This window comes from Balaenoptera ricei, chromosome 18 (assembly GCF_028023285.1).
Source record: "Balaenoptera ricei isolate mBalRic1 chromosome 18, mBalRic1.hap2, whole genome shotgun sequence".
In the NCBI taxonomy this organism is placed as follows: Eukaryota; Metazoa; Chordata; class Mammalia; order Artiodactyla; family Balaenopteridae; genus Balaenoptera; species Balaenoptera ricei.
Window position 1 is genome coordinate 83,608,879 of NC_082656.1, and position 121,896 is coordinate 83,730,774.

Below are 121,896 nucleotides of genomic sequence, written 5' to 3' on the forward strand. Positions count from 1 at the left end.
AAACGCTCCCCGAGTCCTGAAATGTTTGGGGTGGGGACCTCAGCAGGCGTGATCGTGCTCAGGTGAGTAGATGGAGGCTGCAATCTTCCGTGAGCTTCGGCGGTGCGATGGACTAGCCGCCGCAGCCACACGCGGGGCAGTGGGCCCCAGTGACTGTCCTGCTTGAGGTCTGCCTCAGGGCCTCTGCACATCCACTCTGAAATGCTTTAGCTCAGACAACTGTCTTCCTGACTTGAACTAAATATGAAGCTGTATTTTCTTTTGTGCGATTTACAAGACATAATAAACTGACTACCGGTCACTGTGCTCACCAACCCCGTCTCCGGACGGGGTCGGGCCAGGAGTCAGCAGGTGCCGTCCACCCCGGGGCCTGCGCTGCCGTCACCGACCCGTGGTCCGGGGGCAGAGACGTGTGCGCCCGCGTCAGTGCCTCTGGCCATCGCCTGAAGTCCGACTACTTCTCGTACCTTCTTCATCATAGCTGGACATGTCATCTGCAATCATATTTCCAAAATCTAGCAGAAGGTTCCAAGTGTTCCTTGGGATTGATCTCTTGCGATGCTCCTAATACACAAGAGAAAAAAACCACCAGACTTACGATACAGACTTAGCTCTCAGGTGTTCTACTGGCCTGGTAATCTCAGAACAGAATTTGGTAAGGAATAAGTACCGGAACAATATTGTCAAAAGTTAAAATAATAATAGCGCTTTGGGTAAACGTTAAGAGTTACATAATGCCAATGTGCAGATGTAGAAAGCAGACTTATTTAAACACAAATTAAAATAAAACTTTAAAAATACAAAAATTATAAACTTTTATTTCAAATCGAGAGGCAGCACTTTTTAATCTCTTCACCTAACCCCCAAACCAATTCAGAAACAGTGCAGGCAAGTAGTATTTTGATACCTTTATTTTCCTAAATACCAGGGAGTTCTTTGCAGTGGGATGGGACACTTTTCTGGAAATGTCTCTGTTCCTCGGTACTTCAGGTGCAGCAAGCACGTGCAGGATACCCGCCCACAGCTGAAGGGGCAGCCCCGGCCCCGGCCCGGCCTCCCCTTTATCTCCCAGAGGCTCCCAGCTCCTAAGGCAGCAGGTGCCGCTGTGGGCCCGTCTGCACACGTCACACGCACACGATTCACAGACGGCCCGCAAGCTCGTCTCACACCTCAGAACACGCGCGTAACCGGCACAGCACGCGTGCTCTTCTGCACCTGCCGTCCCGCGTGAGCCCCGTGTCCCTCCGCTGCGTGGCGTTCGGGGGTCCTTCCCCAGGCTGCTCCAGGAGGGCCTTCCCACACAGCCCCCACCCCGCCACCCAGTGGAAGGGCTGCTCCTCGCGTGCAGGGGGGGCCTGAGCAGGACAGCACGGCCACCTCCGGAGGTCAGGGCGGCCCGCACCCTGCACCCTCCCCGCAGCCGCAGCCGAGACCCCGCCCCGAAGGACTCGCTCCCCCCGGGGCCAGCTGAGCCGTACACACCTCCCGAGCGATGCACAAGACATCCAGGAGTAGTCCCAGCCCGTGAACACAGCTGGGGGGGGGCCCAGTGGTGCACAGGCCAGAGGAGGCGGCCTCGGAGCAGCCGGGTCAGAGCCCCCGGACGTCGCTTTCAGCTGGTGGCAGAGCGTGGCCGCGGGTCGGCTCCTCGGTGACCTCTGCGCGAGACCCTGGCGCCACAGTGCCCGCGGACAAGCCATCAGCTAGTACGGACGGCCACGCACCCACTGACCCCTCACGCGGGGCCCCGCAAGCAGGGAGACACTTACCAGCAAGAAGATGTTCCAAAGATCTAAAAACTTAAGGCTTCCGGATAATACCAAATTCCACTATGCGACGGCCACTTGTAAGTCTGGCAAGAAAAGAGAAAGAGCAGTTAGTGAGCCCCGGTTTCTTCTTCCGCTGCACAGTGATTGCTTCTCAGCACGCTGGTACTCACTCACTCAGGAACGATCAGCCGTCTTACCTCGGAGTGCCATGAGGGCTAATGCTCACAGGCGTGTTCCTGAAGTCGTGTGTGATCTAATTTTGTAACTCTGGGGAAATGTCTTTTAAAAAGGATTTGTTGGGAATTCCCTGGCGGTCCAGTGGTTAGGACTTGACACTTTCACTGCGGTGGCCCAGGTTCAATCCCTAGTCAGGGAACTAAGATCCCGCAAGCCACGCAGCACAGCCAAAAAAAAAAAAAAAAAGGATTTGTGTACTAGGTTATTTGGACATGTAAATAAGTATCCCCTAATTAAACCATTTCAAAGACTCTCATTTTCTTATGTATTGGGCTTTCTTGAAAGCTGAACCGACCTGGATACCATTAACACAGATCATTTATTTTTAAAAAATAGCCCAATGCACTTTCTAAGTGATGAACTACAAGTTAAAAACTCATTTAGAAAGGAAGGGACACAGTGCTTTCCAAATAGACCTGCCTTGCCACTTAAGAACTAAAACAGAATCTGATTCAAAATCGATCATATAAGTACTATAAAGATCTGGAACTTCTTGGGACTTCCCTGGTGGTGCAGTGGTTAAGAATCCACCTGCCAATGCAGGGGACACGGGTTCGAGTCCTGGTCCGGGAAGATCCCACATGCCTCAGAGCAACTAAGCCTGCGAGCCACACTACTGAGCCTGTGCTCTAGAGTCCACGAGCCACAACTACTGAGCCTGCGTGCCACAACTACTGAAGCCCACGTGCCTGGAGCCTGTGCTCCACAACAAGAGAAGCCACCCGATGAGAAGCCCACGTATCACAACGAAGAGTAGCCCCTGCTCACCGCAACTAGAGAAAGCCCGTGCGCAGCAATGAAGACCCAGCGCAGCCAAAAACAAATAAATACATTTATTAAAAAAAAAAAGCTTTAAAAAAAAGACTTGGAATTTCTTAAAGTCAAGACAAATAAGCATGTTTATTTGGTCACTAGTCAAAGTCAACGTCCTCATTTTTCATTTTTCCTTGGCTGGAAGGTAGCGATGATTTCACAACTTCTATACAAACCGACGCTGTGGGGATCGATCATAAGATGGTGTCTTAACGCAACACGAGCGCCGTTTCGGGGCTGCAGTAGAGGATACTCCCCGACCCACCGTGTTTGGAATACAGACTCATTCTCTGCTCTCTGCAAGGTTAGCACTGATTTCTTTCTACATGACTGATACACAGGTACATCAAGGGGCTGAGAAGGTTACGTCCTAAAGCTGACGACCTTGAACCATGTCGGCTAGCGCTCATCACTTTCAGATGATCAAACAGTCATACTGCAATAATGCTTACGTGTGCACACCAGTTAGATTAATGCGAAAAGCTGATGAATAAACATTTAAGGTAACAAATTCCTTTAAATGCAAAATACTCAACTAATCACTTTCCAGATTTTTACCTAAATCTGGTTTGGTCCCACCTGGACAAAAACTATTAAAGCTGGAGCTCTGACCTGAGATTTCCAGGGTCCATCGCCAACGCTGGATGAGCAAAAGAAACATATGAGTAGCAGCCAACTTTAAATAAAGTGCCTCTGTTCCCTATGTGTTTAAAGTGCGTGAGATGTTCTCAGCCTGAAATAACCTGGAGTCTTAATCAGAAAGAAAGCAACGGTCAGAAAATTGCAGGAGCTGGTAGAAGGGAAGGCTGGCTGGACCTTACCTATGGGGCCCTCGGCATTTACGCCTAGACGATTAGTCCCGTCCTGCTAAGTCTACATCCTTATCACTTAGGAAATCTATACTCAACGCATCTTAATGATGAAAAGTGTCACGTTGAGAAATGAAGGTAAACCTGGGGAAGAAAGAAAAATAAGTTTTTTGGCAGACATTAAATCTAGTTACTTTTAGGTTCGTTTGGTCCTCGAAACCCTTCTTATAAAGTTCCCGATTTGTATGTTTGCAAACCACACAACTAAAGTAGAAGTGTGCATTTTCAGAGACCTAGCATCACTTACATAAACACGCTGAGTGCTGTCCTGATGGACTTGGCCATTTGCAAAATAACAACAAAACTCAAAATTATAGAACTTGAGAGCTGAAATCAAGAATAAAAGCTACTCCAGTGACCATAAAAGGAATCTTCATAGCACCTATTTTCTTTCCAATAACCTCTGAAAAATCCTACCTCCTGAGTAAGAAAATGTTTAGAAGTTACTCCTACTTAAAATTTTTATCTGTGATAGTCCCTTTAGAATTAGATCATAAAGATGTTCCTTCTGTCTGCCTGCTAATGCAGGGGACACGGGTTTGAGCCCTGGTCTGAGAAGATCCCACATGCCGCTGAGCAACTGGGCCCGTGAGCCACAACTACTGAGCCTGCGCGTCTGGAGCCTGTGCTCTGCAACAAGAGAGGCCGCGATAGTGAGAGGCCCGCGCACCGCGATGAAGAGTGGCCCCCGCTTGCCGCAACTAGAGAAAGCCCTCACAGAAACGAAGACCCAACACAGCCAAAAATAAATAAATAAATAAATTTTAAAAAAGATGTTCCTTCTGTCAAAAAAGGGTCTTTGGGCTGATGTAAAAATTAGCTAATAATCATGAAACTTTACTTCCTCAAAAATTATGATTTTTCAAAGCCAACTGATTCCAGACTCTAGCCAGTATAAAACCATGCTAAGCTTCTTACATCAAAACACGGAGTCAAGGAGCTTTAATTATCTCCTCCTTTAGCCTATCAGTTAAGCACAGGCTAAGGAATCATCACACACAAAACAATACAGCACATGTACATCTTCACACACACACATAAGCAGACACACAAACCTGAAGGAAAGGAAGGGTTCATCTGTGGGTTTTTTGTTTTTGATTACCCCTTTCCACTGCTGTCCATGCTTTTTCTAGGAATTATAGGAACACTTGTATCAATCTCTTTAATTTATATTTAACCCTTCAGAGGACAGACCATGTAATATACTTCGGAAATTGTAAAATCAATTGTTCCATCTGGGGTTCGCAGCCATAAAATTACTCATCTTACTTTATTTTTTAAAAAAGCCCTCAAAAACCTTATAAATATTCAGGTATCTAATCATTTTCCTGTAGAGGCTATTATTTTCTTTAATACAACTTTATATTCCTCCAATTAGTCTCACGAAGCAAAGAAAAAAATCAGTAACTGTTCTAATTCTCTAGTGAATGATTTTTTTAAATAAATTTAATTAAAAAACTTATTTATTTATTTTTGGCTGCATTGGGTCTTCGTTGCTGCATGCGGGCTTTTCTCTAGTTGCGGTGAGTGGGGACTAATCTTTGCTGCGGAGCACGGGCTTTAGGTGTGTGGGCTTCAGTAGTTGTGGTGCGTGGGCTCAGTAGTTGTGGCTCGCGGGCTCTAGAGCGCAGGCTCAGTAGTTGTGGCGCACGGGCTTAGTTGCTCCATGGCATGTGGGATCTTCCTGGACCAGGGCTCGAACCCATGTCCTCTGCATTGGCAGGCAGATTCTTAACCAGTGCGCCACCAGCGAAGTCCCTAGTGAATGATTTTTGATAAACACGTTATTTAAGTGTCTATAGGCATAAAAATAAATAAGACAATGATTTTTTTCTCAGTAAAGGAATTACAGGATAACTATAAATTTCACCTTTTGTGCTGCCTGATGCTACAGCAGATCTATTTAAAATAGAGGCTAACATACTAGGCTCCGTATTGCAAAAGTGTTTCAAAATACTCCGTACCCTCACACTGAATTTCTTTGAAATTATTCATGCAGAAAGTAAATTTTTAAACTTTAAATTAGGTAATTAATTTAGACTAACTGTCATGCAGCACTCCACTGTATTCATATTTTATAACTTCTATGTACTACTGATGGTAAATGTTTTGGCTGTTTCTTGTTTTCTGGTCACAAAGAACGTTGCTAAAAGGTTTCTGTACACGGATCCTGGCACACAAGTGAATGTGTTGACGCAGACACCCACCCACGATTTCATGAGTCTTGTTAAACAGTTCTCCAAGCTGACTGCCCACCAGCGCTGTTCTGGAGCTGTCCTGGAAGAGTGAGTTGTGTATTCTAATTTGCACACTGCCATGAATGAGGCTGAGCGCCTGCTTGTATTTTCACTGGCCACATGGAACATATCTTTCGTGAAGGGCTTGGTCAAGTCTCTTGCCCATTCTCAATTAGGTTATCTTTTTCTTGTTGTTCTGTGGGAATTCTCTACATATCAGGGACACAGGCCTTTGTCAGTTGAGTATCTCATGGCCCCCACCCCTCTCGTGGATGCCTCTTCACTTCTCGATGCTGTTTCTTGGTCAGAAGTTCTTATTTTAGCGTAGTACACTCTACAGTCTTCTCTACAGTGATTTTTCATGCGTTTTACAACCTGCCCTACTGCATGGCCATAAGGATATTCTCCTCCATTATTTTCTAAAGGTTTCTGCCTTCAGACTTTCACACTGAGATCTACAACCCACTTGAACTGACTTTCATGTATGGTGTGAGGCAGAGATCAAGATGCATTTTTTTCCATACGACTAGATAATTCTCCCAGGACCATTTACTGAAAAGCTGTCCCTTCTCCACTTCTCCAAAGGGCCACCTTTCCCATAAATCAAGTGTTCCTGTAAACATGGATTTGTTTCTGGGCTCTCCATTCTGCTCCACTGGCCTATTCATCTAATCTGGCCCCCAATGCCATGTACTCTTAACTACTGTAGCTTGAAAAGTCCCATGTTATGCACTGAGATAATATCCACCCCCTCACTTTTCTGTTACGGTGATAAATTCCATTGATCAACTTTGTAATGTTAAAAAAATCTTGCATTCCTGGACTACAGCAAACTTTGTCATGACAAATTATCCTGGTTTTTTGGTTGATTTGTTTTGGGGGCTTAATTTATTTTGCTGAAAATTTGTTTAGGATTTTTGGATCTTATGTTCATCATATGCATCTTTTGATTCTTATGACTGAGAGTGGCCTATAATTTTCCATTCTCAAAATGTCCTCTCTAGGTCTTATTATCTAGGTTGTGCTGGCCTCAAAACATATTGCGGAGTGTTTCTTCCTGTACTATTCTCTGGAAGAGGTGGTGTGAAATTGGTGCTATTCTCTTTATTAAAAGCTTGGTAGGATGTGCCAGTGAACCAATTCTGGCCAAGAGTTTTCTCTTTGAAAAGATTTTAAATTATGGGTTCAGATTCTGTAAGAGTTATGGAACTATTTCTTCATGTGCCCATTTCAGTAAGTTGTCATTTTTAAAAGAACTTCTCTGTTCCATTCAGGTTTTCAAATTTACTAACATAAAGTTGTTCATAATACTCTCGTCCTTTAATCTGTAGGGTCTATAGTGATGTCCCCCTTTCATTCTATATTGGTTATTTGTTATTCATTACTTTATAAGTGTTCACATAACAAGCTTTCGGCTTTACAAATCCTTTCTACTTACAACTTTTTTTTTTTAAATTTATTTGATTGATTTATTTTTGGCTGTGTTGGGTCTTCGTTTCTGTGCGAGGGCTTTCTCTAGTTGCTGCAAGTGTGGGCCACTCTTCATCGCAGTGTGCGGGCCTCTCACTATCGCGGCCTCTCTTGCTGCGGAGCACAGGCTCCAGACACGCAGGCTCAGTAGTTGTGGCTCACGGGCCTAGTTGCTCCGCAGCATGTGGGATCTTCCCAGACCAGGGCTCGCACCCCGTGTCCCCTGCATTAGCAGGCAGATTCTCAACCACTGTGCCACCAGGGAAGCCCTAAAAGCATCTTTTGATAAGCAGAAGTTTTTAACTTTGATGGAGTCCAATTTATCAATTTTTTCCTTATGGCTAGTGCATTTTATGTTTTCCCTGAAAAAGTGTTGCTTAACCCAAGGTTACAAAGATGATGATAGTCTCTTCATGTTTTGTCTAAAACTTTATGGTTGTTAGTATCTTGTACAGGTGTACAATCTAGCCCCAATTAATTTTTATATATGATATGAAAGAGGGACTGAGGTTAAATTTTTTCACCTTTACCCAGTTGTTTCAGCATCATTTGTTGAAAAGGCTCTTTTTTCCCCCACTGAAATAATAAAAGCTGACTAACACCCTTGCAGTAGATGAACAAATTAGGAAGACTTTACTAATTCATTTCAAGACTTACTCTAAGGCTACAGCAATTAAGAATATGTGATGTTGGGTTAAAGACAGATAAAAAGACCCATGGAATTCAACAGAGAAGATCCACACAGACAGTTTTTTGTTTTTAAAAAGATGTCAAGGTATTTCATAAAGTTTATTCAGTTTACCTAAGAATCCTCCAGCCCCCAAAGAAAGGATGAAGAATTAACTGTTAAAGGCAGGTATTCCAACTGCAGTCAGGAGTTAACAGCCAGGAAAACGTGAAGAAGTCATAACAGAGCAGACGCCAAAGCCAAAGTATTTTTAGAGGTTAGTGCTATTTAGACTAGAAGCAAAGTCCTTCACATCTCTGAAAACATAGGTTATCTCCACAATATAGTTCACTAATACATTCACAATACTTTTAATATTTTGAAAAATAGCTTCACCTTTAACTGCTCCCTGAGGTGTAGAGAGAGAGCAGTCCACCAACCACCATTAACCTGTAAGCTAAAGTTATGTTCTGTATACTCCAGTTAAGAGGGCGTGAGATTATCTCAAACATTTTGGGAAGATTCACTCTCAAAATCTTTAAAATATATTTTTTAAGTTATGATACTTCATAGGATAATAGGAATTTAAAAATTTTACTTGTATAGCATATTTCTAGACAATGTCTAAGAAATGCCATTAATTGTCTCTATAAGAAGCACTTGTTTCCAAAATGGCCCATTTTGGGGGAGATTTTAACAGGTGGGACAACTTGTAGTCCAATGCCAATGGAACGCTTCTTTACAAGGTCTTTCCTACTCTAAAACTACTGGTAACTCATCTAGGCTTTCCTAGGTGAAAAGAATGCCAAACACATATGCTGTTACAAATTGTTACAATGATACCTTTTGTTTGGTTGGTTTTATTCGACTACCAGGAATGTGGTAATATATTAGAAATAAAGTCTCATAGAGTTTAACATCACAACAGACACACAGGTTTAGTGAAAACAAGCACAATGTCCGCCCAGCCTTAGAACATGTTTACCTAAGGCTTTTGAGCTCCTTCAGGAGCTAAAAATAAGTGAGTTTAAGTTGTCAACACTGAGATATCAGAGTAGCAGCAAGTCAGCAAGTCAGCTTCTACACACCTCCTGAAACAGTTCAATAAGCTTAGTGATTAGAAGGTGTTTATGTGCTTTCCTTTACCTCTCCGACTCATCCAGCAAGTAAGAAACATGTTAAGGTATGAATGAAGCTTTTATCCCAACCCTGTAGGTAGAACAGAGAGGTGTTACAAGCAAAAAGACAGAATGACATTTTATTAACGCTTAATACAGCAACACAACAAATTATACATGGAGCACACAGTATTATGAAATAAATTAAATGGCTGAAAACAAACAAACAAAAACACCTGGATATTTACTGTCAATTCAAAACTGGAAGGAAAAAAATTAAAAAGGAGAAAGTGTTACAAAAGAAATTAATCTGAATAAAAACACTGAACAAAACTTTAACTGGAATTTAAAAGAAAACCAAAGGTTTAATAGTACAAATGCATAAGAAATTTGTAAAATATTCAAAGGACATAAATTGATATGAAGTTTACAGGTTGCTGAAACATAATTAACGTTGAAAGTATTTTCCTTTCTGAAAAAGTTTAAACTGAGACCAATTTACTTACCCAAGCTCTGCCATGCCATCTACAAATTCCTTTTTGCTAAATTCACATAGAGTCGTGGCCCTGAATTTCCAGCTATACCCAAAACGGTGACACTGGCAGGATCTACGCTTAAATCATCACAAAACTTTTGAATTCCATCAATTCCAATTTTATTTTCATCTTGTGGGTCTATAGTTAAAATTAAGGGAAAAAGAAGTTAAAAATTTGGGTATTTTGAAAAGCATTACTAAAATGGGTGGTAAGAATCATACCTCGACTACATAGTTCTGGCAAGTGTGTTTCAAATTCATCAATCAATGCACTGCAATTTTCTACCATATGTGAAAGAAATAGCAACAAATAATGATTTATCCAGAAAATACTCTTTATTTTTAAAATCTAGGTTCCTGGGTATTTAGGGGGGAAAAAAATCATTGAAACTTCTTTGAAGACTTCATCATTAAGAAAAAATTAATTAATCTCCCTAAAGTAAAATAAAATTTCAAGTTTACAGAATTTTACCTTGCCCAAAGGCAAACTGCTACGAAAAACACTGTATTCAAAATATTTTAAGTTTTTATCACCACCTTGTCAAAGCAAAAGAAAGATGTTTTTCTTTTAAAAGTGATTTCATTTGCTATAGTGCTAATACTACTGCACAATACTTATTTTTCAGTCATTTAGCTTATGCACCCACATTTAACAGCTTAGAAATTCAGGCTTCCCTCCCCCGTCCCCCGGCAATTTCTAGTTTAGAAATAAAATTAAGGAACTTAGCATTTCTCCATGGGAAAATCAAACCGTGAAATCCATTAAAAGAATCAGCAAGGCCTCACCAAGCGAGGCCCTGTGACCTCAGCCCGTGTCTCCTGACCGGCATCACAATGACAGCCCACCTGATGCCGTAGAAGGTGCGAGAAGCAGGCCTGCGGCACCTTCCCGCAAAGGAAGTTTAAGGGCAGCAAACTCTTCTTCCATCACACAAGATTGAACTCTTAAGTGCTCAACGCCACATTTATATATACATATGTTGTTACCAAAGAAGAACTGCTGACCTACCTTAAATGAGCAAAATCACACAGACCCTTCCAACTCTACGCTCCTGTGTCCGTGAGAACCTGCCGCTGTGGGCTCATAGGTCAGAGATTCCCACACACCTCCTGACTCAGGCCTGTGCTCCGAACACGACAGACCTTCAGGATAACAGAAAAATGGGTCTACGATGCCCTCACCTAATAACCGTCCTGATAAACTTCATATACAATGATTTTGAATGCTTTAAAGTAGTTTGGAAGCACTCATTCATTTGTATACATTGTGTAACAACGGTTGTTCTATTTGTCAATAGTCTTTGAACTATACATCTACTTTTAGGGCCCAAAATGATTGTACCATATGTCTACTTTAAATGACTAGAATTGCATGAATAAAATTAAATGATAAGGGATGAAGCTTAAAGATAATTTTCACATAAAAATATTTTTCCAAAGGCAGCTGCACATATCTGAATAACTTTTAAAATCTGCATAGCATATGACTTACAAAATTAGCTCAGTAATTAACTTAGCCAAAAAAATTTAAAGCACACTGAAAACAATGTTCATTTTTGGAGAACTACAACAAGTACAAATCTGTTTTTCAAACCACAGAACATGTTTCTGAACCAAGATTTTTTTTTAAAAAAAAAAGGAATGTAATTTTCAATTGATTTTTTGGATCTAAATAGACAGATTATACACAGTATTTTCAAAAGTAAAAAATGAAAATAATAAATAAACAAGAACTTAAAGCCAAGGGAGTTACTCTGTTTGTGTTAATACTTGTTTAAATGAGGGATTTTATTTTTTAAGTTTTGGAAAGATAAGATTAACCTTAGAAACTGCTAGAAAAACAAAAAAAATCAGCTCTTGAATCATTGCCGCCTCTCCCATTACAGCATAGACCTGACATTTGATGTGGAATTTAAAGCCTGCTGAGCAGTCTGGATCTAAACAGACTTATCATGCAGACTTATTTTTGCAGCATGACTGTATTTTGATAGGGAAAGCTCCATTCTAAGTGCCAATTTCAATAAAAATAACAACTGTCCCCAACTGACAACACAAAGGTTTTTTTGCCAAGAGTTTTTTCAGAAGCTTCTGCAGCTGGAGCTGTTCCAGGGCTCCAACACCAGCACACGGCGTCCTGTACCCTCACGTCAGAATTATTCTTACGATTTGGTATCGTTCTGAAACGGCCTTCTCACCACGTATTCCTGCCTACGTGGAAGTGCTGGGGAAGAGCACTGTCTTAACGAGTGTAGCCACCTGGCCTGGACACCAGGCCTCCGGGCAGTGACCGCCCGCAGCTGACCGGGGGCACACGAGCCTCCGCCCGGGCCACGCGCAGGAGGGCTCGCTGCTCGTCAGTCCTCAGACCCCACGCGTCTCGTCCCAGCCCAGCCTCGCGCCATCAGCAGCCACGGTCCCACTTAGACTGACTGAATCGTGCAGCTGAACATCTGCACGGGAAGGAATGCACGTCGGGGGCCCTGGGACGCAGCACGGAGACTCCAGAACAGCCACCCTGCTCCCTGGAGACGGACGCAGTCGCCACTGCGCCCCCTACCTTTGTACCTGTTATACAGCGGCTCCAGCTTCTTCCTGACGGCGGAGGTTCTCGTGGAGTCCTTGTGGAACGAGGCCGGGTTCTGGAAGAAGCTGTCCGTGGTGTGTCCAGTTTCCACTCACTTTGGGCTAAGCAGTGGATGGCAGTTCTCTCACCAGCCTGAGTGAATGCCATGAGCTGGTGGACCTTGTCCTTCTGAGATGATTTAAGCTTATGCTGTGGGAAGCAAAAGAAGCAGGAAAGCCAATGAGGCCAGTCCAGAGAGCTGTTTCAGCTCTATCACTAACGCCTATATTGTAACTGGACTTAATTTTTCCTTGGGTGACTGGACTTCACTTCAGAATTACAGGAAGACAAAGCCTTGTTCTTCATCAGTTAAAAAGACTGCACAGCCTTCTGAAAATTCAAATGACAGCATCTACACAGTAATAAATATACAAAGTCTAATCTCCCCCAAATTAGAAGAATCAATGTTTTATACAGAATACATTTTGATCTCTATCTGGTTCACTTTGCATGAAGTAGGATGTTAATTTTTTTCTAAGTCTCAGTGAAATCCCTCTTTATAACACGTACGTACCCTCTGATGAAATGCGGCTAACCCGAGGCCTGACCACATCACCACAGCCCACCTGTGGGTCCTCCTTGGCTTCAATTAATTTCAGGCCCTAATGACCAGGAGGAGGACCTCATGGTTGGAAACATGATTATTTTAAGTTTTTCTCCGTTTAAAATTAGCAGAACAACACTGATGAAAACACATATAACAAAGAATTGTGTGAAAAATAACTTATAGAAGTTCCAAAAGCAGGCACAAAAAGCCTGTTATGATTAAATGAAGATGATACTAATAATGAGAATGCCTGTGTACATGAGACAGAAATAAGATGGAAAAATAGGGCAGAGGCTGTCGGTAGGTAGTAAATAACAAAACTGCCATGTAACAGTACTATATATAGTATATAATGAAACCAAATAGCATTTTAATGTTTCCAGGTATTGAACGGTTAAGGTTTTATTTATCTAAGGTAGCCTGATGAAAACAACAGCAGAAATGACAGTCATTCACTAATTTCTGTAAATCAAAACAGACACTGTAATCTACTGGGTGCTAATACTTTAAAAGACACTTTACACAATAATATGATAAGGGGAAAAGTTTTACTTAAAATGATTTATACTCACTCTTGTTCAAAAAAAGATGAGTTTATAGAAGCACACAGAATAAATGATAACTTACAGAAATGTGTAACTGGAAAACAAGATGTAGATGAGGAAATCAAGAAGAGGAAATAAGGAAAATAAGAAAGCCAGAGATAAGACACAGACACGCATACCATATATGAGTTGAAAGTGAGCTGAAAATTAGGCTCTGAGCTTCTCAGTTGCCAACGTAAAGAAGAGAAGAGGATTAGTTAGGAAAATCTGTTTTCATAAGATTTAAAGACCCACCAGTGGCCCAAAAGTGGCCCAGCTCCTCCTGGCGCTGAAACTGGAAGGCAGTGGAGACATGAAATGTCCCCTTTGTACCAGACCAGCTCCGCACCAAATGCCACCAGGAAACAGCAGAGCAAGCTTGCAAAGCGTTTTGCTAAGGCCTCCCTCAGTGCCTGCTGGTGCCAGGAGAGCAGAGGACGACTGAGCAGGGGTTATGCTACTGCAGTCTACACACACTGCCCTCCCAGTGTGGCTGGGGACCCCGGGGGCCCAAGACGTCTCAGGGGTTCCGCGGTCACAAAAGTATCTCCAAATGCCTCCAAGCCGTTACCCACCTTTCTCACTCTCATTGGTGTATAGCAGAGGCTTCCAGAGGCTGCCTGACTGGTGACATCACAACAGACTGAACACAGAAGATTGGAGAACCTAACTTTGATTAAAGATGTTTGCAAAAATGTAATGTGAATATATAACGGGTTTACTATTGTTATTTTTGAACACAGATATTTTTAAACTTTCCATTTTAATTTCTAATATGGTAAATACCAATGGCTACAATCCCAATAATTTTTTAAAGTGTATAGGGGGCCTGGGACTTAGAAGTTTGAGAAACACTGATCTAAGTAACCCAGGGAATTAATATTTTGGCTACTTAGAACAATGACTGTTGATCATTTGGGGTCCTGGGTCCCTTTTGGAATCTGATGATAGCACGGATCCTTTCTCCCGGAAAACGTATGTGGTACACAGGTGGGCATATGGTTTGGCACAGAAATTCCGGGTTTTCACGGACCTTTTAGGACCATCCTGGCTTCTCAGAGGCTGGGGGAAGGTGGAACTCGGGCTAAGAACCCCGGAGCTAGGGCAGGAGGCACTGGTCTCTGCCGCAGTGAGAGTACCACGCAGAGAGGTGGGCGAACCGTGCCCCACGCGGCTGCATTTACAAACCCGCAGCTACCCTGCAACTGCAGCCTACAGCCCGGGTTCCGGGGGCACACGTAGAGTGCATGTTCTCTACATTATTTCCTGAAAGTGAGCCTTTGAGAAAAACCAACGAGTTCAAGGTTCTATTCTCTGGGAAGATTAAATTTAACTCAGTGCGGTCAGGTCCCAAATGCTTTGACAGTAAACTGACGAAAGACAATGCTGGCATCTTTGATGACACCGATGGCTTCCCCAGGGGAGGTGGGCAAAGCCAAGGCTTACCTCAGACACCTTAAGACAGTGACAGGTGTTCGACCCCAAGATGGTGCACCGTTCAGAAGAACCATGACATGTTTACTATGGAAACTGCCATCAGTGCTAGATTTTAACATTCTGTCAGGCTTGTAAACGCAGAATTCGGTACTTACATACAATGAAATTCAGCCATAAAAAATCATGAAGTACTGATATATGTTACGACATGGGTGGGCCTCGAAAACATTATGCTAAGCAAAGGAAGTCAGACACAAACGGTCACACACTGTGAGATTCCATTCGCGTGAAACGTGCAGCGCAGGCAAGTCCTGAGACGGAGGGCGGGCGGTGCGGCCAGGGGCTGGGGGAGGGAGGCGTGGGAGGGACTGCTGACAGGTGTGGGCCTTCCTTCGGGGGATGAAAATGTTCTGGAACTAGACACAGGCAGCGGTAGCACAACGCGGTGAAGGTCCTACGCACCACTGGACCGTACACTTCGAAACGGTTAACTTTATGTGATGTGATTTCACCTCAGAAAAATCCACCCTAGCGCCCTGAGCCCCTCCCAGATGAGCCAACAGAGCAACGTTTGCTCAGGTGACAACCATGCAGCCGGCAGATCCCCGCCAAGGAGGTGCTGCCCATCTCGAGGTCCTTCTCCTGATGGTAGCCTCCCGCAGCCCCTCCTAAACCGTGACCCGGCGGCTCTGTGACAGCGTAAAGGAGGGCGCTTTCCGGGAAGCCCAGGCGGAGAGGGGCAGGGGCAGCACGTGGCCCAGGCCGCCCAGGGCGGTCTGAACTGTCACCGCGTGAGTTACAAAGCGGGGAGAAGTGCACATAGAGAATCAGTCTATTCCCGGTGGTAGGATCTGTCTATTCCAAGACAGATCCTGCCACCTGGAACCGCACAGTGGCACGAAGGTGCCGGTTCTGAATCAGCAACAGCGGCCGCGGGTCCAAGCCGAGCCCAGGGCAGGTCTCTGGCCAGGGTGAAAGGGGAGGGGACGGTCAACAAAGTTCCAGTGATTCAGTGTTACCCCTACAGTGATTAAAACAATAACCAACAGCTAAATCTAAAGACTATATGTGCTTCCTGCCCAAAAGGGACGAAGAGATTCAAGTTGCAATTTGTAAAAAAAGGGACCTGGCATAAAGCTTTCTAAAAAAAAAAAAAGCCTCATAAACTAAATATTTACCAGAGAAAGAAAGCTCTGGGTCTACTTAGGACTAAATCCATCTAAAATTAATAAAGGTCCATAACCTGGAAGGGCCACAGCCTGCCCTTCAAGCTCTGATGGCCTTCACTAAGGCTCACCACGCCAAGGAAGTTAAAGTATTAACGGCAGCTTTTAAGGGAAGTGGGAGGGCTTTTTCTACTTTGTTTTACCCTGTTAAAATGTACAAAATTCTTGAAATAAAAATCTGGACAATCCAGGAAAAACATCAGATAAATTCTCTACCTCTGGAAAAAGTCTCAAACGTTTAAATTGTGACCTTGTAAAAAATCACTCATGTGATCTGGGCACCAAAACTGACCACATACAAAATGAAAATGTTATCCTTAAAATGCCCTTCCAGAGACACTGAATACAACAAAATCTCCTCTTAGGGTCAACTTACAAGGGGCCGCCAGGGCAACCACACTGACCCAGTTCGTGGCATCAATTCAGTCGCCTTGACGGTTTCAGGTACAGCAGGCGGGGGTGGTGCATGGAGTCACACCCAAGTGCCCCCTTTCACTCTCCTTCCTCTCCAACCTCTTCAGCAAGTCAGGCTCCTGCCCACCCAGCCCCTTCCCCTTAAGAGCTGGAGCTGTGGTCTCGCCGGCCAAGGCGGGCGCACTCGGCCGGGCAGTGCAGCTGCTGCCCCGGGGCCGGCACGAGCCTCCGGGCTGCACTGCTGACCGCCCGCTCCTGGTTTCTGGGACGGCTTTCTCGGGCCCTCATGTTTCTCTGACCGGCGCTTCTCCATCTCCTTCTTGGCTGCTCTCCCCACCCAGAAGGTTTGTTCTCACGCCTCCCCTCTTCCTGGCACGTTCCTCCTGGACCATCTCTCTCCGGCCTTTAAGCCCCTCCCCAGCCTCCCACTACCACGAGGACAAAGGCTGCCATTCCTCCCTGTGACCAGCTGAGTGCCCCATCACAGCCTCCCGCCGCGGCTGCTCCCTGGCTCTCTGGGCTCCGCGAGGCCCTCTTCCCATTCCTGTCCCTCCCACCCGCAGCGCCGCGCACATCTGGCTGCCCCACGCCCCACTCATTCTCGAGAGTTCAGCTCAGCTCACACCGTGCTGCCGCGGCCAAGCCTTCACTGGCTGGGTATCTGACACCACACACCCCACCCTGCGGGTTCCTGGAACCGGTGCCTCTCCCTGGCACCTATTCCAGCTGCAATAACGTAGCTGCGTGTTCAGTGCCCGTCTCTCCTGCTGGGACATCGGCTCCATCAGTACCAAACCCACGTCTGCCCTGCTCAGAGTCGAAGCCCTGGCACCTTGCACACCACCTCGCTTGCACGCAGAAGCCACTGCATTTACAGAATGAACACTGAAACCCTTCAACTACCATGGTTTCCACGACGTTTCAAAGCAACTGTACGTTTCCAGAAAGCCCGCCCTCTCCTGGGCTCCAGATCTACGTCTCTAACCAACCAGACGATCCCGCTATCTCCCCCTCCTTACTGCATCATCTTTCCGCAGAAACCTGCGCTTCCTTCTACAATCCCTATTTTGGTCAATACCATGACCGTCTGCTCAGACGCCCCAACTAGGGCCTGCAGAGCCCTTCCTCTCCTTTTCCTCCTTTTCTGAACGGCTCTGCAAAATTCCCCACCCTTCCCTCCTCTCATGCCCCTTGTTCCTACCGACAGTCTCCGTTCAAATCTTCGCCTCTTCTTGCCGAGCTATTACCACCGCTTCCTAGCTGGCCTCCCCTACCCGCAGTCCTGACTCCCTCCCATCCAAGTCCTGTCCTCGGGACAAAAGGCGATCGCTTCGCACACACCCCTCCTTCTCAAACACCTTCCAGGCTCCCGCTCTCTCCTGGGAGACTCTGCTCTCCTCGGCGGGGAACGCGAGGCCCTGCTCAGGAGCCCTGCCATTCTCGACCCTGAAGTCCACGTTCCGGCCGCTCTGAACCACCGGCAAGGCTCAGGCGCGATCCGGTCCACCGCATCTCCCGGCAGGACGCCCGCCTGCCCGCAACGTCCTCCCTCCGGGGTCACCCGGCTGCTCGCGCTCCCGAGGAGGCAGTGCTCGGAGTCCCCGGCCCGCTCTGTGCCTCCGTCTCGTCAGGCAGCACCGCCGCACTTGGGTCACCGGTCCGGTCCCACCTGCGTGCTCCCCGCCGCGCCTGAGGACTCCGCGCCCGGCCCCGGGCCCCGACCGCCAGCCCCCGACCCACGACCTCCGACCCCAACCCTCGGCCCCAGCAGCGCCTCGCCGCCCCCCAGCCCCGGATGCCCAAGAGCGGCCGAGAGGAAGGCGAGCCGCGGGCCACCTACCATTCTCCCCGCGCTCCCCAGCTTGTCGCCGGCCCCGGCCGTCTGCGCAGGCGCCCCGGCCCAGCCGCGCCATCCCCGTCCCTGTCCTCAGCCCCCGGGACACCCGCCCAGGGAGGCAGCGACAGGTCAGGCCAGGCCGGCGGGACTCCAATTCCCGGCGTGCACTGCGCCGCCCGGGGCCGCCGGGATGCAGGCCCTGCTGCGCCTCCGACTCCCGGCGTGCACCGCGCCGCCCTGGGGTGGACAGAACGCACACCCCGCCTCTTTAAAGGGGCCGTGACTCCCTCTCGGCCGCGTCGGCTCAGAGGGCGTTCGAGAGAGCTCTGTGGGCCTCCTGGGCCCTCCCCGTGCCCGACCCCGTCCTCGTCCTCGTCCCCGCCCCGGGGGCGGCCCCGCCGCCTGGGAAGGGATGCGGATAAGCGGCGTCCCGGTCCTCCCCTCTGGAAAGCCGGACCCAGGACGCGGCGCGGCCGGAACGTCCGGGTGAGCGTTCGGCGCGGGGCCCCGGGTCCGGCCTGAAGTGCGGCCCTCAGAGCTTCCCTCTCCTCCCCTCCCGTCCCCGGGGGTCTCCCCTTCCCGTGGGTGTCAGTTCTTCCCCTCCCCGGGGTCTGGTCTCCCTTCCCCCTCCCGGGTCTCCCCTCCCCGGGGGTCTCCCCTTCCCGAGGATGTCTTCTCTCCCTCCCTGGGGGGAGGGGTGTCTGGTCTCTCCTTCCCCTCCCTAGAGGTCTCCCCTCCTCCTTCCCAGGGGTCTCTCCCCCTTCTCCCGAGGTTCCGTTCCCTCGGCCTCACTCAGGCCCCGCCCGCTCCCTCCTCCTCCGGGCTTTGCGCCGAGAGCGGTGCTGCACCTGAGCGCCCTTTTCCAGACCCCGCACCTGGCGGCGGCCCCGGGGTTGCGGGAAAGGCGCGATGGGGGCGCGGGCGGGAGCTGGCTAGGCTTCGGACTCTGCGGGCCACTCGGTTGGACCGTTTACACTCTCCCGGCGCCTGATCCTCGGGTCAGATCTGCGGAGGAGCCGCCGCTCCACGAGCCCCTGGGGGTCCCGGCTCTGCGCGCCGCTCCCCGGTTCCCGTCGGACCTCACCCGTGGTCCCCGTTCACGCTCTCGTCCAGGTGTCAGGCGGCCCCGCCGGGTCCCCTGAAAAGGACGCACGACGTGAGCCTCGAGTTTCCGCGTGATTCGGGGACAGCCCCTCATCCAGCTCCGGGGAGCCGCTCCGAGGAGGGGGGCCTCGTGGAGGGTCGCTGCCTGTCACGGGGACAGGTATCCCCGTGAATGACTCTAGCGCTTTCGTAAGGGTGGGAAGGTGCAAGGATCCGGTCTGTAAATGTTGTTCCTAAAGTGTAACCGTCGAAGGGCCTGTTTTCCCAAAGCGCCAGGCCTCATCCCGTCTTGGGTCTGCGCTGCCCTCGGGGTGCGCTGTGGGCGCCCAGCGCCCCATGGCCGGGGGAACTGGATGGTGAATAACGTTACTGAGTTCACAGCCTTTTTATACGTTTTTCTGATCATTTTTCCGGCCAGAGCGTCGTACTGCCTTACTGGTCCCAAATTTCTTTTATAATATAAATTTTTGAAAAGATAGTGTCTCAGTGATTGGATTATTAACGGAATACTGGGTTTTTGTACAGTTTAATTAACATTAAATACTTTAAAACTTTTTACTGTCCTTAAGAATTTTCTTCTTTCCTTCCTCTCCCCCTTTTTTAACTCGTTCTCCAATTTTACTGATTAGAAGTGAGCCATAAATTGTATTATAAGTGCTTTATCTTTTAAGACATAGACTTTACATCATCTAACTTGTTAAAGTGTAAAAGAGGCTTTTCAAGTAGAGTCCTCCACAGATCACACTGAGGTAGACTGCTTCCACTGGGGGCTTCTTTGCTTCCTTGGATCTTCCCACAAGCTGCCCGCTTTGTTGCCCGTCTTGTGCCTGGCCTGGAAGTTCTGGTGGCATCAGGAAGAGATACTACAGACAACCCTCCTGCTTTCCTTTTTCCAGAGGCCCTGCACCCGCTAACCCTGATCCCGCCCCACCCAAGCGGCTCGCTCTGGAGTTCCTGCCTGGAGCTCCCATACCAGGTCAGCCCCCTCCCCCCTTTAGGGTCTGGGTTCAGCTGGGTAGACGGCCGGCCCCTAGGGTGGGCTGTCCCGGGAGCTGGGTCCCACCTGGTCCTGATGGCCTCCGCCCACAGACAGAGGCTGCTGTCAATAAACCAGACTGCCTTTCAGCAGTTGGATCTGGTAAATCTGAGGTGGTGGGTCTGGAAGGTCCTGAGGAAGAGAGATGGAGGGGCCTCTGGCTACACGTGTGCAGGAGGCTGGGGGGCAGGGCTGCCAGGTTCTCGCGTTTTATTTTAGCCCAGTGTGCAAAGTGGAAACACAGGGGCGCTGCCTCCCGGCCCCCCGGTCTCCGGAGGGCCTCCAGCAATGGTCTAGGGCTCGGTGGTCCAGCAGCGGGTGTCCCAGGAGAGCGCTGTGCGCCCTGCAGTCTCGACAGAACTCGGAGTGGAGGCGGGACAGAAATCTTCACCTGGTGACTTTGCTCTGAACACACCTGGTCGCGGACTTTTTTTTTTTAATTTATTTATTTTTGGCTGTGTTGAGTCTTCGCTGCTGTGCTGCTGCGCGCGGGCTTTCTCTAGTTGCGGCGAGCAGCGGCTACTCTTCGTTGCAGTGCGCGGGCTTCTCATTGCGGTGGCTTCTCTTGTTGCAGAGCAGGGGCTCTAGGCGCCCGGGCTTCAGTAGTTGTGGCTCATGGGCTTAGTTGCTCCACAGCATGTGGGATCTTCCCGGGCCAGGGCTCAAACCTGTGTCCCCTGCATTGGCAGGTGGGTTCTTAACCACTGTGCCACCAGGGAAGCCCCAGATCTTGGACTTTTTATGTAAAATTATTGGAAGTTTCTTTGTTTTTGAGTAGGCTTAATAATGAACCCATATGCCTTTTTATTCTGAATCATTTATTACAAATTTTTTTTCTTAATCAAATAATCTCATCGATTTTAAAGTTTGTTTTGGGATTCCTGTTCTGCCTTTAAACAAGCCAAACCTGCTAGAAATTTGGCAAAGTTGGGGAGATATATTTTAATTAATATTGGAATATGTATAAATAGGAAGTTTTAGGAGGGAGGGTTTGTGCTCAAAGTATTGATTTTTGCTATCACACTAAATGAAAAGTAACCTTGGGTTTCACTTTAGTTGAGTCATCCTGCAAACCTTTGGTTTTAGGGCGTTTCCTACTTTAAAATAATAAAATGTCACAGGCATGTTTGCCATGCTCTGCAGTGTAAATGGTGCACATTACACACAATAGGGGTGTAGTGGGAAACAGGAAGAACTTATATACAGTTTTTAAAACTTTATTTTGAGATGATTATAGAGTCACATGAAGTTTTAAAAAATAATACAGAGAAATCCTATAGAATATACATAGAAAATCCTCAAGATGCCACCAGAAGACTACTAGAACTTATCAATGAATTTGGTAAGGTTGCAGGATACAAAATTAATGCACAGAAATCTCTGGCATTCCTATACACTAACAATGAAAAATCAGAAAGAGAAATTAAGGAAACAATTCCATTTACCATTGCAACAAAAAGAATAAAATACCTAGGAATAAGACTGCCTACGGAGACGAAAGACTTGTACTCAGAAAATTATAAAACACTGATGAAAGAAATCAAAGATGACTTAAACAGATGGAGAAATATACAGTCGTTATTGTGAAAATGATTATGCTACCCAAAGCAATCTACAGTTTCAATGCAATCCCTATCAAATTACCAATGGCATTCTTTATAGAATTACAACAAAAAATTTTACAATTTGTATGGAAACACAAAAGACCCCAAATAGCCAAATCAATCTTGAGAAAAAAATGGAGCTGGAGGAATCAGGCTCGCTGACTTCAGACTATACTACAAAGTTACAGTAATCACGACAGTGTGGTATTGGCACAAAAACAGAAATATAGATCAATGGTACAGGATAGAAAGCCTGGAGATAAACCCACGCACGTATGGTCACCTAATCAATGACAAAGGAGGCAAGAACATACAATGGAGAAAGACAGCCTCTCCAATAAGTGGTGCTGGGAAAACTGGACAGCTACCTGTGAAAGAATGAAATTAGAACACTGCCTAACACCATACAGAAAAATAAACTCAAAATGGATTAAACTTAAAATGGATTAAAGACCTAAATGTTAAGACCGGACACTATAAAACTCTTAGAGGAAAACATAGGAAAAACACTCTTTGACATAAACCACAGCAAGATCTTTTTTGACCCACCTTCTAGAGTAATGAAAATAAAAACAAGAATAAACAAATGGGACCTAATGAAACTTAAAAGCTTTTGCACAGCAAACCATAAACAAGATGGAAAGACAACCCTCAGAATGGGAGAAAATATTTGCAAATGAAGCAACGAACAAAGGATTAATCTCCAAAATATACAGAGAGCTCATGGAGCTCAATATCAAAAAAACAAACAACCCAATTAAAACATGGGCAGAAGACCTAAATAGACATTTCACCAAAGAAGACACACAAATGGCCAGGAGGCACATGAAAAGATGCTCAACATCACTAATCATTAGAGAAATGCAAATCAAAACTACAATGAGGTATCACCTCACACTGGTCAGAATGGCCATCATCAAAAAATCTACAAACAATAAATGCTGGAGAGGGTGTGGAGAAAAAGGAACCCTCTTGCACTGTTGGTGGGAATGTAAATTGTTACAGCCACTATGGAGAACAGTATGGAGGTTCCTTAAAAAACTAAAAATAGAACTACCATATGACCCAGCAATCCCACTATGGGCATATACCCTGAGAAAACCATAATTCAAAAAGAGTCATGTACCACAATATTCATTGGAGCACTATTTGCAATAGCCAGGACATGGGAACAACCTAAATGTCAAATGATAGATGAATGGATAAAGAAGATGTGGCACATATGTACAATGGAATATTACTCAGCCATAAAAAGGAACGAAATTGGGTCATTTTTAGAGATGTGGGTGGACCTAGAGTCTGTCATACAGAGTGAAGTAAGCCAGAAAGAGAAAAACAAATATCGTATATTAATGCATATATGTGGAATCTAGTAAAATGGTACAGATGAACCTATTTGCAGGGCAGGAATAGAGATGTAGACGTAGAGAACGGACATGTGGACACAGCGGGGGAAGGGGAGGGTGGGATGAATTGGGAGATTAGGTTTGACATAAATACACTACCATGTATGAAATAGATAGCTAGTGGGAACCTGCTATAACGCACAGGAAGCTCAGCTCGGTGCTCTGTGATGACCTAGAAGGGTGGGATGGCGGGGGTGGGAGGGAGGACCAAGGTAGGGGGGATATAGGTATACATATAGCTGATTCACTTCATTGTGCAGCAGAAAGTAACACAATACTGTAAAACAATTATACTCCAATAATTTAAAAAAAAATTAGATAACTTCAGATAATACAGAGAAATCCTATAGACCCTTCCCCCAGTGTCCCCAGTGGGAGCTCTTGCAAAACTGTATCATAAGCAGGAGCTGGGAGAGAGACAGCCCACTGCCCAATCTGGGTGCACCAGGGCACATGCATGCACGCATGTGTGTGTGTAGATCTGTGTGATTCTGTCACATGTGCACACGCGTGTGGCCACCACCACTGTCAGGACACAGAACGCATCCACCCCACGGGGTCCCTCCTGCTGCCTTGTTAGGTCCACAGCCGTCCTCCCCCTTCCCTGGGCCCTGACCCCCACTGTCCCTTCCCCGTCTCTGCAGTTTGTCATTTTAAGAAAGTTGTGTAGGGAGTTCCTGGTGGCCTAGTGGTTAGGATTCTAGACTTTCACTGCCAGGGCCCAGGTTCAGTCCCTGGTCGGGGAACTGAGATCCCACAAGACTTGCGACCAAAAAAAAAGAAGAAGAAAGAAAAGAAGTTGTGTAAATGGCATCACGCGTGAGCGTGGCAGGCTCTCCTCGGCCTTGAGTTCGCCTGGGTTACTGCGTCAGTCGTTCAAGATGTGGAAATTTTAAGAATTCATTATAAAACCACAACAAATCCAGAGTGTCTTTTTTTATAATTAAAAATAACAATAACAAAATGACACTGTTTACTGAAAAAAAAACATGTTACAGTTTAGTAGTCTGTAGGATTTGGTAGCCGAGTTTGAAGGTAAAATGAGATGTTTATGAAAAAGGACTGGTTCATATCTTAAGGTCTGTAAATAACTTCATGTTCATGGTAAAAGCTCTTTTCAGTGGAAATATTAGTATGACTACAACTAAAATTCTGAGAGGTTTTTCATAAAAGTGAATAGCTGTCTTCGGTGTTTTGGGGAGAGGGATAGCTAACTTCAGGAACTTGTCTGAGGGAGGGGCCCAAAGTGGACGGAGGGGTGTTACATACCAGCTGTGCAGCAGTTTATTTTCCTGAAGTTTGAAATCTGTAAAAGAATCACTTTCTGAGATCTTTTGGAGAAAATGTGCGTGTCTAGGTCTGTGCAGTTAACAAAGCACCTGAAATTTGTGTCTCGGTTCTGAAGAATACTAACTGTGTGCACGTCTGAAGTAGCGCTTGAATTCTTTCTTTCCCTTGAAACAGTAGGAGCTTAGCAATTGAGTCAATAAAATAACAGATCAGCGATATTGCCGGCTGTCTGTGTGATTGATCAGTGGTTTGTTTGCTCAAGGTGGTAACGTTTACTTAAGATTGTATTAAAACTGTGCCAGTGAACCCAGTAACTCAGACAGCCCTACTGGTTTATCCCACCTCATTAGGAAGCGCGCTGTCCTGCACCCGTGGATCCTCTGGGAGATGCTGGGACCCAGAGTATCTAAACAAGTATTGAAATCGGACAGTTTCCTGACTTTTTACCCAGAATAGTGAGCCAGTGTGCAGTCTTTAATGGGCGACTTCTGATTGTCATTCTGAACACGGGTGGCTGTCCTGCCCTCAGCGGTCGCCTCTTCAGGGTCTGCTGGGGGGCATGGAGCAGGCGGCCCCCCAGACCGCCGGCTGCTGCTCTCTGCTGCGTTCCCGTGTGTGTCTTTGTAAGCTCGGTCGGTGTCCACTTTCTGTGGCTGTCATTCCTTGGTTTGGTCAGGATTCTATCTCTAGAAATGCACACTCTTAGTTTTGCTAATCTACTTTTCCTGGGAAACCAGATTAAACTCATTAGAATTGGGATTACCAGTGAAATGAAAATATATATATTCTAGAATAACATGATTCCTTGGAAAGGGTGGGTTTAGTTTTGTTTTCTTTTCTTTTTGGCATAAGGACTTGGGCCTAGTTGCCAGGCTCACTGGGTGTATTTCAGGGCGCATCTTACTGGGCTCTCCTGCATTTGTCACCTCTTCCGTCTTTGTTCTCTATCTTCCTGCCTCCGAGGTCATTCTTTCTTGGTGACCCTGCTGACCTGGCCTCCACCTGCGCCTCGGTCAGCCCTCCTCTGGGCAACACAGCTGCAGCTCCCCCGCTCGTGGCGCTGAAACCTCCGGCTCGCCCGGGCCGGGCCGGGGTCCTGTCTGCGCCCCGCCGCCAGGATGAGCTCACAGGCACTGCTTGAAGTCTTCCTTAAGGGAGAAGAGGAGGAGCCTGAATCTGCATGATAGAAAGTGTTTGAGTGTGGTTGTAGTTTGTGATTTTTTTTTTCTCTCCTTGACATCTTGTTAGCACATAACGGTAGACTGACATTGGAAATTTGACGGAATTCCAGGTGACTCAGGAAAGCAGACGGTACGGCCCAGCCAGCTCATAGCAGTTCGGCTGCATTTCCCAGCCCCTTGGACCTGGTTCCGGGGCCCCTCGTCTGCGATGGGGGAAGCAGGTGGTGTTTCGCAGCCTTTGATACGTGGACCCTCTTAAATGGAATTGCTTTTTGTCTTTTGCACACGGTAGATTTAGTAGATATATGAGGCTGAGTTTTCACTTTAAAAAATTGCTTTTAAATTCAGATGTAATCTTTAATCTCAACTCTTCATCAGGCACCATACTTTAAATTCAGTATTTGATTGTAATCTAAGGGCAGCAGGTAGTTCAGATGTTGATCTACGAAAAATAACATTTTCCTCGGAAAAGTGATAGTTTTTAGTAATTATTTAACACTTTAATCTCAATAGCAATGAATCATCGTTCAACTATATGTGTCAATAAATCTCTTTTTCAGCTGAAAATGCGTATCTCAAATGCGAGCCCGACTTAGCAGGAATCTTTGGACTGCCTTGCCCTGTCCCTAAAATTGGATCATGAAGGTACTGGGGAAGAGCCACCTCTGGATGTGGCTCCCGTTCCTTCACCTGCTGGCCAGCGGTGCGGAGCACGAAGAGGCAGTGAGACACGCCATCGAGTGGCACCGGGGCCAAGGGGCAGCCGTCACCCAGAGGAGACAGTGGGTCCTGGACGGTTGCAGAAAGCTCTCTGGGCTTCTTCGCCAAAAGGCTGTGGTTCTTAACAAACTCAAAAGTGCAGTCAGAGCAGTGGAAAAAGACGCCAGCCTTTCGGACGAGGAGAAGCTGTTTCAGGTGCACATGTTTGAAATTTTCCAGAAAGAGCTGAATGAAAGTGAAAACTCCGTCTTCCAGGCCATCCACGGACTCCAGAGGGCCCTGCAGGGCGACTACAGGGACGTGGTCAACGTGAAGGAGAGCAGCAGGCAGCGCCTGGAGGCCCTGCGGAAGGCAGCCATCAAGGTGGGTCCAGGGCGGGGGCGGCGTGCGCCGGCGGAAGGGGGCTCGGCAGGTGGGAGCCACCCAGGGCCTCCGATCTGGCCCGGCAGGTGCAGGAGAGCCGGTCCCTTTGCACAGTCACTTAGCAGAGCCACATTTGAGCCCTTCTAGGAGTCTCTCATGCTTTCTCCGTGGTGAAAATCCCTGGGTATTGAAAAGAGTTACTCATGTTCTCCCAGTGAACTGACGTGGAAATAAGCCCATTGTAATTGCTGTCAGGGTTTTGAGCTTCTGATAAGAATTACTTTTAGTGTGAAGGCTGACTTTCTTCAAGGCCCACATGCTGAAAACAAAAATATTAAAGGTAGTTTTAAACAAATGTATACATTTGAATTAAGGATTTTGATGAAGGATACTTTTATTTTATTTTATTTATTTTATTTTATTTTTTTTAAAAAAATATTTATTTATTTATTTATTTATGGCTGTGTTGGGTCTTCGTTTCTGTGCGAGGGCTTTCTCTAGTTGCGGCAGGTGGGGGCCACTCTTCATCGTGGTGCGCGGGCCTCTCACTATCACGGCCTCTCTTGTTGCGGAGCACAGGCTCCAGACGCGCAGGCTCAGTAGTTGTGGCTCATGGGCCTAGTTGCTCCGCGGCATGTGGGATCTTCCCAGACCAGGGCTCGAACCCGTGTCCCCTGCATTGGCAGGCAGGTTCTCAACCACTGCGCCACCAGGGAAGCCCTATTTTATTTTTTAATTTTTATTATTTTTTTAATAAATTTATTTATTTGTTTTTGTTTTTTGGCTGCGTTGGGTCTTTGTTGCTGCGCGCGGGCTTTCTCTAGTTCCGGCGAGTGGGGGCTACTCTTTGTTGCGGTGCGCGGGCTTCTCGTTGCAGTGGCTTCTCTTGTTGTGGAGCACGGGCTCTAGGTGCACAGGCTTTAGTAGACGCGGTGCGTGGGCTCAGTAGTTGTGGCTCGCCGGCTCTAGAGCACAGCCTCAGTAGCTGTGGCGCACGGGCTTAGCTGCTCCGCGGCATGTGGGATCTTCCCGGACCAGGGCTCAAACCCGTGTCCCCTGCATTGGCAGGTGGATTCTTGACCACTGTGCCACCAGGGAAGCCCCTGAAGGATACTTTTAAAATGATGAGAAGAAACTATTATTACGTCAGATGTGATAGTTATATAACATTTTAAAGCTATCATTTAAGCCATCTATTATGTGCCAGGCACTTTAAATATACGAAGTATCATTTCTTCTTCATGGAAAGGCTATGATAATATTATACAGCTTAAAAAGTAAAGAAGATACAAATTATTAAACTTTTTTTTACCCAAGTGTGGTATTTTGGGTAGAAATATGGTGATGGGGTAAGTAGCCCCCTGGATTCAGTCATACTGTCTGTTGTTAGAAACAGACCGCCCCCTCCGAGCGGGATCACCGCCTCACCAGACCCTTCGCACAGGTGGGACATTAAACTCCATGGCATTAAAGAGGGAGTCGCAGGGGTGTCGGTTTGCGGTAGTTTTACGGTAGAACAGAGAACAAACATGAGTTTGAGTGGCACTGACCCCACACGCCTGCTTTCTGCTGGTTCTGGCCTCACGGGTCTAAGGCGGTCTAGGCACTGGGGGCGCTGAGTAGAGGCTGCGAAACAGCCGAGCCTGTGCCTGGGACCGTCCTCCGCTCAGCGCCCACTCCGCCTCAAACGTGAGTAAGTAGTAAGGGTACTGATTTGAGATCCCTGGAGCTTGAATACAGTTGTGTGCCATACACGTGTTAAACTCTGTTCCCAGCACCACCCATCAACTGTGCAAGTAAGTAATGCTGTCAGATTCTCCTGGAACATCTCCCCTTGGTAACTTGGAATTCGACTGTGTATTCCGCTTAGAAATGTCTAGCTAAATAATCAAGTGCCACAGCTGGGCTTCCACACACAGTAGGCACAGTGGCTGGAACAGCATCAGGGTTCGGCGGGTGGTTTTTGTGTGAAGAGATGGCCTTCAGCATCTCTTTACGGTTGTGTGTTACGTTGGTGTGTGTGTAAGTAGCCTTCCCGCAGGGTTTGCTCTGAGAAGTTTGAGTGCCCTGGGGCACCTGGCCTCCCCTGCCGTGTTTGTGGTGCGGGCGGGTCACCCAGGTTTCCTTCGTAATAAACACCACTCTTCATTTCTTACACATGAATAGGAAGAGACAGAATATGTGGAACTTCTGGCAGCAGAAAAACATCAAGTTGAAGCTCTTAAAAACATGCAGCATCGGAACAAAAGTTTATCGCTCCTGGATGAAATTCTTGAGGACGTGAGGAAGGCGGCAGACCGTCTGGAGAAGGAGACAGAGGAGCGCGCTTTCGATGACAATAAGTCAGTGAGTAGCACCCAGAGCAAGGTCCTCTTGGCCTGCTGAGCCGCTGAAAGGAGGTGTACTTGGAATTGTTTGCAGGTGTGCCGTAGCGCAGGCTGAAAATGAAGATGAGGCTAAAGCACTGGTGTGCCGTAGCAAGTAACTTGTGTGGCCCTGAAGACGTGCCCCGGTTTCCTCTGCTTCCCCCCGCCGCCCCGTGTTTGGTCAGCCCCCCCCCCCCACCCCCGCCACGACTGCCCCGCCCCCAGCAGCTCGTCTGTTTCCCCGGCCTTGGCTCTGGTCTCAGGAAGCTGGCCCTGGGCGGCCACGTTTCGGTGCGGATCTGCCCGGGGAGAGGCTCGCTCCTTACAGGAAACCACCTTTGGGTCCCAAGCAGCATGTCAGACTGAGTCCTGGGACGGACTCAAGAAAGGGTCAGGTAATGACAGCAAACCAGAGAAAGGCTGGAGAGGGAAGAGGAGTGAGGCCCTTAGTGACCCCAAGGCGGGAGAGGCTCTGGGTGTGTGAGGGCCGTGCGCCGGGGAAGAGTGTCCTTGCCTTTACCCCGCTCACCAGGCACTCTGCCCTCCACGGCTCCGGGCTCTCCCACACTGGCCCTCCCCCGGTCCTGTGGGACACCAGCTGCATCCTGTGGTTCAGTTCAGCCTGACACCATCCCCATGGGGCTGGCGCAGACCCCATGGGTACAGGCCCGGCCCAGGATGGCCCCCACTTCAGATGCCAGCCGCCCCTCCTCGGGCTCCCTCCGGCGTTTGCTGTGCTGCCCACAGAACTCAGTCTGTTTGCTAGGTTGGCAGATGGGCACGAAGGACACAGCTCAGATGGAAGAGGTGCCGGGGCAGGGCGTGGGGGACGGTGGCCTCCCCCAAACACCGGCACACGTTCAGCAACCTGGAAGCTCTCGGAAGCTCGTGCCTGAAGGGTCTTCACGGAGGCTTCGTTATTTAGGCTTCTGACAGACTCGGCCTTCAGCCCCTCTGCCCTCCCAGAGGCCGGGGTGGAGCTGCAAGTTCAGCCCTCATCACGTGGCCGGCTCCTCTGGTGACCAGCCCCTCCCGTGGGTACCCGGGGGCTCTCCACCACCCCTCACTCACCTGAGGGCAGGTGAGGTCGCAAGGGGCTTATTATGAAGGACAGAACACTCCTTTCACCTCTGCTGCTCTGGAGCGATTTCAGGAACCGAGGCCAAAAGACCAAATATAGGACAGGATGTTTCCATCGCTCCTTATCACTCAGGAAGTCCCGCGGGTTTGGGGGCTGTGAGCGGGAAAGGGGTCTAAGACCAAATATGTGTTTCTTGTTACAGATCACAGTGCCACGCCCTGAATCAGGTAGAGTAGGTGTTTGGAAGTAATGGAAATCCTGAACACTTCCATCCTTAAATCTCTTTTCAATTGAAAAACTTTTTCTAATTCTCTAATTTATTGGTCTTCGGTCACACTTGACAGAATGCTGAAAATGTTCCCGTTGTTCTTCTGTATGGGACTTACTCTCTAACATTTGATCTTGAACTTAAACACGTCTGATTGGCTTTAGTGACATAACAGTGGTCATTGTTGCAGGTCAGAGGGGTGAACTTTGAGGCAGTTCTGCGGGTGGAAGAGGAAGAGGCCAGCTCCAAGCAGAACCTCACGAAGCAGGAGGTGGAGGAGGATCTGGGCCTGAGCATGCTCATCGACTCCCAGAATAACCAGTACATCCTGACCAAGCCCAGGGACGCCACCATCCCGCGGGCAGACCCCCACCTCATAAAGGTAGCCCGCGCCGCCGCCCGGTGCCCACGTCCGCTGCCTAAAAGCTGACGTCACTACAATAGCTCGTTCTCAAGGGGCAGAGAGGGTTTGGCTATGGTTTCCTGTGTGGCCTGTGTAGACGTGGGGCGCGGCCGCCTTCTCCAGTGCCGGCTGGCTGGAGCCCCGGGCGGCCTGAGGTGCACACCTGCGCCCTTGGAGGGCGCCGGTCTAGTGGGAGGACGTGGAATTCTTTAGGCTCGAGGTCGACGGTGTTGTGGTTCGGGATCGCTGTTTGGACTTGGCCCGTGTGAGTGACACGGTGCAGCCTGCGCAGGGTCCAGATCAGTCGCTAGGTCTCCAGCTAAACTCCCCGACGCTGGAATCTGCTCAGGAGAAGAGAGCGAGGCAAAGAACTCAGTCTTCAAGGCGCTGCCAGCACAGACAGCCGAGGGGCAGATAGATAAACGCTCCCCACGGGCTTGTCCCGTGTGAGGGGCTGATCCCTGTACTTCTGGATCGAATCGAGAGGTAAAAGACAGCAAGCGTGTCGCCTTCCTTGGTTTTGACCAGGCTGGGGACTGGGAGGGACTGAGTCTGAGAACGGCGACTTCGGTGCCCTTCGCGAAGGGGCAGGGTCTCCACTGCGCAGTTGCCCCCCTTCGCCTTTGTACGTAGCGTAGCTTCTGGGGCGGCAGCGTGAGGCCACGTGAATACCCCGTTCCTCGCCACCCTCGGGCCAGCAGCCTGAGCACCGTCCGCGAGTCTCTCCTGGATCGGTTAACACCGTGCAGGTGAGATGGTCTTCGTGCCTTGGGAACACAGTGGGGAAGCGTTCCCGGGCTCGAGCACCGAGAGGAGGCCTCGTACTCAGTTCTCAGAGGACTGTTACGGGGTCCGCGCGAAACAGACACACCGCTGTAATCGCTGGACGCTGAGGAGCGGGCCTCACCTGCTCCCAGAGCCCTCCCGCTGCCCCTCACTTGCCTTTCTTCCCACGCAGTGAGGTCAGGTACCGTCCCACCCTACCTTCTCCTTCCTCTTGCTGCCTGTGATCTTACGTGTGTGTTTCTTGTCTGTTTATCCTTCTGTTAGGACATCGTCACCATAGGGATGTTGTCCTTACCGTGCGGCTGGCTCTGCACAATGATAGGACTGCCGACCATGTTTGGTTACATCATCTGCGGTGTGCTCCTGGGGCCCTCCGGACTCAACAGTATTAAGGTAAGAACAAAATTGAACTGTTTAGTGTCTGTTGAATTGAATTAATGAAGATAGCAGTTTCTTATAAATCACATCAAAGAAGATGTCTTTTAAAGTTTCCTGAGGAATCTCTAAAGTGTAAGAAAGTCATTTTGTTCGTTAATGAGTGAGCAGCTTGACCAGACAAAATGATCCTCTTCGTGTCTTTAAAATATATTAGTTTTAAAGATTCTGTTTGCAGTGATATTATGGACTGGATTATTCGGACACTGAAAGGAACTAAAAATCCTGGATTAAATGTATTTGTAAAACATGCTTGGGACTCCCTTGGTGGTGCAGTGGTTAAGAATCCACCTGCCAAGGCAGGGGACACGGGTTCGAGCCCTGGTCCGGGAAGATCCCACATGCCGTGGAGCAGCTAAGCCTGTGCGCCACAACTACTGAGCCTGCGCTCTAGAGCCCGCATGCCACAACTACTGAGCCTGCGCTCCAGAGCCCGCAAGCTACAACTACTGAGCCCACGTGCCGCATCTACTGAAGCCCACGCTCCTAGAGCCCGTGCTCCGCAACAAGAGAAGCCACCACAATGAGAAGCCTGCGCACCGCAACGAAGAGTAGCCCCCGCTTGCCACAACTAGAGAAAGCCCGTGCACAGCGACGAAGACCCAATGCAGCGAAAAAATAAATAAAAATTTAAAAAAACAAAAAACAGAAAACCATGCTTAACACCCTGAGAAGCTGGTAAAGTAGTAAGCAGCGACCCAGCCTGGCTGTGGGCGTCTGGAGGCCCAGGAGGACGTGGGTGCTGAGGCTGCTCTTGCTGAAGGCTGTTTGCTGAGCAGGTTGAGGGGAGCATCGTCCTGTGTTGGTGGCGCTTTTGACACTGAGCAAAGGGTCCCAAGCCCTGTGGGCTTCAAGCTGGGTCCTCGAAAAGAAAACGCATTGTGGACAGAGGGGAAGAGGATGCCACGTAGAGGTGTCCTGGTCCCAGCCCAGAGGAACCTGTAGTGCAGGGCGTGGGAAGGGGCCGCGGCGTGCCCCGCCCTCCCTGACGCTCCCCTTTGGGTAGAACGCGAGTCGGTGAAGTGGGGGCGGGGGGCAGGGGCTCCACCTGCAGCCTCATCCCCTCCTCGGCTTAGCCCACCCGCACCGGGTCTGGAGGGTCCTGAGGGTTCCCCCCACTGGACGACACGCAGGGGGGTCGAGGCCTTCTTCGCGCTGACTGATCCTCACAGCAGACAGTGTTGCCGGGCGAGAAGTACCTGGATGCTGCAGGCTGGAGCCTGGACCTTGGGGAGGAGGACCACCAGGGTCCACCAAGGTCCACCAAAGTTTTAATTCAACTTTTTTTTTTTTAACATCTTTATTGGAGTATAATTGCTTTACAATGGTGTGTTAGTTTCTGCTGTATAACAAAGTGAATCAGCTATATGTATACATATATCCCCATATCCCCTCCCTCTTGCATCTCCCTCCCACCCTCCCTATCCCACCTCTCTAGGTGGTCACAAAGCACCGAGCTGATCTCCCTGTGCTATGCAGCTGCTTCCCACTAGCTATCTATTTTACATTTGGTAGTGTATATATGTCCATGCCACTCTCTCACTTCGTCCCAGCTTACGCTTCCCGCTCCCCATGTCCTCAAGTCCATTCTCTATGTCTGCGTCTTTATTCCTGTCCTGCCCCTAAGTTCTCCAGAACCGTTTTTTTTTAGATTCCATATATATGTGTTAGCATAGGGTATTTGTTTTTCTCTTTTTGACTTAATTTCACTCTGTATGACAGACTCTAGGTCCATCCACCTCACTACAAATAACTCAATTTCATTTCTTTTTATAGCTGAGTAATATTCCATTGTATGTATATGCCACATCTTCTTTATCCATTCATCTGTCGATGGACACTTAGGTTGCTTCCATGTCCTGTCTATTGTAAATAGTGCTGAAATGAACATTGTGGTACATGACTCTTTTTTGAATTAAGGTTTTCTCTCAGCTTTTTGAATAGGTAGTTTTCATGTGATTGAAACAGTATAAAAAGCTGTACGTGAAAAATCTTTGCCTGACCTTGTCCCATCCCTCCCTTTCCAGAACGTTTGCAAACACTGGAAAACACAAATGTATTTTCCTTTTCCTTTTTACTTAACAGCAAAGATAGCTCATAAGCAAAGAATTAAGGCTAAATAACTAGGTAATAGATCCAACTGGATACTATGAATATTGTATTTCTTAATAAATTACCTATACCATGGAAAAATAATATAATTACAGTAGATAAAAATACCAAGATCAGGACTTCCCTGGCGGTCCAGTGGTTACGACTCCACGCTCCCAATGCAGGGGGCCCAGGTTCCATCCCTGGTCGGGGAACTAGATCTGCGTGCCACATGGTGTGGCCAAAAACAAAAAACAAAAACAAAAACAAAAACAAAAACCCCAAACAAACGATCAAAAATACCAAGATAAAATTACCAAAATAAAAATCCAAGCTCGTACTAGCCGAAAGTGGGAGTGGTTAATGGAGAGAGTCTAATTGTATATAATTGTACTTCAGTATTTATCTTTTCTTAGTAGGGAGTTAACAGGCTTTCATTTTCTAAGTCAAGAAGTATAGATTTAAGTATGTTACTTTGAAGTCAGGTTGCAGCCTAATTTTCAAAAGGGAAAGAAAAATAGTAGCAGTAAGGAAGCATAAAAAGCAGAAGACATAAAAGAAGTGAGAGCAAACATGTTGTTTTATAACAAATATATGTGGAATAAACTTCTCTGTGAAAAGATACAGGTTTGCAGATGGTGTCAGGAAAAAAGTACAACAAACGAGATTGAATAAAAATAAAGTGACTAAAAGGTTGAGAGTGAAAGGAGGAAATGTGCTGACAGAGAGAGGGCAAATCAGTGGTGTTCACAGCCAGCAGACAGAGGAGGTGCACGCCCGCCGGCACACCGACACACGAAGGCCTGGACTCTGTTTTCACGTGTTCAGGGAACATTGAAAAAATCAAAAAGTTAGTGGCCATGATGCAAACCTCAATTGTAAATAATATAAGTAGTGCCAAATATACTGGTATGAACAACACTGTCTACTGTAGTGCAGGAACATTGATGGTAAATAGCAAATGAGGGGCACTGTACGTCAGGACCTGTGGGGAGTGGCCAGATGGGGTCCAGGAGAAAGTCCCACACTCAGTCTCACCCAGACCCAAGGAGAGTAAAGCACTCCTGTTAGTTAAGTGTTAAACTCAGGTTTAATGCCTCCCCGTCCCCAGAGGAAGCTAATGGAAGGAAGTAATGGAAGTAACAGTGGCAATTAATGAACTTGAAAGCAGGTGAATTCATGAGCTATTTCCTAGAAAACAAATAAAAATATTCCTCTGGCTAATCAAGAAAAAGGAAAAAAGGCACTACCATCAGGAAGTTAAGATTATCTCAGATATAGAGGAAATTCAGATCGTTGTTTGTTTTTTTTTAAATACTGGGCTTTTTGGTGGAGTCCCGCTGAGTGTTAGGACAAGATGCTTCTGTGAAGTACACATGGTACCTTAAATACGTTAAGTTTTACGGTTTTAAAACCTTCTTGTTTTTCAGTCAGTTGTGCAGGTGGAGACGTTAGGAGAATTTGGCGTGTTCTTTACTCTCTTCCTCGTTGGCTTAGAATTTTCCCCAGAGAAGCTGAGAAAGGTGAGTCCACCAGTGTGCTTGTGTCGTTGCCCCACTGAGATTAACGTGCCCTGCCATCACCATCCACATTCGCTGGAGACTTGCCCAGCAGATTAGGTCTGTTTAGAGTAGAATATGGTGTTGTAGTTTGATGTTATTTTTGGAACATAAACTCCAGAAGATAAAATGTTTAAAAAAAAGAGTGAAAATTCAATGAATAAATGGAATTAGCTTTCAGTGGCTAATTCCAAACCAGGTCTGAGAAGTGCTGTGTTCAAACTTACTGATTTTTGAGTCCCTCCAAGAGGGTCCAACGCTGGTAGAGGCCGAAATATCATAGGGATGGAATGTTCAGAGTGTTACTCTGGGGGAAAAACTCGTTTTCCTAAATAAGTGGCAAATTTTGATTATTGCTGTGTCACTGTAAGATGAAAATATCTGAAAGGTTAATAGTATTTAGGACCATATGTATGAATAAATGTTAAAGTAGTGGAAACAACAGTTCCTCCTGAATTTGTTGGCTTTTAGAATGGTTGCTTTGAAAGCCGGACTATTCGAGAATGGAAACAGAGTTAGGTTGGAAGTGAATTCATGAAAAGCTACTTTGTGTTTGAACAGACAGGACACAGAAGAGGAAAAAGCTGATGAGAAAGCAGTTGGGGGGTGGTGGGGAATCTCAGAGAAGCTGCTGGTTACAGGAAAGGGCGGCTCCATCCAGGCCCCGTTTCGCCCACCAACTTAACCAGGACACTAGTGTCGAGTCAGCAGGGGTCTCAGTGACTTTGTGGGTGGTCAGTGGGCGCCCTTGCTCCAGGCTGATGAGAGGGACAGCTCGTGCCCCTTCTGGGGAGCAGTCCAGCGGTTTGATCCAAGAGTCTTGCCAGGTTCACGTCCTTTCATCTGTGGTTCTGCTCCTGGGTTTCTAGGCAAAGGGAAGAGTCAAACCCAAGTTTTGGTTTTTGTTTTTAAAATTAGCCCCTAAAAGGTACTCAGCTCCTCACTGTAGCATTTTTATAAAAGATCCAAAGCAACCTGAGTGTCTAAAGGTTAAGCTGTGATGTAGCTGCTGGATGGAGTATTGTGTAGCCATTAAAAGTGTTATAAGAATGTGCAATAACAAAGAAAAAAATGTTAAATGCTGAACTTCAGAAGAAAAAAGTGAGCATATAGTGTGACCGTGGCGACACAGAAGGAGCCGAGAAGCACAGGAAATAATGTGCCAAACGGCCGTGGATGCTGCTTTCCAAGCCCTCTCTGACCACCAGCATGCTTCCTACAGGAAGGGAAGTGAGCTCGGCCTGAGCCTGTGCTGCCATCAGGGAGCAGCTGTGCCCGGCCCTTCCCACCCCTTTCCCCAGTTCCTCCTTTTCTTCTTTCTTTTTGTTTTTTAATAAATTTATTTATTTATTTTTATTTTTAGCTGCGTTGGGTCTTCGTTGCTGTGCGCGGGCTTTCTCTAGTTGCGGTGAGTGGGGGCTGCTCTGTTGCGGTGCGCGGGCTTCTCATCGTGGTGGCTTCTCTTGTTGCGGAGCGCTTGCTTTAGGTGCGTGGACTCAGTAGTTGCAGCACGCGGGCTCAGTAGTTGTGGCACGCAGGCTCAGTAGTTGTGGCTCGCGGGCTCTAGAGCGCAGGCTCAGTAGTTGTGGCGCACGGGCTTAGTTGCTCCGCGGCGTGTGGGATCTTCCCGGACCGGGGCTCGAACCCATGTCCCCTGCACTGGCAGGCGGATTCCTAACCACTGCGCCACCAGGGAAGTCCCTTCCCCTTTTTTTCTATTAAAGCTCCATTTGTCCATCCACTGACGACTCACTTCCTGTCAGTTTTCCTCCTCATACAGCATCCTGAGTCAGTTCAGGGTTTTCTCCTGGTACTCTGGTATCTTTTTCATCCTTCTGGCACAAGCACCTCCATGTGTTAATTTCTGAATCCAAAGTATAAAGAAAATTGGCCACTTCTCTGGGTCCTAAGGGAAGTGGCCAAATTCTTCCTGTTAATTCCGTTGAGGTGTGTGTTGTGGCTGGGACAGAGGGGTCTGGCGAGGACCTGTGGGGTCTCCCGGGAGCGGGAGGGTCTTCCCAGGCAGCCCTGTGAAAGCACAGCCTGGACCCCTTGGTGTTCATGTGCGTTCAGTTGACAGACGTTCACAGCAAGCAGCCGTGTTACCTTGAGGTTAGGAGCGAGGAGGGGCAGCGTCTGGTCCTCCCGTGTCCCTGGTGCAGCCATCTCAGCTGGCAGTGTCCTCATCTGGGCTATGAGGGGTTGGGAAGATTCAGGTGTCCTCTGGGTGCAGAGTCTCATAACTATCTTCCGTGGCACTGTGGTGTTCAGGGTTAAATGAGAAAGTAACATCATCCACCATGATGTTTGCTTGCCCTCATCAGTGTGATAACGTTTTTGTGATGCTTTGGGGATTTTGCGCCTGGCGATGCAGCCTGAGGCAGGGCTCGTGGCAGCAGGTGTGTGTCGTAAGTCAGGGCAGGGGCGTGGACGGGGACCGGCCCCTATTGGGTGCCTTTGGGTCTGGGGCGAGCTGGGGTCTCTAATGTCCCCTAGCTCCGATGTCCCTGAGCGCCACCGAGCCTGGCTGCTCCCCGCCTGGCGGCCCTGACCCTTGACCCGCACCAGGAGCGCATCCCGCCCCTTCGTAGGCAGGCCCGTGGGCTCGGCGTGCAGAAAGTTTATATCCACTGATAACTACGCTAGTAAGTCCACGTTTATTTTTCTTTTATTTCTCAGGGATAAATGACTGACAGCTTTAGCGCAGCCTGAGGTACCGGTGGCTCTCCTGCCTTGTGGGGTACCCGTGTGACCCTGTCACGGTGGGAAGTTACTTGGTGGGTTTTGAAGTATCAGCAGTTGCTGGCAGGCCCCTCTCAGTCTTCTCTGAAATCTCCTAGAGGCCTGATTAGAGACAGTTCAGAGACGCCCGAGTCTGCGAGATCCTTCCCGGGCCTTGTCCCTGAGGATGCTCGCGCCCTCGACTGTCTGTCGTTTATTCGTGAATCACCTGGGCCGCCCAGGTGTGTCCCGTTTCCGGGGGCGGAGGGGGTCCCCAGCTCCAGCTGCGTTCTGAGGATGGCGGTGCACGACGCGGAGAGGGTGGAGGGCGTGCTTCGTCCCTAACCACGTCCAGCGCTCGGTGACCGCGTGGGACCGCCCCCGCTTTTCGTGGTGTTGCGCTGGTGTGTTTGCTGCGGGGCCGGCCGGTTCCTGGGCAGGTGTGCACGCGCTCTGCGGGGCCGCGGGCACTGAGGTGTGTGCACGCCCCTGTGCTCTCTCCCAGGTGTGGAAGATCTCCCTGCAGGGGCCCTGCTACATGACTCTGCTCATGGTGGCCTTCGGCCTGGTCTGGGGCCACCTTCTACAGATCAGACCCACCCAGAGCGTCTTTATCTCCACCTGCCTGTCCTTGTCGAGCACACCCCTGGTGTCCAAGTTCCTTGTGGGCAGCACCCGCAGTGACAGGGAAGGTAGGTGGCCGCGTGTTCTGAGCGTGTGCCGAGGTTAACCGACCGAGTCCCCACGCCCTGAGTGACTTTCCCCCAAGCAGGCGACGTCGACTACGGCGCGGTGCTGCTGGGGCTGCTGGTGACGCAGGACGTGCAGCTGGGACTGTTCGTCGCCGTCCTGCCCACGCTCATCCAGGCGGGAGCCGGCGCACACGCCAGGTAGGGCTGCTGCCGTGCTTCAGCTCGCGGTCTGTTCTTCTGGCTTCAGATCGTTTCAGAGGAGGTCGGAAATACCGACCTTCCTTTCCTTCTCAAGTACTAGGTTTCTTCTGCTCTGTTTCCTCTCTGCTGGGGGGCTCTGGTCATTCGTTCATGGTTAGTCTGCTGCCAGCCACAGGCTCTCTCGGTTTCCTCATCTGAGAGCCTTATCTCCCTTCCCCCTGGAGGACGTGGCCACCGGGCATTGGTCTGCAGCGGACGTTTCTTTCTTCCAATGCCTGGCAATGCTGTGCTGCTTCTCCCTGGCCTCCGATGGCTTCAGTGAGAAACTGGCTGTCATCCAGATCTGTGTTTCTCCACAAGTAACGCATGGCTCCTCTCTGGCTGCTTTCAAGACTTTGCCTTTAGTTTTCAGAAATTTAATTACGCTGTGTCTTGGTGTCTTAGTTCGGGCTCTACAGCAGACACCACAGATGCGGCAGCTTACACAGCAGACGTTTAGTCCCGGGGGCTGGGCCCCGGAGATCAGGGTGCTGGCGCCCTCTCAGGCAGCTGTCTTCTCCTGTGTCTCCACGGTAGGGGAGGTGGAGAGGCTGCAAAGCCCTCCGATCTCTCTGATAAAGGCCATTAGTCCCAGCACCGGCCCCACCTGCAGATGACTCTGGGGGAACACACACCTTCGGCCCGTGACACCTTTGGGTTTGTTCTGTATGGCGTTCGTTCATCTTCTTGAAGCTGTAGCTTTATGTCTCTTGCCTAGTTTAGGAATTTCGGCCATTGTTTCCTCAGGTGTTTTTTTTTTTTCAGTCCCGCTTGCCCCCTCCTCGTGGGACCCCAGTGATGCAAACGTGGCTCTTCTGTCGTCCCACGGGTCTCTGAGACGCTTCTTTTTCGGTCTGTTTTCTGCCTGTTGTTCAGACTGGGTAAATTCTGTCCGTTTGTCCTCACGTCCAGTGGTCCCCATCCTCTGTCATCTCTCTACTATTCAGCCCATCCAGCAAGAGTTTTGCTCGGCTTATTATATTGTTTAGTTGTATAATTTCCATTTGATTCTTCTTTTTATAACTTCTGTTTCTTGCTGAGATTTTCTATTTTTTCCATTTGTTTCAAGAGAATATTTTAAGTGCTATTGAATCATTTTTACAATGGCTGCTTTAAAATCTTTGTCAGATAATTCTGATGACCGGTCTTGATGTTGGAGTCTCATTCAAGTTGTGGCTTTCCTGATTCTTGGTGTGCTGAGTGATTTCCAATCGTATCCTGGACGTTTTGTATCTGATAATATGAGTTTCTGGATCCTTTAATCATTTTTTAAAGCCAGCAGCCCCATGTTGAGGCATGGTTGAGGGTGGGTGGGTGTGTGTTCATCTTCCTGCTGGGCCCCGTCCGGGGGGGGCATGGTCAGCCTGCCTCATTGCTGACCGGCGGGGTGGAAGCGTTTTGTATTTTTAGTATTTGCCTTTTGCCAGATATTGTATTAAGTTTCAGCAATCTAAAGTGATAAAGATCTTTTCTCTGCTCTCAGGAAGCTCAGCCTGGTGGGGAAAGTAGAAGGAGGGAATGGTTTTTAACTGAGATTCCCAGAGGTGAAGGCTCCGGCCCTGGTGTGCGGCCGCCCTGGAGCCCCAGCTCTCCATTTGCCAGCCCTGCAGGCTGTGTTGTCACCTGTAGGATGGGAACAAGGTGGAACCCGGACCGTGTGCTGGCTGTCAACAGAGAGACTCGTAGGGCACCTAACACGCCCCTCGTATGTGCAGCTGTTAAAGGCCGTTTGTCAGGAAGGCCCTTTGTCTGCCATTTTTCTTTGATCCAAAGTTCTTTAACTGTCAGAAAAGCGACCCTTTGTCACATTAGTCCTCCCGGCTACAGATTTTCAGGGTAAGTAACTGAACAAAAATTTAGACAGAAAAAGGATTTGTAACTTTAGCTGAAAGTCGTTTGAGTTCTGTTTGGGATGTGCAGTAAGTTGTTCCCGGGAGAGGCGGGAACCCCCTTTCCCAGGCAGAATCTGAACCGCAGCCAAGAGTGTCCGGGCCCCCTGGGAACTACGGGTATCCCCTGGGAACCAGGCCCCCTGCCAGGTAGACAGGTACGGCTCAGGCAGAAGACTTGGGAAGCTTTTCTTTTTATCTTCCTAATTTAAAAATTCATTCAGTACTGGTACTGGTCCTGTTGATTTCATTCCCGTTTTGTCATGAGACGCCATGTTTACCGAGAATTTTAATGACGTGGAAAACTGCCCTGCATTGTGTTAGGTTGTAAAAAAGAGTCAAGACCACATATAGTATTTCTCAGAAGGAGAAACATGGAGCTGCCATTTGACTCAGCTCTTCTGCTCCAGGGTGTGTACCCCACAGGAATGGGAACACCTGTCCACAGGTATCACCTTTGGGGGGCAAAGGCGGCACAGCCACGTGAATGCCCCTCGTGCCATGAGTTACACACTAATGGGGAAGGTGGTAAATTTTATGTTACGAATATTTTACCACAGTAAAAAAAACTTGTGTGTGAATGTTCATGGCAGCATTAGTCATAATAGCTAAGACGTGGAAACGACTCAAATATCCATTAGCTAACGGACAGATAAATAAAACATACAGTGAAATGTTACTCAGCCATAAAAAGGAATGACGCGCTGACACACACTGCAGCGCGGATGAGCCCTGAGGACAGACGCCAAAGGCCACACCATGGTTCCCACAAACAATTCTGTTTGTGTGAAACGTCCAGAACAGGCAGATCCATGGAGACAGCAGGTTGGTGGTGCCGGGGGCTGGGCTTGGGGAGTGAGTGCAAGGGGCGCAAGGTTTCTCTGGGGGATGAAATACATTCTGAGACTGTGGTGGTGGCACAACTTTGTGACTAGAAGCCATTGAATTGTATACTTTAAACGGGTGAATTGTGAGAAATGAGACATGTATCAATAAAGCTGTTAAAAATTACATACAATATTATTTTAACTACATAAAGGAGAAAATGGAGGCTAGAAATGTGTATTACAAAGTGTTAAGGATTTTTCTACTAGTAGAGGAATAGATTACAGTAATTTTACTGTTTATTTACTTTTCTGTGTAACTTGGGAAAACCTCTTTTCCAATTTTGATAACCAGGGAAAATTTATAGTAAAAAATATTAAATAAGATCAATAGTAATGTTAATATAAGCTTTGCCTCTTAATTCAGCTTTATTCAGAATTAATCTTGATCTTTCCTAAAGGAAAGAATTATCTTCTTCCCTCCAAACATTTCACAGGTAAAGAACAGAACACAGGGACTATGATAAAAAAAAAATAAAGTAATTCAAATCATTAGCATTAAAATCTTGCAAAACCATGAAAGTTCTAGAAGAAAGTATGGATGAATGTATTACTAAATATTGAAGATGTTCAAGCAGAACACAAATTCCAGAAGCCATAAAGGACAAGAAATGTGATCAGTGCTACTAAAGTTTCATACTTTAAATGTTTAAATACACGCACATGTCCATGTACACACAAACACATATCCACCTGCGCACATGCATGGATACACACACACACACAGAGACCTGCACACATACATATACACACATACATGTGTGCACACATGTATACATGCACATACATGTACAGGAACACATTAGGTAAGCAGGCCAAAGACAAATGGGAAAGAGATGTGTGTACACATTCTGTCTTATTGTTTAAAATCGAAGTATAGTTGATTTTAAGACAGAGGGCTAAGTTTCTCATTTCGTGAAGATCTACAAATCAACGAGAAAAATGAGACTAACGCAGTTAGCAAATAGGGGAGCGCCGAGAGACGCTAACTCAGCCACACGCGGGTGGGAGAACACCCTGCCCCCTGCCCCCCACGGAAGGAAGTCCGGGGGCGCCTCTCCCTGTTGGGCGGGGCCGTCCTTCAAGGGTGGACATGGACGGCGCACGGGCTCGCCCACAGGCCGCCCCCAGTGTGGCTGAATCTGGACGACCCATTTCCGGGTCCAGCCCGGGAGACGTGGCCCCGGCCCTCGGGTCACGGGCATCAGACCACATCCCCACGTGTTGCTTTGGCCTCTGCAGCCAACTGAATGGGATGAGTCAGGGGTCACTGGGGTACAGGGGGAAGAGGGCTGCTGGGGAAGGGGCGCCTGGTGCTGGCCCTGAGGCCCGGGTCCGGGTCGCGGGCAGTGGAGCCCTGCCGCGTGGGGTGGGTGAGGAGTTCGGCGTCAGCTGCTGGGCTCTGGGGGCCTGGCTGGGACTTCGAGCAGGTTTCTCTTCCTGCCGAGGCCACAGACCCCGCCTTCTCCCCTGGGCTGTCATCCTGAGCCTTAGCAGACGTGGATGTTCACAGAGACTCTGCTCTGATGCCCTAAGGCATCACACACACCTTGGGACGTGTCTGGGCTGCTGGTCTAGGCCTGGCTGCTGGGGTGAATCCTCTCTTAGCAACCTGATTTATATTCTTCCATCAAGAACTTTTAAGCCAGAATTTTGGACTGAACGGTTTCCTAAATGTGATGGGGAACTGGGGTTAAAAAATATGTATGTTACCATAAACACGACAGATACACAATAGTGCCCATCTTGTGAAAGTCATTAGGTTGAGATCTTAAGAATATATTGAGATCTGAATAGTATATTCTAAAAAGGGGTTCACGCAGAACCCTTTTCTCCATGACTAAATAACAGAAAATTCAGAGTTCTGGCTCGGGATAAGGGAAGGCTCTTCTGAAAGTCGCTGGCATCCCCCAGTCGTGCTTTGGTGGGGAGCCTGCAGTGTCGTGTTACAGAGCGACTGTTGCCTTACAAAGAATTTCAAACGGGGGTTAATTCCTAGTGAGGACTTTTATCATCTGTCATCAATGGAGATACATAAGCTGTCAGTCACGAGTCATTACATCCTATAAAATGTACTTACTCCAAAGTATTAATTGCAACACAATTCAGCTTCTATATTCGATTCAAGTAACTTAATTTCTGAGGTTAATGTTTGATGGATTTTATTCTAACATTTAGAAATGAAAATGTCTGCGATTTGGGTCATTTATTTTGTAATGTTAAAAAGGAATGAAAGGTCATTTCATTGGACTTTAGCGTATTCTGAGGAGAATCAGGCGTCTCCCTCTCTTTCCCAGCGTCGCCATGGAGATCCTGCGGGTCCTGGGCCTGGTCGGGCAGGTCCTCTTCTCGCTTGCTGCGGTTCTCCTCTTCTGTCTTGTCATGAGGACCTACCTCGTGGGACCGTACTGCCGGAAGCTGCACGCGGAGAGCAAGGGGAACAAGGAGATCCTCATCCTGGGAATCTCCGCTTTCATCTTCCTCATGCTGACGGTAAGGCCCCAAATGCCCGCCACGTACATCGTCTGACTTATCCTCTGTTCACCGAGAGCTTGTGATCGGTCCTTCTTCTTTCATTCTACTAACAGTTGGCATACGCGAGACACTTGTTGGTGTTTTTATCCGTGCACAGTCGTGCTGCCTGGCACTTCTGCCCGCGCGCTCAGCTCTCTGCTGGGATGGTGTTTGTGAGTGTGAAACCGTGCGAGTCTGTCTTAGATGCTTTGCATCCGAAGCAAGAATCACAGTTTAAAACGACTTTTCGTTCTGTTTGATGAGAACAAGCTAGTCAGCAGCATAACTTCTTTCGCTGTAACGTGAAAAGCTCACCATAGAGGCTTCTTTTGGAGGCGGCCATCCCAGTTAAGGGACAGGCTTCTCATGGGAGAGCAGGGGAGGGGCCGGAGACCCCATAAACAGTCCCAGATCTGGGGCATCACCTGCACGGAAGAGATGCGCCCCTCGACGTGCGCCAGAGAAGTGAAGACCCGTGTTCACGCGGAAACTGACACGTGAGCGTGACAACAGCTGTGCTCCCATCGGGCCAGACCGCCCAGATGGCCTTCCTCAGGCGCGTAGTTCAGCCGGCCACGGCCCTCCACGCCAGGGTGGCCACGCAGCTTTGAACCGCAGGTCCGTGAGTTGCCGGAGAGCTGTGCTGACTCGAAAAGCCAGTCCCCAAGGTCAGGAGCTGTGTCACTCCACTTCCGTGCAGTTCGTGAAGACAGATCAGAGATGGGGGAAGGCCGCTGGCCGGGTGCTGAGGAGGGAGGGGGGCGGGGAGGACCCCGGAGGCCACGGGCGGCCCACGTGGCCCCACGGTGTCACATCCACAGGACTCGTGCTGTGACTTGGGAAGATGCTGCCGTTGGGAGGCCCAGGGGAAGGTACCGGGGTCTCTGGATGACTTCGTAGAACTGCACGTGAGCCTACAGTTAGCTCAAGAGAAAAGTTTAATCCTATAAAGGAAACTGAGGAAAATAACTTCCTTACACAGTTGCGTTGCCTGCTAGTGTCTCGTAATCTTGGGAGAAGACTGAGGTTTGCTTTTGCTCAAAGCCGTTCACGTACGTGACCGGCTTCATTTCTGAGCGTGGCTCCACCCCATCTGGAGTGTCCCCTCTGGAGTGACACCCAGCAGAGCGCTCCGACCCGGCGCTCCGTGCTGCCACCCAGCGGCCCTTGAGCCGGAGCAGCCTCGCTCTGTGGCCGTGTCTCCTGAGCACCTGCTGCAGGGAAGGCGCCTAGCGCCCCAGGCCTCCGCTCGCTCGCCCCGTCTGTGCTTAGACGTTCCGGGCCGTGGAAGTGAGGCTGCACGTGCGGGTCTAGGCCCGGGCCGCGTGGGCCTGCGTGACCGCGGCTGGTTTCCCCAGGTGGCCGTGCCCTTCTCCCCGACCAGCACGTTTCAGAGGCTGATCCCGAGCTGTAGCCCGTGTCAGTGCTTCATTCCTTTCCACGGCTGAATGATATTCCTTGTCAGATAGAGTTTTGCTAATGTCTTCCAGTTTGGGACTTGCCTTTCACTCTCTTGACCACGTTTTTCTGAACGGAAGTTCCTAATTTTAGTGTAGGGCCACGATCATTCTTCAGGGGCAGCACCTCAGGATCCCGCGTGACACACGCTTTCCGGCCCCAGGTCCCGGAGACGCTCTGCGTTGTCCTCTGGAAACGTACTGCTTTCTCCTCTCACTGAGACCTGCCATCCATGGGAGGCGAGCTAGCGCGGCGTGGATGGCCGTGGTCAGGACCTGTTCTCCACGAGCGTCTCCTCACCCCCGTGAAGTCGAAGTCGAAGGTCACAGCACAGAAGCCGAGTGGCCGAGCATGGGTGGCCCAGACGCCCTGCTGTCCCCAGGCGGGCGGGCGGCCAGCCCGGCCCCCTCTCCGCGGGCTCTCTGCTCGTGGTCTCCTGGGTCACGGGGACGGGTTCGGCTGGTCCGCTTCCACGCACAGGGGGTTCTGTGGCTGTTCCCGTAACGCTAGGCGCCCTTGGCTCCGCACGTCCGCGTCCGCGCTGCCGGGCGTGTGTCGTGTGTGTGTGGCAGCAGCGAGCGCCGTGTCGGATCCGCTCCCAGGCGCCTGATGGGCTCTGACACGGTCGTCAGCGGGGCTTCCTGGAACGTCGTCCGTCTGTCTGTGCTGCTCTCGTCACTGGATTTACCCCCCCGAGTTAAACGCCGTGTCCGCTTCCTTCCTCTAGGCGCCGGGGGGCGCGGGGAATAGTTTTGTGCACCACGTTTTTAATGCCAGGGGAGTCGGGCTGTTAATTGATTCAGGGTAAAGAAAGTGTGTCACAAATGCTTAGATCTTGGACAATAGTCTCACTCAAAACGTCCACAGCAGTCTACACGAACGATGGTTGCAACTTTTACGACCGTTTCCTCTCGCTCGTGGTCAGTGAGCTGACGTCCACTGCCGTGCCTTCGGCGGGGTTCTCCTAGCACACCGCAGGGGCCTGGGCGGGGGCAGGGAAGCCGGCTTGTCGCGGTTTTATGGGGACGTCCCGCCACGTCCGAGAGGCCCTCTCGTGTGTCCTCAGCAGAGAGGCTGGCGGGTGCACCCGGCGTGACCTGTGTCCTCCTCCCCTCAGGTCACCGAGCTCCTGGACGTGTCCATGGAGCTGGGCTGCTTCCTGGCCGGAGCCCTGGTGTCCTCCCAGGGTCACGTGGTCGCTGAGGAGGTCGTGTCCTACGTGGAGCCCGTCCGCGACTTCCTGGCCATCGTGTTCTTCGCGTCCATAGGTGACCCTCCTCCTCCAGGGGTGACACTCCCACTGGGTCTCATCTGCTCACACGTGTTTCTACTTAGCTTGTGCCGCGAAAACAGTTCCCATGGCGACTAGGGTCTGAGGGACTCTCCCTTAGAAGGAGGGAAGGTTTGAGCTGTGGGACGGGGGCTCCTGCCTGGGGGTCCTGAGGGTCCACCGCTCGGCAGGGTGGCAGGTCCACTTCAGCACGTCCACATCAAGTGCAGGAAGAAATTCTAATTTTAATACAAAAAATCAAACTGGTGTGTCGAGGCTGCTTGCTGCCCTGGGAATGTCCCCGTGGAGGGGGGCAGTCCCGCTCGTGGTCACAGCACGGCCACCTGGCCTCTCGCCCACACCCTCCACTGCTTGGTGGGTCCAAGAGCCCCAGAGACTCTGGGTGCCTCGAGAGGCAGGTTCTGAAGCCCGTGGAAACAGGGCGGGGAGCACTGAGTCGCCCGGCCCTCTGCTCGGGCTCTCGGGGTGGAGTGGGTGGGAGACACCCTGCCCCTTCCCGTCCTGGCGGAGGAGCCTGGGGAGGTAGAGGTGGCAGGGAGGCTGGCCGCCCGCCCGGACGATCGCCCGTCCCCGTCCCACAGGCCTCCACGTGTTCCCCACCTTCGTGCTGTACGAGCTCACCGTCCTGCTGGTCCTCACGCTGTCCGTGGTGGTCATGAAGGTAGGGCCCCTGCTTGCGAAGTCCACGCTGCCTTTGGTTTCACCCGTCACACCACGCGCCTCGCTTCCTGCCTGTGTGCACCCCCCGCCCAGCGCAGCCGGGGCTTCTTGCGTCGGGATGGCCCTTTGTCTCAGGGTTTGTGTTGAAAATGGGGGTTTCAGAAGCTGGGACTGGAGAAACCGCTCTCTGGATCCTCCAGTGACACCCTTGCTCTGTAATTTGACTTCTAAGTGAGTCTAAAGAACCGCCAACCCGGCTCTGGTGACGCAAACGTACATTTTAACGGCCACTGAGAACTATTTTGCCGCTTTCCACTTGTCTGATCTCTGTGACTACAAATTGTTGAGGTGCCCCTGTCAGCGTGGGATTCTGGGAGTGGAAGTGGCCTGGGCGGTGGCCGCTGGCTTTGCGGAGGAGAAGGAGCAGGGCCCCGATGATGGCTGAACGGCACTGCCCGCTGCAGGCTGCTTTCCTCTGCGCTTTCTTTACGTTTTGTTAAAAACAAAGTTTCCATTCTGAACGCTGCACTATATTCGCTTGGCGGGAGGGCCTTGGTTTTCCCAGGCGGGGGGGTCTCCCTGCGTCCTCCCGCGCGGTGCTGGGGCGGTCCCCCCCCTGGACCCGCCCTGCTTCCTGCGGGCGGTGCTCCGGGCCCCGCCTGGCCGAGCGTGACCTGCCGCTCTGGCAGTTCGTCCTGGCAGCCCTGGTCCTGTCTCTGCTGCTGCCCAAGACCAGCCAGTACGTCAAGTGGATCGTGGCCGCGGGGCTGGCCCAGGTCAGCGAGTTCTCTCTGGTCCTGGGGAGCCGGGCGCGCAGAGCGCGTGTCATCTCTCGGGAGGTGAGTCTCTGCCCGGCTGGCGGAGCGGGGTTGTTAGGGGGAGTAGGGCTGGGTTGGGGGGGGGGGCGCCCCAGTCCCCGGGGCCTCTTGGGGAAGGGGGCGCCCTCCTCCTGGCCGGGCACCAGAGGCTCGCACACCGCGATGCGGAGACACGCCCCCGGCCGCGCTGACGCCCCGCCCCCGGCAGGTGTACCTCCTCATCCTGAGTGTGACCACGCTCAGCCTCCTCCTGGCCCCGCTGCTTTGGCGAGCGGCCATCGCCAGGTGTGCGCCCCGGCCCGAGAGAAGGTCCAGCCTCTGAGGACCGCGGCCAGGCGACCGGCCGGAGCTGTCACCGCATTCCCGGACCTCAGAGTCTCCCGGAGCCCGCCTCTGCGTGCAGTGATTATGCGCCGTCTACGTGTAACTCTGCGTTTTACAAATCGCCTTGACTCTTTTGCCTGGATGTGCCTTTTCTTCAGAAATTGATGTTAACTTTCTATTGTTATTTCATCAGTTCATGTTCTTTTGGTAAAGAAAAAATCTAGGAGGCTTTTTTATTTATTGTACAACTTGTAAGCCGTTGGTCAATATTTGTTATTAAACGTTTCTGTGACGTGAGCTTTTAATTCTCACAATGTGTTTGGAAAGTTACTTTTAATCCTTAAAGTCTATGTTTTCTAAAATGAGATAAGTTCTTCTAAATGTCTTTTGCTTTTTATTACAATTTTAAACAACACTTTCATGTCAGTTTTTATCAGGTAAATCATTCTTTTAAAATATTTGGTTTTGAATCACAAGAATATGCATTCCTTAATAAAAATCATTTATGATCAGTATAATTAATTGAAATTTATTGAAAACCTGTTTTTTAATTAGATTTTTGTGTTGAACTAATCTTTATCAGTTTTTAAAATTAAGATGCAAAACAAAGAGGGGGGGAGCTTCCCTGACGGTCCAGTGGTTAAGACTCCACGCTTCCCCTGAAGGGGGTGGAGGTCCGATTCCTGGTCGGGGAACTAAGATCCCGCTTGCAGCATGGTGCGGCCAAAAAAAAGAAAAGAAAAAGAAAATTAAGGTGTGTCACCTATTACCTCACTTTTATAGAGACTAAATGAATGCAGAGCTATTTGTATAAGCTAAGTTCTGACTTTGAATTCTAAAAGTGTATTGGTGATTATGTACCCTTTTGTTTTTTACTTTCGATGATTTTTTTTTTCATTCCATATATTATCCAGTCTCACGTGCTCACAGGGTCAGCAATTACAACAGCCTCCCCGTCTCCCAGCTCTGAAAGTGGCAAGACAGCCACAGCTGCGGCCAAAGTGTGCCCCATTTTAGAAAACCACACAGCTGAAGATCTGACCCTTACACAGATTTCCCTAAGGGGTACCTAAGTTGAGTTTTCCTATAAATACTGGCTTTAAGAGCCCAGTGATTTGTCCAGAACACTTGGTGTAGAGGGACAGAGATGTTAGGTGTGATTACGGATCGCAGATGTAAATTATGGGTTGCAGTAATATTAACTAAAACACATTAAGGTGAAGTAAATTGTATCTAGTCTGAAGTAAATCAATGGAGAAATGATGTAAACGTGCTTATTTTTAGAAACTAGCATTGGTTTTATTCATTTGTAAACCATTTCACACGGTGCCATTCCCTCCGGATCCTTGGGTGGAGTGGGAGGTGTTACCTGAGGTACCAAGGCCCTCCTGCCTTGCCTGTAACTCTGCACCGTGTCTGTCCATGTGCCTCTCCCTCTGGCATGTGTTCTATTTTCTCTTATATCTCCAGCACCCACAGCAGAGCTGGGACCTCTTAAATTTTGTTGAATGAAACCTATCTGATGTGCTGACATAAAGTTTTCCCTGAAATGTGGAACTAATATCACTCTGTGAGACTGAAGTAATTAATAAAGATGTACACTTTGTGACAAGAGGAAATGCTGTTAGAAAAGTCCTGCTCCTTGGAGAGGCCTAGACCATCAGGACTCCCCAAAGCCATGGGGGCTTCCCCCACCAGGCCCACTCTGCTCCAGCCCCGGGATTGGCCTCGTCACCTTTTACTCACCGGTGTCTTCACCCTCACCTCTCTTGGTCCTTATCATCTGTAAACTTGCTCCAGTCTGCCCCCATGGTGAACTCACAGAGCCCTCTCTCAACCCCTGTCCTCTCTCTCCCCTCACCGTGCAGACTCGCAGAAGGCTCAGGGCCCTTCTAACCCCCGCACCTGGGGCTGCAGACCACCTGCCTCCCAGATACCAGCATTGACCCATCACCATTTCCTCTGGGCCTGTGTGTGACCCAGCAGAAACTCTTCAGGCCAGAAGGAAGTGGCATGATATATTTAAAGTGATGAAAGGAAAAAACGTACAACCCAGAATACTCTACTTAGTAAGGCTGTTATTCAGATTTGAAGGAGAAATGAAGTTTTGCAGATAATCAAGACATTCTCCAAGTTAGATCATATGCTAGGCCACATAACAAGTCTGCAAAAATTTAAGAAAATTGAAATCATATCAAGCATCTTTTCCAACCACAACAGTATGTGACTAGAAATCAACCATGAGAATAAAAACTGCAGAAACACAAACACATGGATGCTAAACAATGTGCTACTAAAAAACCAATGGGTCACTGGAGAAATCAAAAAGGAAATTAAAAAAGAAATACCTGCAGACAAATGAAAGTGGAAACACAGTGATCCAAAAATCTATGAGATGCAGCAAATGCAATTCTAAGAGGGAAGTTTAAAGTGATACAAACCTACCTCAGGAAACAAGAAAAAGCTCAAATAATCTAACCTTACATCTAAAGGAACTAGAAAAAAGAGCAAACAAACCCCAGAGCTAGTAGAAGGAAAGAAAAAGAGCAGAAAGAGAGAGAGAAGAAAAGAGAGGAGGGCCAAATAAAATCAGAAATGGAAAAGGAGAAGTTACAACCAACACCACAGAAATACAAAAGCTTGTAAGAGATGACTACAAATGATACACCAATAAAAAGGACAACCTAGAAGAAATGGATAGATTCCTAGAAATGTACAATCTCCCAAGACTGAATCAGGGAGAAATAGAAAATATGAAAAGACAGATGACCAGTAATGAAATTGAATCAGTAATCAGAAAGCTCACAGGAAACAAAATCCAGGACCAGATGACCTCACGGGTGAATTCTAACAAACATTTAAAGAAGAACACATATTCTTCTCAAACTATTCCAAAATATTGGAGAGAGAGGAACACTTCCAAACTTATTCTATGAGGCCAGCATCACCCTGATACCAAAACCAGACAACAATATTCCAAAAAAAGAAAATTACAAGCCAATATCACAGATGAGCATAGATGCAAAATCCTGTACAAAATATTTGCAAATGAATTTGCAAAATCCTGGACAAAATATTTGCAAATGAATTCAACAACACATTAAGAGGAGCATACACCATGATCAAGTGGAATTTATCCCAGGGATGCAAGGATGGTTCGATATCTAAATCAATTAATGTGATATACCACATTAACAAATTGAAGAATAATTTTTAAAAAACATGATCATCTCAATAGATGTAGAAGAAGCTTTTGACAAAATTCAATATCCATTTATGATAAAAACTCTCAACAAAGCGGGTATAGATTGAACATACCTCAACAGAACAAACACCATATATGACAAGCCCATAGCTAATATTATACTCAACGGTGAAAGCTGGAAGCATTTCTACTAAGATCAGGAACAAGACAAGGATGCCCACTTTTGTCATTTTTATTCAATGTAGTATTGGAAGTACTAGCCACAGCAATCAGACAAGGAAAAGAAATAAAAGGCATCCAAATTGGAAAGGAAGAAGTAAAGCTCTCACTGTTTGCAAATGACATGATACTATATGTAGAAAATCCTAAAGATTCCACCAAAAACCTATTGGAACTAATACACAAATTCACTAAAATTGAAAGATACAAAATTAATATACAGAAATCTGTTGCATTTCTGTACATTAACAATGAACTACCAGAAAGAGAAATTAAGAAAACAATCCTATTTACAATTACATCAAAAAAGAATAACATACCTAGGAATTAATCTCACCAAGGAGATAAAAGACCTGTACTTGAAAAACTATAAGACATTGATGAAAGAAACTGAAGACAACACACAAATAGATATTCCATGCTCATAGATTGGAAGAATTAATATTAAAATAATCATTCTACCCAAGTTAATCTACAGATTAAATGCAATCCCTATCAAAATACCAATGGCATTTTTTTTTTTTTTTTTTACAGAACTAGAACAAATGATTCTAAAACTTGTGGAAACATAAAGACTCCAAATAGCCAAAGCAATCTTGAGAAGGAAGAACGAAGCTGGAGGTGTCATGCTCCCTGATTTCAAACTATACTACAGTGCTGCAGTAAACATTATGGTACTGGCACAAAAACAGACACACAGATCAGTGGAACAGAAGAGAACCCAGAAATAAACCCATACTTATTTGGTCAATTCATCTGTGACAAAGGAGGAAAGAATATATTATGCAAGGGGGAAAAGACAGCCCCTTCAATAAGTGGTTGTTGGGAAAACTGGAGAGCTACATGCAAAAGAATGAAATTAGAACATTTTCTTACACCATATACAAAAGTAAGCTCAAAATGGATTAAAGACTTAAATGTAAGACCTGAAACCATAAAACTCCTAGAAGAAAACATAAGCAGTACACTCTGTGCCATTGGTCTCAGCAATAATTTTTTGATCTGTCTCAATGCAAGGGAAACAAAAGAAAAATAAACAAATGGGACTACATGAAACTAAAAAGCTTTTGTACAGTTAAGGGAACTATCAACAAAATGAAAAGGTAACCTACTGAATGGGAGAAGATATTTGCCAACAATGTATCCAATAAAGGGTTAATATTCCAAAATATACAAAGAACTCATACAACTCAACATCAAAAAAAGAAAAAAGAAAAAAACAGATTAAAAAATGGGCAGAGTATCTGAATAGACATTTTTCCAAAGAAGACATACAGATGGCCAGCAGGCACCGCTGCTCAACATCACTAACCATCAGGGAAATGCAAATCAAAACCACAAATGAGATAGCATCTCACACCTGTCAGAATGGCTATTGTGAAAAAGACTACAAATAACAAATATTGGTGAGGATGCGGAGAAAAGGGAAACCGTGTGCACTGTTGGTGGGAGTGTAAATTGGTGTAGCTGCTATGGAAAAGAGTATGGAGATTCCTCAAAAAATTAAAAAGAGAACTACCATATGACCCAGCAATTCTACTCTTGGTATGTAACCAAAGAAAACAAAACACTAATTCAAAAAAATACATGCACCCCTATGTTTATTGCAGCATTATTTACAATAGCCAAGATGTGGAAGCAACCTAAGTGCCCATCAATAGATGAATGGATAAAGAAGATGTGTTGTTTTTATATACAATGGAATACTACTCAGCCATAAAAAGAATGAAATCTTGGCCATTAGTGAGAACATAGATGGAACTAGAGGGTATGCTGAGTGAAATACGTCAGAGAAAGACAAATACTGTATGGTTTTACTTATATGTGGACTTTAAAAATGAAATAAATGAACAAACATGACAAAACCGAAACAGAGTCATAAATACAGGGAACAAACAGGTTGCCAGTGGGGAGGAGAGTGAGGGAATGAGTGAAATAGGTGACGGAAATTAAGAGGAGCAAACTTCCCATTATAAAATAAATGAGTCATGGGATGAAATGTCCAGTGTGGGCAATATAGTCCATAACTATGTAATATCTTTGGTGACAGGTTGTAACTAGACTTATAGTGGTGATCAATTCATAATGCATACAAATATCAAATCACTATGTTGTGCACCAGGAACTAACATCGTGGTGTTCAATAAGACAACAACCACAACCACAGAACAAAGACTAGCTGCGGCAGGATCCCCAGGAGTGATGAACACTTAGATCAGAGGGGAAGATGTGACCATGTAGCATCATACCAGCCCTTAGCAGTCTGGCCAGACTCCCACACGGAAGAGAGAAGTTTTTACCTTGGTGAGGGCACCGGTATGCCATCAGCTTTAACATAACCCTCTGGGATAGTCTGCATGGATACGTAGGCAAACAGCTAAGGCACGACCTGAGAACGTCCTCTACACCCCATGGCCCTCAGTAGAGAAAGCACAGACTGGAGTCCAGTGTGCAGGTCAGAGCATACAAGTATCTAACAGATATACTTGTGTGTGTGTATATATTGTTCTATTAATGTGATACATTACATTGATTGATTTTCTTATGTTGAACTATCTTTGCATTCCTGGAGTAAATTCCCCTTGGTCATGGTGTATAAGTTGATGAAAAATATGAATCTACAAATCCAGGAAGCTCAATGAACTCAAAGTAGGGTAAAGTTAAAGAGATTCACACTGAAACACATTATAATCAAACTCAAAAGACAAAGACTGAGAATCTTGAAAGCAATGAGATGTGACTCATCACTTACAAGGGATTCTCAGTAAGATTAATAGCCAGTTTTTCATTAGAAGCCATGGAAGTCAGAAGGCAGTAGGATAACATATTTGAAGTACTGAAAGAAAAAAAAAAATAACCTGCCAATCAAGAATTCTATATCCAGCAAAACTGTGCTTCAAAAATATGGGAGAAAGTAAGCTATTCCCAGGTAGACAAAAGCAGTGGGAGTTCATTTCCACTAGACCCGTTCTACAAAAGATGCTATAGGGAGTCTTTCAGGTTGAAATGTAAGGACACTAGACAATAACCAGAGGCCATAGGAAGAAGTAAAGACCTATGTGAAGGGTGAATACACAGGCTAATACAAAAGCCAATATTGTATTTTTGATTCTCAATTCCACTTTTTATCTCCTACATGACTTAAATGGCAAATGCATAAATATAATTATAAATGTTATTGAAAAAATAATGTATAAATATGTATTAATATGAATTAAATTCCCATATCACAATACATAGATTGGCAGATGGATAAAAAGTAGAATACAACTATATGCTATCTACAAAAGGCTGACTCTCAACCTAAGGACATACATAGGTTGAAAGTGAAAGGATGGAAGATTTTACTTGCAATTTTTAACCAAAAGAGAGCAGGGGTGGCTGTACTAATATCACACAAAATAGATTTTAAGTAAAAAATTCTTACAAGAGACGAAGAACATTATATGATTATAATAATGATAATATAATGTCCCTTGTCTCTTGTAACAATGATAAAAGGGTAAATTCGCCAAGAAGATAATAACAATTATAAATGTACATATGCTAAACATCAAGAGCTTCTAAATATATGAAGCAAACACTGACAGAATTGAAGGAATAGGCAGCATACCATAATATAGGAGGTTTTAATACCCCACTTTCAATAATGGATAGAACACCCAGAAAGAAGGTCAACAAGGAAGCAGAGGACTAGCACAGCACTGTAGAGCACTGGCACCAACTGACATGTATAGAACACTCCACCCAACAAGAGCAGAATACACATTTTTCTCAAGTGCACATGGAACATTCTCCAGAGTTGGGTCCTTGGAGACGTTGCCTCCACTTTGTGAGACAGCAATGCGCTAAAGAATACGTCGTACTCGGAGTCTATTTATTCAGGCGCCCCTAGTTTCTCACCAGCTCAGAAGCAGGGCAGTCCACGGAAGAATTTTAAGCAGGAAGTGTCATGATCCACTTTCCATTGTCTGTAGCGAGGGGCGAGGGCAGGTGTGCAGAGGTGTGGGTGGTGGTACTGACAGCAGTAGGAGGTGGTGAGCACCTGGGGCAGGTTACTCACCGGGCCTGGGCCCGTGGAAGAGGCACAGCTGAGGGGCCCTGCGGGAGCCGTGGACAGAGGGGGACGCAGCCAGCAGCCAGTGTGGCCAGGGAGGACGAGGGCCACGCGGACCAGCCTCTCCCTCCCGCCTTTCTCTCCTCTGGCCAATCCAGTGGACTGCAGGTCCACAGGTCGGGGTGGGGGAGGGGTGGGCAGAGCCCCCCAGGGACCAGGTGGGGATGGGGCAGGGCCAGCAGGTCTTCTTTCCTGGGAGTGTGTCCTCCGTCTTCCTCTGGGGACTGAGCTCCCAGAGCACCCCAGCCTCTGCACGCCGCCCACGGCACGGGCACGTTTTCAACCCGAGCGTGTCCGGGTGCTGGTCTTGGGCCCTGGACGTCTGTCCATGTCTCACTGTCACGTTCCTCCGCAGCCTGCAACTCGACCGTCAGGAACACTTGCCCCGACCTCCCTGACCCGTCCCGTCTGCCCAGCTGCCCAGCCCGCCCACATCCACCTTCCGGGTCCTCGCCTGGCGCCTGTGGACTTGGGCCGGGGGCTGCCCCTACCCCGTCCCTCGGCATCCACAGGTGCAGCTCTTGGTAGCAAGCACTTGCGTTTTGGAGGCTGTGGGTGTCTGAAGCCACTCCCTATAGTTAGGAAATGTGCCCTCATTAACACAGGCAGGAGGCGGGTGCCACGTCCCACCCTGGGAGCCCAAGAGGCACCGCCACCGGGAGCTGGAGGGTAGAGCAGGCCCACCCAGGCCGAGGCTCCTGTGCACAGTTCTGACTCTGGATCAGGAGCTCCGGCTGGGTGCCACCTAGAGCCCTTCCAGCCTCCGCGGCCCCATCTGTGCGCCGGTGCTGCCGGGTGGGCGTCCGTGGGCGCCCAGCTTCCTCGGCCCTTGTTGTTGTTTCTGAGTCCAGACCTCAAGTGACCCCTGACGCTGTGGCCCTTCTTGGTCAGTCCCCAGAGCTGTGCTCTACAACCTCTCCTCTGCCCACCACATGCCTTATTTCTCTGAAACACAAATCTCTCTTCACCGTTCAGAACAAACTGATAATTGTCTCCTAATGCCTGCTCCCTGCCCCCTTATTTCTATAGAGCTTGAAATGCTTAGGCAGGTAAAGGGCCCAGAATGATGACTGCATCTCTAGCATCACTTACAGCCAGGTGTGGCCCCAGCTAAGCCAGTAGGACTGTTATGATCTGAATGTTTGCAGCCCCAGTGAGGTGTGAAAGGTGACAGGACATGCCACTCCTTCGGGAGAAGCCCTGGGAACAGGGCAGAGGCTACCCTTTTGCACAGGAAAGCTACATTCAGAAAGGAACTCTCTGTCCCAGGAGGACGCGGATGAGGAAATCAGGACAAATGCGTGTCAGTGAAGAGGACTGGGGTGTAATCTGCACAGGCACCTTACTTGTCTTCTGCGTTTCCCTGTCACCTCCCGCACACCCTTCTTTCTTTTGACTTTAGCTGGACGTGGTCTTTAAGCCTGAGTTCTAAGCCACTCTGGGAGTTACTCGTCTTCCCCTAGGTGCTCCCCTGTGCACACGAGGTACACACGTTCACCTTCTGCTTTTCTCTTGTTGATCTAAGGGCCACAGCCTAGAACTTAGAATAGAGGGGAACTTATTTTTCTTCTGCTACAGGCAGTGTTTGGAGGCGGGGGTCTCTGGGGGCAAGTAGGTCATGGGGGCGGAGCCCTACACATGGGATTAGTGCCCGTGTTGGAAGAGGTCAGGGAGCCAGCTCACTCTGTCTGCCCTGTGAGGGTAAAACGAGGCATCTGTCTGTGAGCCAGAAAGAGGGTCCCACCCGAACGGCACAGGCTGGCACCCTGATTCTGGACTTCCGGCCTCCATAACCACGAGAAATAATTCCTGTTGTTTATAAGCCACCAGTCTGTCGTGTTTGGCTATAGCTGCCCTGCCTGAGACACAGATGTAAGCAGCTACAGGCACTTTCCAGATGTGTCCTTTTCTGCACGTGCAGGGACACACGCATACATGTGTGCACACGCACGCTCGCACACACACACCTCAGCTGGTCATAGCCATCTCAGCGTCACCTTTGCTGTGAAGCCCTCCCTGACTGCCTGCAGGGGACATAATCGTTCCTTGCTCTGTGCTTCCACAATTCCAGCTTCCAATCACAAAGACAGCCTTGCCCCTGTACGTCGTATTTGATTTGCAGCAGTCTGTCTCTCCCGTTTGACTCTCAGCAATTCTGTATCTTCTTTCTTTCTTTTTTGGCCGTGCCATGCAGCTTGAGAGATCTTAGTTCCCCAACCAGGGATTGAACTCTTCCCCCCCTTGCAATGGAAGCACGGAATCCTAATCACTGGACCGCCAGGGAATTTCCAATCCTCTGTCTTATTAATCTGCACAGTGTCAGCACTCAGATGCTACCTGGCACGTATTCAGGCCTCAGAACTGTTAGGTGAGTGAGGAATGTAGGACAGGTAAAGCTTTTGAAATTGTGTCTTCTTATCAAAGAACTATATTTTTATCTACTTATTTCTCAGCTAAAGGAATCAGAGCATCAGAGAGGCTGAGATGACCTGTCCAAGGTCATTTGACTTCCCTTCATCTCAGCTTCATCGTAGCAGGTGGGCTGTAGGGCCCTTCTCTGAATCAGCAAGGTAAGTGGACAGCAGGGGAAATGACCAAAGGCTTTTGGTTCTACACAAAGTGAAGTTTCCTAAAATTGTGCTGTGGGCTCTTGGTGCTTTCCCTCCTGGCTGATGGTAATGGATTCTATCGAGGAAGGAAGTGACATAGGAGAGGTGGACCTTCAACCTTACATTGTAGGATTCTGTGGAAAACAACCTGGATGTCATCTTAGCAGGAGCAACACCAAGTCACCCAGAAGGAACACTGGGGTGAACTGCGGAATTAATGGGCAAAGGAATGAAAGGGGTTTGAGTAAATGTGAGTCAAATTGGATGCCGTGATCTTCTAGAATTTGTCAGATCCAAGGGGAGCTTTTCGAAGGACCGTGGCTTCAGCCTGTAAGCGGTTGTGCAGGTGTTTAAGATGCTAAGGACATAGTAATGCCAGAAGGCCGAGGACTGACCTTCCTTCCCAGAGGGGGACTTGGCTTTGACCAGAAATTTTCGAAAGGAGTCGTGATGTAAGGAAGGGAGAAACACCGACGTCTTCGTGTGTCTGGGTGGTGGGTGGGGCTCAGAGGTGGCGACTTCTGTGGGGAGAGGACCAGGGGGGTTTTCCTGAGGTTTGCGAACAAGTCACCCAATTCACTTACATTTCATGTTACACACAAATAAGTAGAAAAAATTTTTCTAAAGATGCCATTATTGATATTTGGCCAAAGAAAGAGAAAATGTCGCTTGTCCATATGCAGAACCCCACCCATAAGTCCCATGAGCTCCTGCCCCCCTCCCTGTCTTCCTACCTCTTGATGTCACCATTGCCATGGTTACCCAAGAAGGTGGAAAAGAGAAAACTGCTGGAGAAAAGGCCAGTCATTGAGAAGGGAATCGAAGACAAACTGGATATCTAACAAACAGATTTAGAATTCAAATTTTCAAGGGAGTAGAAAACTTTCTCTCTCTTTAAAGGAGAGTTTAATGGGGGTGGGGGAAGGCTTTGTATCACACTCTGAGACTCAACAGAGCAGATGCCCAAAGAAAGAGGTAGCTTGTGAGAGGTGAGCCGTTTTCCTGGGAAGGACTGGTCACTTCCTTCTAATAAAACACAGAACAGCACCATTTTCCTGTGGTGTCCTGGACGACACAGCAGTGATACAGCCCCTGGGAGGAGGAGCGAGTCACCACTGAAGGGAAGCATCACTACGGGCTGTGCTTCTGTACGTTCCCCGATGCAGACCGGATATGGAGCGATCAGATGAACGCAGGCGTGCGGCCATCACACACCAAGGTTACTTTTCTGCCAGCCTAGGGGTTTTGAGGTGAGGCAGTGGCAAAAAGCATTTGGAGCCTCAACCCCAAATTATATTCTGTTCCCTTTTAACACAGGCACGGGGCTCTGTGGGGCACCTGACTATGGAGGCAGAGAGGTTCCACGCAAACCAGCCTCAGCGGACTCAGCGCTGCGGTAGCTCCTGCGAGTTCAGAATGTTTCACTAGTGACTTTCGCGCAGAAATTATTTTGAATATGAGAGCTAGTTATCCGTGTAAATGTGGTTGAATTACTGGAATCTTGACTCTGTAGGGAGAGGTCTAAGAGTCGTACTCTGGTCCAGCGTTTCTTCCTCACTCTGAGCCCGCAGCCCTCACCAAGAGGCTTGCTGCCTGTGCACTTGGGTCCAAGGGCTGGGAGGGGGCTTCCACCCCCTATCTGGGGGTGAAGATTCCAATATGGTAAACAAGAAAGAATTCCTGGGAAAGAACCGTGGGGCTAGTAACACATGACCACTTGAGGAACAGAATGGAGGGCTGTAGGTTCCGACACCATGGGGCCCTGCTGACCATTGGGGAGCTGTGTACCTTTCACCACAGGGGAGCGAGGTGCTCTGCCTGCAGGAAAGCAGGACTGTCCCTCTGAAGCCTTTTATTCCCCCCTTCCCCTCTCTATCCCTGTTTCTCTATGTGCAGTGTACTAATCAGCAGAAAGAATGGGAAGACTTCTGCTCTTCAAGAAACCAACGTTAACTAGGGCGTTAACAGTTCAAGACTGGAGTGGTGGGACTTCCCTGGTGGCGCAGGGGATAGGACTCCGTGCTCCCAATGCAGGGGGCCGGGTTTGATCCCTGGTCAGGGAACTAGATCCCACATGCGTGCCACAACGGAGAGTTCACGTGCCCCAACTAAGGAGCCCAGCTGCAACCAAGACCCCGTGCAATCATACAGATGAAAAAAAAAAGACTGGAGTGGCTTTGCTAGCAGGTGTGGGCATGATCAGCATAAAAGTGGTTAATTGTGAAACCCTCCCAGTCCCGGGTGGGGGTAGCGACACCTTAGCGTGCAGGGAAGAGGCCTTCTATCCACCCTCCAGGCCTCTGACGCGGCCCTGAACTTTGGACTGGCTCCCAGGCCCCGCCCACCCTCTGCTGGGCCTCCGCAGCGGGCCCCATGCCCTGGCCCTGCCGGTGGTGGGTCACAGGAGAGACAAGTGTCCACTAGGTCCAGTCCACCCGGCGATAAGGAGCGAACCCGCACCCTTCCGCCCCGAGGACACGGAATCTGGTCAGAGGCCGGGCGCGGGCGTGGAGGCCACCGGCAGGGCAGTGGACAGGGCCCTCCACGCTGCGCGCGCACACACCCGGTCTTCTCCGCGCACCTGCACACGCACACGCCTGGCCTCCTCTCCTTCCTGTGCACATACACATGCACCCGCCCATACACGCCCACGGGCACAAACCCAGCCTGCTTTTCTCTTCCGCGAGTACACATACACGCTGCGCACACACTGGAACCCCGCTCCTCCAAGTCCGCACATCTGCACGTGCACACACACACACTCGACCCCTGTCCTCCGTGTGCGCTTGTATACCTTGCCCCTGGCTGTGCACACACGCACGTGCACACCCATCCCTGGCCCCCGTGTGCATACACACTGACCTGCACACCTTGCCCCTGTTCCCCGTGTGCCTACACATGCATACACACTCCCAGCCCCTGTCCCCCGGGTGCACACACATCCACACACACCAGGCCCCTGTCCCCCGAGTGCACACACACGCACTTGCACCCTGGTCCCTGTCCCCCATGTGCGCACACACGCCCGTGCACCCCCTGCTCCGATCCCCCGGATGCGCACACATGTGCACACATCCCAGCCCCTGTCCCCTGGGTGCGTACACTCGCCCGTGCGCCCCCGGCTCCGATCCCCAGTGTGCGCACACGTGCACACATCCCCGGCCCAGTTCCCCGCGCGCGCACCGCCGCGTCCTGGGCCAGGCCCTCCTCTCCATCCCCGGTCGGCGCGCGCACACACGCGGGCACGCGCAGGCGCAGCCCATCCCCTCTGAGCTTGAGCGCGGGCCTCCAGGCGGGAGGGGGAGGGGGAGGGGGAGGGGGAGGGGAGGGGGAGGAGGAGGAGGAGGGAGCCGAAGGCGCGAAAAGGCGCGCAGGCGCGCTGCGGGAGCCGGGCCGCCGCCCACGTCACCGCGCCGCGCACGTCACGCCGCCCGACGCTCGCAGGGTGAGCCCCGCGCCCCGGCGCCTCGGCAGGGCAGGGACCCCGGCCGAGCGCCGCCGGGACCGCCGCCCTCCGCCCGCCCGCGTGTGCGCGCCCGGTGTCCGCGCGCCGACCGCCCGCCAGGTGCGGCGGGCCGGGGTCCCGGAGGGGCGCGCGCGCTGAGCGCCCGCGGACCCCGCCGCCCCCCGCCCCCGCGCCGCGTGCGCCGACCCGGTGTCCGCGCGCCGAGGGCCGCCGCGTGGGCGCCCAGGTGACCGGCCCAGCGGGGTCGCGGGCCGGGGTCCCGGGCGGGGCCTGTGGGCGGCCTCCAGGCGGAGCGGCGCGCGCGTCCGCGTCCGCGCCCGGCGGGGGTCGGAGCGGGGCGGGTCCGAGCGCGCGGGGTCTGGGGCGCGGGGTCCGGGTGGCGCCGGGCCCACCTGCCCGCCGACTGCCGGTTCCGGCGCGCGGGGGGCGCTCGCGGGTGGCGGCCGCGGCCTAGTGACAGGCCGGAGGCCGGGACCCCGGAAGCCCACCTGTCAGAGTTACCGGTCGGCCGGTGGTCGCGGGTGGGCCGGGAGCGCCCGTGGGGAGCGCGTGTGCGCGGGGCCGCGGGGCCAGGCTTATCCGCGCTGGGTCTTTGTGCGCGTCGGGGAGGCCGGGCGGGCATCCTGGTGGCGGACGGGCTTCCCTGCCTGGGATGACTTTTAAAGTCCCCAGGGTAGGGGGCATTTCTGGGCCGCGCGCGCTCTGGGGATGGGGTGTGAGGGTTTGGAAGGGAAGGCGCCTGGTACCCGGAGGGGCAGTGGGGACGGCGGTGGTGCTGGGGGAACGTTGGTGTTACTTCTTATTTCATCCTTACTCATTCCTCGTTTTCCCTTCTTCTTACCAGAAAAAACCATTTTTCTTCTCTGGAGGGTGAACATTTATAGCATCGATTTCACGGATCTGGTAACATGGCAAAAGATGTAAGTATGTTTGCTTCCTGCTGGACAGACGTTTGCCTAGTGCTGTGTTCTTGGTAGGCTCCCACTTTGTTTCAGAATGACCACACATAAGCTACAGGAGAGTTGATGTTCGGGCTGTTAAAGCACATGAAACAAGGTAAAGGTGAAAAGGATGGAAGAAACCCGCAGCTTGTGTGGAGCCGTGCGCTGGCCTCCGCCTGGGCTTTGCGGGCCTGGACACCGGGCGGTAAGCTCCGTTATGTGGCTCAGGCGCAGCCCAGTTTCTGGGTCTTTGCCGACGGTTAACTTGTAAATCAATCATGCCTTTGTGGGAGGACACCCTGAGTGCACGAGGGCTGGGCCCGGCCCTGGGCTGTGCCCTGAGCACCTGCTTTGTGTACCACGTGGGAAGTTAGTTCAGCTTCGATCCATAAAGCGCTAAGCACTGGTTTTGGCAACTCTTTTTCTCAGAAAAAGTGAAATTTGGTGATGAACAAAATGTGGTAGAAAATTCTACTTTAGCTTTATATTTGTCATGAAGCTATAGAACATAGTGAGTAATTTTTTTTTCACATTTTGCAAGAAATAGGCTTTTAGGCCCCCAAATATATTTTATGGGCCGTGTAGCCCTGTACTACCCTTGGTAATAGATAAATTAACTGAAACCCCAGCTCTGTTCTTCAGTGTTTCTCAGAACGTGCTGTTCTGTGAACATTAGGGAAAAGAGGCCGTGGACTTATTCAGTCATTAATTGCACGGAAGTACAGCCCGAGACACAGCTGGAGGCATAAAATGTGTCTGTATCTGTGGGACCACATAACAGGTGTGAAGCCCTCCCGCCAGCGTGTGTGGACTCGGGTGCCCCTGTGTGGTGTCTGTGGGTGTGAGTGTATCATCTCTGACGGTTGAAGGCCGTGCCCGATTCTCTGCTACGTTCGCCCCAGAGACGCGGGCCGGGCAGCAGGCGCGCAGTAAGGGCGCTGCGGTGCCGGGGCTGGTGTTTGGGGGCCGTTTCTTGCCCTCCTGTGTGAACCCCCGGAGGAGAGCCCTCTTTCTCCTCCCGGGCGTCTGGGGAAGTAAAGACGGACGGTCACGGCCCCGGGCCCGGCCGCAGGAGGAGGACTGCTGAGCGGCCTCTTCCGATGGTCCCTTCTGGAGACACAGCCCCGCAAGGCGCGGGCAGCCCAGTGGCTGGGTGGAGTGATGCAGGACCATCCATTGCGACGTGAGTAGGTGACACCAACTGTGGAGGTCGGTCCCGTGGTGATACCGGCCTGGGGAGTTGCAGGTGAAGTGGCCTTGCCTGTGCTGAGCTGGGGGCCGTCAGGTGTGCTGGAACCAGGTCTCGCTGGGGTTGGGGGTCGGTGGGCTGGAGGCCACGGCAGGGTCAGGGCTTGGTCCGTGTCCCGCTGCCTGAGTCTCAAGGAGGGTGTGACGTTTCAGCCTGGGAAGCCGACTGTGGCAGCCGCAGTAACTTAAGCAGTGGGGCCTCGGTGTGGTCTCCGGTGTAAGATCGAAGCCCCTTGAGTTGAAGGGGGTGGTGGGCTGGGACTCCAGCTCGGCAGAGCTCTGGGGGCTCCGTGGGGGCCTGTTGGGGCCCAGGGGGGTTGGAGGGGGCTGGGACGGGGCAGCTTGGGCCGTCCCCCTGCAGGTGGGCCGGTCTCCCGGGCACACCTGCAGCTTCTCTCCACCCTGTCGTAGGTGCGTCCGGCCCAGGGTCCTGCCCCGCTGGGCTGAGGGCCCCTGCGCGCTGCCGGCCTCGCTCGGGGTTTGGGGTTTGCTGGAGCCGTGATGGTCACCCTGGCGGTGAGGGTGGGGCAGAGTCGGGGAGGAAGCGGCGCGTTTCCCCTGAACCCTGGAGGGTGGGGATGGGGAGGGGGAGGAGGAGGAGGCAGGGTGAGGGCACAGGCCGGTGGTGCCTGAGGCTGAGCTGCCTGCCCGCCGTGGGGCTTCTGTTCCTAGTGCACGGAGAAGTTAAGCCTTTGTGTGTTTTTCTAAAAGGCATCTGGACAGAACACTGTCGTTCCCGCGTTTAACCATTTTCTGGCGATACGTGAAAAGAGGCCTGGTGGCTTGGTGGTTCTCCACCACCGTTCCCTTTGGAAAGTGGGTCTCTGCGCCGTCCTTAACTTCCCTGGCCCCTTCGTTGCTCCCGGGACCCTCGGCCCTCGTGTGCGGGACTCACACCAGAGCTCAGGGACTGTCCTTAATGTGCACGTGGCGGTGTTGCCACGATCTCCTGCGGCGAGGCCCGTGGGTCGGAGGCGCGCAGGTCGAAGGCGGTGGCGACGCTGTCCTCGGCGCCGTCCTGGGGCTGCCTGTTCCCTCCCGCACGGGGACTTGTCACCCTGCTGAGTGAAAATGCAGTTCATTGGTTATTGATTTATGAAGCTGGGTATCTGTGGGTTTTATTTTGTGCCTCCGGTCCCGTGACACACGTCCTGATGGGAGGGTTTCCAGTGCCCAGGACGCTCCTGTGGTGAATGTAGGCGTGGAAGGAAATGTGAAAACTGTCACCGTCAGAGATGTCTCATTGTACTAAAAATTGCAGTTGTGTGAAGTAGAGAGTGGATGGCGTCTGACGTGCGTGTGTGTGTGTGTGTTTCCTGAGCATGTGTGTTTCCTGAGCATGTGTGTGTAGGGGGCCGAGTGTGTGCATGGTGTGTGTGTGTTTCCTGAGCGTGTGCGTGTAGGGGGCCGAGCGTGTGCGTGTGTGTGTGTGTGTTTCCTGAGTGTGTGCGTGTAGGGGGCCGAGTGTGTGCATGGTGTGTGTGTGTTTCCTGAGCGTGTGCGTGTAGGGGGCCGAGCGTGTGCGTGTGTGTGTGTGTGTTTCCTGAGCGTGTGCGTGTAGGGGGCCGAGCGTGTGCATGGTGTGTGTGTGTTTCCTGAGCGTGTGCGTGTAGGGGGCCGAGCGTGTGCGTGTGTGTGTGTGTGTTTCCTGAGTGTGTGCGTGTAGGGGGCCGAGTGTGTGCATGGTGTGTGTGTGTTTCCTGAGCGTGTGCGTGTAGGGGGCCGAGTGTGTGCATGGTGTGTGTGTGTTTCCTGAGCGTGTGCGTGTAGGGGGCCGAGCGTGTGCGTGTGTGTGTGTGTGTTTCCTGAGTGTGTGCGTGTAGGGGGCCGAGTGTGTGCATGGTGTGTGTGTGTTTCCTGAGCGTGTGCGTGTAGGGGGCCGAGCGTGTGCGTGTGTGTGTGTGTGTGCTGAGCGTGTGCGTGTAGGGGGCCGAGTGTGTGCATGGTGTGTGTGTGTTTCCTGAGCGTGTGCGTGTAGGGGGCCGAGCGTGTGCGTGTGTGTGTGTGTGTTTCCTGAGTGTGTGCGTGTAGGGGGCCGAGTGTGTGCATGGTGTGTGTGTGTTTCCTGAGCGTGTGCGTGTAGGGGGCCGAGCGTGTGCGTGTGTGTGTGTGTGTGCTGAGCGTGTGCGTGTAGGGGGCCGAGTGTGTGCATGGTGTGTGTGTGTTTCCTGAGCGTGTGCGTGTAGGGGGCCGAGCGTGTGCGTGTGTGTGTGTGTGTGCTGAGCGTGTGCGTGTAGGGGGCCGAGTGTGTGCATGGTGTGTGTGTGTTTCCTGAGCGTGTGCGTGTAGGGGGCCAAGCGTGTGCGTGTGTGTGTGTGTGCTGAGCGTGTGCTGAGCGCGTGCTGAGCGTTGCGCGTGCTAAATGTGTGGTGCACGCGTGTCCCGGCCTGGGCTGCCTGCCCTTCTGGTCTGTGGCCCTGATGAGTGTTTTGGTGCCATTGGCCTTTGGAAGACTGTGGGTTTAAGATAAAGGGCCTGTGTAGCAGTTGTAGTTGTTCTAGAACTGGACCGGAGGGGCCGCAGGGAGAGAGCCCGTGACTCAGGACCACCCCCCCTCGCCCCGCCGCTGTTGGAGTGACCCTCGGAAGGAGGACATGGGGCTAACGTCCCCACTGGGAGGACCAGTCCTCATCCAGTGTCATGAAGGTTTGAAAAGAGCAAGCAGGGGGTGGTCGATTTGTGAAATCTCAGGCCTGCTTTTGCGGAGATGTTCCTGGGACCCTCCCCTCCCCTCCCTGCTTCAGGTTGGGACCAGAGGGCAGGTGAGCCGCGCTTCGGCCCCAGCAGTCCCGGGAGGGCCTGTGAGTTGCCGTCAGGGCTCGGGGGCCTCACCGTGGAGCTGCTCTGTGGTCGCACTTTGCGTTCCGTGAGTTTATGGAAGAATCCCTGGATTGTGTTATTGAGCGCAGGAGACTGAAGAAACACGCGTGGAATCTAAACTTGGGAGGGATGCGTAACAAGGCCTGGTTTAATGAGCTTGTCTCAGAACACACGTCCTGAGTGCTGTTTCCCAGGCCTGGGCCTCGGCGATGAGATTCGGGCCGCGGAAGGGGACCTGGGGTGGCAGGGCCGGCCGTGTCGCTCAGGCCGTGAGGTGAGAGCCCGCCGGGCGCTGACGGCGCTTCTGTTCCCGCTTGAGACACGAGCGAGAGAGCTCAGCCCGCTCCGGCGAAAGCGGCGAAGGCAGCTCTGCTGTGCTTGACTCTCGGCGGGCTTTTCCTGTTTCGGAATTAACCTTTTTCCCCACGGAATGAAACTGGAGAAACTCTGAGACCGTGTGACGAGCAGGACGTTATGCCGGGCTTAGCAGTGCCGCCCGGGACCCCGCGGCTGGGTCGCACCTGGTGTAAAATGCCATCTGCCTCCTGGTACAGCCAGGGTGCTTTCTCAGCCCTGCTCCTCGGCGAGTGCGTCATCCCCAGGGTGTGCTGTGGACCAGGAAGCCCTCCTGGGGCTGGGTACCCAGCCTGACGCGCGTCGTGACCCCCCAGGGGACGTTTTCCGCACACAGTCACTTGCTCGAAGCTCTTGTCTTTGGGGTTGAGCGAGTCACGTTTTTCTTCCGCGTAGAGCAGCTGGGGGACTCTCGCTCGGACGCCAGCCCTGGCCTCTCCTCCTGTGGTTCTGTGCTGTTTGTCGAGGGGGGCTGGGCCTCGGGGGGAGCAGGGATGGGCCGCAGCCCTGGGTCTCTCCTGGCGTGAGGGCCAGACCTCTGCAGTGCGGCGCCGCGTTGGCCCAGGTGGAGGTGGGACTCGCCCCGGCCGCTCTGCTCAGACGGGCACGGCCGGTACGGAGTCTGTCTACACTGCGCGGGCCTGGACGGGAGCCGGCTGGTGGTGGCTCCACGGTCGTGGTGCCGTCTGGGCCCGGAGCAGATGTGCTGCGCGTGATTTCGAGGGTCCAGGATGAAGCTGGACTTCTTTCTCTCAGCCTCTGTTGTTTGAGCTCAGGACTCTGTCCATCAAGGTCCTGTTTTCACAGGATCCAGGTTTTAAGGGGATTCTGGTCTGACAGAGTGAAACCCCTCGGCATCCCTTGGGCCCTGAAACGCAGCACCTCCTGACACCTGTACCCCGGTGTCCCGACAGATGACTTCGTGTCACCGAGGGCCCAAGACAGGGACACGGAGCGCTCGCTGGATGATACCCGGGGTGGGATTCTGCCTGTGGACCAGGCCACCGGCTATGCAGCTCTGCTCTCTGCCTCCCTGTCCAGTCGCAGGTGACAGACTTGCCGGCCCCTCCTGGTCCATCCCACAGAGGACTCGCCACCCCGGGGGTTCTCGGTGGCAGCCGTGAGTTTGTCTTTGCTGGTTGACGTTGCACCAGCAGGTTTTTTTCTGTCACAAACCTTGGGTTTTCCTTTTAGCAGAAGTTCCACAAGGAACAAGTGTGAATTACTGGAAAAGTTCAAGGAATGTTTCTCGTGATCGTAAACGCAATGTTAGTTGTGCCAGAGTTGGAAAGCTCCAGGAAAACGAAAAGAAGAGAATGAAGCCATCTGCCAGCCGGCATCTGAGAGGGATTGTTGGGGGTTTGTAGTTTATTCCTGTTGGGTCTTCACTGAGTCGTACACAGCAAAGGTGTGTTTTACCCACGTGTGAACGTTCTGTGCGTCCCGCGTCTACCCCGTCCACGTCCGTGTACTGTCGCTGTTTCCCCCAGTCAGCGTTTCTTTTCTCCTGTGTCATCTTTAGCAGCTGTGCGTTTATTTGACATGTTGGGGAATCGTAGGTGGTCAGTTGCTGAAAAAGTGACCTAAAATGGGAAATAATAAAAAATGATACGTTCCTAAACTCATCTTGTAAAATTCAAACACATACGCTCGCTCTCCCAGCCCCCTGGCTGTAGAGCGAAGGCCCTTTCTTGGCCAACGGGTCCAGCGATTCACGTTTTTTGCACAAACCATAGCCCATTAAGGCCCAGCTTTGATTTCTGCAGGATGGAGGGAGGACGTAGAGGACGTTTAAAGTCGCTGAATGCGACCTAGATTGTTTGCAGTTTTTTCCACGCGTTTAATAACAAATATAAGCGGCACAAGTGGGCACTTAGAAGCGAACACAGCCGAGTGGTGGCCTGACGCGCGGGTCTTCGGAGGGTCCCGAAGGGGTGGGGCTGGGTTAACTCGGCAGAGCCCCTCCGCTGTGTCCCCCGTGCCCAGGCCCCAGCCGTGGGGATTCTGGTGGCTTCCAGTTCAGTCTTCTCACGTTTGCACAAATCCACAGTGATAACCCAGGACGGGTTCCTGGCATCGTAATTGTGTGTGGACGCTCACACACGTGTGTGCCGTGCCTGAGGCGTCCTCAGATGACTTCCCGGGGCGGGCGTGCCGGGTCGCATCTACTCCCATCAGGTTGTCGGAGCCCATTTTAACCGCCCGTTTTCAACACCAAGTTTGAGAATTTAAAAACCCACAAACTCGCTCCATTTGATGGGTGAGGTTTTAAATTGCGTTGTTTTAGTTTGCATTTTTTGATTCAGAGGTTGAATCTTTTCCTTTTAAAACATCATGTTTCTTTGTGAATTGAACACTCCCTGTGCTGCATCCTCCATTCGGGTGTCGATTTCCTGTTGATTTGCATCCACTCCAGAAACTAAGGATGTTCGTGAAAGCTTTGTCGTCATTTCACAGCAAAACGTTAAGATTTGGTTCTTCTGTCGTCAGCACGAGTGGCAGATATACCATCATTTCAGGCTACACAAAGGAGAACACACCAGAGTTCACACCTGGAAGTTTCATGTTAAGAACAGGTAGTTTCCAGGTGTCCGAACGTTCTTCCTTCCCTGTCGTCCGGTGCCGCGTGACCGAGGCCGGCACAGGTCTGTGTTCCTGCCCCTCTGGGGCCGTGGTCTCGGCCTCAGCTGTTACACGATGGCTGGTCCTCTGCTTCCTGGTCTCCGTGACTTGAGTACCTGGCGTGGGTCTTATCTTTATGTTGTTTCATTTGCATTTCAGAAAAATCAGGGTTTGAGTGAAAATGTCTTATGCTGAATGGATAGCATCTAGATCTGATCAGAGCTCTGGGGGTGGACACCCACTAGCACAGCTGAGGGGACCAGGCCACCAGAATCGGGTCGCAGGGGGCCACAGGCTGCCGGAGATCGGGTGCAGGGGCCACAGGCTGCCGGAGATGGGGTGCAGGGGGCCCAGGCCACCAGAATCGGGGTGTAGGGGGGCCACAGGCTGCCGGAGATGGGGTGCAGGGGCCCCAGGCCACCAGAATCGGGTCGCAGGGGGCCACAGGCTGCCGGAGATCGGGTGCAGGGGCCACAGGCTGCCGGAGATGGGGTGCAGGGGCCCAGGCCACCAGAATCGGGGTGCAGGGGCCACAGGCCGCCGGAGATGGGGTGCAGGGGCCACAGGCTGCCGGAGATGGGGTGCAGGGGGCCACAGGCTGCCGGAGATGGGGTGCAGGGGTCCCAGGCCACCAGAATCGGGGTGCAGGGGGCCACAGGCTGCCGGAGATGGGGTGCAGGGCCCCAGGCCACCAGAATCGGGGTGCAGAGGGCCACAGGCTGCCGGAGATGGGGTGCAGGGGCCCCAGGCCACCAGAATCGGGGTGCAGGGGGCCACAGGCTGCCGGAGATGGGGTGCAGGGGGCCCAGGCCACCAGAATCGGGGTGCAGGGGGCCACAGGCTGCCGGAGATGGGGTGCAGGGCCCCAGGCCACCAGAATCGGGGTGCAGGGGGGACCCTGCCTCTCCGCCTGTGCCGCCTCCTCCACCTCCTGCCCTGGCTGCAGTGTGGACGTGCCCGTGGGTCGAGGGCAGCAGGGACTTGTTGGGGGGAAGGGCCTGCTGCACTGGGTCGGGGGACGGGGTTCCCCTTGAGGGGCTGCGGCCGGGCACAGTGGGTGGGAGGGCGGACGAGGGGCAAACCCGGCACAGGCCTCGGGGGCTTTGGGGAAGGGAAGAAGCCCGCCCATTGGGTCAGCCTTTCTGGTCCTAAAGAACCTGGAATCATGTTCCCCTGGGGGCGACTTGCAGATGGGCGGGGTCCTAGTCTCCGTCGCCTGGCGGGGGGCGCAGCAGGGCTAGCCCCTGCAGATCTGCCGCAGAAAGGCCAGAAAGCAGGACGTAAGCAGGTATTTAGAAGTTGTCTTGGAGCCGTGTCACGTTTTCTTAGGGCAGTCTTGCGTTTGCGCCTGTTGTGGAGTGAATTTGATGTTCTTCTGGCCGTGATGAGTGAGGCTGGTCAGATCATGGGTTAGAGGCCGCGTCATTCTAGGGCGGGTGAGGCTGGGAGCGGGGCTCCCGGGTCTGACGGGAGACCCAGGACCTGGTGTTGGGGGCTGGGGAGTGGGGCGGCACCTGCTCTCTGGTGGGTGGAAGGTGGTGGTTTAAACGATCTGTGTGGCGCTGGGTGCAGCTTGGGGGCGGAGTGGGGGGAAGCGCTCCTTCACACGTGGGTCTCTGGGGGCGTGGGGGCTCTGATGCCCTACAGGAGGCCCTGGAGCCCTGGCATTTCCGAGCCGGGCGTCAGGGCCCCGAAGGAGGAAGCAGAAGACGCGGGCTGGGCTGCGCCCTGCCTCCCGGTCGTGTGCCCCTCGGGGACAGCGGCCAGCATCCCGGCAGGGGCTCAGGGTCTCACTTGAACTCTGCAGCCTCACCCCGGTTCCTGGCCCCGCCTGCCTCACCTGCGCCCCCCAATCCCTGGAGCCCGCTGGGCCTTGTGAGTGTGACCCCCACTGGTGACGGGCCCTGGGCCTGGCGCGGGAAGTGTTGGTGCTCGCCGGCCGTCTCCTCTCCAGACCTGTGGCCGATGCTGCCCTGTGCCTGTGGCTCAGGCCACTCGCTGTGGCCGTGGCTCTGGCCGCCACCTGGTTTCCTCTCCGTGGATGCCGGGGGTGGGGTTGCGGCCTCAGAGCCGCGGCTTGCAGCCCCAACCTCGTGCTTCCTGGATCTTGGGATCCTGGGGCCTTTGGATCCTCTGTTAAGGAAGCGGCAGTAGCCTTATGTTTCGCCCAGTTACGGAAGTAGAGGGTTTATTTAAAAATCCACGTGGAGTCGGAAAGAAAGTTAAGAGTCATCTGAAATCTCAGTGCAGGGTGGCCTTGCTGTTAGATTTTGGAGATTGTTTTGGGAATAAGTTACACGTCCGTTACACGACTTTGCATAAATGCTCTCGGACGTTCTGTTCCTGCTGTTTTTCTCCATGGGTTTGTCCCAGACGCTTTCATGTTGGTAAATATGAACGTGGATGATTAGAGGAGGCTTCGTGGGCCACCTCAAATGTGTGCAGGGGTGGAGGGGCCGTGAGCACGGCCCCGCATCCCTGTCATGTCCCGAGTGACTCGGTTCAGGGCTGTCCCACCGTCCTGCCTCCCCCGGGACTGGTTACACTCCTACTGTCGTGGCATCAAACGTTCCAGGATGTGTCTCTCGAAGGCGAGAACCCTTTACACCTGAAACTTGTATGATGTTGTACGTCAGCTGTACCTCAAAAAATAATGCAAATAAGTAAAGAAGAGAAATACCCCAAACACTGAACGGTGATTCCCGAGTGCCTCCCTGCTGGTCCTGGACCCGGAGGGGCTCTGCCACCGGGACCCCGTGGGGTGTTTCACGTGGACGTGGCCCTGGGTCCTCCCCCGTTCAGGCAGCTTCCCCTGCACCGCCTTGCGAGCGCCAGGGGCCGGTTTCGCCTGTTCTGTGTGTGGCAGGAGCTGGATCTGAGGTCCCAGGCACAGGCTCCCGAGCTGTGCTCTCCTCCTGGAGTCTTTCTTCACGTGATGGACCTCAGCCCTCGCCCTGGCGCTCCGGCCTCCTTGGTTCATAGTGTCTCCGTGGTGGCCCTTCCATGGCAGGTGGCCGCGGTCAGCTCCGTAGCAGGTCACCCAGAGTCTAGGGATCTGGAGAGCAGTGTTGTCACCCGTGGTGTCTGCGGCAGGAGCACGGCACCCAATGGTGTCCTCAATGGTCCCCGAGGCCCCCGGGGGCTACTTGTCGCCCTCACATCCTGAGAGCGAGTGAGGGGGCCGAGGAGACGGAGACAGAGACAGAGAGATGGGGAGAGACAGAGACGGGCACAAGACACAGGTGGGAGGGGCGGTGAGCCAGCGGGCAGGCGACTTGGCCCCTGGCAACCTGCCCTGGCCTTTGCAGATTTGGCCGCTAGGTCAGGCCGCACTCGGGGGAGGGGACTGGGCAGGGCACGAAGCCCCGCTGGCGGGGGCCTGGCTCGCTCACAGGGCGCGGGTCCCTCGGCGAGGCAGGCAGTGTTCTTCGGGGTCCGTGCCCTTTTACGTTAGGGCTGCTCCTGTGACCGCTGTGGTGGAAGGACCTAAATGTTTCTCTCGCATGCGCGTCAGTGCCGACGTTCCGGACGCTGTGGACTAGGTTTTCTAATGATTTCCACGAGGGCCAGTGATGATGGATTTTGTCTTTTTGTCTTGTCACCGTGACAGCAGTGATGCGCTGGGTGTGCCTTGTGGCTCGGGGAGTGCCACAGCCTTTCAGGATGAGTCAGGAGGTGGTTATTGAGGTGAGGGGTGTGCGCCTGCAAACTGGCTCCCTCCGCCCTCCCCCCGCCCCGCCCCCAGCCCCCTGCTCACGGCCTCCCCGGTGGGCGGGCCCTGGGGCGTGCGGAATCCTCGCGGTCCCGTGAAGGAGGCCGGGAGGTGATGCGGAGGCAGACTGAGGGGGGAGATGCCGCAGGGCTTGGCCAGGTCACGCCTCCTGGGGGCATGTGACGAGCGGGGGGCCCACTTGGCATTTCTCAAGCCTGGAGCGTGGTGGTGGCGGCACTAGTAAGGTTTGCTAGTTTAAGTAAAGTAGTTGTCAACTTTTCAGCTTTCGTTCTTAATGGGATCAGCTCTTTCTAGTAGCATTACGTGTTTTGGGGACACGTGCTTTACCGTTATTGCTACTGTGAATGGGATAGCTTTACCTACTAAAATTGAGTAACCAACTTTTTCTATTAAATATGAACACAAAAGGCTGAATATGGTTTTTCTAAGAAAAATTAAGGTGAGTTATGGCAAACGAGTGCCTTTGTTGTTGGTTTACATGTAATGGATTTAGCAGCGTGGTATTTCCCTAGAGGAAGCCAGGTTTGCATCTTAAATATCAAGATTTTGTCAGAAACAAAGTCCAGAGCACTTACGTTCCAATTAACTGCAATTTCAGAAATACCTCTTAAAGGTAGAGCGCCACCTGTGTTTTGATGCTTGTTGTCAAGGCCCTGAGGTCGTAGCCTCTGGGCTGCGAGGTGCAGGCAGAGGCCCCGAGGCCTTCCTTGGACTCCCAGCTGCCCTTGGGGCTCCTCCTCCCGAAGCGGGTGTTTTAGAAAAGGCTGCCGCCGAGACTCGGGGTGGAGGGTGGCCTGTGGGTGTCGACGCCCACGCGTACCTGGGACGGACCGGCCCCTCTCCCGAGGTCTGCGCTGTCCGCGGTCTGCCCTGCTCTGGTGCGGTGTCCCGCAGGGCAGGGCCGGTGCAGAGATGCTGTGCCCACACGGAGCCTGGGGTGGGCTAGGGTGTCGGCCTGAGTCGCCTTCAGGCCCGCAGACGCCTTCTGTCACCTTCCTGCAGAGCCGGGCGAGAGGGACCTTGGGTGCGGGGTTGATGGGGGACGTCTGTGTGCAGCGTCCCTGGTGTTTAGAAGGATGAGTCGCAGTCGTCCTGGCAGCGGGGTGACCTCGAGGGTCTGCTGTCGCTCTGACACCTTGAGCTGCTTTCCTGTGGCTGCCGCCCGCCCGCCCGAGGCCGGTGTCACTCACTTAGTCCCTCAGAAAGGACTCCCGGGGTCAGGCAGCCTGGTAAATTGCTGGGCTGTGACCGCGTGTCTTTGACGGTTTGCGGTCGCGTCACATCCAGGGGTCATGGCCGCGGCTGCCCATGGCTGTGAGGTTTGCCCCCGAAGTGACGGCCGGAGGGTGAACGGCAACACTTTATGTTCTGAGGAAACCTGTAACCAGCGTCATCTCTGGGTGGGAACAATGACCCCAAAATCCAGTGGCTGAAAGTGACAGCAAACAGGTATTCTCCCAGCAGCTGGGGAGAGTCGGGTACAGGTGGCCTTGCTGAGAGGTCTGTCCCTGGGTCTGGCGGCATCCGAGGGGTGAGGCGGCCACCCCGGGGGGCCTTGGTGTCCTTGCGGCACCCGGAGCGAGCAGCACAGGAGGAGGGGCGGCCCCGCCGTGGGCCACAGTCCCTGGTCCCCGGTGAGGGAGGGTCCCCCGAGGCCGGCGCTCGGCTCTGAGGCTCCAGGTCCAGCTGCTCCTCCAGGCTCAGCGAGGAGGTCCCTCGGGGCTGGTGGGACACTTGCGCGTTGCTGTGCTTCAGGTTGTCTGGAGGAAGGATTTCTCAGGTATTTCGGTTTCCTTCACGGGCAGGCGAGCTTGTGTCTCCTCTGTGATGCTGACACGTTGTGTTGGGAAGTAGAGGGAGTGTCTGCGTCTGGGAGCCTGGCTGGGTGCGGGCTGCCGTCCACGTGGCCGTCCGTGTGAGGGACGGGCACCTCCGGCCGCTGGGCCTCAGTCGGGTGTCGGGTGTCACAGGCTTCTCGCCCCTGCTGGGAGATCAGGGCCGAGCTCCCGGCAGCTCTGGGGGTCTCTCCAGAGGCGGCGGAGCCTGATCCGTGGCTCTGGGTGACGTCACCACGGGGGGTCAGCTGGCCCCCGTGGGGGGCCCCTGCAGTGGCCCAGACGTGAGCTTCACCTGTCACCCGCGAGGGGACCGGCGAGAGCCCGGCGGGAGACGCAGGTGCTGCCGTGGGTTCCGGCCACGTCTCCACGTTGGCTCCTCGCTGGGGCGTGAGCGGCTCGGGAGCGCCGCGCGGCGTGGCATCCGGCGTGGCATCCAGCGTGGCATCCAGCGTCAGGAGGGCGCTTGCGTGCAGTGTTGCCGCGGAGCCGGCTCTGGTTCAGAGCTCGTGTGCCATGTGCCTCGTGTCTCGTGCGTCTCCTGGTCCAGGTCCCCCTGGCTTAGGTGGGAGGCTGGGGCTGGCAGAGAACGGTGGCCCCTTGCCCCACCCTCAGCAGTTTGCGGGACCGGCCGTGCCCGTCAGCTCTGGCCGGGCAGCCGCTGCGGAGAGCCTGCGGCCCAGGAACAGAGGGTGGGCCCTGCGTCCGGGGCGGGGGGCGAACGCCCCAACGCAGGGCTTCCTGGGCGTGAGCTGCCGAGCGATCGTGGGTCACGTTGCTGCGGGCCAAGCGTGAGAACCGAGCAGGCCGGGGGCGTCGGGGCCCTGGCCGACGGGGGCAGCGGCATTGCTCAGCGCAGGGGACGCCGGTCCCCAGGGCGGGCTGCCCCCGTGCCCTGCGGGCACTGGCCTCGTCACGGGGGCGGGCAGACCTCCTCGACCGCCAGCCAGCATGTCCGCATCGGGTCTCTGCTCTGCGGCGGCAGCGTCCACGCGGAGTCAGCTCTGGGGGAGCAGGACGGGGGACACGGAAGCCGGAGGGAAGGGCGGGGGGCCTGGGGCCCCCCTGCCTGGTGCTGCCGTCCAGGCGAGGGGGACCAGGCTCCCTCCTCGCCTGTGTCAGGTGTGCGTGTGCGTGTCATTATACGGCCCTTTCTGACCATGGCGGGTCTTCGCTCTGGGGCTCTGGGGCTCCGAGCCTGCGTTACTGGGGCGTTTCTGGGACCCGTGAGATGTGGGCTCCCCAGCCGTGATCCGCCGTGGTCCTTGTGGTCAGGCACTTGGTCCCCTCGTTTTCTGGGATCGGAGAGTCAGGAAACGGCCACAGGGCGTTGCTGGGCTCGGCTGGCGAGTGGCCCCTCCCGTGCGGCCTGCCTTTGTCTGGGGCATCAGCAGGTCGGGGGGCTCCCCCGCCTACCCGTGGGGGACGTGCGTGCGTTTGAGCGCCTCACGGACATGCCGCCCAGCCCCACCTCGGCGCAGGGCTGAGGTGAGCTTCTCCACGGCCGGTCTCGGGGGCGCTGGGCAGGGTCTCCGTTAGCTTTTGTTTTCACACCTGGCTCTTGCGGGCGTGTGCGAGGTGTGCGTTGCTGTGTATGTGCGCGTGTGAGCGTGTGTGAGCATGTGTGTGTGTACGTGCATGGGTCACGTGTGTGTGTGCACGGGTATGTGGATGTGTGGGCGTGTGGTGTGCATTGGTGTGTGTGTGTTTACGTGCATGTGTGTCTGTGTGCGTCTGTGCACACGCACACGTGTCCGTGTCTGGCGGCCAGGTCCGGTCGGGAGAGCCGGATTTGGGGCCCCGCTCCGAGCAGAGCCGCTGTGTCCAGGGGGTGGCTGCGGGCGTCCCTCCTGACGCTCGGGGCAGAGAAGCGCTGGCGGTTCTCAGACGTGGGAAGCCGCTGCCACACGGGCCTGACGCAGGCGGGCAGGGTGGTGCCGTGGCTGGCCCGTGGAGGTCCAGGTCCCCAGCGTGTCCCACCCGAGCCGTCCCTGTGACAGTTCGGGTGGTGCTCTGAGCCCTCCGTGGTCGCACGTGTCGGGCACACACTCCTTCCGTTCAGCGGCCCGTTGTGCTGGTGCCCCAAACGCGCTTGACCGTGAGGCGCTGCCCTGTGCCCCTCTGGTCGCCCCGGGACGAGGGGGGCGCTGGTGGGTGTTGGGTGCGTCCCGCGGCCCCGTGGCCGCGAAGGGCAGGGACGGACACGCCCGGGCCCCAGGCCCACGCCCCCCGTGCGCAGAGGTGGTCTGTCCTGATGCTGGGAGCACGGTGCCCGGCGCTCTGACGGAGCCAAAGTCGCTGTTCTCGGGCCAGAGCACCAGTTTGCTTTCCCGGTGGCCCACCCGCGGTTACGCGTCGCTGACCCCAAGTGTAAAATGACATGTGACTTAATTGATAACTAAGGGAAGCGTTGCACGGTGTCCCAAAGGCTGAGCTTCAGGGGCTGGAAGGATCGTTTCCCCGCTGCTGACGAGCGATCACGGTGGGTGAGGCAGCTCGTGCCCCCGGGCCTCGCGGCTGCGTGGGGGCCGCGAGGTCCCTCTGAGGCGTGTCGCGAGGTGTGCGGGCGGCGGGTTGCTGGGTTGCCTGTCGCGCTCCCGACACCTCCTCACTGTGCTGTTGTTGCCCCCACAGGCCGGTCTAATTGAAGCCAACGGGGAACTCAAGGTCTTCATAGACCAGAACCTTAGTCCTGGAAAAGGTAAGGGCGCCCGTCTCGGGATAAGTGTGTTCAGTGGGGGGTGGGTGTGAGTTCCCCTGACGTGAAGACCCCTGTCAGCAGTGGGAGCCCCACTTGGGGAGCTGTCTGCCTGGAGCCCCCGAAGGACCGGGGTCAGCACCCCAGTTTATTTTGGTTTGCAAGTTGCGTGCTATGTGCGGAGATGCGGGAAAAGTAGCAAAGTGTGAGGAAGAGAACACAGCGCGGGTCACGGATACTCCTTCCGCCTCAGGCCAGCCATGCTGAGCCCATCAGGCCCACCTCAAACCTTGCGGGTACCTGGTGCCCCCGTGAGAGAGCGGCGTCTCCTCGTCCGCGGTGTGTCTTGAATGGGCCTCGACGTCTGTCTGCACCCTTGGGATTGAGGGGAGGGGGTGGGGCGGGTCGTTGCAGCCCCTCTTCCCAGGGGCCCCAAGCTTTGCAGTTTTCTTCCTGTAGGGACCCGGGATGGACGCCTGCTAGTGGGTGTATTTGAGCCGGTTTCCCAGATGTGGATTTGCTGGGTCAGAAGGACGCCCACCTCGAGGTGCTGGCCTGTGGTGCCTGGCGGACCAGGCCGTGCCGTGCAGGGCCCTCCTTCCTCTGATCTGTGTCTGCCTTCGTCGCGCTTGCTGTTGCCTCTCAAATTGGAAAGTTTTCATCATACAAATAATACGTGTTCACTGAAAAAAAACGCTGATCGTACCCAAGGGTGTAGTTGAAGACGTAAATGTGTGTTTAAGTGCACGTTTCCTCGAGGGCATCTGACACCTGGTGTCCATCCATGTACGTGGTGTCCTGGGACCTGCGTCGTCCTCTCCCGGCAACATCTGGTGCCACCTTTTGTGGCCCGATGGCAGCTCTGGGCACCCGAGTACCGGGTGCGCGTAGGCCACCATCTTCCACTCCCCGCAGGTGCTGTTTCCCAGGGCGGGTCCTCATCTCACTGGTGAGGGGCGTCCTCTGGGGACGCGGGTCACTCTGGTTCACGCTGTCCCTCAGCCTGAGGACAGGCTTCTCGGGCAGCAGAAGTGAGAACTTAGTAGTGACGTGTGGCTGGAGGCTTGGTGTCACTTTACGATTCTTGAGACTCGGAACCTGCCCTTCAGACACACACCCACAGGGTGACCTCAACCAGCTTCCGCTATTGCTGGGAGGCCTGTTGTAGGAGGGCGAGGTGCCCCTCCCCACAGAGGCCCCCTGGGGTGGGGGGGGGCTGCTCAGAGGAAGTTCCAGATGGGGACGGTTCTCGAGGAGGTGGAAGGCTGCTCCCCAGGACGTGGTGGGGAGTCGCCCAGGAGTGGCCGGGGTCAGGGCGCCAAGACGGCCAGAGGGTGCCCCAGGCCCGCGGGTGCTGCACCTTGATCCACGCAGGAGCTCCCGCAGGGCCTGCCCGTGAGTGGCGTGTCCACGTGGGCGGGTGTGGCCGCTGTAATGGCCCAGGAGGGCAGCTCCCGCTGATGACTGAGAACCAAGGAAGCCGCCGGGCTCTTCCAGTGCCAGTGACGCCAGCGGCTGGCGGGGCTGGGAAGACCCAGCGTGCGGAGTGGCCGCTTTATCCTGACCCTTTTGGCCACGTTAGCCCACAGAGTATTTATAGCGTGGCAGGCAAATAGTAACTCTGCAAACATTAGGTTCTGGTAATTTTTAAATGTTTGCTTAAAATTATTCTCAAGAAAACGCTAAACCTCACATTTTCATACTTAAGGTATCTTAAAACCTATAGATATTAATGATATGGTTACTAATTATAAAACTATGCAATATTTTTAGAATCCTTTTTCTGTTAATGGTTATAACAAGTCAGACAGTATATATTCTTAACTCATTTTTTTTGAAAGGAATTCTCCAATTCATAATGTTATATTTGAAAATATTTTGTTTGGTAGTTCCTTTAAGAAAGGCTTTGTAGTACATTTTATGGCTAAAGCAATGTTATTTCTAGGGAGCAGATTCCTAGCTTGTGTTATAACTTAACTCTCCCTGTGACCGAGATGTTAGGCCCCCGCCCCCATAAATGGGTTGTGTGTGGCACCTTTATTAGGAAAATGTGTGAAGCATTCTGATTTCTCTGGCCAGATTAAACCAAAAGGGAAATACCATTCCATGCCGGATGTTGACCAAAAGTGGTAAATCTCAGCTGAGTCAACAGTTGTCAGGGACCTGGGAGGGGTGCTGGGGTGTGTGCATGCGTGTACTCGTGCCACGGAACAGCCGCAAGCCAGTGCTGGGCTCAATCCCGTGACGCACAAGGTCACCTGGGACCCAGGTTCCCTTGGAGAAGTGGCACTCAGCCCCAGGAACACGTAGGTATTACACTGCATGTTTGTATAGTTACACATGTTATATGATATTAAAATGGAATTGGCCCAGCCTTAGAGGAAGTCAGCTAGATCTCTCTGTGGATCAGTTTTAAAAACAGCAGAATCAAAGTTGCAGAATATGTACAGTATGTACTATCTTCTAGATTTAAAGGCCCGCAAACAGCACTCACGTTGTTCTTGGATGCGTGGGTGTGTGTGGGAAGCGTGGAAAATGGAGCGAACGCTCTGAGTGCGATAGCTGCTGGCGGGGTGGAGTGGGGAGCTTTTCGGCAGAGACAGTGAAATGATACTCGTTATTCTGTGCATGCTGTGTACTGGCGTAAGGCTGCCTGCAAAATAATTACTCCTATTTGCAGCGTTTCTCACACAGTAACATTCAAGGGGAAGATCCCAGGGGTGGGACAGACGGCGTGGGTGCAGGTGAGGAGGGGCTGGCCCGGTCCACCCCCGAGTCCCCCCCCACAACCCCGAGCTGGGCAAAGGTGGGAGCCCGGGTAGCGGCTGGGTGTCGTAGCCAGACCTGCAGGCCAGCGGCAAGGTGGCCGCCCAGCCCTCCGTGGATGTGGCCTCCGTGTAAGGACGGACAGATGGGCTCTAAAGGCCAGCGCCAGGAGCCCTGCCGGGCAGCTGCTGTGGGCTTTGACCCAGCAAGCTTCCGTGCTCACAGGTCGTTGAAAACGGAATCATTTCTGAATTGAAAAAAAAGTTATTCTTTTTAGTGAAAATAACCAATTCCGTATTTTTGGAAACTTACTAGTTACTCATCTGTACGTAAATCTGAAAGTGGTATGTTTAATTGCCTAAGTGTGTTTTAAATCTCTCAGTGCAAAACAGAATAATGTTTTGTCTTTTAAAATATGTTTCTCGGGCTTCCCTGGTGGCGCAGTGGTTGAGAATCTGCCTGCCAATGCAGGGGACACGGGTTCGAGCCCTGGTCTGGGAAGATCCCACGTGCCGCGGAGCAACTAGGCCCATGCGCCATAACTAGTGAGCCTGCGTGTCTGGAACCTGTGCTCCGCAACAAGAGAGGCCGCGATAGTGAGAGACCCGCGCACCGCGATGAAGAGTGGCCCCCGCTTGCCGCAACTAGAGAAAGCCCTCGCACAGAAACGAAGACCCAACACAGCCAAAATAAATAAACAAATAAATAATTAAAAAAAATATCTTTCTCATATCTAAAACAATTTTTTAAATATTTGTTTTTGTTAAGATACAGATCTCTATTTTTAGAGGGATATAAAAAACTCAAGGCAGATAAACCTAGTTTGCTTACAGCCAATAGTTTAAATTTTTTTGGTGTTGATTGGTAAAAATATTAATATTTAGGCAGTTGAAGGATGCATATCTGTCTTCGTCAGCTTAGGTTAATAGAAATTATTCATTGTTCATACGTAGCAGCAAAATTCATTGTTTACTGGAATTTGAAGAAGTTTATTTAAAATGCATGGATTGTGAAGAGTTCAAAAATGAGACCTCAGACCAGGCCGGATGGAAGACCATGTCTCTCCCTCTTGCTGAACCTGGTGGAAGTGAAGGAAAACGCCCTCTGGTGGCAGCCTGGTGCAAGGCTCCTCGCCCGTAGAACCCCCGCCATCCACCCTGTGGGGACCGGAGCCCGTGCACTTTAGGGGAACCAGGGGGTCCTGTCCACAGGGGGCTTTCTCCCTCCCTCAAGTGGGTCTGGAAATCCATGTCTTCACCTGAGACCGTCCCGGCCCTTCCAGGACGCTCGTGCACCCGGGCCCGCCTGCCGGTTTACCCCGGGCACGCGTGCCCTCTGGTGTCGGCAGGGCAGGGGGTTCACTGTTGTATCCCTGGGGCCGAGGCTGGTGCTGGGCACACAGTGCTCTCAGCAGGCCCGTGTTGAGGGGAGGGAAGTTTCCGTCCCCGCTGAGGTGTTTCCCCGCCTCTGCGTTAGGTTATCTGAGTGTTTAGAGAGGTGGTAGCTCCTTGCAAGTCACTCTTCCTGGAAACAGAAACGGATTCTACTTGTCAAGGAAAAGCAGATCGTTAGATTTCTACGCCAGGTTGCAAACACACACAGAGGTGTTGGAATACAAGTTAATTCCAACTGTGAAGTTCTGTAAGTGTCTTAGAATTGCAGACTTTAAGAGCTATTGGCTTCGGGGCCTGTGGTCCCACCAGAACATTCTGTCGGTGGGCAGACAGCCCACAGGGCTCGGGTAGGTTGGTGACGGCCTGGGTGCACCGGAGCCCCCGATCCCTGGACGCGAGGGCACAGGGGTGGGTAGGGGTCGTTGTAGGGAGAGCGGCAGCGTGGGTGCAGCTGCCTCAGATTTGAGAATTGGGCTTAGTAGCGGTGCTTGCAGCGGACCGTGGGTCTAACACGGTAAGAGGGGCAGTGAGGCTATCTCCCGAGGGGCACCGTCATCCTGACACGCACACTCTGAGCCTTAATTCAGGAAAGGCGTGACCTCTAGTCTCCTTGCGTTGCAGGTGTGGTGTCCTTAGTGGCTGTCCATCCCTCCACAGTAAACACGCTTGGGAAGCAGCTCTTGCCAAAAACGTTCGGACAGTCCAATGTCAACATCGCTCAGCAAGTGGTAAGGCCGGGAGGGTGGTGCCCGGTTGGCCCTGCGGCTTCCCTTCCTGTGCCCGCGGGTTTCAGGAGCACGTGGCCAGCGCCGTGTGTCCTGCCCCGGCCTGGGCCTTCCTGCGTGTGCCACTGGACAGCGGGACCTGGCCAGGCCAGGGCGGCTTCCCCGCCGGCCGCGCTGGTCCTGAATCTGCCCTGATGGTGTTTTCCTGGGGTGACGCGTGCGCTCAGGCAGAGCGGCCCGAGGGCCGGCCGCTCCCGGGCCTGGACCCTCCTCAGGGCGGGCTGACTGCCGTCCCGGGACACGAGACTGGTGTCCATGCGGGCCTCAGGGTGGGGTCAGGGCCTTGCTGGCCGTCAGGCGCTGCAGGGCGGGGGCTTCCCTGCCCATCCTGGCCGATGGGAGGGCGTCAGAGGTGGGTCTGCGCTCCTGGGACTGTGCCAGGCGCCTCTCCTCCAAGTACTCCCACCGGCCCGTCAGCTCCCACCGGTGGGGTTTGGCGGCTCCCTTCCTGACGGGACTCGCGGGCTCCACGGGGCCGTGAGAGGAGGGGCGTTCACCGCCCACCTGCACCTGCTGCCCACGCCCCGCCAGGCGGCCCCCCGGGCAGCTGTGTGCCTGCTCCCCGTCGCTTCGCCCCCGTCGGTGAGCTGTGACCACGTTCGCTCAGCGGCATTGCTGTGATTTTTCAAATCCGTGGTGTGTGGGAGCCCTAGGCCTTACTGGGCACGTCACAGATATTCAATAAATGTCTTTTTGATAGAAGTTATAATTCACATCATTTTATTTTATAGGTACTGTGCGTTATGTTAGAGCAGTCACGCCTGAGAATAGCTCGGTGACTGTAGCAACAGTTCTGTCGTTAGTACCAGTTTAAATAGTTGGGAGGAAGACCAACGTGAAGAGTTTTCTGTTGGTGCCTTTCTGACCTTCAGCTTATCAACCTGAAGTTCCACCGCTGACTTGCCCCAAGCCGTCTCGGAGCCGAGCTAGTTATGGAAATGTGTTCTTCCCAGAATCCCAGTTCTGAGAGTTAAAGCTGGCCTGCCACAGATGCCTGCCCATCTCTACAGACAGAGGGCTAAAAGCAGAAGAGCTGGCAGGTTCCCACAGGAGGGAAGTCCATGGAAAATAGTGAAAATAGGGGAGTGAGGGGAGAAAACCTGCGGTGTCCTCCACGAGGCTGTGGGCAGTGAGTGGCCCGTGGGCCCAGGGTGTGCTCCCCGCTCCCCTGTCCTGTTGTCGAAGGAGGCTGCCCTTGTAGTGAGCACCTGTTGGGCGCCTGCTGTGTGCCTGGTGCTGTGTTTTCCTTGCAGAACAGTGGAACCCACAGGAGGTGTCCTTAGGGGTGGACGGTGGAGTGGGCGCTTGTGTCTGCTGGGGCAGTCACACCGAGGCTGGGCACCCCTCTTGGGGGGCGCGGCAGCGGCCTGGCCTGTGCAGGCCACGCAGGGCTGGGCCGGCGTCCTGGGCCTGCTCTCCTGAGGACGTAGCGGGCTGAGTGCTGAGAGGGACGGGTCTCGAGGTTCCCGAGCCGGTGACCATGGGCTTTGGCTGCACGCACCTCCCACCGAGACCCGGGGCCCCGTCAGTGCACACCCGTGAGGCCCTCACCTCTGGGGGTTCATCCTCTTTTCCATCCTGTTTCCCTTTCCAGAGCACTTGCTATTTGATTTCATGTCTTTTGGATGAGAGTGACCTACAGTTTGAAAAACACTGTGACGATGCTTTATCGTGACACTGGGAACGTGAATTAAAAGAATGAAATTCAGCTAAGCTGTTTTTCTTTCTGTGGTTTGTGGATCATTAACATTGACAGGTGACCTGGGCTTAGGGATAATTTGCAGTGTGCCAGGTCAGCTGTCCCAGGGCCACGGCAGGTAACCCTTATCCCACTAAGCAGCAGACTAGCGGGAGTGTCCCGCTTAAAATAGCCCGGACACGGCCTGCTCTCCACGCGCCCAGCGCTGGGGACCCAGTGCTGACACATTCGGCGACGTCACCATGCAGTCACCAGGAAACGGTGCTTCTGAGTGGTTTCCTGGGTCGGGCACGAGATCTTTGGGAAGCTAGAATTTTACTTGGCTGGATGAGGCAGTGTCCCCGTGTCCCCCGTTAACGTGTGACTGTCGATTGATGGGACCAGGGTTCTGAGTGCTTGGTGTCAGAAGACAGGCCTTCTGTGCAGGGACGGGTGTCTGTGTGTTGGGGGCGGCGGGACCCCTGCCTTTGCCCCGGTGCCATTGCCTCTCCTCCGCCCTGTGCTGTCTGGGGTGCCCGGGGCTCCCCGCTTGGCTGGGTGGGCTGGTGGGGCACTGCAGCAAGCCTCGCTAGCCCTGCGTTCCTTTTTTTCTTCATTTTTGGGCCTCATCGTAGCACCGCTGAAGCGTAGAGTTTTATCCTGTCATGTGTCGTTGAAAGGAAGGGAAGTAAAAGAGGAACGTGAGGGTCCCACCCGGAGTTGTCTCCAGGCCCGGCCAGGCCGCTGGGCGTCCCCCGCTGCCCAGGGCTCCAGGTGTCCCCGCTGGGTGCTCACGTGACCGTTCTCTAACCTTTGTGGTTAATGGAACTCAGCGGCGGCTGTAGGTAATGAGAAATGATGAAGTGACAGCATCGTGTGTGGGAGATTCTGACTGTTCTGAATTGTCTTTTTTGACTGTAGGTAATTGGTACGCCTCAGAGACCTGCAGCGCCAAACACTATCGTGGTAGGAAGCCCACACACCCCTAACACTCACTTTGTCTCCCAGAACCAGCCTTCAGACCCCTCACCTTGGTCTGCCGGGTGAGCACTTGCCTAGAATTTACCCCCAGCCTCTGGCTGCGTGGCCGAGCAGCACGGCACTGGCCAGCGCGTGCCCGGCGTAGATGCGTGGACCACGCCGCCCTGTGGTTTTGGGGGTGGGCTCTGGCTTCTTAACGCAGCGGTAGCTTTCACACTTTGCGCTGTCTGTACCAGAAAGTACCGTTTCTCGAACCCCAATAAATGTGGCGGGTCTCAGCAGCTTCTCCTAAACAGCTGAACATGGCCGTGGGGACAGCCCTGTGTGACGGCCACAGCACCCTGTTCCTTTGATCCTTTCCTCCAAAAGCAAAGTGACATGAAAGCGATTTTACTCAGAGGTCAGCTGTGCAACTTTCCCTAAAAACAAACAAAAACAAAGCTGTAGAATCGTGTCTGTATTGGTTCTAAAGCAAAAATCATCCGCTCCCGAAATTCATCAGTTGGAAACTTGGGGCGACCGTTTCCTCGCTGTGGCGACTCAGGAAGGTCAGACGCTGGGGCTCCCCGCCAAGGGGAAGTGCCCCAGCCTCAGCGCTGGGCGCCGGCTGCCACGTGGCCGTCAGGGTGTCTGCACTGGCTCATCTCAGCCGGCTCACGTTTGCCCCCAGATTCCTGTATTTGCAGCAGAACTTCCATAACTCCTGATGTCGGTCGACATCTTTTTGAGAAGCAGCGTTTGGCGTCTCGATACACATCAGGCGTGTCCTGGGGTCTGCCCTTTGGGTCATGTGCCCCTCTTTTCCCGAGAGTTGAAGATACACATGTAAGGTCCGGCCACTTAAGTTTGTTCTCCGGCCTTTGAAGGAAGGAGGGGGTCCCTGGACGGGGAGACGGAACCAGGCTCCCGTCCCTGCTCGGCTGAGCGTAGCCCGCGGGACCCCCTCGAGGCGCCCGCCAGTCCTAGGCGGCGGGTCTGGATCCTGGGCTGGCGCTGTGTGCTGAGGCCGCTGCTTTTCTGTTGTGTTTCTGAAGGAAGCGTAACAGGAAAGGGGAGAAGAACGGTAAGGGGCTGAGGCATTTCTCCATGAAGGTCTGCGAGAAGGTGCAGCGGAAGGGGACCACGTCCTACAACGAGGTGGCGGATGAGCTGGTGGCAGAGTTCAGTGCTGCCGACAACCACATCTTACCGAACGAGTCGGTGAGTGTGTGCGCGGCGGGGCTGGCGGACGGGGCACCCGGCCCGCCGTCCGTGTCTGGAACAACCTCAGGCACGCGGAGAAGTTCTGAAAACGCTTCCAAAGGTGTCCTGACCCGCTTGTGTGGCGATGCCCCAGCGTCCCCAGCGCTTCCGCGGCGCGCACCGGCTCCGGCCCCGTGTGTCGGCCGCCTCCCCGTGGCGACGCCCCCTGCCTGGCCCGGTGGGCTGAGTGGGACCGGGCTGAGCGGGACCGTACGGGGGCGGGCGGTGCACAGCCTCCGGTGTGTTTGGGTTCTGGGCCGTCTGGAAACCCCCTCCGTCTCCGCCAGGCCTACGACCAGAAGAACATCAGGCGGCGCGTCTACGACGCCCTGAACGTGCTGATGGCCATGAACATCATCTCCAAGGAGAAGAAGGAGATCAGGTGGATCGGCCTGCCCACCAACTCCGCCCAGGAGTGTCAGAACCTGGAGGTATCTCCAGCCTTGCGGCCGCCGCGTGTTCCTAGCAGGCGTCGGTCGTCTGCACCACTGGCCCCTGCTGAGTGTCTTGGGCGGAGGTGGGGGGCAGGTGTCCCCGTGTCCTGAAGCCCCTGATCACGTCCGTGCTTTCCCACTTGACGGTGACCCTCCGTCCGTCTGGGGCTGCAGACGCTGGTGGCGGGGCAGTCGGCCCAGTCCGGGCGGCGGGGTGCCCCCAGTGTGGGTGAACTCTGCATCCCAGTTTGTGGGGTTTTTAAAAAGATAACATAGCCGTGTCCAAAAGATGAGAAGATGGAAGAAGGTTGTGTAGTTTCGAGATGAAGAGAAACTGGCCTGTGCCCGCAGCGTCTGCCACATTCTAGGTTCTTCTGTTTCCCCACCGTCAGGCCCAGGGCACACGTTTTCGGCGAGGACCTTTCCTAGGTGACCCTGTGTTGCCTTGGATTTTAAAATACGCTGTGGAAACCAGCTGTGGTGATGCTTTATGTCGATGGCTTGTCTTTGAAGGTGGAGAGACAGAGGCGGCTGGAAAGAATAAAGCAGAAGCAGTCGCAGCTCCAGGAGCTTATCTTGCAGGTAATGCAGCGCCCGCCGTGGAGGCAGCGTGATTGCTGTTTGGTGGCGTGGGCGCCCGTGGCCCCGTCGTCTCCCCTCCGCGTGTTTGCTTTTTGGACATGTGTTCTCCGCTGGGTGGCTCCCTGAGGCTTGCGTCCCCCGGCCGCTCTGGTCTCTGAGGGGGGGCCGGGCAGGGCCGTTGACGCCCAGGGAGGGTCAGGTGGCCGGCGGCGGCAGGTGTGGGTGCGCGTCAATCGTGCGTCCTTTTAGCAAATCGCCTTTAAGAACCTGGTGCAGAGGAACCGCCAGGCGGAGCAGCAGGCCAGCCGGCCGCCCCCCGCCAACTCCGTCATCCACCTGCCTTTCATCATCGTGAACACCAGCAAGAAGACGGTCATCGACTGCAGCATTTCCAACGACAAGTAGGTCGTGGCGGGAAGGGCCTTGGCCGCGTGAAGACGCCTGGTCGGGGGGGTGTGGGGGGGGAGAAGGTGGCCCGTCTGGTTGATTTGCTGCGTGTCTCACTTGCAGCCACCGAGTACGGTCTTCCAGCGTCCTTACCTTGCAGGGGTCCTCCTCGCTTCCCTGACTGCGTCTCCTTGAGAAGGAGGACTGTTGTCAGGACAGCAGGCGGTGCTCGGGGCCCGGCCGGGGGCGGCCTGGGGGCGGCCGGCAGCCCCGGGCTGTGTAGGTGCCGCCCGCGCTCCCTGGTTGCTGGTTCTGAGCTGGTGGGTTGTGTGGCTGAGGGGGGTTTGGGGTGAGCGGGGTGTCCCGCTCGGGGCCCCCGAGCCAGGTGTCCAACTCCGTCGTGGAGACGGCGCTCTTCTGACGGTGACTTTCTCCTCGAGGTTTGAGTACCTGTTTAATTTTGACAACACGTTTGAAATCCACGATGACATTGAGGTGCTGAAGCGCATGGGGATGGCCTGCGGCCTGGAGTCCGGGAGCTGCTCCGCCGACGACCTGAAGGTGGCGAGAAGTTTGGTGCCAAAGGCGCTGGAACCCTACGTGACAGGTCCGCTCCGTCCTGGACGGAACGCCCGCCCCTCCGCTGGGGTTGGCTCCCGCCCGGTGCCCAGAGCAGAGGCAAATGGGGCGTGGGACGGTGGCGGGCTGTGGGGTGCTGGTGCGGCAGCCGTAGGACGCCATCTGGCGGGGCCGTGGCCCCTCGGGACACGGGGGGCGGGGGGCGGCGACAAGGCCGAGCCGTGTGGTTCATGCGGTGCAGGTGTTACGTCGGGACCTCACCTTCCAGGTAGGGCCCCAGGTCTGTGAGGAGTGTGGCAGGCGTGGGCCCGACCCCAGGGAGTGGCTTAGTCACTGCAGCAAAGTGACCGAGAAAAGTGTCGTCTTGGCAGCCCTGGGCCTGCCCCCGACGGCAGGTGTGGGGTGCCTGCTGGGTCCCCGGCATCCGTTCTGCCGGCTCCTTGGCTGAGCTGGGGGGGTCCCAGCCACCGAGGGGAAGGGCTTTGTGGTGAGAGAGGAGAAGCAGCCCCTGCGCCTCTGGTGTGGATTTACTCCCTGAGCGCTCCCAGCGGCTCAGAGTAAGTGGGCGTCTGGCCTCGGAGCGTCCAGTGAAAGTGGCGCCTCCCACCCCCTCTCGATGCCAGCAGCTGCTCTGTGAGACCCCCGCTGCCCTCGCTCCAGCCCCCGTTCTTGGCGATACAGCTGCGTCCAGGACGGGGGTCGACATAGGTCCTTTCTCCCCTTGGGTCCCGCCTCTGCGTTATGGTGACGGTTGCCCTTCCGTGGCACTGTGGTGGCGGCGTCAGTGGCTGCACCGATTCAAAGAAGTAAAGGGAGGACTTCCGTGCTGTCTTCGCGAGGCTTGGTCCGGTGGCCGGGCCCAGCGAGCGGGCTGCCTTCTGGCTGGTAGCGGGCGTGGCGCTGGGCGGCCCGAGGGGCCTCGCCTGGAGAGCCGTCCCGTCTCAGCTCGTGGGCCTGTTTCCTGCGGTCTCTGCTTTGTGAAATTTGCTTTCTTTTCTTTCTCTTTCCAGAAATGGCTCAGGGATCACTCGGCGGTGTCTTTGTCACGTCGGCAGTTTCAACTGCCAACGGCACAAGGCTCTCTGCCAGGTAACTGCTGTCCCCGGCGGGGCCTGGGGGTGGTGGGGCCACTGTCACCTGGCAGCGGGACGCCCGGAGTCGTGTGTGAACAACCGCTGCTCAGCCGCTCGGAACGGGGCTCCCAGTGCAGGGCAGACCTCCCCCCACTCTGGACGCCCCCCAGAGCTCGTCCGTTGTGCAAAGGAGATTTGTTTTTTCTGATTGGTTTCTTTCCTCTAAAGGTTAAAAGTAGTACATGGTTTTTATTTCTTTGAAAAGTACTTCAGTGAAGTGCGGGCAAAGCCACCTGAACCCCACGGCCGGCAGCCTGAGTGACAGGCTATTTCTCCATCTCTTTTTTCAATTGTTTTTTTAACACACTTGAAGTCACAATACGCATATAATATTGTTCCTTTTTTTCACGTTACTGTGTATTGAATGTATTTTATATTATCGAAGGAGCTTTATCATTTAAATCAATGTGTATTTGACTTTTGACCTAGCAGTCCCACAGAGCAGAACCATGTCAGGCCTCAGGGTTTGTCTTAGTTTTTAAAAGATAAATGTAAAGTAATTTCAACGTTAAGTAGTGACAAAACAGTCGTTTTATTTTTTGTGTAGCATTATGTGTTAAACTTATTTATATCAATTCTAAATATCAATAAATGTTCAGTTTCTTAAAGTGTAAGTGAAATCAGTAGAGTGTAGGTCCAACAAAATGGAATTGACTGATAAGTCACGTGTGCACACCTTCGAGGGGGCTCTGCGGGCACCGTGTCCTCTGGTCCCCGTGCAGCGCTGGCCCGGCCACAGTGCGGCCCTGAGGGAGGGGCGGGGTCGCCCCGTGAGGGTCCCAGCGCCCGTGGGGTCTGTGTCGACCTCGGCGGGGCTGAGGGAGGCCGCAGGGTGTCTGCACCTGTTTGGGTTTTGACTGAGGTTGGTTCCGTTTTTAACTCTCAATCTGCCGCTGTGTGTGTAGCCCAGTTTGTAAAATCTGAACACTGGTTATACCAAGAGGTGGAATTTGGGTATTTCCTAAACGTTCCTCTTTAAGAAATTCTTTTTATTGATTAAATTTCAGAGGCTCACGTCAGGTTTTCTAAAGAGGGAAGCAAAGCCATTACCATTTCAGAAGAGATACTGACCGTGGTGGTGGATACGCTGTTTTTACAAAGGCCCTTTTTGTTTATTGAGCTGCCCTCTGGTTCAACATTTAGGTGGTTCCCAGTTACAAGAAAAGCTGCAACGAGCAGCCTGATGGCTCAGTTTTCCACCCTTCCTGGCTTGGTCGCCAGGCTGGCTTTCCCAGATGTGGGATTACTTTGTCGAAGAGCAGCGTCAGTAAATACCAGTGAAAGGTATTAAGATACACGCGTGTGGTTTTCTGCCAACGGGAAAACACCTTTAACGTTAGGCATCTGTGCAGCTCTGGCCTGTGGGGCTTCTGTGGTGCCACCGGCCTCTCAGGGTCCTGACCCGCGTGGCGGGACAGGAGCCCTTTTACTCAGTCATCGCCCTCCCCCTGCCCCGTGCCGTCTGATTCAAGTGTATCACGGCCGCGTTTCCAGGGTGGTTCTGACCCTTTCGTGTCCTGTTACCTTTAAACAGACTCACGGTTTACCAAATGAGCTCCCCCGTTTTGTGGAGAGCAGTTGAAGGCCACAGGTCGGGCTCAGAGAGGATGCCGTGAGGACCCCCTGGGGGTGCCGCTGTGTCTCCGCGTGGAGACAGGCCTCCTCCGAGTCTGGGGCCTGGAGGACCTGTGTCAAGTTGTAGCCCTAGGTCGGGGTCCCCTCGGGACCTTCCCTTGCTGTTCAGCTCAGACATGAAGACACTGAATGACTTGTGATGGCGCCTGAGCAAGCTGTAGCTCAGAAGAAACGTCGCCTTCCCTCCCCTCGCGGTGGGCGTGGCCGTCTCCCCTTGGTGCCCTGGGACCGTAGCTGACCACAGCTGACCCTCCGCGTCTCGTGTGCGCTGCGCTGGGACGCGGGCGGTGGCTGAAGCCGGGGGTCTTTGCCCAGGGTTCCGGCTCCTAAAGCCCCTCCATCCTAGGCCGGGGTCTCGCCCGCGGGCCTGTTGACCCGAGGACCTTGGGCCGGACCACTCTTCGCTGCGGGTGCCGCCGTGCCTTGTGGGGCGCTGGGTTGTGCCCTCGGCCTCGGATGCTAGCACCCCCAGCCCCAGTTGTGGCAACCAGAGGTTGTCATGTGTTTCCGGATGAGGCTCCCAGGAGCGTGATGCAAACGCGGGTGGGTTCCGGCGACCCATTTGAAGACGGGGGCGCGGGGCTGGGCAGCTCTGGCTGCTCTAGAGCCCTGCCCCGCAGCTCTGCCCCCTGGGTCCGCGGTCCCCGCCTGGGCCCGCCCCAGGGACCCTCGTCAGGCGGCATTCCAAACAATAAAACCTGCAAGAGCCGTGGGTCCTCGGGGCCGTCCTGGAGGCGCAGGCTGCAGTAAGAGGCGCCCGGCACCCTCAGCTTCCTGGCTCAGCACGGACGCCGGAGGAGCTGAGGGTGGGGCCTGGGACGGAGTTTCCACGAGCGGGCACACGCACACGCCAGCGCACGCTCACTGGGTGCCCCTTTACTCCCCGGCTCCCACCCTTCGGGGAGGGCAGGGAAGTCTCGGGCGGAGGCCTGGGAGGAGAGTCTCGGGGGTCCTCCGGTTGCTGTGCCTGAGTCTCGCTTCCGACGTGATGATAAATGGGGAGGACTCAGTGTCGGGGCCCTGCCGGGGCCCCTCGTCCGGTGGTGATGTGTGAAGGGGGCGTGACGGGTGAGGTCAGCCTCGGGAGTGTTGGGTTCTGTGCTGCACGTGGGTGAGGTTTTCCGTTTCTGTTCGTGTAGCTGAGAACACCCAGACCTCCCGGGGACCCCGGCCCGTCTCTGGCGCCGCAGACGCGGCCACTGACACCTCCTGTCCTTGCAGTGACCTGGCCAACGGCGCGGACGGGGCGCTGGCCACGAGCTCCAGCGGGTCGCAGTACAGCGGGTCGCGGGTGGAGACGCCCGTGTCGTACGTTGGGGAGGAGGACGAGGACGAGGACTTCCACGAGGACGAGGAGGAGGACTGAGCCCCGTCGGCTCCAGGGACGCGTCCGGGAGGAGAGCGGCTGTGAACGGGGGTCCTTCTGTGTCTTCCGTCCTCCTCCCGAGAAGAGCGCGCTGAGCCGCTGGGCTCGGCGTGCGCCGCCGATAAGCAACGCGCCGTTCTCTGCGGGTCCTGACGAGTGTCTGATGCCGACGCACGGCCTCTCTTTACTCTTTCGGATTTTGTGTTTTCGTTTGCTGTTTTTTTTAAATTCAGAGTTCATTTCGCCCCTTCACAGTTCTTGCCGAGTTTGCTGGAGACGTTGTGCTCCGTCCACGCCGAGGGAGATAAAGGCCCTGCTGCCCGGCGGGCCCGAGGCAGCCGCCGAGGGGGAGGCGCCGCGGAACCGGCAGATGGCGAGGCTCTGCTTCTCGACGTTTTATTACGACCTTATTTCCCTTAAATTATATTGACTGCGTGACTCCATCGGGTTTCTACTTTGGTTTTGCTCTGTGTTGCAGCCAACGAATTGCGAAGTTCTTTTTGGTTTTTGTTTGGTTTGGTAAAAGTTTACTGCCATGCTGGTGCAGCTATGGAAACTGTCTGAAAGCTTGGAATGGTTTATTGCTTACAGTAAAATTTGCCTGATTTCTTACAGGCAGCGTTTGGGAACTTTTATTATATAGTTGTTTACATACTTATAAGTCTGTCATTTAAAGACATGTACTGAAACAAATGTTGTATTTGTTTCGTAAGCATCTTCCTGTAATCTATTATAAAGTTGAAATTAAATATAGAGAATGTTTTAACAGTTTTTTAACTCAAAATTTGTCAATCATTTTTAATAGTTCTTTTTTTATAAAAAGAAAAAGGAATTTCAGGACAGGCAGTAGTCTCTTTTAAAACTTATTCACCAAGAACCATTAACTGCACAGTTGCTGTTAGCTGCCTGTTCTAAAATAATAGTCTTTTTATTGGAACACAAACAAACTTTTCTGTAATATTTTGTGGAATAAAGAGACTTTAATTGTTTGACTTGTTTAACTTGGCACTGTTAGTTTTTATTAATAAAGTGCGCATGGGCATTTTAAACAAGTCGTGTGTCCCTCTGATTCGGGATTGCTGTCGGGAGCTCGCTTTGTCCCGTCAGCCGTGCCCTTCTCTGGAGGGAGGAGAGGGTCCAGGCCCAGCAGTGCACGCAGGACCCGCCGAGGCCCCCAGCCTGTCCTGCCGCTGCCCAGCGGCGGGGCCGAGGAAGGAGGTCCCGGGGACGCGGCCGGTGGTGGGGAGAGAGTTTGTGCCTTGCCTTGTTTTTAGAAGAAACGTACCCACGACCTTTAACGTGCGAATCCTTACAAAACGTGAACTTTGCAAACACATCCCGGAAAGGTCACGAAGCTCCACCACGGGGAAGCAGGGGGCGGAGGGATGCAGGCTGGATGCCCTCGCGGACACGCCCGCGGTGAGAGAGCCAGGCCGAGGTCGTTCCTTGCCTTTCTCCCGGATCCTAGAAGTCGAGACAGACTTCATGGATTTGACTTTCGGAAGAAGAGTCAGATTGTAAGGTGAGGTGGGGCAGCTCAGTGTTTTATTCACGTTGGTCGAAGACATCCGTGGACGTTGCAGGGCACGGTTGCGGCCTTGAGCAGAGTCGCGTCTCCTGAGGGATGCGGCAGTTCCTCCTTTCTTCCTGACCGTGGCTGCCTGAAGTGTCCTGAGGGCCGTGGCTGGAGAGACGGGGGCGGTGTCGGCGCCCGTGCGGTGAGGATGCGGCCAGCCCCGCGTCTCCGGCCGAGTCCCCTGCGGCTGCGCCCCTGCGGCCCCTCCTCCTCCAGGGCCCCCCGGGCGGGTCTGGCCAAGCTGGGCACCCGGGCGCGGGCAGGAGACCCCCGACCTTCCACCGGTGGTGACCCGGGTGGCCGAGGGTCTGCTGGCTCCGCTGCTGCGGGAGCGCCTTGGACGGGGGACAAGGTTCTGGCATCGTCGCCTCTCCTGCTCCTCCTGGTAGGTGGTCAGCTGCGGCCCAGGCATCCCGGAGCGTCGCCCGTCAGGGTGTCCAGCCTGCGTCCGTCCACGCCCGCTTCCCTGCGGTGTGGTCTGTGACCTCCAGGGGAGGTGTTTGATTCCAAAGGTCACATCTTACAAGCTGGTGAGTAGTGGGGTTCTGCCAACCAGGAGGCCTGTGGCTACTTGGGCCGAGTACTGACTCTGGGTGTTGGCGCAGCAGTGGTCCCCGGGGCGCGTCAGCGAGCTCCCGAGAGAGGAACGTCCGGACTCGAACCTAGGCCTCTGACCTCTGACCCCAGAGCCTGTGCCACCCCTCCCCCAGGTGCTGGTTGTTCCGTGTATTCGACAGCAACTTGACAGAAGGTTCTAGCACGTCTTTCCAAGGGGCACTTTGTGGTCGGCAGGTAGCCGGGTCCCCTGCACCCCCCCGCGGGGGCAGCCCCTCCAGCTGCTGGGCCTCGGTTTCCTTCCCTGTGAAATGGAATCAGCAGCCCCGGCCTCCCAGGGCAGCTGGAGGAGGGACCCCGAGTCAGGCAGCCTACTGTGCTCGGGCCCCCCGACGGGCACCCCCCACCCCACCCCCATCGAGGCCTCGGTGTCTCTTCTGGGGTGGCTGGACCTCTGACCCCTGACCTCCAACCTCTGATGTGTCGTGACATCCCTGAGGTGGCCTGATCTCTGGCCTGACGTGGCACTTCCCAGGTGGCTCAGGGTTTTTGCCGGTGGGGTCGGCAACGCGGAGCAGAGGCGGCCTTCGGGGCTGGGCTGCGGGTCCCCTGTCCCCTGAGCCTCTGCGGGGCTTCTTCCGTGGGGTTAGGACTCCGGGCTGCCAGCTCCGGGTGGGGTGAAAAGTGGGCGACAGGTGAGAGCAGGTTTGTCCTTGGGACAGAATGTTCTCGTTTCAGGGTTTTCTGAATGGGCTGGGGCTGCAGACTGCCCCCCGCCCTGGAGGCTGGAGGGGAGACTGTGCTCCGAGGAAGGTCACCTCTGGGGTTTGGGCTTCGCCGCGTGGGGACACCCTTACGTCCCAGAACTGTGCGCTCTCGGGGCAGCCCCTTCCACTCCGGTTTGTAATGTCCCTGACTTGCAACTGAAAGTATTAAAGGGAGAGGTTTTTTAGTTCATTAATTTTAGTTAATTCTTCTTAAGTTAATTTAGTTAACTGAATTTCAGTTAGTTTGAGTTTTTAGTTAATTCTTCCCCCTCATCAGGAGAGACATGACTCTTTTACATAGATTAAGAGTGAATTTAATAAACTTGATTTTTACAGTTTAGGAATTGCATTTTTTAAAGCCGGCAACCAGAATGCATGAAATCCTAAGTCACGTTTCATATGAACGCACTACCGGTCTTCATATTAACGTATAGAAAAAATAAATTACAGCAAGAAAGGTGATGTCCACGTGGAAGAGATGAGTCCTTTTGGGGTCTTGTTAGTTGCACAGCTGCTGCCTTAGGGTCACCGTGTTAGCCCAGCGTTTTTATCGTGGCTACAAATTCTACCTAAAAAGTGACAGAGATTTCACAGGATTCTGGCTCTGAGAGCTGGGCGCACGGGGGCCTGTCTGGTGTGGAGCTGCCTCCGGTGCCGGATTTAGCTGGACGCGGCGTCTGCGGTCACCCTGCACCTGGGGGCCAGCCGCCTGGCTCCTCTACTTCTGGATTTTCAGCTTGAACTCCACCTTCCCCTCATAGGGGTCATGGGGGTTGTCGAAGGTCACGTGCTCCGCCAGGATCTTGCACACGATGACAACCTCCCTGTTCCTGGGGACGTTGAGAAGCTTCGCGGCCACCAGCGGGTTGCTGTAGTGGGGCTGAAGCGGACGTGCGTTAGGACCCTCGAGGGCGGCCGGGCGCTTGGCTGGGTGCTCCCATGTCGCCCGAGAGCCGCCCGGGAGTCACTGGGACACAAATGTCTCCCTGCTTAGAAACGAGGAGACTTGGCCCAGGGGGTGGGGGGGGGGGGGTGGACAGACCAGTGACAGATTCAACTTCAAATTACACTTGATGAAAATTAATATAAAAACAACACAGAGGATAAAGCAAGAGATTTGGAGAAAATGATTTTAAATGGATATGCAGTTGTCTAAGGGCCTTCTAAGGAGGCCCTCGGAAGGTAAAAGATTAGATTTGATATTTATTTTGCGTGAGAACGATGTGTTTTCAGGTAGTTACGAGAACATGGGTTTGGGAAGCACCCGAAGATTAAGTGGTCCGGCTGCGCTAAGTACGGCCTTGTTTCGTTTTTACAGGTGAAACATTAGGGCTTCCCTTCTGCTGGTGATTGCTCAGTTTGATCCGGTTCCGGAGCAGCTGCTGGGGACAGTGGCGCACACGTACCTGGGCCTTCTTCCCGTAGTAGGGGAAGTAGTGCAGGCTGTAGACGCCTCGGGGTGGGAAGTACTCCACCTGCAGGGCCGGGGCATCCCGGTGCTGGTCCTGCGGGCGAGAGGCCGCCGTGAGAAAGGCCGGATGTGGCGCACTCGTGTCCGCGCCGCACATGCTTCTGCACGCAAGTCCACGTGTGTGCGTACGTGTGCGCCATGACCACACGTGCAGTTGGCATAAACTAGATCTCATCTTTATCATCAGCCGAGCAAGACCCCGGGTGACTTATCAAACTTGTATTTTCTTCCATTTAAAACCCTCTTAGGATAAAAAAGGCAATAGAGCCGAGCGTGTGGGAATGAAGGCCCACAAGGCTGGGCGGCTGATGTGCCGAGACTCGGGAAGGACCCATACGCTGTCGTGGGGTTTGCTTCCTTTCACTGTCAGAGCCAGCGAATCGCCCGACGGCTTGAGCTCGTCTGAGGGCAGAGGAAGGGTACTTTGGTGTCTGTGCAGATCCCGGGTCAGCCTACACATGTGTGGTCGAGGAAACTCAACGAGGAAAAACAAAACAGGACGAATGCTGCGCTCCGGGGAGACTGCAGGCTTTGGGGGGGGTCACCCCGGTGGGGCTCCCGTGCTGACGGCAGAGAGCCTTGGCTGAGGGCGTGATCGTGAAAACAAACTTTAGAAAATATTCAGTGAAGACAAATTTAGTTTTTTCATGTTGTACTTAAAAGCATGTTTTGAGAAAAACTGGACTAAATTAATGCCAACTGTTGGCAGCATTTGTATACACACACTGCCAGACAACAGTAGCTGTCGGTAACTTGCATATTTTTGTAAATAAGCAAATAAAAAGGACAAAGCAGCGTAGTAGAAGTGCCTTGGTTTTTCCAAATAGCCACAAACATTTTGAAGCATGTCAGTGATACACTGTCCCAAATGCTTTTTGAAGTAAAACAATGACGAGGGTTGTTTTTCTTACCAGGTTGTTGTTGTTGTTTTTTTTTCCAGAGACGGTAAAACTATTCTCCAGGATCATATAGCTGTGCCATTTGGCATCTTGCAATACCATATAGAACATTTTTTCTTGATAATTCTTACCACGTTTTTAATCCCCCACGATAAAACCACTCTTAAGTGAAGGTTCATGCAATTCGTGCACCTGGCTTGTTAGGCTGACGGTTGAGGTGATTTTAGGGAAAACCAGATCAGTATTTCCCGCAGGTTTTCCAGCCTCAACAAGACAGCTGTGGCCGGTCACTCACCAGGAATGTGCAGTCCACCCTGGGGGCCGTGCTGTTGCCGGGGAGAAACTTGACGATCTGAAAGGGAAAGGTTCGGACGTGGCCTCTGTGCCCGTCTGTGAGCGCGGAGGACGGGTGCCGGGGAGGGTCTGGGGGCGGTGTACCAACTCCTGCTTCAAAGCCGGAAGCTCCACGCCGGGGCCGTGGTCTTGGCCGGCAGGTGGCAGAGCTGGACGGGGGTCTGAGCTCCCCAAGCCCACCTGTGCCGACGGCCCGGCCCCCGGATGCGCCTGCTGGTGCCCAGGGTCCAGTGCGGTGCCCTCCTGGCTCGTGGGGACCACCGCCCTCCCTCGCTGCACACCTGCCGGGCAGCTGGGACCGCACCCCAGCTGGGCCCGGGGGCCCAGCGCGGTGGGTGTGCCAGTGCGTGGCCCCCCCGGCCTCTTAGGGAGGAAAAGGAAGAGTGCCACGCAGATGCCAGCGTGGAGCCGGGTCCTCAGACCCCACCCTCCCCGGGGCCCCGCCGAGATGTCCCCTCTCCCCGCGGCGTGGACGTGCCTCCCGTGGTTTGCTGTGTTCTCACGGGCAGCCTCTCTCTGCGCCTGTCCCCAGACGGTTCCCAGGTGCCCCCCCCGCGCTGACCGCGGCCCGGCTTCCTCCAGCCGCCGCGCACACAGGGCTGCCCCAGGCTCTGCGGCTCGCGGGGGGCGCACGCCACGGTCAAGTGGGTGGTGGGTCTGGATGGCGGCTCCCAGTTGTGTTTGAGGGAAGGCACGCTCGCCGCTGGCACACGTGCAGGAGAGACAGGGGCCCGGTTCCCTTCTCACCTCCGACCCCCTCACTCACCCTGTTCATCTTGATAATGAAACACGGCTTTCCTTCCTCAAAACCAAAGGTGGGGTCCGGCCGGCCCGAGCAGTTTTGCAGCATGTCTGCTGTGAACTTGCAGGAGAACTTGGTGTGGTTCGGGGCCAGGAATCTCTCCTGGAAGAAGTACCTCTCGGATGTGCAGTTGATGTTGTCCTCCTGGGCCGCGGGTGAGTAGCCTGGGGGACAGACACACCTGCGACCCTGCCCGAGCTGCAGCCCCCCTCCCCGCCCCCGGGGGTTCCTGAGACGAGGAAAGAATGGAGACTGAGGTGCATTCTACACTCTACCTGCCAGGAAGTGGTGCAGGGCCTGCGTTAGTTCTGTCCAGGTCCTGTTGTCAGACACGTTGTAGGAAATGTCCAGGCCTTTCTCCCCGTAGACATCTGGCCTCAAGGTCACCCCTGGAAAAAGGACGTGACGCTTGGTCTTTGGTTGTACATCCAGGCCGTTTGCTGGGCGGTTGGCCCCGGCCTGGGGGAGGCCATGCCTGGGACGCTTCGGGGCCAGGCCTTCGAGGGTCCCCCCGCCCCTGGCGAGGAGGCTGCAGCCAGCAGGGCCCGGGACCCTGCCCAGGGGCTGGGGGGCCGCGCCGTCCCACGAGGCCTGGCCAGGGCCCACGGCTCCCTCCCACAGGAGGCCTGCCTGCCTGCCAGCCTCTGGGTTTGGGGCACATTCTATCACAGTGTGTTCTCAAGCTTGTAATCTATTACGTTCTGTTCTGAAATGACATCGAAATCCTCCATGTTTCATCCATTGGTTGATTCAAAAAATTGAGCCCCAGTTGTCACGACGATTTGCAGAGGCTCCACCGAGGGTGGCAGAGCTCAGCGCTGCTGTGGGATGTTCTTGGGTTATTATCTTCCTCAGAAAGAGTTAAGGACGCAGGGGTGACAAACACTCTGAGTAGCTGGGCTGGAAGAAGATTTCCTTCCTTCGTTTCTCCCCGCCTCCCTTTGTTTTTGTTTTCTGCAGGCACCGCAGGTTAGCTGGCCGCGAGGGGGGGTCTCGGTCCAAACACCCTCCCCAGGATTTGGGAGTCTCGCCACCAGCGACTTCCCCCTCTTTGGCGCTGGCTCCGGCCCCTCGTCGCACGGGCCACGCTGCACTTAGACGGCACTCGTGCTCTGGACCTACTTTGTCGCTGGGGAGGCGAGACCTCCCCAGGAGGGCAGCCTCGGTGCTGGTGACGCCACACGGACGCCGAGCTCCCCTCGCCCCCCCTCCTGATCCCCTGGTGGCCGTCCTCCCCGACCTCCTCCCCGCGGGGTCGTGTCCTGACCCGGCAGCCCCGGGCAGAGCAGGGCCCGACGCCCAGTACCTGGTGACTTGAGCTGGTCCTGGTAGTCGGGAGTGTACGGGTCGATCGTGCACATCAGCACGTAGATGCACAGGGCGAAGATGCCGGTCATGACCACGTAGAAGGCCACGTAGTAGAGGCTGATCCACACTGCGGGAAGAGGCGGGTCAGACGCAGCGACAGCTGCTTGGTCGCGGGGAACACGCGTGCAGCCCACCAAACGCGTCACCGCTCAGGGTGAGCGTTCACGCACGGCGCTGGGCACCCATCCCGCTATCTGGTTCCAGACCATTCTCATCACCCCGATAACCCTGCACCCCTTACTTAAAAGCCTTTTTAAAAATTATAGTTTTAGGAGAGTAGCTTTAGAACTGCTGTTCTGAAATCTAAGGCTGAGCCTCTGGGGCTGATCCTTAGCTGCTCCCCGCTCTCAGGTGCCCGGGGGTGTCGGGGGGCGTCAGGGCTGAGGGGGGCCTTTGGGATCACCCAGTGGGGGAGGAGAGGCCGGCCAGGGCCTGCGTCTAGGCACTGAGACCGCCAGCCCCACGCGGCTGCTGGCTGGTCCCCTGCCCTCCCCCGGCGCCCCTGCCCTGCCGCACGGACCCCAGCGGGACAGCGTCCGGCCCAGCATCTGGCCCGTGTCCGGATTCCAGCAGTAGTGCTGGAACTCCTCCATCCTCTGGCTGCATGACTTCTTCTCCTGCAGCGCCGCCATCGCCCCGCTCCTGCCAAAGGACACTTGGGGGAGGACGTCCCCTTGGGTTTTATGGTCTCCCTCTCAGAGGTCAAGGGCATTGCGGCTCTGGGTTCCGGGGCGAGCCCAGCAGGGTGTTATCGCTGCTCGGCCGTCAAGCGCCGGCGCCCGGGCAGGCCTGGCGGGTTCCCCTGCCGTCAGGTGCCCCTCCACCCCCTCCCTGGGCAAATCAGGGTGGCTCACTCCTCGTCTCGGGTGCCCTTGGCCTGGAACTTTATCTGCTCTGATAATGAGCAAGGAGGCCTGCCAGGTGCCCAGCTCTGCCCATCGCACTTCCTTGGGGAGGGAGGTGTGAAGAGAGCGGTCTGCACGAGGAGGGGCCTGGACCCTGACGCTCACCCGCGGCCGAGGTGCCCCCTGTTCTGAGCTGATTGCAGCAGGCGCCCCAGGTCACGATGAGGCGACGGCTGGGACCCCGGCGGGGGCGGGGGCTCCCGCCGCTGTCACTCCTGATGCTGGAGAGCAGAGCCTGCCGGTGCCCGGGGCGGCCGGACGCGGGGCCGCAGGGGTTCCCGTCACTCCTGAGCTGAGCTTCGGTGATGAGCGTGGTGTCCTCTGAGAGCCAGTGTTGGGCCCTGTAGGACTTAGTGTCCATGGAGGAATCCACAGCCATACAGTCTAGAGGTGTTTTCGAAACCGAATGCACACCGGTCCCCGGGCGTGTTGCTGAAATGCAGACTCTGACCCCGCGGGGACCCAGTGGACCTGGGAGCTCCCGCGGCCTTGCTTGTGGCTGCAGGACCGCGGCAGTGTCTAGGCAGGGGGCGCTCAGCCTGGCACCACGTCCGAGCCACCTGGGGCGGCTTGGAAACCTGTGACACCTGTCCCACCCCCGAGTTTCTGAGGGAGCTGACCTGCCGGGTGGCCTGAGCGTCTGGACAACTACGAGCCCCCGGACCACCTAATGCGTGGCCAGAACCAAGCGGCCTTGGCGGTCCACATGGCTGGGGCACCCACCTCTGAGATTAGGAGGAAAGGGCAGCGCCGGGCACATATGACGTGGCACCGAGGCGTCTTTACAAATATCTAAGTCAGGACCCGACTGAAAGGGTGGGGATTGTATACAAAGAGCTGGGCGTCCATCCATCGTCACTTTCCCTCTGAGGGACCCACGTAGCCAAATTGGAAGTGTTCTTCGGGGATAGAAATAGTGAAAAGCCCTCTAGCCATTATGTTTATTTTCTTTAGGATGATTTAGAGTTTGTCAGCAAAACGAACATCCTAAAATTCAGATGGAATCGCAGCATTTTAGCTTGGACTCATAGTCTCTTAATGGACCAATCGTAGGCATTTTCCTTCACACCGTTCCCCTTCACAGCTTTGGAACTTTAGGGCAGTAAAAACACAGTGTGGCCTTAGGCTGCGGTCTCACCGTCCACAGCCTGTGGGTCTGGGACCCCCGCGCCGAGGCCTGAAGACACAGGGTAGGAACTGCTGTGCACAGAATCGGTGCCGCCCTGGTCTGGAAAGTACAGAGACACTCTTGGGACGAGCACAGTATGAATTCTTCCTGGAAGTCTTTGAACGAAATCCTCCACACTTAGTCTCTGAATTCCCAGAAGCATGAACGTGTGTGCTGAGCTGCACACGCGTTGTCACGATGACCTTCCTGGGACACGTGCCCGTGGGGAGGGGAGGCCTGGGGCGGGGTGGGGGGCCCTGGGCTGCTCGGCGTGTCCCGCGGGACAACGTGGGACGGACGCCCCAAAGAGAGTGAGCTCCGGGCGATGCGGGAGCTCTCCCTTCCTATGCGGGGGGCTCGACTCCCACCCCCCGGCAGCAAGGGACCGGAGCCCACCCCTCCACAGCTGCCGTGGGGTCAGCGGAAGCCCGCGAACACCGAAGGACTGGATGATAGGAAGATTCCCAGCTTTCAATGGATAATCACTCATCAGAGCAAGAACCGGGAAGACCTCCAAATGAAGTTAAAACGAGATGATCAGTAGACGCCAAGCCTGAGGTGACAGGTTCTGAAATCATCTGACAGGTTGTGAAATGCTTCAGCAAGCAATGGTGATTGTGCTTGAAACAAATGGAAAAGCAGAAGTAGAAAGTTTAAGGAAAGAAATAGAAGATATAAAGAAGAACCAAATGGAGATTTTAGATTCAAAAAATACAATAACCAAAATAAAAAGTTCAAAGAATGGATTCAGAAGCAGAAGGGAAGGGACAGAGGAAAGAATCACTGACATGGAAGAAAAAACAATAGAAATTTCCGGATTTGAACAATAGAAAGTAGAGCCAGAAAAAAAGTGCCCAGCCTCAGTGACCCAGGGGCCGTAGGAAAGGCCTAACATCTGCGTCACTGGAGTCCTGCAAGGAGAGAAGAAAGAGCGGGGCTGAGGCGTAAACCTTCCACTTAGAAAACATTCTTGAAATGACAACTTCATGGAAATGGAGAACAGATTAGTGGTCGCCCGGGTTCAGGACAGGGTTTGGGGTGGGAGGGAGGCGGGAGTCTATAAAGGGGGACCGTGGGGTGGGAGGGAGGCGGGAGTCTATAAAGGGGGACCGTGGGGTGGGAGGGAGGCGGGAGTCTATAACGGGGGACCGTGGGGTGGGAGAGAGGCGGGTGTCTACAAAGGGGGACCGTGGGGTGGGAGGGAGGCGGGAGTCTATAACGGGGGACTGTGGGGTGGGAGGGAGGCGGGAGTCTACAAAGGGGGACCGTGTGGTGTCGGGGGCTCCTGAGCGTTTGCTGTGGTGGCATCGGTATCTGCGCTGCGATCCTGAGCTACAGTTTGGGGAGACGCCACCACTGGGGGACTGGGTGAGGGGTGCAGGGGTTATCTGGGTTATTTCTCATAACTGCACGTGAATCTACAATTCCTCTAAATAAAAACTTTTAAAAAAGGCCAAATGAGTTTGGGAAGCTCTGCGTACACGACCCCTCTTAGAGAGCCAAGTTCACTCTTCCATCTCTGAGTCCCGTGATCGGAAACATATTTAACGCCGTTTATCTGAATGCTTCCCACTTCCCCAGGAGGTAGTTCGTCTCAGCGTTAATCCAGTGGGAGTTGCCGTCCTCAGACACCGCCTCTCGCAGGGGTTCCTGACCCGGGTGCCAGCCCCACTCCAGGCCCACCGAAGCAGATCTTTATTTCTCCAGGCGATTCGAGTCCCCGGCACTGCTGGGAGGCGCTGTCTGGGGACACATGGTGAGGGACACACGTAGAAGGGGCTCCAGTCCACAACACGCCTTGGAGCCGGAGCCGCCGACCCGTCTGAACACTGATGGGTTAAAGAAAAGGCAGGAAGGGTTTGAAGAGATCAGCTCAAGGTCGCCTGCTAGTAAGAGCCAGGCTGGATGCACCAACCCACCTGCTCAGCTGCAAGTTCTCGTTTCTGCTTCCCCGGCTGCTACACAGAGTCTGCCTGTCTCCTCATACCCACTGGCAGAATCTCACTGCCCTCTCCACCCTCTCCTCCCCGCGTGGAGTTGGTTACCTGGCCTCTTCTGGCTGGGGTGTTCTTCATTTCTGTGGCCCTTCTCTTCCTCTCCTCTCTAAACCGTAACCAACCCCCATCACTTCCTTGTCATTCTTTCCCATACAGGTACCAAGCACCTACTGTGTACTAGAACAAGGCAGACAAGACCATAACCAGGTGTGCCCCAGGTGTGCCTCAGGTGTGTCCCAAGTGTCCTCCAGCTGTGTCCCAGCTGCCTCAGGTGTGTCCCAGCTGTGCCCCAAGTATGTCCCAGGTGTGTCTCAGGTGTGCCCCAGGTGTGTCTCAGGTGTGCCCCAGGTGTCCTCCAGCTGTGTCCCAGCTGTGCCCCAGCTATGTCCCAGGTGTGTCTTAGGTGTGCCCCCGGTGAGCCCCAGGTGTGTCCCAGGTATGTCTCAGGTGTGCCCCAGGTATGTCCCAGGTGTGTCTCAGGTGTCCCCCAGGTGTGTCTCAGGTGTGCCCCTGGTGTGTCCCTGGCCTCTTCGTTCCCTTCTCTCTCCTGCCTCTCTCTGTGTGGGACCTCAGCCTGGGTGTAGCTGGGGTCTCCTGCATCCCCATCCTAATTTCACCTGAACGTTTCTCTTGGCGTTTCTCCTTCGCCAGCCAGCGCAGCCCAGGTAACCAACTCCAGCCCAGGGCAGGGGGCTGATGTGAAGCTGATCCCTCGGCAAGGGCCGGGGTTACCTTAGGTCATCAGAGCCAGCAGCATGACGCAGCTGCTCTCAGTGTCAGCTCAGGACAAATGTTGGTCCTCACATACTGACCAGTCCCCTGGCCAGGGGTCTCACCCGTGGACGCCCAGAAAGCCTATTCCTAAACTCCTATCATCAGCTGGTTTTATTCTCACTCGCGGGTTTTCTAAAGAAAAAATGACACATAGTGGGGAAAACACCAGCCATCTTTGTGAATTAAGGTTTCTCCTGGGCCCCCTCCCTTCAGCTGGGCCCTGCATTCCCACCAGGAAATAGGCGGAGGGTCCAGCTCATCTGCTTGGGCCAGCGGGCCAGACGGGGAGGCTCGGGGCTCCTGCACGCTGGGCCTGGGGCCAGGTGTGTCCTTCCCCGTGGGAAGGAGCGGGGCAGGGTGGCCCGTCTAATCCGTCTGCGAGCGGCTTAGGGATTGTCTTTTTCTGGCACCTGCTCCCGCCCTGCGTGTCCTCCACTCCGGCCGGGATCTCGCCTGAGCTGTGTCAGCGGGCTTCCTGGGGCTCCCGGTGCCCGGCCAGCCTCCTGTCCCCAGAGGGCGGGGACGGGCCACAGGCCAAGGGCAGCGGGTTAGGCCGGCTTGGGACGCGGGAGCCGGACGCGGAGGGAGGCCGGCGCCGGGATGGATTTCGGGTCCCTGGAGACGGTGGTGGCCAACTCGGCCTTCATCGCTGCCCGCGCCAGCTTCGACGCAAGTAGCGGCCCGACCTCCCGGGACAGGAAGTACTTGGCCCGGCTCAAGCTGCCCCCACTGTCCAAGTGCGAGGCGCTCCAGGCGAGCCTGGACCTGGGCTTCGAGAGCGCGTGCTCGGAGCAGCCCATCGGCAAGCGGCTCTTCCAGCAGTTCCTGCAGGCCCACGAGCAGCACGTGCCGGCCCTGGGGCTCTGGAGGGACATCGAGGACTACGACACCGCCGATGACGACCTCCGGCCGCAGAAGGCCCAGGCCATCCGGGCCGAGTACCTGGACCCCCAGGCCAAGCTCTTTTGCGGCTTCCTGGACAAGGAGACGGCGACGCAGGCCCGGGAGGGGCCGGCGGAGGCCGGGGCCGGGCTCTTCCAGCCCCTCCTGCGGGCCACCCTGGCGCACCTGAGCCAGGCCCCCTTCCAGCAGTACCTGGACAGCCTGTACTTCCAGCGCTTCCTGCAGTGGAAGTGGCTGGAGGCCCAGCCTGTGGGCGAGGACTGGTTCCTGGACTTCAGGGTCCTGGGGCGGGGCGGCTTCGGGGAGGTGTCTGCCTGCCAGATGAAGGCCACCGGGAAGATGTACGCGTGCAAAAAACTGAACAAGAAGCGGCTGAAGAAGAGGAAGGGCTACAAGGTGGGCCGCCGAGGCATCGGGGGGCGGGTAGGGGCTGGGGCGTCCTGGGCCGGCTCACCCCGTGGTGGGCGCCCCCGCCGTGCGGCCCTGGGCGGGGTCGGTCCCCCGCACCCCCTCGTCGAGTCCGCCTGTCTGCCTGGCGGCCAAGGCCCTGGCTCGGAGCGGCAGGTGCCGGCGGTGCTCGGATGCTCGGCTTGTCCAGCCACTCTAAACCACCAGCCTCGGTGCCCGGGACGGGCGGGGTCCGCCGCGCCCCTCCTTGCAGAGCGGCCCTGCGTGGCTGGCGCGGGTCCTGTGCCACACGGCACCACGCTTCTCGGCTTGTCACCAGGGCCACGCACTGCAGTAGCCGGTGTCAGGGAGGCTGCTGGGATGAGTCTCCAGATTCTTTACTCTGACTTTCTGGAACTTTCCCTGGCTTGTGCTGTGAGGAGGCTGCAGGGGGAGTCTCCCCAGGGCTGGTGTGGGGAGGCCCCGAGGTGCCCGCGTGCAGTGCTGTCTGGGCCGGGGGTTGGGGGTGGCGGAAGCAGCTGCTCTGAGCGGCGCCCACCCTCCCTCTGGCATCAGGCCCCGCTCGGGCGGGATCAGCCAAAGCTGCTTAAGCTCCAGCCGCGCGTTCTGCCTGCGTGGGCTTCCCTCCCGTTCCCGCTGCACAGAACAGATCACGCTGGGGGCAAACAGCAGCTACCCCAGCGCACCCCACCCCGGGGTCCCTCGATGGTGCTCTGCCTGATGGCCTTTGGGGGCAGCAGTTACCTTCAGGACCATCTACCTGCAATCTGAATCCAACTGTTAGGGTATTAAGCCTCTCTTCTCCCGAGTTCAGGAAACTTATCAAACTTTTACAAAGTAAAATCTTCCCATGCAGGGGGTAGAAAGGGCTTCTCAACATCAAGAACTCCTCCTTCAAAAGGGCTCTTTCTCCTTACCCAACACAGCTTTCAAAAGCACGTTAAATGGACTTCATGGGTTCTTAAAATAAATATAGAGAATGAACAGGGATGCGGGGTGGCTTGAAAAGGTGCTGTTCAGAGGCCTGGATGGGAGGAGAGGGGCTGGGATTGCAGCAGGAAGAGCTGGAAGGGAAGGTCAGTGCCGACAGGGTGCCTGGGGACCTGCCGGGACCCTCAGCCACATTTCTAAGGCTGGTTGGCAGAAGCCCGCTTGCTGGCGGCCCTAGGAACCCCGAAGTCCTCTGTACGTGACGGGTTCCCAGGCCCTATCTTGTCTCTGTGAAACGGGGCATGTGAGGCATGTCTCTAAGTTATCTGCAATTGCTCTGTACAGCCACTTTTAAAATATACCGGCAACTCTGATTCTGTTTTATCGCGACATTTTCTGGCTTGTGGAACTTGGCCCTTTTTGGCAATATCACTTTCCCACCTAACCCTGGGCTCTTACCCTGCTTTCCAGGGCGCGATGGTGGAGAAGAAGATTCTCGCCAAAGTCCACAGCAGGTTCATCGTGTCTCTGGCCTACGCCTTCGAAACCAAAACCGACCTCTGTCTGGTGATGACCATCATGAATGGAGGCGACATAAGGTAAGCGCTTCTCTCTCCGATGTCGGAGCAGGATGGGAGGGCCCACGCGGCCGAGTGTGCAGAGGGGCTCTCTGGGGCCCCGTGGGGCTGCTTCCCACGTACTGAGAACGTGGCGATAAAGACAAGAAGCCCGGTCCCCATCTAAGCCCTCCTCTTTGTGGTCGGATTGCTGGTCCTCGAGACGATGTGTCCTCAGTCCCAGTGAAGTGCAGGAGCCCTGGGGGAGGTGGCCTAAGCTCTCTAGTCGTGGGCCCGTCCTGTGGGCCTCGGGTTCATGTGGACGGCGGGGTGAGCGGTGTGGGCAGCAGGGCGTGTGGAGCTGTGGATCGAGTGCTAGTGGACGGGGGGGTAAAGGGGTGGGAGGGGGCCTCAAGCGGGGTGAGGGCCGTGCTTCAAGAGGGATGGCAAATGAAGACAAACTTCGTCAACGACGCACTCTGGGGGTGGTGGCAGAGCGGAAGCGCCGTGTGGCCGACTCTGGGGGCTGTGGCTTGGCCATCCACCGCAGGGAGAACCAGAGGGTGTCATCGCCCTACGGGGCCTGGGTTTGCCGGAGACCTGAGGGCCCGGCCCTGGGCTCCCAGGAGAAGTTGGATCACTGGCTCTCAGAGGGGAAAAGATCCGCTTGCCATCTGGGCAACACGGGCGCTCTTGCCCCAGCGTGCTGGTCCGTAAAATGGGGGTAGAGCTGAGGCACTGGTGTTCCGAGGTTGCTGTGGAGAGTCAGCTAACACAGCTGAGACACTGAGACGACTCACACGGCCCTCACACAAGGGGGCCGTCGCTGTGCCTCCGTTCTCGGGCCTGGGTTCGCCTGCACTGAAACTCTGCCAGGTGAGCTTGTTGGCCCCATTTTCCAGGTGAGGCTCTGGGATCCTGACTGAGCCACCTGTGCAAGTTCATGGAGGAGGAGCGAAGGGTCTGGAAAGTGCAAATAGCACGAGCTGGAGAGCGGAGAGAGCATGACGCTTTACTCGCCTACCCTGCCCTGCACTGTGCTGGGCCGTGATGCTGTGCTATGTTACACTGCGCTATGCTGTACGTGCCACTGTACCGCGCTGCGTTGTGCTATAGTACACCGTACGTGCCACTGTACCGCGCTGCGTTGTGCTATAGTACACCGTACGTGACACTGTACCGCGCTGCCTTGTGCTATAGTACACCGTACGTGACACTGTACCGCGCTGCGTTGTGCTATAGTACACCGTACGTGACACTGTACCGCGCTGCGTTGTGCTATAGTACACCGTACGTGACACTGTACCGCGCTGCGTTGTGCTATAGTACACCGTACGTGACACTGTACCGCGCTGCGTTGTGCTATAGTACACCGTACGTGACACTGTACCGCGCTGCCTTGTGCTATAGTACACCGTACGTGACACTGTACCGCGCTGCGTTGTGCTATAGTACACCGTACGTGACACTGTACCGCGCTGCGTTGTGCTATAGTACACCGTACGTGACACTGTACCGCGCTGCCTTGTGCTATAGTACACCGTACGTGACACTGTACCGCGCTGCGTTGTGCTATAGTACACCGTACGTGCCACTGTACCGCGCTGCGTTGTGCTATAGTACACCGTACGTGACACTGTACCGCGCTGCGTTGTGCTATAGTACACCGTACGTGACACTGTACCGCGCTGCGTTGTGCTATAGTACACCGTACGTGACACTGTACCGCGCTGCGTTGTGCTATAGTACACCGTACGTGACACTGTACCGCGCTGCCTTGTGCTATAGTACACCGTACGTGCTACTGTACCGCGCTGCGTTGTGCTATAGTACACCGTACGTGACACTGTACCGCGCTGCGTTGTGCTATAGTACACCGTACGTGACACTGTACCGCGCTGCCTTGTACTATAGTACACCGTACGTGCTACTGTACCGCGCTGCATTGTACTACCCCGCACTGTACCGCAGGACACTGTAGTCAAATGTACATGTAGCATAAAAGCCATTCTTGCTGTTGCTCTGGCTGACGTGAGGGTTTCTCTCTTGTTTTCTTCGAGATTACTGGCCTGCCTCTCCTCTCCCTGGTTGTTCTCTAGTTTAAATACTTTGCTTGTTAGGTTTTGCTTCTCTGTACAATGTGACAGGGAAACGGGAGATAGGAGAGTCTGGGAGGCCGGGAGGCGTCCTCTGAGGGCCCGCCGGGGAGTCTGTGTGTCTCTGGGGAAACGGCCCACATGCTTCCTGGGCTCTGGGTCAGCTGCTCACTTTGGATGGGACGTGGGCTGGCCACGTGGCCCGCCTTTGCCTCCCTCTGCCTGGCTCCTTCACCGATGGCTGTAAAGTGGTTTGGGGGCCTGTTTCCCTGTTCTCTCCCCGTGGGCCGGGGCAGGGGAGAGCTGCCCTGCCTTTCCCCTGTGCTGAGGGGCTGTGAGGACACAGACACCAGTGGCTGGTGGTCCGGGCTCTGCCGCGGGCCCCTCAGGCCGGACGCTGAGGCTGAAATGACGGACGCTTTGCCGACACAACGTGGGATTCGGAGGCCTCAACTCTTTCCCGAGATTTTACTTCCCATCAAAACCGTGGGCACGCGGCTTCTGGTTGTGCCAAAGAAGCACAGGCTCCATGTGGTCTGCCCCCAGGTACCACATCTACAACGTGGACGAGGAGAACCCCGGCTTCCAGGAGCCGCGCGCCATCTTCTACACGGCCCAGATCATCAGCGGCCTGGAGCACCTGCATCAGCGGGGCATTATCTACCGAGACCTCAAGCCCGAGAACGTGCTCCTGGACGACGACGGTGAGGCGGCCTCCCCTCCCGGCCTCCCCTCGCCCTGCTCACCTCTGTAGCCTGCTTGGTCATCGGTAGGGGAGGGACCAGCTTTGATAGATGCTCGTTATAGTTTTACGGCACCAAGACACACCTCAAGTTTGTTCAGCTATTTTGCGACCGCATGGCATTATCCCCGAGGGAGATTATTAACGGGCTTTGGTGAAATTTGGTGCATGGCTAGGTGCCCAGGGCAACAGGGAGTTAGTCCAGGATGCCGGAGGGTGTGGAACTATTAGTAAACAGCTAACGGTTATGGCTGAGTCCACACTCGATCACTTAGCTTGCTGTCTTCGTGAGGAGTCAAACTGGGATTCTCGTCAGGAAATAACCCCCAAGACTGAGGTTCCCGTAAGTCCCTTTAGAGCTCCCCTTCCCTCCCCATCACAGGTCAGACGGACACACTGGTGCCCCAAAGGCCATTGCTGCAGAGCTCGGGGAAGACAGAGCCACGAGGAGGCTGGCTTTAGGGGGATTATGCCCCGGATTCCAGTTGCGAGCACTGCTGGGACCCTCGGTCCCTCCGCAGTCTGAGCGGGGAGCGGTGGCCCCTGTGTGTGTGCGCCATGCTCGTGCACGTGTGTGTGTCCAGGAACCCCAGGGGCCTTTGTTTGTGGAGCCGCGTGTGACCTGAGCCCATGTTTGTTCTCCAGGCAACATCCGAATTTCTGACCTTGGGCTGGCCGTGGAGCTGAAGGAAGGGCAGACCAAGACCAAGGGCTTCGCGGGGACTCCAGGTGAGGGCCTGAGAGCCGGGGCGAGGGCAGCCGCTATGGGGGCGAAGGGGATGAGGCCTGGGGTCCTGGGGTCCCGTGGCCTGGGGTGGGCATCACGGTGAGGGCTGGGGCTTGTCGGGAAGTTCTCCCTCATCCCTCCCCTCTCAGGGTGAGACCGGGGGACCGGCACCCACGCAGGGATGACCCCCGACCCCCTGAACAGTCACTCCTTGTTTGCCACGTGTACCCTCTGTGACGGAAGCTCCCCGGCGCTGGCCACGGGCAGAGCCTGGGGGTCTGCACTGAGGGAAGCAGCACAGAGGCAGGGTGGGTGGGCAGGGCCTGGCAGGTGCTCAGCTGTGAGATGGCCCCTGGACTGTGCGTGTGTCTGTGTGTGTGACTGTGCACATGTGCATCTGTGTGTCTGTGTGCATGTGCGTGCCTGGCGTCTCCTGTCCCCACCTCATCTCCTCTCACCCCCAGGCAGGTGGGCGCAGAGAAGAGGCATCTGAGTGGGAGAGGGGGGGCAGGGGGCGCTGGTGCCCGCCGCAGGGGCCGGGGTGACAGCCAGGCTCGCGCTCACACATGGTGCGGCAGATGCTCTGAGCACGCTGTGCTCCTGATGGCCGGGTTTTCTGTAGGACTTCTTAGCAGATCTGCTTCTTCCCTGTTTGCCCGGCTTCGGGGAGAAAGAGCTGCTCCTGGGACTTGGGCCGCTTGGGTCTTGCTTTGTCCCCGAAGCCCCCATCCTGTGCTTTGGGCTCCTTTTGGGGTTGTGCCTGTTGCCACGGTGGGTCTGTCTCATCTGCGGCTCTGTTTGGGAAGAGGTCCTGTCGTGAATTTTCCGGATCCTCTGAGGTTCCTCTCCAGGGCGTGAGCGTGTGAGCGAAATGCCGCTCGCCTGTTCCTGGCTGATCAGGTCCAGGGTTGGCGTCGGTGGACCTGGGGTGTCACCGGCCCTGCTTGCACGAGGCCCGACCGGCCGCTAGGGGGCGCCCAGGCTTTGCCGCGGCTGCCGAGCGGCTCTGAGCCCTGGACGGGGGGCTCTGCCCGCGGGCTGTGCTGACCTGTGTGTTTGGGGTCAGGCGGCGCGGGGGCCTCAAGCAGTGGCAGCGGAGGCTGGGGTCGGTGTGAGTTAGAAGGTGGGGCGTCCAGCGAAGGCTCGGGGAGCCCTCCGTGCCCTCTCCCCTGGCCCCCCTGCTCCCTCCAGCCCAGGTCCCCAGAGCCGAGCCTCTGCCCCCGGTTCAGCCGCAGTCCACCCAGAGGGGCACTCGCTGTGCCAGCACCGCGGGGCTCGGGGGAGGCGCCTAGACCGAGGCTGCTGTTCACTCACCCATTGCCCGCTCGTGCCGTCTTTCACACGAAAAAGATTCATCGTCGCCGCGTGAGACCCCGGGAGACAGACGTGTCACTGGGTCCCAGCGGGTGGAGCAGACTGGAGGGGCCAGCGGACCATTTGCTGCAGGGATGTGGCGTCTCTGTGGTCGGCGGGCCCTCCTCTCGGGCCTGTTTTCATGGAGAAGTTGTGGTTGGTGGAACGTGTCTTTCTCCAGAGTCTGAGCCGTCTGGCCAGCACTGTAATCCCTGAAAAGAGGCTGTGTTCAGGGCCAGGGGGTTCTTTGGAACTTGACTCCTGTAACCTCCGGGAGAATATCCTGTGGCCACAGCAGCGTGGCCTGTGTTATCCAGCCATGTCCCTCCTGGGAACTTGCCGCGAACACACGTAAACGCTGAAGGACCAGGCAGGGCTGGAAACAAAAGGACACGCTCAGCTTTGCCTTTGGGGGGGTGTCTAGTCATCTGAGCACAGAAGCCACCCCGGCGCCCAGCCTCAACTACCTACTGGGCCCCGGGGGAGTGGACCATGGGCCCCAGATGCTGCCCGTCTACCTTTCCCATGCGCTGGGCTGGCCTCTGCACGGGGCACAAAGGGATGGAGGCCAGAGCTGGTTCTCGGGGTGTCCCCTTCAGCCTGCAGGGCCCAGCACGTGGCCCCGACTCCCCAGAAGTGGAGCGCATGGGCCACTGGGGGTCTGGACTGCTCTTAGGAGCGTCAGGGCTTCAGCCTCTCCTTTTCTGCCCTTTCGGGTCTGAGCGCCTGCCTCTGACCACAGGTCCTGCGTGAGCCTCAGGCACTGGCTCTGTCCGCCATGGGCACCACAGTGGGGGTGAGACCCACCCTGGGTGGAGGGGGCTCCCGCCAGGGAGGGCTGTGCCCAAGGGGACACTCACAACCGGGCGAGCGCTTCCTGGTGGGTGGGCACGGGGCAGCCCCGTGTGTCCCGGAGCGAGGACCCTGCTGGGTTCCGGGGAGACGGGAGGTGTGTGCCGGGTGCTGGTCTCCGAGTCGCGCTGTGCTCCTGTCGCAGGCTTCATGGCCCCGGAGCTCTTGCGGGGTGAGGAGTACGACTTTGCCGTGGATTACTTCTCCCTGGGCGTCACGCTGTATGAGATGATCGCGGCCAGAGGCCCCTTCCGAGCCCGTGGAGAGAAGGTAGGAGGTGGCCAGCGGTGTCCCTGCAGCTGAGCTGGCATCAGCTCCGTGTGTGTGTGCGTGTGTGCATGTGTGTGTGTGCGTGTGTGTGTGTGTATCATAGGAGCAGGGTCCCCGCAGGACCTGGTGACCCTCCTTGTTGGGGTCACAGGAGCAGTGTCCCCCAGCTGACCTGGTGACCTTCCTTTCGGGGAGCTCTAGGCTTCTCGTGGTGCACACGGTGACCTCATCTCCTGGGTCTCCGTGCGCCAAGGAGCGTGTCAGGAGGAGAGGAGCCTGGACCCCCCCCAAGCCCCGCCCCCACGAGCAGCGCTTGCTCTGGGGGGCGCGGCTCACCCGCTGGCGGCCTCCCTGCCCTTCCCGGAGGCCAGCGCTCGCCTCCCCGGGTGCTGAGCTGCAGGCCCTGCTCCAGGCCCGGCCGCTTCCCTGGACGTCCTGGGGGCAGCGGGCACCGGGGGCGGCCGTGCTGGGGCCCTGCCTCCCGTGCCCCCCGCCTCCTGTCCGCGTGGCGGCCCCGCGTCTCCCCGGGGAGCTCTGCCCAGCCCAGCAGAACCGCGAATAGGTGTCGTTCAGAGCCCCACCACTGTTCACAACAAAAGGAGCAAAGCAGCCCCTTCCCTGGACCCCGCGCTGCCTCTGCTCGGAGCTGAGGCTGTCTGTGGGGCAGGCATGAGGGGCTGAGGAGGGAGGCCTGCTGTGAACCGTACTTTAGACATGGCCCCTCGCTCGTCCATGCCCACGGCCCCTCGGCCTGCCTGGAGGTCACAGCCATCAGTTTCTTCTGCTGGACCTCCCCGAGGGCCCCCGCCCAGTCCCCGCTCCTTTCCTGACATAGACGTGGGGACAGTCCGGTCTCCAGTCCCCCGAGAGTGAGAACCCCTCCCCTGACTAACCCGTAGGGTCGCTCTGTGCGTCTGCACCTCTGCCTTGGGCTCCAGCAACGGGTCTCTCCCGACCTCAGCTCAGAAGAGCAGGGTAAAGCAGCACAGTGTGGGGTCCACGTTGGCCTCAGGCCACCATAGGAGCGCCACCTCAGAGCCCTGGCAGAGCCCACGGCCCTGAGAGGACCCCTGTTTTCTGGTGAAAATGAGCAGGAGGAGATTTCGTGAGAAAGTGAACCGTCGTGGTCTGTCCATCCTCTGGTCCATCCGTGGTCCCTGCGTTCCATGGTCCATCCGTGGTCCCTGCATTCCATGGTCCATCCGTGGCCCCTTCATTCTATGGCCCGTCTCTGGGTCATGCCTTCTGTGGTCCATCTTCAGGGCATCTGTGGTCCCTCCATTCTGTGGTCCACCCGAGGTCCCTGTGTTCGATGGGAAGGAACCTCGGGTACACCCATGACACGGACAGGTCTCAAACTCACCACTATGAATGAAAGGATCTGGCCCCGGAAGAGTGACTCTGGATGATCCCACTTCCGTGAAGTTTTAGGACGTTTCAGGAAGGGCAGATCTGACCGACAGGGAGAGGAAATGGGCAGCATTTGGTTGAGGTGGGGCTGGAGACTTTCGGGCTGATTGTCGGGGAGCTCCCTGGGGATGGATCCACTGGAAGTGAATTTTGTGGGCTGGAAGTCACATTCGGGAAAGCTGGTCTGGACTAAGGCTCCATGGACCCTGTGGGCGTCTGCCCTTGGCGAACCTCTGCCACCTCGCCGGGCAAGCTGGGGGGGATGGTCGTGGGAGTGCAAGGTGTCCACCTTCAGGGTCTCACGCCCTGACCAGTGACACTGAGCCCTTAAGTGCTAACACGCGGGAGGGGGGCGTCAGGCACCCCCGAGAGCAGGGCCGGCCGGGCCCACGGAGCTGCCGTGTCCGGAGCTGCCGTGGCAGCTGGGGCGACGCGGGTGGGCCTGGCCGGGGTGTGACGTGGGTGTCAGGGGTGTGACGTGGGCTGACGGCGCTGTGTCCGCCGTGCAGGTGGAGAACAAGGAGCTGAAGCAGCGGGTCCTGGAGGAGGTGGTCACCTACCCCGACAAGTTCAGCCAGGCCAGCAAGGACTTCTGCGAGGCGCTGCTGCAGAAGGACCCCGAGAGGCGCCTGGGGTTCAGGGACGGCTCCTGTGATGGGCTCCGCGCCAGCCCGCTCTTCAGGGACATCAACTGGCGGCAGCTGGAGGCCGGTACTGTCCGCGTGTGGGAGCTGGGGCTGGGGGCTCCTGGGCGACCCTCGCTGGCCGCCCCGTCCCGTTGGCGTTCGGCAGCTTAGTGTGAGGTCGGGGGGCGGGCGGCCTGGGCGGACCCCCCCCACCCCCGAGCATCCTCTGCCCCCGATGACACCACCGTCCCTGTTCCCTGCTCATCCCAGCGCGCCCAGGACTGGATGTTCACGGGGTGGGTCTCCTGGGGACCCGAGGAGGCGGCGAGGGTTGGATGGGGTGTGTGGGAAACACCTGTGAGCTGAAGATCTGAACCCGCTGTCAGGCGTTTCCTTGAAGGAGCCCGCGATCCAAGTCGAGGCAGGATTTCTCCAGCCATCGTTCATTCCACCAGCGTCTGCTGTCATGTCGCGTGCAAGCTAGTGTGTGCGAGTGTGTGTGTGCACGCGTGTCTGCAGGAGAGAAGCATGGCACCCGCCGCACCCACCAGAACCCACACCCAGGAAGTGTGAGCCTGTGACCTCACGGCCCGACGCCCCAGTAGGAGAAGTTTCTTTGGTGGGGAAGGGTCAGGGCAGTGGGAGCCCGTGACCTCACGGCCCGACGCCCCAGTAGGAGAAGTTTCTTTGGTGGGGAAGGGTCAGGGCAGTGGCAGCCCCGGCTGATCTGAAGGTGCCGGGTGAGAGGGAGAGCTGCCCAGACCAGCCCCAGGCCCGGGGAGGTCAGGCAGCCCGAGCGAGCGGTCAGGACCGGGGAAGCCGGAGCCGGATTGAGTCCCGAGGCCACAGGGTCTGTGCCGAGGGGGGACGGGGTGAAGGCACAGGGAGTTCAGTTCTGAGCACGTTGTGATCGAGGTGTAGACCTGCAGACGGGGAGGCCGGCACTGGGGCTGGGGGGTCTGCAGAGACGGTGGGCACGGCGGCGTCGGGGGCAGTGCAGCCAAGGGCCCGCCGACCCTCATGACGGGGCTTCTGGGCAGGGCGGAGGGGGCGCAGATGGGGGCTGGCTTCTGGCAACATGTGTCCAGACCGGACTCTGAGTCTCCAGCCTGGCTCAGCGCCCTGTGGCGGGTGTCGCTCTCCTCGTCACCGCCAGGGCCGCATGAGGGGCAGCGGCTCTGCTGGCTGAGCGGGGGCTGTCGGCACGCAGCCGCCTCCTTCCGCTGGCTGGCCCTTCACGCCCCGTGTCTTCCGTCCTCTCACAGGGATGCTGACCCCCCCCTTCGTCCCAGACTCCAGGACTGTCTATGCAAAGAACATCCAGGACGTGGGTGCCTTTTCCACAGTAAGGGGCGTGGCCTTTGACAAAGAGGACACAGAATTCTTCCAGGAATTCGCCACCGGCACCTGCCCCATCCCTTGGCAGGAGGAGATGATCGAGAAGGGCATCTTTGGGGACCTGAACGTGTGGCGGCCTGACGGGCAGATGCCCGACGACATGAAGGGGATCTCCGTGCAGGAGGCGGCCCCCTCGTCCAAGTCGGGGTTGTGTCTGGTTTGCTAGACCAGCTGCAGCGCCTCGTGGGTCAGCTGAGCCCCTCCCGCCAGGCCGCCGCATGGCTGTGGCCCGGCGCTCAGCACAGGCAGGACAGAGGAGGCCGGTCCAGCCAGGCCTCCCGCGCAGGGTCAGGAGCGCCAGCAGTAAATAGTCCACCTCTTTTGCACCCTTTCACTCAAAAAGGATCCAGTGGTCCCGGGACGGAATCCACCAGCGACGCTTGGCTCTCCAGGCCCTGGAGCGGACATGCAAGCTGGCGGCGGCTTGGGCGGCGAGAGTGAAGACTCGGTTCGGGTTTCCTGGCACCTCAGCTGCAGCTTTGCAGGCCCCTTCGCCTTCTCTGGGCTGGTTCAGAGGTCGGCAAACCCCGGCCTGTGGGCTTGCGGGCTCCGCTGAGAGGCCCGGACTGTGCGCCTGGCCTGGATTCCCTTAGCCCCCAGCTCTGGTCCCGCCCCTAGCCGGCGGGTCACTGCCGGGGCCGGGCCGGTCCCCACCCGCACGTTGGGGATGCCACCTCCACGTCTGCCGGTGCTGAGTCTCCAGCGGGGTCCCCTTGCCGGCCGGGGCCCAGGTGTCCGGGAGGAGGGGAAGGCCCAGGGGCCTGGGGGTGAGGCTGACCGCGGCAGTCACCCCCCTTGGCTTCTCCTCATCCCGAGACCATCTCCAGTTGATGACAACTGGACACAAGCTGCCCGCCCCCGGCAGACAGGCCGGGCCAGCGGCTCTCTCCCCCCACCTGGCACCTGCTTCCCACCCCGACTCTGCCTCTTGGCCTGCAAGGCCTGGCCCTCTCCTGGTCTCCCTCCTGGGGCCAGCTTTGGGCTGGCCTTGCTACGTGGGGTTAGCTGCCTGGCGGCCAGGAGCAGTGCCCTCCCTTTCCTGAGCGCCTCTGCCCTCCGAGTGCCATGCTGGGCGTGGTAGCACCCCTGCCGTTTGCCCCCCCAGCAGCCTCGGGAGAGGAGGGACCCCGAGGAGCGCGACCTTGGGGGCTGCGGCTGAGCCACCTGGGACCAGGGGCCGCGCTGGCCTGGAGCCACGGCAGGGGGCTGGCCCCGGGCTGCTGTGGGCTCAGACAGCCGTCGGGTGTAAGGGATGTGTCAAGTGTACCTCCGGGTCCCTTGGGCACCGAGGGCATTAAAGCCCCTTCCTGGTGAACGAACCTGCAGGACGACCCTCTCTCTGGTGTGCTGCAGCCATAATGTCCTGCAGGGGCCCTGAAGAGCCGTCCAGTGCTTTTGGTCTGTGACCTGAAACTGCCACTTGAACCTCTCCTGGGAGGCTGAGATGGGGGCCCGTGGCCAAGGGAGGCTGGGCTGTCGGCAGGATCAATCGCTGTGTCGGCCCTGACGCCGGTTCTGTGTCCTAGGGTGAGACGCGTAGATTATCTAACGGCTGTAAATCTCACCTCACTACGTTCAGGTGCAAAACACACCACTTCTGGTCTTTCTAAACCCATTTAATCTGCTCTAGGTCCCCATGGCCCTGAGCAGAGTGATTTAAACCTCAGGGGGTGGGTGTGGCCTGGCCTTTGGCCGCCGTCCGAGTGCCTGCCCGGGGCCCACGGCGCCTGAAGTGTAGCCTCTCCTGTGGAACCAGCAACCCCGGCGGAGACCCCTCTGCCTTCATCTTATGCCTGGACGGCCAGAGGAGACAGGGCATCGATACAGTTGAATTTCAGATAAACAGCAAGTAACTTTTTTCGTGCGTGGGACATACTTAACGCTAAAAACTTATTCAACGTTTTTGGCTAAATGTGGCACAGCTGTTGCAGATGATTTACTCAACGTACGTTATTCCATGAGCTAGCAGGTCTGTGGGGATATAATCACAGAAGCGAGTTACGTGTGACTTCCGCTGCCTCTCTCTCGTGGTCTGCTCAGGGGTGCCCCCCGCTCCCCAGTAAAACTCAAGCCAGCCCCATGTAGTTACACACAGGCAGCAGAAGTCCTGGAGTCACTTCACTTTTATTTTAAAGCGCTTTGGAACTTAAATTTTCACATAGAAACAAAGGAATTGTCAACGCCCACACTGTGGTACGGACACTGCCCCACAGGTGCAGGAGCCTGGCTGTGCCGGTGTCCCGCTGGTCACCCCGACCCAGAGGCGCCCTGTGGCCCCTGTAGGCAGCAACCAAAGCACTGACTTTAAATGCGCCACCGGGAGAACGGCGGCTCCGGTCACTCCATTCTTCCCCAGCTGGGCTGGAGGGACGTCTCCACCCTCCCGTCCAGTCGCAGCCTTGGGGCCTGGGGGCAAGGCCGGGAGGCCGGACGGTGCACAGGGCAGTTCCCAGCTGCTGGGTGCGTGCTCATGGTGACTCTTCATTGTGGGGTTTCTTCATGGGCCTTCGGGGGCCTCTGCTGTGGGGCGTCTCGGGTGCAGACCCCCTGACCGGGCACACTCTGAGGGGTCTTGCTGTCACTCCAGCTGTC

At 54.4% G+C, this 121,896-nt stretch overlaps 4 protein-coding genes and 1 long non-coding RNA gene across 17 annotated transcripts; 4 read left to right on the forward strand and 1 right to left on the reverse strand.

The window, feature by feature from the left end:
* Positions 1 to 17,646: 17,646 nt before the first annotated feature.
* TMCO3 (transmembrane and coiled-coil domains 3) lies at positions 17,647 to 49,659 on the forward strand. 8 transcript variants are annotated; one of them, XM_059903191.1, is made up of 16 exons: positions 17,647 to 18,869; positions 19,497 to 19,647; positions 20,384 to 20,463; positions 26,565 to 27,087; positions 29,254 to 29,433; positions 30,993 to 31,184; positions 32,256 to 32,384; positions 35,948 to 36,040; positions 37,440 to 37,484; positions 39,303 to 39,489; positions 39,567 to 39,687; positions 44,779 to 44,995; positions 47,592 to 47,742; positions 48,347 to 48,426; positions 49,115 to 49,264; positions 49,452 to 49,659. In XM_059903191.1, exons 4-16 carry the CDS (start codon positions 26,644 to 26,646, stop codon positions 49,563 to 49,565), a joined length of 2,103 nt encoding a protein of 700 aa, XP_059759174.1. In that variant the 5' UTR covers positions 17,647 to 18,869; positions 19,497 to 19,647; positions 20,384 to 20,463; positions 26,565 to 26,643; the 3' UTR covers positions 49,566 to 49,659. The 8 variants fall into 8 exon arrangements, with proteins under 8 accessions (XP_059759174.1, XP_059759173.1, XP_059759175.1 ...); XM_059903190.1 differs by lacking the exon at positions 19,497 to 19,647; XM_059903194.1 differs by lacking the exon at positions 19,497 to 19,647 and having other exon boundaries at positions 17,648 to 18,869; positions 44,800 to 44,995.
* A 13,457-nt stretch (positions 49,660 to 63,116) lies between these two features.
* On the forward strand, positions 63,117 to 95,388 carry TFDP1 (transcription factor Dp-1). 6 transcript variants are annotated; one of them, XM_059903200.1, is made up of 13 exons: positions 63,117 to 63,162; positions 64,028 to 64,103; positions 79,371 to 79,437; positions 84,216 to 84,322; positions 86,979 to 87,100; positions 88,073 to 88,238; positions 88,568 to 88,711; positions 89,228 to 89,296; positions 89,546 to 89,697; positions 90,124 to 90,290; positions 91,273 to 91,351; positions 92,539 to 92,679; positions 94,252 to 95,388. In XM_059903200.1, the coding sequence occupies exons 2-13, from the start codon at positions 64,092 to 64,094 to the stop codon at positions 94,394 to 94,396; spliced, it is 1,371 nt and encodes a 456-aa protein (XP_059759183.1). In that variant the 5' UTR covers positions 63,117 to 63,162; positions 64,028 to 64,091; the 3' UTR covers positions 94,397 to 95,388. The 6 variants fall into 6 exon arrangements, with proteins under 6 accessions (XP_059759183.1, XP_059759182.1, XP_059759185.1 ...); XM_059903199.1 differs by lacking the exon at positions 63,117 to 63,162 and adding an exon at positions 63,186 to 63,282; XM_059903201.1 differs by lacking the exon at positions 63,117 to 63,162 and adding an exon at positions 63,343 to 63,409.
* Positions 81,373 to 82,919, forward strand: LOC132352615 (uncharacterized). The gene is made up of 2 exons (XR_009498812.1): positions 81,373 to 81,740; positions 82,672 to 82,919. It is a non-coding gene; the product is annotated as an uncharacterized LOC132352615 (long non-coding RNA).
* A 2,624-nt stretch (positions 95,389 to 98,012) lies between the features above and the next one.
* On the reverse strand, positions 98,013 to 102,820 carry ATP4B (ATPase H+/K+ transporting subunit beta). The gene is made up of 7 exons (XM_059903245.1): positions 102,709 to 102,820; positions 102,127 to 102,255; positions 101,096 to 101,209; positions 100,785 to 100,984; positions 99,960 to 100,016; positions 98,701 to 98,799; positions 98,013 to 98,174 (listed from the first exon to the last, which is right to left on the reverse strand). The coding sequence occupies exons 1-7, from the start codon at positions 102,818 to 102,820 to the stop codon at positions 98,013 to 98,015; spliced, it is 873 nt and encodes a 290-aa protein (XP_059759228.1).
* Positions 102,821 to 107,632: 4,812 nt separating this feature from the next.
* GRK1 (G protein-coupled receptor kinase 1) lies at positions 107,633 to 119,470 on the forward strand. The gene is made up of 7 exons (XM_059902981.1): positions 107,633 to 108,331; positions 109,745 to 109,872; positions 112,473 to 112,630; positions 113,314 to 113,397; positions 115,746 to 115,870; positions 117,790 to 117,991; positions 119,172 to 119,470. The coding sequence occupies exons 1-7, from the start codon at positions 107,633 to 107,635 to the stop codon at positions 119,468 to 119,470; spliced, it is 1,695 nt and encodes a 564-aa protein (XP_059758964.1).
* The last annotated feature ends 2,426 nt before the right edge of the window (positions 119,471 to 121,896 follow it).

Coding starts and splice junctions, on each gene's coding strand:
- TMCO3 (XM_059903191.1), top strand. CDS start 26,644: ATGAAGGTACTGGGGAAGAGCCACCTCTGGATGTGGCTCCCGTTCCTT. Junction 37,485..39,302: donor GCGGGCTTTCTCTAGTTGCG/GTGAGTGGGGGC, acceptor GCTCTCTCCCAG/GTGTGGAAGATCTCCCTGCA. Junction 49,265..49,451: donor CGCGTGTCATCTCTCGGGAG/GTGAGTCTCTGC, acceptor CGCCCCCGGCAG/GTGTACCTCCTCATCCTGAG.
- TFDP1 (XM_059903200.1), top strand. Junction 88,239..88,567: donor ACATCTTACCGAACGAGTCG/GTGAGTGTGTGC, acceptor CGTCTCCGCCAG/GCCTACGACCAGAAGAACAT. Junction 89,297..89,545: donor TCCAGGAGCTTATCTTGCAG/GTAATGCAGCGC, acceptor GCGTCCTTTTAG/CAAATCGCCTTTAAGAACCT.
- ATP4B (XM_059903245.1), bottom strand. CDS start 102,820: ATGGCGGCGCTGCAGGAGAAGAAGTCATGCAGCCAGAGGATGGAGGAG. Junction 100,985..101,095: donor CCTGCACCACTTCCTGGCAG/GTAGAGTGTAGA, acceptor TCTGTCCCCCAG/GCTACTCACCCGCGGCCCAG. Junction 98,800..99,959: donor GGGTGGACTGCACATTCCTG/GTGAGTGACCGG, acceptor TCTCGCCCGCAG/GACCAGCACCGGGATGCCCC.
- GRK1 (XM_059902981.1), top strand. CDS start 107,633: ATGGATTTCGGGTCCCTGGAGACGGTGGTGGCCAACTCGGCCTTCATC. Junction 108,332..109,744: donor AGAAGAGGAAGGGCTACAAG/GTGGGCCGCCGA, acceptor CCTGCTTTCCAG/GGCGCGATGGTGGAGAAGAA. Junction 117,992..119,171: donor CTGGCGGCAGCTGGAGGCCG/GTACTGTCCGCG, acceptor GTCCTCTCACAG/GGATGCTGACCCCCCCCTTC.